Genomic DNA, 144,179 nt, shown 5'->3' on the forward strand with positions numbered 1-144,179 from the left:
ATATTTCACAGCAGAGCCCTGTGAGGGCTTACAGTGTTGTGGCCACAGCAACACCTAAGGCCCAAATTTCTGCTGAGTTTATAGGGCAGGACCCTACTTTCAAACAACTAACTTACAAACAACTCCTACTTGCAAACGGAAGGAGACAACAGGAAGTGAGAATAAATCTACCCCTAGGAAGGGAAATTCTCTCCTGTAAGAGTTAATATGGGAAAAACATTTCTCCTTTCCACTGATGCTTTCCAATCCATTGGGACAAAAAGTGAGGTGAAATCTTCTGAAGAGGAGGAAAGACAGCAAAACAAATGTCACAGGGGTGATAACCCTTCCCTATGTTTTCCAAAAAGCTTAAAAAAGATTTTTTGGCTGGAGCTAAACACGTTAAAAATGTACCCGTTCAAAATTACAAAGAGATTCTACTTAACAACAAACCTACAGCCTGTATACTGCTGTTCAGAGTATATAGGGCCTGGTGGCCCCACACCTTTCCTTATTTTAATTTGGGTGCGGGGTTCCCCTTAATATCCATACAAGACCCAAAGGGCCTGGTAATGGACTGGGGGGTACCCATGCCGTTTGTCTCACTGATTTTCATCCATATTGCCAGGACCCGACATTACATTAAACCCGCAAGCAGTTTTAAATGAGATTTTTTCCTTTAAAAATGACATTTGGTGCAGGGACTGTTCTAAACACGGGAAACACGCGTCACTTTACAGGCATACTATAGACACCCCTCAGGTACGATATTTAAAGGAATATTTCACTTTTTTTTTTTTACTTTAAGCATCATTAAAATCACTGCTCCCGAAAAAACGGCCGTTTTTAAAAGTTTTTTTTGCATTGATACATGTCCCCTGGGGTAGGACCCGGGTCCCCAAACCCTTTTTAGGACAATACCATGCAAATTAGCCTTTAAAATGAGCACTTTTGATTTTGAACGTTCGAGTCCCATAGACGTCAATGGGGTTCTAACGTTCGTGCGAACTTTCGGTCCGTTCGCAGGTTCTGGTGCGAACCGAACCGGGGGGTGTTCGGCTCATCCCTATTCCTGAATCCATACCTACCTGCCTGGCTTCTACTAAACAGTTCTGGAGATCAGTCTTCTCATCTTCTCCAAGAGGATCCTGAATCTCCAAGTTCCAGCTTCCAGCCACAGGCACCTGCATCCTTCCGTGCCCCAGCACTCCCTGTCCTCACTACCAGGGGTGTTGAGACCGGAACCGTGCGAGAGACCTCCCTCAGCATTTCAGACTCCGCTGTAAGGTACGTGACAGCGCCTTAAGATGTCCTTGGTAGGCAGGGTAAATCAAACAAAATGGTATTCATGCTGCAACTTCTTTACATTTTGCATATCACCCCTATGGTGGTTCCCGCTAAGGTATTCCGAATCAATAACTCCATCTTCAGGGAATTTTTGTAGCTCAACAAGCTTCCACAGATTAAGTTGGAGCAGCTGCAAAAATCCGAAGATGAGGGAGGCTTGGCGTTGCCTAACCCGTGGCTATATTACCTAGCAGGCCCAGCTGCGGCATATTGCCCGAACCATGTCCTCAGAGCAGGAACAGGGAGGGAGGAATATAGAACTTGACCCCACTAGGGCTATTATGTGCCATGCCACAGGGTTAACTGAGGTAGCAATGGTCTTGGAGGCACTAGCATATGCGAAATCCAACAAACGATTCGACACATATGTCCTCATGCAAAAAGTCTGGAATAAGGCTAGGCAGTTACAGGAGGTAGACAGTTTTACCAGCTACAGCCCTATCTGGGCAAACGGATGCTATGAAGAGCTACGGGCACTGGAGTGTGGGGCTCGGTGAAGGAGACATGGAGTTACACACATGCGCCACATTTTTGCCACTGGTAAATTGTGCTCTTTTTCTTCTCTGAGGGAGCAGTATCGGCTCCCCCACACAATGTATTTTTACTACATGCAGCTGCATCATGCGGTTACAGCACAATCGAGCGGGACCCTGTGGACTCTTTCCCCGACCCCCATATTCCATTATATGGAGGAGGTGACACACTTTAAGGGCTTTATATCTAGATGCTACTCAATGCTTTTATCAGTCTTCCTGGACAGGTTCCCTCTGGGGGCGGTCAGCAAGTGTGAGAGAGATGTAGGGTCCTTTGAGGAGGAACAGTGGGAGAAGGCCCCACAGGCAGTACAGCTGTGCTCCCTGAATGTGGCTCAATGCCTTTCTCAGCTATACATTATACTGAGGGTACATTTTACACCATCTGGACTGTTAAGGATGGGGGGTGAGACCAGATTCGGACTGTCCCAGGTGTCTGAGGTACCATGGAGATCTCATTCATTTGCTGTGGCACTGTCCCAAGCTGCATCTATATCAGACAGGTGTTCTGACTACTGTTAATAGAGTTTTCCAGGTCAATGTACAGACAGACCCCAAACCATGTATACTGGGTATTTTGGACAATCTCCCAATTGAGGATCATTCAAAGTGGGCCATTGCTAGAGCCTTGTTTCAGGCTCGCAGGCTCATTCTTTGGCATTGGAAGGCAGCTGACCCTCCAACGGTGACAGAATGGATAGCTCAGATGTGAGATACTCTATGGCTGGAGAAGTTTATCTTCCAACATAGAGGATCCTTTGCAAGTTTGATAAACTGTGGGCACCCTGGTTGGATACCCCTAACCTCTCTCCGATAGATCTAGTATTGGATAGGCTACTACTACAATGAAGTTGAACTAGCAGTTTGAGGTGCTGGGGAAGCCTGCTAGCTAGATGTTCGGTGCTTTCTGAAATATTATGCACTGGCAGTATATAGGCTCTACTTGTCCCATGTCATAGGTTGTCGTGAAGTGATTGCTACAAATATTGGACATGACATTGTACTCTCTGTAACCGGAAATTATGACAGATGTTGATGTTTTCTGTATGTTTTCATTTTCTTTAATAAACTTCTTTGAGGAAAAAAAACAGGAATATGACCATCTGAAAACTGAGTATGATAAAATGAAAGTGGAACGTGACAAATTATTGGAACAATTAAGGAGATTACAGGATACCAGGGGTACAGAGCAGGCGGTGAAGATCCTTTAGATCTGTTTTTGAATGCAAATTACATTTCTATGGTAGTGGGGGTAAATTAGCTTCAAACTGTAAAAAATTTTTTTTGTTTTAACTTCAAACACAATGTTTAAGGACATTACTAATGAATCTTTGTTGGAGAGTTTTTTTGTCTTTCAGATATTGCAGGAAATACCAGTTTGCAGGGGAATTACAGAAGCACAGTTTCTGACAGTGTTGGTTGGTGGGGAAGTAACTCTAGATTTACAATCAAATGTTTTAATTTGTGTTGATATCACCATTACAAGGACTTTAAAATAATGGACTCTGTCAATATTCATAAAGCAATGGACTTTTTTTTTTTCACCTCCGCACTTTTTGTTTTTCTTTTCCTGATCTATTTTTGCTTTAATATTTGATTTCTGTTATGTTTTATTGATCTTTATCTTAAAACCAGAGAGAAGCATTTAAACCTAAAATAAAAACATCTGTACATATGACGTAATATGTATTGATATGTTAATATCAATATATTTGACATCTAAGGTGAGATGCCACACAATGGCTTTGCATAGCCCAAATAACTGGGTGTCTAAGTATTTGCACATTGATACTTAGATTTGGTAGAACAATATAAGTTGAGAATATAGTATTTTGGGTGGTTTTCCCTAAATTTATAAGAGGGGTGAGTGAAATGTATCACTCGAGTCATAATTTGAACTTTTTTGAATCAGTTGTTTATAATATGCTGAAGGCTATGACATATATGGATGTAAAGAACTTTCTACCTTTCATGGCGAAGATACTGGGAAGAATTTCTACTGCTGTTTTGTCTGGACAGATGATCTGATAAACATTGATGTCAAGCTGATACTATTTAAACCAGTGATTCTCAACCTTTTTTCAGTCAAGGCACTCTTCGCAATTATAGACGATCTCAGCGCACCCTTTAAAATTATGGACAGTCTTGAGGCACCCCATTCTAAAATGTAAGAAACTATTCAAATAGTTTTACATAATGCAGCAACATCCACATGTAGACACCCAACCTTGCAGGGGATTTATTCTTTCAAAGCAAATACACACTGGTACTGACTAGTATTCCCATGTTTCTCTTTTCCCTCAATTCTCTCAGCTAATGTGACCCCAGTGTTGAGGGAGAGGGGCAGAAGGATGCTGTGGAGGCAACAGACACCATCTTTATCAACTGATGACGTCATTGGTTGCTAGGATGACTAGAAAATCATAATGGTGAATAATGAAAACCGAGGGCTTTGTGCAATTAAACGGCAGGTTTGATCCCCCTCCTGGCTTGTAAAGAATTTTTTATCAATTTTTAGGCATTTTGCCAAGGCACCCTGGTTGAAAAAAGCTGATCTAAACTATTGTGTGGTCTCATTCAGTGGAATTATGGACTGAATGATCCAAGTAACTGCTCTATTAAAGGCAATGTGGGGTTGGCCTTTAGAAAATTACAAAAGCACATTGTGTCTGGCAGAAGTTTCATTTTGGACTTGTGATGAAGATTGCTAAAACTGAACAATTCATCTTTAAAAATGAATCCCCTAAGCCTGGAGATGGAAGAATCCTGGATTTGTGTGGATTGAAGCTCCCAGAGCACGATACCAAGGTTTACTGTCAGTGAGATGGTGAGAGATGTGACAAAGTCAAACCGAAGACTGGACTGTGACATCAGCTTGTCTTTATGCAATATTCAAGATCTTGATGTGATATACTGAAGAAACTACAAACTATGAAATAAGACCTAACAGTTATACGGGCCACTGATGTTTACCAAATCCTTTTCCAGTCATGGTCTAAAGCAGTGGTTCTTAACTCCTGTCCTCAGGGCCCACTAACAGGCCAGGTTTGCAAGATACCTGAAATACATCACAGGTGATATCATTTGCTGCTCAGTGATTGCAGTATTCTAGTCTGCATCTCCCCAAGGTAATACTTAAAATCTGGCCTGTTAGTGGGCCCTGAGGACAGGAGTTGAGAACCACTGGTCTAAAGTTATATTATATAATAACTGTGTCATGGGGATATTTTAGAGGCTGGTGAAGAGAGATGTAACCAGTTTTCAATTCCATATTTTATATGAGCCATTGTGAAGCATTCAATACCTCAAATCGCAATGATATGTTTGTTGTTTGATTAATGGGTCAGTTCTAATAGTTAGAACCGACCCAAGTGGGGGAATATAGGATATTCTATATACAGTATATATATATATACCGTATTTATCGGCGTATAACACGCACCGGCGTATAACACGCACCCCAATTTAGGAGGGAATTTTAAGGAAAAAAACTTTTAGGAGGGAAGTTGAAGGGAAAAAAACTTACATTTAAATGCCCTTCATTGCAGCCTTGTCAGTGCAGCCATGTCAGTGCAGCCTTGTCAGTGCAGCCTTGTCAGTGCAGCCTTCCCCAGTGCAGCCTTCCCCAGTGCAGCCTTGTCAGTGCAGCCTTCCCCAGTGCAGCCTTGTCAGTGCAGCCTTCCCCAGTGCAGCCTTCCCCAGTGCAGCCTTGTCAGTGCAGCCTTCCCCAGTGCAGCCTTGTCAGTGCAGCCTTCCCCAGTGCAGCCTTGCCCCAGTGCAGCCTGGGATCCCCTGTCCCTGCTTCCAGGGCTTCAAAATCGCGGTCCGCGATTTGAAAATGGCGCCGCCGGCGCCGAAGTACACAGAGCCGGTCCTCGGCTCTTTCCGGCGGTTCACGTTTACTTTCGGCTCCACTCGTAGTCCCGAGCGGAGCTATCCGAGTAGGTTCGGATAGCTCCGCTTGGGACTACGAGTGGAGCCAAAAGTAAACGAGAGCCGCTGGAAAGAGCCGAGGACCGGCTCTGTGTACTTCGGCTCCGGCGGCGCAATTTTCAAATCGCGGTCCGCGATTTTGAAATTTGGACAGCTCGGGATCGGCGGGGATCGGCGTATAACACGCACCTGCGACTTTCCCCTGATTTTAAGGGGAAAAAAGTGCGTGTTATACGCCGATAAATATGGTATATATATATATATATATATATATGTGTGTGTGTGTGTGTGTGTGTGTATAGATATATAGATATAGATATAGATATAGATATAGAGACATATATCTATATATATATATATATATAGAGATATATATCTCTATATATATATATATATATATATATCTCTATATATCTCTATATATAGATATATAGATAGATATCTAGATATATATATAGAGATATATATATCTATAGATATATAGATATATATACACAGTTTTTTTACTGTGTATATAGGTGTGTTCTAGGCCTAACACAGCTGGCAGACAAATTGCATTTTACATATCGAAAAGGACTAAGTGAGTTACTGACAGGGGATTGTAAAATGTAAATTTGTCTGATCAGACTTGAAAGGAATAGTAAAGATCCATGGGGGTTGTTAATACAATTTAGTAAGAATGTATTTTTGACCATACAAGAAGTATTTATTTATGGTAATTAGACTTGGTATTTGAGAGGAAGTTTCTATCTAGCTGTTAAAGACACATGCCTACATTCATACATTCATTCATACATACATTCATACATCAAAATGAAAACGCAGATCTAGATTATGATACACATTATTGCATGCATGGAAGCTACTGAGGTGCATATTATACATAGGGCATATTATGCTGGATTGTAGTGTCTCTATGCTTGCTATAACATGAATGACAGATGGGACGCTAAAGGCTGCTGTTCATTGTAATATTTACTACGCTGGATTTTGTCATCTGTTGAAAGTATCTTGTGGACTTCGTTTTGTGCTGGGTCTCAATAAATGCTCTCTGGATGAACCAAATAACTGCGGGAATAATTCAAATGATAATAATTATTAGAATAAGGAAGCTGCACTGCAAAAGTGTTGATCGATCAATCAAATCAAAACATACACAATATATAAAAATATAAAAAATTTATAAAAAGAGTCCATATTGAATCACTTTGAAATCTTGATGTCACCACAGTGTAATCCAACACAGACAAGAGAGTGCCCATAATGTACCGTAATTTACCGTAGATTTACCGTAATGTAAATCTGCTTACCAGATGGCAAGCATAAAGGGCAGGTGGCTATAACCCAGCCGCGGCCTTTAGCTTGCAGATGTCAGCACCGGTAACAGCAGACTGGATCATCCAAATTGCTCTCTCTCACCCACTATGGAGTCCGTCTTAACTCAGGTGGATACCCCAGAAGAAAGAAGACTGACCATAGTGTGATATTGCCTCTCCTCCATGTGTTCACCTTTGAGGCAATATCACACTATGGCCAGTTTTCTTTCTTCTGGGGTATCCACCTGAGTTAAGACGGACTCCATAGTGGGAGAGAGAGAGAGCGATTTGGATGATCCAGTCTGCTGTTACCGGTGCTGACATCTGAAAGCTAAAGGCTGTGGCTGGATTATAGCCACCTGTCCTTTATGCTTGCCACCTGTTAAGCGGATTTACATTACGATGGTTGGGCACTCTCTTGTCTGTGTTGGATTACACTGTGGTGACATCAAGATTTCAAAGTGATTCAATATTGACTCTTTTTATAAATTTTTTATATTTTTATATATTGTGTATGTTTTGATTTGATTGATCGATCAAAACTTTTGCAGTGCAGTTTCCCTATTCTGAGTTATTCCTTGTGTGTATCCCACTTCATGCTGCTGCTGGTTTAGGGTGTATTTTTAATTCATTTAACTGAACATAAGTTTTAGCGTGGTTGTTCCCTTTTTTTGCCTATAGTAATTATCAGTAATCATTCCTTTACTATATCACTACTCTCACCTCTTAGTGGGGCGATCCTAAGGACCACTACCTGGTACTAGCATGCAGCAAAACCCATCTCCACCATAAGGAGTTCTGGGGAGCACTGGCTTGTGCTTAGACCCTGCACCTGAGGTGAACCTGTGTCATCTGCTAGGCGGATTTGCTTGTATATTTCCAGCCAACTACTCCTGAACCTCTCTGTTGCTACAGCCACTAGCCTCTCTCTCTTACCTGGCCAATGAATGACAGGCTGAAGTGACAAAAAAAGGGAGCAGGACTGCGATTTGGTGCTTTGGCAGCTAGAACTGAACCAGCAGTGGGGATGCAGGAAAGGGACAGAGTGCTACACAGCAGGGAGCTGGAGTTTTAGAGACCCAATAGACAACAGAGAAGAGAAAACTGGAGCTGGTGGCCTATCTTGCTTACCCCTTTACACAGATCAGTAGTAGCGATGCTTTTCGGTTTTACATGTTTGCGGTTCAGCTGAAAACTTTGGTGGACGTTCAGTGGGAGATTTAAGCTAAATGTCCCCTAATGCATTGCAGTGTACTGTGAACTCTTGCCAGATGCAATTCTATGGCCAGTAAAAATGTTGGCAGAAGTCCCAGCTCATTCATTAAGTCAGCTCTCCCAGTGGCCCTTTGTCAGTGTGAGGGAGTGTGAGGGACAACTGACAGTGATTGCAGGGATAGAGAGTTTTGTGCTGTTAAAATGTGCTAGTGTTCAACCACAGAGCTATACAGTGTTAAATTTAGTTTTATACTCAGTGCTGTATAGTGCCATTGATACATTGCAGTGAAATGCAGCTTGTTGGGCTAGGGAGAGTGGCCTGTTACCCCAACCGTATTCACTGTAAAAAAAAACTGTTCTTTTTAGGACTTTTTTTTATTGTTGCTGTTTTTTTATGTGTTCTGTTGCTGAGTTGCCGCTGTTTCCCTTTTTTTCATTAATTTATTTTGTTTTTCTAGGGTTGTTTTTATTATTTAAGTTTTTACTCACTTTTGTATTTTGTTTTTATGGTATAAAGGTATTTTAGGGTTGGTTTGAGGGTTTAAGCTTTTAGGTATTTTTTTTGTGAGAGTTTTTTTGTTTTAATTCCTATATAATATTATGTGGTTCATCAAAGCACCACATTGCCCATACAGTTCTTGCCGTGGCCAATAATTAAACTAGGTAATTACTCATTACCATCATGCCTGGGAGACCTAAAGGGGGAGGCAGAGGTTGTTCTCATGCAGCTATTAGGAGGCCAAAAGATTCTGTTTTCACACGCCAAAGCAGTGATCAGGTTGCGCCTTCATAAGGGCAGGGCAAGTCTAGGACACGTTCAGCACACTAGGGAGGTGGTGGAGTAGCTAACCAAGCCCCGTCATCCTCTACCTGTATCTCCCAGGTGCACAGTAGCATTATGTCATCTGCAGCTGCAAAGACACCCCGCTCTTCTTCTTCATCCACAGAAAATCTGGATTTTTACTCTGCAAACCTGCATGGAAGATTCGGTGGAATTATTTGAGCATCAGTCAGTCAGCATCAGTTGTTTATTGCAGGAGGAGAAGAGAAGATTATGGGCAGAAAATCTGTACAATAGTTATAATCTGTCTCTGAAAAAATAAAATCTAAGTTAATATTTGTGGATGAAATCTGCCTGCTCTCTCCCTCTGATATAGCAGTTGATCCAAAATGTCTTACAAGGTGTACTGCAAATTGGTACAATGTTTCTTTTTTCAATTTATAATAAACAAAATATTTCTGTTTTCAATTTAAAATAAAAAGACAACAATTTTTTTCCATATGCAAGCCACTTGCTTTAGCCTTCAGAAATAGTGGCCTGTCCAAAATGACTTAAAGCTGTGGTACAATTCTTTTAGAATTTTCTGTTCATTAAGTCTTAGAAAAAAGACAAAATTTTTTTATTTCCAGAGGCAATCCACTTGCTTTCATATTTATATTGGTCCGTTTTGGATCAATGCATACCTGTGGTATTCCATGGAAGCTGGAAATCACTGTAGCACACACCACAACCACAGTGATCTCCGATAGCTTCTGGGTCCTGTTCCAAGAAAGTGCACTGCTGCTTAGTGAACACAGGAGGTCACTCATTTGGCATGGGCACCATTCAGAAAACACTTTGCATTTTTTTCAATGAATACACAATGTTCTCTGATTGGATGAGTTGGAGTTTGTGACATTACTACCCTGCCTTTCCACTTCATCTAAACAGATAATGCTTTGCACCCAATGCCCTTCCCTTCGGCTTTTAGTTTCAATGGGGTTTGGATTGATGGCTTCAAACTGAACCCAGGTAGGTTTGGCTCATTTGAAAAAAGCAGCACAGAGGTACTAGTTTACCCAGAGAGAGAAAGAGATAACAGAGTAAGTAGACACTACAAGGGAACAACTTCATCCTGCAACAGGCTGTGCAGCGTGCCCTTCCTCCACCTTAAAGGGTTTGGTAACCCATTTATATAAGACTATGCCTGCCCCTCTATTAGAGTCTGGCATAGCACACAATGTAAGTAGTTTTAAAAAACGAGCGTTCTAAATATCGAATTTGAGCTGTCTTCAGGCCGGTCACATGACTCGCGGCCGCTTTACAGCTCCAATGTATGTCTTCTGCGTAAGGAGCCATGATCTCCCTCTGACATCAGCCGGGGAGATCACGTGGCCGATTGTTTCCTCGGCAGAAGCTCTGTCTCGTAACTGTAAAGCGCCCGCGAGTCACATGACCGGCCTGAAGACAGCTTAATTTCAGTATTTAGAAAGTTCAATTTTTAAAACTACTTACATTGTGTGCTATGCCAGCCTCTAATACAGGTAATACAGGGACTGGCAGTGACAATTGTACCTTTTTTTTTTTTTTTTTCAAGAATAGCGGCGGGCGTGCGGGGCGGGGAGGAGACAGAAACAGATATGGAAATGACAGGCAGGAAGGAGAGAGAGTGAAGGGGAGAGAGGAGAACAGAGGGGACAGCAGCGTATGATGTAGGGACGTACTCTGACCACGGTGTCAGAGCTGAGCAGCCCTGATTTTTGTGGTCAGTATAGAGAGGGGATGCAGGAATTGCCAGGTTCAGGGAGTTTTTTTTTACAGTTTAAAGGGGGGCAGATTACACAGCACAAGCACTGTGCAGTGTAATCTCCTTTAAGGGACCAGAATCTGCATATTTTGTGGGGGTTAACAAACACTTTAATCTTGCGGGGGACAGAGCAGCCTACTTCTTCCACCCTAATCCAGTCCCGCTTGCCAGTAGCCCAGTCTAAAAGGTATCACCATAAGATGACAGACAGTAACCAGGATGACATTCTTTAGACTAGAGTGGTTAGCAGCCTTTGGCCACACTTTTGTGTTGAAAGTTGCCTGCACTTGTCCGGGACACTATTGCCTATTCCCTAAAGGAAAGTCTATATCCCTTTACTGAGAAATACTTTGGAGACCTTTTGCGAAGATATACTTACCCTGGTGGTTTAAAAATACCTACACTTGAAGATTAAGAGCTCCATCACCATTAAATGTATTATTGCTTGTAGTTTCCATCTCCATTTGCCCAGTATATAAGGCAAGGCCCTTCTTGGATGGTAAAGAGAATGAACATCAGTCCTCTCCATGTCATGGTATTATTAAATAAGCCCACTGGTATTGAACTGTTGTATTTTCCTATTGTTAGGCCTGCTTAACCAATCATTTTCCACAGGGTTTATTTCTGCTATAATTAAGCCCATAATACAGCCATTGGTGTGTCGGTGCATTGTCAAATCTAGTTACAGGATGGGTAACCACTGGGAATGGAGGAAGAGCCCATCATATGCCAATGGCATTATATAGTCAAAGGTGTAGACAAATATACTTGTAACAGATAAAATGAATAATACTCTGCCACACACAATCCTTGAAAGATCAACTATGGACTGGTTATTTATAAAAACAAAAGTAACTGGAGTTTGCACAACACAAAATGGAGTACCCGCCCTGACGTTTACACTATGGGGTTTATTTACTAAAGCTAAAGAGTGCAAAATCAGTCACGCATTTGCATAGAAACCAATCAGTTTCCAGGTTTTATTGTCAAAGCTTAATTGAACAATCTGAGTTTAGAAGCTGATGGGTTTCTATGCAGAAGTGTGATTTTACACCCTTTAGCATTAGTAAATAAACTCCATATGTGTCTGTTATTCCCCTATGGAAATTTTTGTTGTTGACATTAAATCACTAAATGTATATAAGGCCCATTCAGGATATCCAAACTTTAACTGATCCGTAACCACAAAATGCCATAGTTACATGAGCCTCATAGGAGATTCATTTCTGTTAGCAAACAAGATATCTGGGGGGCACACCCTAAAAGATGCATTAAAGGTGGTGCAGCCATAAGACCATACAGCAGAACAAAAAATATTACAGCGCACACATGCAAAAAAGACATTTACCTCCAGCAAGGCTAGTTTAAAACAGCTAAACATTTTCAAAAAATATGGGGATTTGGTCACACCATATTGCTATATGGTACTTAAGCCCACTTACTGTGACAAAGTACCCCATGATTAGTGGGTCCTACACTATCCATGGCATGGGAGATCCTGCTTCTCTGAACCACGAGAGCAAACACTCTTCTATATGGGAGAACTTTGAGGTCTCCACCCATGACACAAGTGGACACTAATGAGAGGTACTTAATGAGGGAGTGGGGTGCTCCTCACCCAAAAGGATTTGGTCAGAATCCATACAATAGACAAACAAGATATTTGGAGGGCACACCCTCAAAGATGCATTAAAGATGGTGCAGCCATAAGACCATACAGCAGAACAAAAAATATTACAGCGCACACATGCAAAAAAGACATTTACCTCCAGCAAGGCTAGTTTAAAACACTTAAACATTTTCAAAAAATATTATCAAAAAATATGGGGATTTGATCACACCATGTTACTATATGGTGCTTAAGCCCACCTACTGCGACAAAGTACCCCATGATTAGTGGGTCCTACACTATCCATAGATTGGGAGATCCTGCTTCTCTGAACCATGAGAGCAATACACTCTTCTATATGGGAGAACTTTGAGGTCTCCACCCATGACACAAGTGGACACTAATGAGAGGTACTTAATGAGGTACTTAATGTGCTCCTCACCCAAAAGGATTTAGTCAGAATCCATACAATAGACAAACAAGATATTTGGGAGGCACTCCCTAAAAGACGCATTAAAGATGGTGCAGCCATAAGACCATACAGCAGAACAAAAAATATTACAGCGCACACATGCAAAAAAGACATTTACCTCCAGCAAGGCTAGTTTAAACACCTAAACATTTTCAAAAAATATTATCAAAAAATATGGGGATTTGGTCACACCAAATCCTTTTGGGTGAAGAGCACCCCCACTCCCTCATTAAGTACCTCTCATTAGTGTCCACTTGTGTCATGGGTGGAGACCTCAAAGTTCTCCCATATAGAAGAGTGTATTGCTCTCGTGGTTCAGAGAAGCAGGATCTCCCAATCTATGGATAGTGTAGGACCCACTAATCATGGGGTACTTTGTCGCAGTAAGGGGGCTTAAGCACCATATAGCAATATGGTGTGACCTAATCCCCATATTTTTTGATAATATTTTTTGAAAATGTTTAGGTGTTTTAAACTAGCCTTGCTGGAGGTAAATGTCTTTTTTGCATGTGTGCGCTGTAATATTTTTTGTTCATTTCTGTTAGCAGACATTCCATATATTCCATTTATAAAACTGAGCTAGACTAGAATTAGTAAGATCTATGATCTCGGTAATAGGAATTACAACAAACCGAGTAGCAGGAAAAGATGTGATGGAGTAAAGATTAGTACATGCATAATAGGGTTGGTTAGGTAAGACAGTCAAGTTAAGTCTTGCATAAACAGTGGATTATGTTGATGTCTTATCCTCTATGAAGTTTATAATATGTTTTTTTTTTTAAATAGTTTATATCACCAGTAGACAGAAAATTACAGGGTTCAAAACAAGCACTTTTGCTAATGTGAGTTATTACCCTGAATTTTGTATTACAAATTTGATGGTTGATTATATTCATTTCAACCACTTTTTAAATTAAGGTTATGCTCATCCCATTGTCTTCAAGAAAGCTACAGGAGTTCATCTGCCCTGGTGTTCCTTGCTTTAGTCTATTACTGCATACATTAAGCTAGCTAAACTAAGATTGACGGCTATTGAGGAATGCAAATTGTCACGACACCTTATTCTGATACATCCTATGTCAAACTATTGTGGTGCAGCGCAAATAGTTTAATTGGTGCACAAAAGAATGTGTAACTGTCTTATATCAGCAGCCTCTTGAGGCAATACTGCACACCACTATTGTGGCAAATATAGACAAATTTGTTTAGTGAACCATTTATTATTTGGCACAGATTGTTAGACTTTTTTTTGCGAAAAGCCAAACTTGGGGTTGTTTAACAAATGGTTCACTAGTCACATCTTTCTTTTCAAACCCTTAAAATAAAACTATTTGGGAAATCCCCCCAAAAATATTTAGCACATCGGCAATGGCTTATTGTTTATTATATTTCCACGTGCAATGAGCTGCTCTAATCAACAGTTATTTTCCAGGTGCCCTGTTCACATCATACAGATGCATTGTGGTGTCTGCATATACAGTAAGTGCATCATGTCTGCATTTTTACACAGCACTCTGTACCTCACCACAATGAGCCATTGAATTGAATGAAATGTTGTTTTGTAACCTTTCAATAAAGTTAATAAAAACAAAACAAAGGTACACAACAGTGGCAAGTCCATGCATAAGGGGCGCCTTATGCATGGACTATGCCCCCCCTATTCATGCGTCCGGCCTCCTAATCTACATGCGGGGCTCTGAATGTTTTTTAAGCACATGAATAGAGCCAGAGGCTCTAATAGGCTTCAAAAAAGGGTGGGTTCGGGGTGCAGAGCAGATGACCCGACCAACCCAACCGGGGGGTTAGACTGTTTGCCGCCCCCCCCCATAGAATTTACCACCAGCTGCCACGAGTACACAGTGTGATGCACTGTAACAACATATTAGGCTGCCCCTTAACAATGGCAACCAGGTGAGGAGTACAAAGACAAGTGTGTCTTGCCTACAGTCAAGCATGGTGGTGGAAGTGTCGTGATCTGGGGCTGCATGAGTACCGTTCATTGAGGGAACCATGAATGCCAACATGTACTGTGACATACTGAAGCAGAGCATGATCCCCTCCCTTCCGAGACTGGGCCGCAGGGCAGTATTCCAACATGATAACAATCCCAAACACACCTCCAAGGCGACCACTGCCTTGCTAAAGAACCTGAGGGTAAAGGTGATGAACTAGCCAAGCATGTCTCCAGACCTAAACCCTTTTGAGCATCTCTGGGGCATCCTTAAATGGAAGGTGGAGGAGTGCAAGGTCTCTAACATCCACCAGCTCCGTGATGTTGTCACGGAGGAGTGGAAGAGGACTCCAGTGGCAACCTGTGAAGCTCTGGTGAACTCCATGCCCAAGAGGGTTAAGACAGTGCTGGAAAATAATGGTGGCCACACAAAATATTGACACTTTGGGCCCAATTTGGACATTTTCACTTAGGGGTGTACTCACTTTTGTTGCCAGTGGTTTTGACATTAATGGCTGTGTGTTGAGTTATTTTGAAGGGACAGCAAGTTTACACTGTTATACAAGCTGTACACTCACTATTTTACATTGTAGCAAAGTTTCATTTCTTCAGTTTTGTCACATGAAAAGATATAATAAAACATTTACGAAAATGCGAGGGGTGTACTCACTTTTGTGAGATACTGTATGTGGCCTATCTGATATCCCAAGGCCCTAACTTTGCTTCTTGTGAATAAAGGATCAGCTACAGTCTGCAGGGGTTGGAGCCTTTAACTCTCAGTTGAGCATTCACTCCCAAATGAAAACATCTCTAATCCACAGAGCAAAGTAAGTGATACAGTCCTCTTTGACAAAACTTCACTTATGCTCCGTACACACGGTCAGATTTTCCGACAGAAAATGTTCGAAGGGAGCTTTTTGTCAGAAATTTCGAATGTGTGTAGGCTCCATCGGACATTTTCCATCAAATCTGGACCTCAAATTTTCCGACAACAAAATCCGTTATCGGAAATTCCGATCGTGTGTACACAATTCCGATGCACAAAGTTCCACGCATGCTCGGAATCAAGCAGAAGAACTGCACTGGCTATTGAACTTCATTTTTCTCGGCTCGTCTTACGTGTTGTATGCCACTGTGTTCTTGACGCTCGGAATTTCCGACAAGCTGTGTGTATGCAAGATGAGTTTAAGCCAACATATGTGGAACTTTGTGCTTTGGAATTGTGTACACACGGTCGGAATTTACGAGAACGGATTTTGTTTTCAGAAAATTTGAGATCCAGATCTCAAATTTTGTGTGACGGAAATTCCGATGGAAAATGTCCGATGGAGCCAACACACGGTCGGAATTTCTGACAACAAGCTCCCATCGAACATTTTCACGAAGCACTCGTTCTGGTAAAACTAGCGTTTGTAATGGAGATAGCACATTTGTCACGTTGCAAATTTTAAAATCTTTTAATGCAGCACATTCTCTTCTTCTTTATAATGCTAGAATAATGAAGTTGTTTTGCTGCTGATATTCACACAGAGTTCTGACAAACTGATTTCTTTAGTATTTTTTGTTATCGCATGAAATTTTTTTCTTTTTTCGTCAGATCTACATATTACTGTTTTGAATTTTGGTTTATATATATATATTTTTTTAATCTAGATCTCCTATTTTTATTTTGTTTTTTTTTATAGTGATCTCCATAATTTTTTCTTTTGTTTTGTGTCACGTTACAACAACACCATTATTATCTTGTATTTTTTAACCTCAAGGAGGTTGGTGTTGGTGTCACTTGTTAATTTGACATTGTATTTTTGAAATGTACCTGCCTACTCACAAACAAACTGTCCTTTTTGAAGTAAAACACATAGGCAAGTATTTGTGAAAAATAAATAGCCATTTATTTTGGGTCATAACAAAATAAAGAGGAAGGCAAAGCTGGAGAAACTGGTGAAATTTGTGAAGCCTTTGTACCCCAGGGCAGAAATCAATTATTTTACAGTCAAAATTGGTGGTCGTGAAGAGTCCTTAAAATAGTGAGCACAATCCAGTCCAGGACTACAAGAGATCTGGAACAGCAGCAGATGACATATCTGTCCCCAGGCTGTGGTCTTACAACAGCCTGCGTCTTTTGTCGGACCAGACTGAACCCAGGCCATCACTCTCTTGTCTTCCAGGCTGTGGCTCTGGTGTTGTAGTTGTGGCAGGAGGTGGAGGAGGACCATGGTTGACCATGGTTGAACTCACATAGTCATAGTCCTCTTGAATATTGGGTGGGTTCTGAGGGCCGCAGTAGCCTTCCGAAATAGGCCAAGTGCTGCCTCCTCCAGGTTACTCCTCTTCCTGGGCCTTTTTTTTTTGGAAGGCGGAGGGGAGGGACCTGGGATTCGGGCAGGCTACTGTGCCCGGCTGTCTCCTGGCTGCCACTTACCCCCGCCACCTCCTGGCTGCCACTTTCCACAGCCTCCTCCTGGCTGAGACTTTCCTGTGTATGAAAAAGGGACATAGTTTTAGTTTTTGCTTCATCAATCCAAAACAATTTTCAGCTCATGACTGTTGCAAATTGAATGGTAATAAATAGAAAAGACTATCATTCTGACCCCAGCATTTTTCATTCTTGGCCACTACTGTCTATTGATATGTAAAACACTTTGTAAAATCGGAAATGAATGCTCAATAATAACATCTAGTTAACATCATTAATTATTTGACAAGAAATATGTTGAACAATGCTATACCTGGCTCAAGCTGGGCTCCTCCACATCTTCCTGGCTGGAAGGCCCAGGTTGGACGTCGGAAGCCTCAGCTGAGGTGGAAGGAAGCCTTGAAGGAAGACTGGAGAGTGCTGGCCTGGGTTCAGTCTGGCCTGCCAGAAAATGCAGTCTGTCATAGTACCACAGCCTGGGGACATAAATGTCATCTGGGAATCCTGGACCTTCTTGCGCTCCCTATTATAAGTGCTCCTCATGCCACCAATTCGGGCCATCAAATAGGGGATGTCTGCCGTGGGGATCACCGGCTTCACAAATTCCAGCAATTGATCCAGCGCTGACTTCCTCTTTGTTTGATTGTTATAAAAGGGGTCGTTTACCTGCCACAGACAGGGCAGCTACCTGTACATATCAATGAATATGGGGATAAAGTCCTGATCACTCAATAGATCCATTTTTTCTGAAAGACACAACACAAGACCCTAAAGTCAGGCTAAACTCTCCTAATCTTGTCCCAATATAAGCCTCAATCTAGAAACAGTATAGGTCACTGATGCACCAAGTTAAAATTGTACCTTCGTTCAAACGATCGGCGCTTCCGATACACCTTCCTCCTCTCACAGATCGTACGTACACGTGTTACGCTTTATATACACTGCGCATGCGTGAAACTCCGCCCACCCCTGACGTTCTTTCTAGTCTATTGACCGCTCCTTCTCTTTAGGCGCAGTGGGAGAGCACATGGCGGAGAAAGAGCAAGTGCATGCAGAGGAGAGCAGCAACAGCGAAAGTCCGGAGCTGCGAACATCCTGATACCGGAGGAGATTTAAGGCCTCAAATATGTCCTTTATAGAGATGGTGAAGATGGTGGACATCTTGAAGAGGGCCGCCTATGATAGGAAGCATGGACCTTACCTAAACCCAAATGTCAGAAAGGCCAAGATCATGACTAAATTTGTGAAATGTCTGCACGGGACTTTTGGGGTATGACGATCCAAGGATCAATTGAGGAAACGCTGGTCAGACCTCAAATTGAGAGAACACGATCATTACAGAACAATCAAGAGAGTTCTTCAAAAAAGTAAGTAGTTGTTGTGTGTTCCTATTATTATCATTACTTGCATGCTGCTCCATGTGCTTTTCTTTACTGTTGTACAGTTTAAAATGGCAAGTTTCAGGTTTGTGGGCACAGTAATCGTTCATAGTAAACATTGTTTGTTCGCCCACTAATACGATGTTTTTGGCAGATACAGGTTAACTACATTTGTTCAGGCCTATTTGTATTAAAAGAAGTTTAGTACATTGTTGTCTTGATGGGTTTGTGCTAGAATGAAATGCAAACTTGATTAAGTGTAAGGAGAGGACACTCAGCAGCTGTTTACACATCTGGACGCAGGAGCACTAGTGTGGGACACCAGAACAAACTCTTTAGGGTGTCCCACACAGGTGCTCCAGTGGATACTAGGGGTCTCTCCATGTGTGAAAATTGTACAAAAAAGGTAAGTATTCCAGCTTTATAAAGGGGAAAAAAATGTCTTCAGCTTGGAACTCTGCCAAAAAAGACAATTGTACGACACTTCCAAGCAATGTTTCATATTACTATTTCTGGCCTCAAATATCTGTGTGCTAAGTATACCTTTTTTTTATTCACATAGGGGAGAAAAGACTCAGGACATGTGAGGACAACAGGGACCCCCCACCTCCAAAGGAAAAGCAAATCCCCACACCACAACCAGAAGATGTGGAGGAAGGAGTGGTTTATGAAGTGGGAGAAATAGTGACCACAACAGGTGAGTGTCTGAGACCACAGCTTTGCACATCATGGTGTGCAATCGTGATTAACAAAAGATCAAGGAAGACATCAATGATATTGAAAAAAGACTCAAAAACATTATTGACGTTAAAACGTTTTAGGCCGAATCTAAAAAATACCTAAAGTCTTCATTTTTTTTGCTGTTTTTCACCAATTGTTTAAGTATCTTGAAAGCCAAATTTTGAAGATGCACACAGTGTGTCAACATGTGCTATCTGCCATCACGGGATATCAAGGTACACGTTTGGTGGGTGTAACCCCTTCCTCACAACTAAAGTAGCTGGGAGGAAGGGGTTGCACCCCTGAAACACGTCCATTGATCCACCATGATGGGAGCTAGCACATGTTGACATTAGGCATGGGATCAGGAGGGAAATCCCCATTTTAACTCTCAATTTGTGTGCATCTTCAAAATTTGGCTTTCACAGGGGTGACATCACCCCATCTTATGAAGGCAAGATCAACACAGTTTGGACATACTAATGTCTGATCTTGCCTTCATTTTTTCAAAGTTGAACTTTGTAAGTTCCTGAGTTGAGTATTGTTTTATGTTTTTAAACATGCCTATTTAACACAAAAAAGGCTATTTGTACTGTCTATAACAAAAATGTTATTTCTAAAATATGTTGGTTTGTTCAAAAACCCTTTTCTAACACACATGTGAATGCGCACAGAGTAAAAATTTTAAGACTCAATAATGTGTGGCTTCTTCTTTCAATGCTCAATAGCAGGCAAATTCGCTTTGCACTACAAGTGCACTTTCAAGTATACTTTTGCAGTGCACTTTTAGTGCAGTGGATTTTCCTTTATTAAATAACTCCCACAGTGCTTTATAATTTGCCACAATCATGCCATTTTCGTGACTCAGCAAAATTCATTCATGGTGCTGAAAATTATGTATATTTATAACTGTAATGCATTACATACATTAACAACAAAAACAAGGTGTGTGTGTGTGTAGCAGACCCACCACATAATAATAGTTCACTGAAGAGATTGTCACCTCATGTATCAAATAAATTACTTTTGCACTATTGAAGAAAATGTCAAAAAATAAAAGCACATTGGAGAACCTAGGAGACAGCTAAAAGAAACACAAGCAGTACATCAAAGGAAATATTATTTCAGTTTAAATTAAAAAAAAAAAAAAAATTAAATATTTATTAAACATTTTCTGGCATATCAATGGCCCCCCTACCCGCAAAGTACTCCATATATTTTTACGGACCTCGCGTGCGCTTTTGGGCGGCAAGGACTGAAAACCAGATACGAACCCACATGCACAAACTGAAGAGTAGTAACGATCGGAAAAACTTGAGGCTGAAAAGCGCAAATCGTCTCTCACCAAACTTGTAGTAACACGAGATTAGCAGAAGGAGCCCAAAGGGTGGATCACTTGGTATTGAACTTCCCTTTTCTAGTGCCGTCGTACGTCACCGCGTTCTTGACGTTCGGAATTTCCGACAAGATTTGTGTGACCATGTGTATGCAAGACCAATTTGAGCCAACATCCATCGGAAAAAGTGGATTTTGTTGTCGGAATGTCCGATCGTGTGTACGGGTCATAACACTCACTCAGCTCTTACATATGGTAGAGAATAAAGAGTAGGCCACATTGTCCTTGAAAGCCTGTGCGATTCTGTAAAGTTTCTTCACAAGATCAGGTAAAGGCACCTGTTTCTGTTCTGAAGAAAAAGTTGTTTGTTGTGTAGCAGTAACCCCCGAAGAAGCTGCTGAAATGAATCGGGTTGTCAGTGTCACCCCTTTACCTGTAGTTTCACCACATCAAGAACCTAGAGTCCATGTTGAGCTTTGTATCCACCAATGTACGCACCAGTCACTTTAGTATGTTTTTCAATGCTTTAATGAAAGAACTTGAAAGAAATAGCAGTGAAGAGGTAGAAAGGGAGTTGCAGGAAAATTCAAATACCTTTGTCAGATCATTGAGGGATTGTAGATCTTAGAAACGATTATACCTTCAGTCCAAAGATCTTTGTCCACCTGGATAGGTCTCTCTCACTGACCTAGCAGCCGGAATGGAGCACGAACAAAAAGTCTCTGCCACAGACTTTAAAGGAACAAAATTGCTATCCTCTGCCACAGGATGTAGTATTAGATGAACAGTCCTCTGCCACAGGACCTAATGGTTTTAGATGAACAGCGACACAGTACCAGAACCTTTAAGCCGACCCGGCAGTACTGTGCGATAAGTTAGGTTAGGATGCATCCTCCAGTTGAGTCACTAGGCCCCTCTTGAGACCAGCCTTCTGCACGGTCCTCTCCAAGATGAGTCCTCCCCTGGATCTTCTCAATTGCTTGGCTTCTTCCCGCAGGACAGACAGCACAAGACCACCTCTAAACCAGCGGGCCCCAGACGACCTCTGGGCCCACTTATAGTAACGCAGCCTCAGGCCAGCATAGCCCCGAGACTGAAAGGAAGCCGTCACATACCTTTAGGCCAGGAGGGCCAGCAGGTAAAAGAGAACCAAAAATGGCATCTGCCCCTTAAGTACTCTCTCCAAGAATACACAGCAGTGGACCACCTCTGCCAAGTTACCTCTGAGAAAGAAGAGCACTCAATACACTTCAGCCTGTTACTTTTCAACACCGGCCCGTGGTGACAGCGACACCTACAGGCGACAGCATGAAACGGCACACAACACAGCCAATGCTGGAACAGAGGCTAATTTAGCCATAGATTAAATCTGAACTATGTACAGAACAGACAACCCACTAAATTTACATATAAGCCCCTGATCAACAGGAGCAGGGTGCTACAGTTGTGTGCAGAGTGAATCTGACTTTTTCATTATTAGTCGACTGATGCCCTTCCAGTCTTCTGATTAGAAAGTTGTAGTTTCAGCATCCCTCTAGAAGTGATTAACCCTTTTGGGATGCCTAAAATCTGACTTGTATTTTAGTGCAGACTTCTGGGAAAATCAGTGAGGCAATGACACAAGCAGAAAATTACATTTCTGAGTAAGTTCTGCACACAAACTACATTTTACAGAAGATTATAAAAATAGTGTAGATTTGTTTAGAAAGAAGGATTATTTTAAATAACAAATTACATAATGGCTTGTGTAGCAATTGTATATGCTATATATTTTATTTGCTATACTTTTTCCTCATGAAAGTGGAATTACCCTGTCAGCGGCTCACAGCAGGGGGTCCCATCTGTCTCCATTCACCAGTTCAGGTCCGATTTCAGCCCGAATTTTTGTCTGATTTTGAACCTGAAATGGACCAAAAGACGCACGGGACTCCTGTGCAATTCGCACTGGAGCCGCTCCTGAGATGTGTGAATCGACTCCATAGAGAGCCAGTCACAATCTCCTGCTATGCGAATTGGATGCGGAAAATACACATCCAATTTGCAATGGTGTGAACCCAGCCTAAAGATAAAAATTACAATACCAGTTTTTATTGGGATCTGACGTGGAAATTTCGCTATACATAATCAATCTCACCTGCGCTAATACGCGCCCAACAATACATATTAAATACATCTTCATAAAATTTCCACAACAGATTTTATGTGATCGCCCAACACAAAGTGGCACATAATTGTGAAGTGTAACAAAATGATAAATGATTTTCAATTTTTTTTACAGATAAATGTCTGAAAAGTATGGCGTGCATTTGTATTCAGTCTCCTTTACTCTGATACTCCTAACTGATATCTAGTGGAACCAATTGCCTTCAAAAGTCACCTAATTAGTAAATAGAGTACACCTGTGTGTAATTTAATCTCACTATATATACAGCTGTTCTGTGAAGCCCTTAGAGGTTTGTTAGAGAACCTTAGTAAACAAACAGCATCATAAAGGCCAAGGAACACACCAGACAGGTCAGGGATAAAGTTGTGGAGAAGTTTAAAGCAGGGTTAGGTTATAAAAAATATCCCAAGCTTTGAACATCTCATGAAGCACTGTTCAATCCATCATCCAAAAATGGAAAGAGTATGGCACAACTGCAAACCTACCAAGACACGGATGTCCACCTAAACTGACAGGCCGGGCAAGGAGAGCATTAATCAAGAGCCCCATGTTAACTCTGGAGGAGCTACAGAGATCCACAGCTCAGGTGGGAGAATCTGTCCACATTAACTATTATGCCCTGTACACACGGTAGGAAAATGTGTGATAGGACCTTGTTGTCGGAAATTCCGACCGTGTGTGGGCTCCATCACACATTTTCCATGGGAATTTCCGACACACAGTTTGAGAGCTTGCTATAAAATTTTACGACAACAAAATCCATTGTCAGAAATTCCGATCGTGTGTACACAAATCTGACTCACAATGTGCCACGCATGCTCAGAATAAATTAAGAGACGAAAGCTATTGGCTACTGCCCCATTTATAGTCCCGACGTACGTGTTTTAAGTCACCGCGTTTAGAACGATCGGATTTTCCGACAACTTTGTGTGACCGTGTGTATGCAGGACAAGTTTGTTGTCGGAATGTCTGATCAATGTCCGACCGTGTGTACAGGGCATTAGTCGTGCACTCCACAAATTTGGCCTTTATGGAAGAGTGGCAAGAAGAAAGCCATTGTGGAAAGAAAGCCATAAGAAGACCAGCTTGCAGTTTGCGAGAAGCCAAACATGTGGAGGAAGGTGCTCTGGTCACATGAGACCAAAATTGAACTTTTTTGCCAAAAAGCAAAGCGCTATATGTGTTGGAAAACTAACACTGCACATCACCCTGAACACACCATCCTCACCATGAACCATGGTGGTGGCAGCATCATGTTGTGGGGATGCTTTTCATCACCCGGCACAGGGAATTGGTCAGAGTTGATGGGAAGATGGATGGAACCAAATAGAGGGCAATCTTAGAAGAAAACCTGTTAGAGTCTGCAAAAGACTTGAGACTGGGGGTAGAGGTTCACCTTCCAGCAGGACAACGACCCTAAACATACAGCCAGAGCTAAAACAGAATGGTTTAGATCAAAGCATATTCATGTGTTAGAATGGCCCAGTCAAAGTCCAGACCTATATCCAATTGAGAATCTGTGGCAAGACTTGAAAATTGCTGTTCACAGACGCTCTCCATCCAATCTGACAGAGCTTGAGCTATTTTACAAAGAAGAATGTGCAAAAATGTCACTCTCTAGATGTGCAAAGCTGGTAGAGACATACAGCGCCTTGCAAAAGTATTCACCCCCCTTGGCATTTTTCGTGTTTTGCTGCCTCACAACCTGGAATTAACATGGATTGTTTGAGGATTTGCATCATTTCATTTACAGATCATGCCCACAACTTTGAAGATGTTATTTTTTTATTGTGAAGCAAACAACAATGGGACAAAATAACAGAAAAAGTCAATGTGCATAACTATTCACCCCCCTAAAGTCAATACTTTGTAGAGCCACCTTTTGCAGCTATCACAGCTCCAAGTTGCTTTGGATAAGTCTCTATGAGTTTGCCACATCTTACCACTGGGATTTTTGCCCATTCCTCCTTGCAAAACTGCTCCAGCTCCTTCAAGTTGGATGGTTTGTGCTTGTGAACAGCAATCTTTAAGTCTGACCACAGATTTTCTATTGGATTGAGGTCTGGGCTTTGACTTGGCCATTCCAACGCATTTACATGTTTCTCCTTAAACCACTCAAGTGTTGCTTTAGCAGTGTGTTTGGGGTCTTTGCCCAGCTGGAAGGTGTACCTCCGTCCTAGCCTCAATTTACACACAGAGTGGTACAGGTTTTGCTCAAGAATATCCCTGTATTTAGCACCATCCATCTTTCCCTCAAGCCTGACCATTTTCCAAGTCCCGACTGAAAACACCCCCACAGCATGATGCTGCCACCACCATGTTTCACTGTGGGGATGGTGTTCTTTGGGTGATGTGATGTGTTGGATTTGCGCCAGACATAGCTTTTCTTTGACAGCTAAAAAGTTCCATTTTAGTCTCATCAGACCAGAGCACCTTCCTTCATACATTTTGGCAGTCTCCCACAAGCCTTTTCGCAAACTCAAAATGTGCCATTTTGTTTTTTGCTGAAAGTAATGGCTTTTTTCTGGCCACTCTGCCATAAAGCCCAACTCTATGGAGCATACGGCTTATTGTCGTCCTATGTATAGATACTCCAGTCTCTGCTGTGGAACTATAGGTTTCTGTGCTGCCTCTCTGATTAAAGTCCTCCTTGCCCGGTCCGTGAGTTTTGGTGTGCGGCCATCTCTTGGCAGGTTTGCTGTTGTGCCATGTTCTTTCCATTTGGTTATGACAGATTTGATGGTGCTCTTAGGGATCATCAAAGATTTGGATATTTTTTTATAATCTAACCCTGACTTGTACTTCTCAACAGCATTGTCCTTGTTTGGAGAGTTCCTTGGTCTTCATGGCAGTGTTTGGTTAGTGGTGCCTCTTGCTTAGGTGTTGCAGCCCCTGGGGCCTTTCAAAAGGTGTGTATATGTAATGACAGATCATGTGACACTTAGATTGCACAAAGGTGGACATCATTTCACTAATTATGTGACTTCTGAAGGTAATTGGTTGCACCAGAGCTTTTTATGGGCTTCATAACAAAGGGGATGAATACATACGTACATGCCAATTATCAGTTTTTAATTTCTGAAAAATAGTTTTATGTATATATTTTTTCTAATTTTACTTCACCAACTTAGACTATTGTGTTCTGATGCATCACATATAATTCAGATTAAAAAAACAAAGGCTGTAATGTAACAAAATATGTAAAAAAACCAAGGGGGTAAATACTTTTGCAAGGCACTGTACCCAAAATGATTTGCAGCTGTAATTGCAGCAAAAGGTGGTTCTACAAAGTATTTTACATATTTTACATATTTATTTGTAAAAAATGTGAAAAGCCATTTATCATTTTCCTTCCACTTCACAATTATGTGCCACTTTGTGTTGGTCTATCACACAAATTCCAATGTAATAAATTTACGTTTATTGTTGTAACATGACAAAATGTGGAAAATTTCAAGGGGTATGAATAATTTTTCAAGGCACTGTATATATGATACACTGGTCCCAGGACTCATGTAAAATAGGTGATCGAATTAAAACATTTAGCACCATTAGCTGCCACTATTAACAATAAAATCCATCACTATCATATGCTTAAACACTAATGTTCCAAACAGCATTAGCGGCACTCTTCCAGTGCCATACACACTGTGTGCTTAGAACAGTTCAAGGCAAGGTGTGTCGCTCCTTATAAGAGTCTGTATCACAAAGGTTGGATAATATGACAAGAGTCCAACTCAGAGTGTTTAGGAAAGATGAAATCCTTAAAATTCCGTCACCACCACACCTCATGTGAGCCACTCCCCTTAGGTAATAAACTCACCACAACTGTAAATGCAATACGCCTTATGTCGCCAAAATCTTTGGTTAGCGTGTAGTCACAATCATATGTGGGAACCTCCTCCAACTGCGGTTAGCCAAAAACCATAAAAAGAGTGGGGACAAACCACATAGCGTTTAAAAATGTTTATTTCCAATTCCCCCCATAAAATTGTGCTTACAATAATGCAAGAAACAAATCACATAAGATGCCTCAAATGGCACCGTATGTGTGTACTCTCACCGCTCACTGGTAATCCTGTTAATCCTGATAGCGGTTATGCCCAGCTTGAGTCACAACCTGCCGACTGTCTGGAGAGGCCACATAGGTCAAGTCGTGTTTCATCATCACATCTTCGCCAGAGGGCGTAACGAAGACGTGATAAAGATGTGATGACCAAACACATTAGAGAAGTGAATAACACACATAGCACACTTAATTTTTGCTGATGCCTGCCTTTTTGCCTAGCCTAATCATTTCCCCTCTCTGCTTCATGCTACTTGTACTTTCTCCTATTTTGTTATTTCTATTTTTGATAAACTCCTCCTCTTCAAAGCCAGTACCACATCTTTATTTCTCTCTGCCAACACCCCAACCCTCTTCCTTCTGTGGCAGTAGAAGACGAGAAAAAGGGCAGATTATTAGTCCTTCAAAATCTGGTTATTATGTACCCTTTAGGAGGGGGAAAGGGCACATTAACAGTCCTCAAAATAAAATGACTGCTATGAACCTTGAGTAGGATGAGGGGAAAAGGACATGTTAGCAGCACTCTACAATAATGTGCACCCTTTATGAAGAGGAGGAGGAAAAATATTTCATTAGAAGCAGTCTAAAAAAAATAGAAGAGGAGTGAGGATGGAGAAATGGTCAATTGCTGCTGACTTGCCTCATTGAAGTGCTGCTCCCACCAAGTTCTGTGGTGCAGTTATGTGTTTCCTCATGCATGTGGTATCCAAATAGCTGGTACTTTCATCACAGCTAATATGCTAGGCTGCAGAACACAATGGTGCCATAGGCAGCAGAAACTTTAATAAAGGAACACACTGCAGAACTCATTCTATTTGCTGCCTAGTCAAGTGCTCACTCTCTGGATGCTGGACAATTTCTATTAAACACATACTTGAAGTCTAAATTTGGAACATTGTGGGATTAAATGGGGATTCAGGAAAGGGAGGGGTTTTGGGGAATGTGGAATGTAGGAATGTAGGTGTAACGGAACCCTGTCGCACTCCGCTTGAGTGCTTCTGTCAGAACACTGCTTCCTCCAATCTGGACATCAGTTATCAGATATTGCAGCCAAATGTACAACAGTAGCCGACACTAGCTTTCAGGAACATGGAATGTTTATTTGAACAAACTCACACAAATATATACACCAGGAGGACATCTCCCCCCCCCCTTATCATATTACCCTAGCAATACAAACTGTAACCAGAAACAGAATAAACATAGCTAATTAACTAGTCTCTTAATGAAGCCAAGGTGACTCCATGCCCACATGGCCATTGTTGTGATTTAATCAGGATTTTGCTACAGGTCAGACTTGTTGTCACTGAGCTTCACGCAATAGATTATATATTATCATAAGTATAAACACAGGATACCTTCACACAATAGCAGGCGCTTCCAGTAGAAGACGTACCGTCTCTTACATTGTACAGAGGCCAATGTGATCAGCTCTTTCAATTAACACATATAGATCAGAATCAAACAAAGCAGGAATAGTCTTTGTATATTTCCTGGGAGATATTGTGGATAAATATAACTGTTCCATTTTAAGAATCCAAGCCACATTTCCTCAGTCACCCTGTGCCCCTAATAGACACAGGGTGATCTAGACTTAGGAGGTGCATGGGGATATGAAACAAGGGTTTCTCAAACTCTCCAAGGAATTCTGGGCTCTATGGGCCTCCAGCCCAAAGTGATTCACAGTGGGGTTGTAAATTTTCAGTGTTTTGACCATGTATTAAACTGTTAAGACAATGCAGTGTGGTACTGTGAAAAAAAGACGCCAACTATCCATACTATGAAACTTGTTTGGTACTGGCCAATTTGTACAAAGTTGAAGACTTAAGCTTTATTTTTTTTTAAGAGTAAACTTTCCTATACCTTTTAGTTGTGGCTATTACTTCATTTTTCAATTCAGTCTTTTTACAGTTGGATTAAAAAGAATAGGTGTTGCGGCCCTACCTATCTAAAAAAGTCTATTCCAGGTTGTAATGAATCTGTCAAGTACCTGGTTGAGGCCGAGTTGATGAGAGGGCACAGAGTACTGTGGGTGTCTGTGGAAGATTGGGTCAGGAGACCTGGTAGCAGACGCAAAGCTGAAGACAATGCAGCAGGCATGCTGGCAGCTAGCAGATGAAGGATCTTGGATGGGTGGTCAAACAAACAGAGTCGGCAAGAATAGGGCAGCAAGAGCAGAATCAAAGTCAAGCCAAGGTCAGTATCAAGCAGGCAGAGGAGGTACTGGAACAGCAGGTAGAAGGCAAAGTCAGGGTCAGAAGTTGAAGTCTGCAACAGGGGTTCAGGAACTAGCAGAGCCAACAAGCCAGGTCTGGATATGGAAGTACACAAAATCAGGTCAATGAACTAGAGTCCTGTATGACTTTAAATAGGCTACTGGGCACAAAAAAACAGCAAGCATGCATGCTCATGAGCATGCGCAACACGCTAGTGCTCACGGGCACATGCATGTGCATGTGCTCATATAGATGCACACAGGGTCTTAATTCTGTACACATTTCTATGGACCCTTCTGAATGCATGTGCATTCCCTTGAGGAGGGGCTTAAGCATGGTTTTCCTAGTAGAATCAGATTGGGGTGCTACTGCTCCAGTAAGCTAAATGTAAGGGCCCTTTCACAAAAACGCCTTCCATTTCGATCAGCAGGGGATCTGCCAGCTAATCCCCTGCTGATTGGAGCAGAGCAGGGCTGATAACAGGTCTGTGTCCACTCAGTTTATGCAGAGCAGACACAGACAGATGCCACTCTGCTCTATGGGTGACCGGTAGTAAATGTCCGTTTACACCTGGCTGCCTTTGATCCAGTCCATCCAAACTGAGGAGGATGCAGTCCTCCTTCATTTTTTTTTTTTTTTAGCTGGCCTGATCTGACTTAGAGGTAGGCAGGTGTGAATGGACACAAGTAGATATTTTGGATACTTATGCTAACATAAACTCAATAACAGCCAATCATTTTTAATTAATACAAAAAAATGCTCCTTTAACAGTGAAGAAAAACTAGCATTTTATAGTCATCAGAACAGGAGTCGAAAGGAAATCCCCCGGGGGGGCTCCAATGTCATTAACAGCTTTAAAAGGCAGAGTTTCCCCTCGGAAGGGGAAAACATAGTCAATCTACATGAGCAATTATGCCGTCAAGGTACTAGTTGGTGCTGTTAGCGTTGTTATTTTGCTTTGGCCATAGGTTTGTGTTAAAGGGTAAAGCTGGCCATTGGTGGACTGAAATTCAGCAGCAACCAGGTGAATTTTGATCCATGTGTGGCTGTCCCTGTTCAGTAGAAGACAATCATTAGATTGACTTCAGACTTCTGTTGAATGGGAATGTTGGAAAATTGTTCTCAATCAGCAGTACAGTTTCTGATCAATGTAATCTGACAGCGCAGAGTCCTACTATTAGAATACAATGTCCCAGCAGGGAGGATTCCTTCAGCCACCTTACTTTTGTCAAATTTGTTCATTTTTTTCCAATCGGCTTTCTGGCTGATTAAAAAAAAAAAAAACAAGTTAGCTTAAGTGTATTTGTCTGAAAGAGCACTTTACCCTTAATGAAAACCTGGGGGTCTGCCTAATCCCCCCATATTTAACTGCTTGCCGTTCTGGGAAATTTTACATTTCTCACATACTGTACGTGTTAAAATCAGCATTTTAATTGCTAGAAAATTACCGAGAACCTCCAAGCATTATACATTTTCTGAAAGCAAAGGAACTGGAAATTAAAATGGTGCTGTTGCTGTTTGTGTAGCCATTTTTTTAAATAGAAGTTTTCAGGAAAAAATACACTTGAATTAATTTTAGTGCACACAAACACAATATAATACCCAATTTATCTTGTAAATATAGCTCACTACCTCCGTAGGGGCTGCAATTTGTGTGTTATATTCGTAAATCATATTTACCATCTAGCCCATCGCAGCCCATAGAAATAGAAAACAGTCCATATTGTAGTTTTCTCTTGCTTTTATTGATACAACGTGAACTGGGATAGGAGAAGGGTTTTTCTGAGATGCTCTTATACTCAGGGGCGTTGCTAGGTGGCAAAAAGGCCAGGGGCTTCAGCCTGAAGTCCAAGGCTGGACCGGGGGTGGGGGGGGGCGTGTGTACAGGCCTTTTTTTTTTTGGCTGGGCCTTGACCTACCTGACCTACATACACTGACGGTAGTGAACTACCTACACTGACCTACCTACACTGACATTTACATTCACTGACCTACCTGCACTGACCGTAGTGACCTACCTATACTGACCGTAGTGACCTACCTACACTGACATTTACCTACACTGACCTACATACACTGACATTTACATTCACCGACCTACCTACACTGACCATAGTGACCTACCTACACTGACCTACCTACACTGACATTTACCTACACTGACCTACATACACTGACATTTACCTACACTGACCTACCTACACTGACATTTACATTCACCGACCTACCTACACTGACCGTAGTGACCTACCTACACTGACCTACCTACACTGACATTTACCTACACTGACATTTACCTACACTGACCTGCCTGACCCACATACACTGTCTGACCTACCTCAGCTCAGCCGTGGTGTGCGGTGTCACAGCAGCCAGGCAGTCAGAGGAGGAGGAGGAGCCGAGGAGGAGAGGAGAGCGGGCCGCCCGAGCGCTGAGCAGGGATCTTACAGTGGCGCGGCGGCCGCATTGTAATTCCCGCCTTCTGGAGCCTGCAGCGATTATGATGGACGTCACACGTCCCGCGGTCCCAGCATTGGACCAGGGGGACGTCCATCATAGACGTTGCAGGCTCCAGAAGGCGGGACCTGCTATGACACTCGGCCAAACTCGGCTGCGCTCGGGATCAGATCGGTCCTGGCGCTCGCCGCTCGGGGCTTATAATGAAGAGCTGCATGCCTGAGGCCCGGGGCTTTTCGGGGGCACATTTGGGGGTTCAGCTACGTCTAGCCACCCCCTCTCGACGACCCTGCTTATACTGCTTTATAATTTCTTCCTTTGCCTGTTCCATGCAAAGACTTAGAACAATGCGGACTATAAGAAATCACTCTCAATGATTTCTTTGTGGGGAAGACGGAAGTAGATTTACTAGAGAATATATGGTAAAGAGTCACTCTGAATAACTACTTCACCTGCAGAACTTCTTAGAACAATCTGTATCTCTATTTGTACTTGGAGCTTTACCGCCACCTTTTTATCACTACTTCCTGTCTGCATGGTACTTCCAAGTTGAGCTAAAGAAGAGATTACTCTGAATAATTCCTCCCGCCTGACTGATTGGAATCCCGGGGCATTGTTGAACCCGAAGTCACAGGCCATCACCACCTGTTTTGCTGACTTGCGTACCAACATCCCTCAGCCTCTGGTAGTAACCTTCCCCTTGGCTTCACTCACTTGATCGATAGTCCATGTTCCACTTACAAACAATCGACTGCCCAGATGTAGTCCGCTTAGTTGCTACTTCTTCCATAAGTGTTTCTCTGTACTTTCTTTCCAATCTGGCATGCTCCCTTCCCCATAGGGGCGTTCAGCGACACCCGTGACTACATGCTGTTCGGTGTCATCAACTCCTCCGCATGTCCCGGTCCCCCCTCCTTCCCCGTAGGGGGGGCTCTGCTCGGCTCCCCGCAGGGGAACCTCTCCCTGAAGGCTTTCCCTTGCTGCAAAAAGACCTCCTTCTGTCATGTAACCCCAGCTTTTATGAGAGTCCCGCCTCCTTCCAAACAAATTAATAATTGGCCAGAACTCACCTACAAGCTGCCTGTCACTCAGATCCCAAGTCCAACCTCTCTTCCAAAAATCATTTCATTGGAAGCAAGAGGAGGCATCTCTGGGTCCAAGCACAGTTGGCCGCACCCTGCACTATACTGACACTCCCAGTTCCCAAAATAAACAACCAGGCCTGATATAATAGTACAAGCCTGCCTACATTTTACCTGAAACTGTAAGCTCAGAAAAGGTCACCTACATGAAAGTAGGTCCCCACTACATAAAATATAAAGAATGATGTGGCATCAAGTAAATAGATACCAAATATTGCAAGATTTAAAATTGTGCATGCCTATTAAATGGCAGCAAACTATGACACCTAAAATTATACATGGAGCAACGCTTTAAAATATTTACAGGTTACCATTAAGAGCTCTGGTGCTAGAATTATTGTTCTCACTCTGATGTTTGTAGTGAACCCTCATATTTGTAGTGCAATCACCATTAACATATATGGACCTGCATGCAAGTTTTTATTTAAGCATGAGCATGGGGGAGGGGGAAGGTAGGGGGGAGTGTTTTACATTTATTTTATGTACATTTTTTTACGCTTTTTTTTATGTTTTTCATTCAACTTTATTGCTTTCACAAGGGGTGAACAACACCCTTGTGATAGCTTTGTCCAGTGCAGGCTACTTTTTAAATATATTATATAAATCAGGGGTCTCCTGAACCCTCCTTTGCTCTCCAAGGTAACCGATCAAATAGAGATCTGTTTGAACAGCTGCTTCCTTGCACATACCAACCAGGGAAACATAGCATTAAAACCAGAAGTGATAAAAATTCTTGTCACTTCCAGCTTCATTTATTACAGAGGAGATCAGGGAACAGATGTTCCTCCATCTCCTCTGTGGGCAGCTGACCCGACCATTTACAGTGGCCCTCAGGTTCCAGGTTGAAGGAAGAGCCCAGGAGCAGCGGCGAGTGGTGGCATGGGGCCTATAATAAGTGAACAAAAGCGGACCCTGTGAAAGTGATCAGGCACCTGTAGAGCCGCTTGGATCACTTTTACAAGAAAATCAGTTGCCGGCTCTAAAAAAAAACAATACCAGCAGCTGCAGCCATGATCCTGGTGTAACCACTTGCTCCCAAGGCTGTATATATAAGGCCTAAAGATGGCAAAAAATGTTAAACTTCCCTAACTCCCAAGAAATGTACTTACCCTACTTACCAACATATCTTAGCCTACCACAGTCGTTACAACCTGCAGCAAAAATATTTCTCACCAAAGGATGCAGATGCAGAGTCAGCCCCCATAGACTTCATTGTAGCTATCTCCTAAGACTAGAGACCAAAGCCGTCTGTAGGTGCATAGCCAGCAACACAGATAACAGCTGCACTTTACAGGTAAGTAGCTGAGGTAAGGCTGGGTAGTTTCATTGGGGGGGGGTATGGGTAGGCGTGGTGTGGGTAACCATATCTTGTTCAACATTAAAAATGCACCGGAAATGCATGTTCAGTAACATGAATGTGCATGCCTTTTTTATGTGTTGTACTGCATTTGTATACAGTGGAGCAAAAAAGTATTTAGTCAGCCACCAATTGTGCAAGTTCTCCCACTTAAAAAGATGAGAGAGGCCTGTAATTGTCATCATAGGTATACCTCAACTATGAGAGACAAAATGTGGAAACAAATCCAGACAATCACATTGTCTGATTTTTGAAAGAATTTATTTGCAAATTATGGTGGAAAATAAGTATTTGGTCAATATCAAAAGTTCATCTCAATACTTTGTTATATATCCTTTGCTGGCAATGACAGAGGTCAAACGTTTTCTGTAAGTCTTCACAAGGTTGTCACACACTGTTGCTGGTATGTTGGCCCATTCCTCCATGCAGATCTCCTCTAGAGCAGTGATGTTTTGGGGCTGTCGCTGGGCAACACAGACTTTCAACTCTCTCCAAAGGTTTTCTATGGGGTTGAGATCTGGAGACTGGCTAGGCCACTCCAGGACCTTGAAATGTTTCTTACGAAGCCACTCCTTCGTTGCCCGGGCGGTGTGTTTGGGATCATTGTCATGCTGAAAGTCCCAGCCACGTTTCATCTTCAATGCCTTTGCTGATGGGAGGAGGTTTGCACTCAAAATCTCACGATACATGGCCCCATTCATTCTTTCATGTACACGGATCAGTCATTCTGTTCCCTTTGCAGAGAAACAGCCCCAAAGCGTGATGTTGCCACCCCCATGCTTCACAGTAGGTATGGTGTTCTTTGGTTGCAACTCAGCATTCTCTCTCCTCCAAACACGAGTTGTGTTTCTACCAAACAGTTCTACTTTGTTTTCATCTGACCATATGACATTCTCCCAATCCTCTTCTAGATCATCCAAATGCTCTCTAGCAAACCTCAGACGGGCTTGAGCAGGGGGACACGTCTGGCACTGCAGAATCTGAGTCCCTGGCGGCGTAATGTGTTACTGATGGTAGCCTTTGTTACGTTGGTCCCAGCTCTTTGCAGGTCATTCACTAGGTTCCCCGGTGTGGTTCTGGGATTTTTGCTCACCGTTCTTGTGATCATTTTGATCCCATGGGGTGAGATCTTGCGTGGAGTCCCAGATCGAGGGAAATTATCAGTGGTCTTGTATGTCTTCCATTTTCTAATTATTGCTCCCACAGTTGATTTCTTCACACCAAGCTGCTTGCCTATTGCAGATTCAGTCTTCCCAGCCTGGTGCTGGTCTACAATTTTGTTTCTGGTGTCCTTCAACAGCTCTTTGGTCCATAGTGGAGTTTGGAGTGTGACTGTTTGAGGTTGTGGACAGGTGTCTTTTATACTGATAACATGTTCAAACAGGTGCTGTTAATACAGGTAATGAGTGGAGGACAGAGGAGCCTCTTAATGAAGAAGATACAGGTCTGTGAGAGCCAGAAATCTTGCTTGTTTGTAGGTGACCAAATACTTATTTTCTACCATAATTTGCAAATAAATTCTTTCAAAAATTAGACAATGTGATTGTCTGCATTTGTTTCCAAATTTTGTCTCTCATAGTTGAGGTATACCTATGATGACAATTACAGGCCTCTCTCCTCTTTGTAAGTGGGAGAAATTGCACAATTGGTGGCTGACTAAATACTTTTTTGCCCCACTGTACTTAGTGTGTGTTTTGGTGTGAAACAAGGCAACGACCTACGTTTATCCTGTGCACAAAAAATGTTGGTCACTAGGCATGGTGTGAACAAGTAAAGTTACCTTTGTTATTTTGAACCATAAATTACTTTATGTTAGGTAAACATCTGATATAACAAAGTGACACGTTAATCACTGTATGCCCCTGCAGATAAATTAGATTAATTGCTTTAGAGTTCACAGTGGAAAGTTGATAACTGGCACATGACTTTATTCTTGGGCATACCATTAGATCAGTCTGATATGTCCCAAAAAGCTGTATGTTACCCTTGTCTGGGAACAGTTTGGGATATGGTTGATTATATGATGCTCTACTTTCCAACCTAAATAACACAAGAATCTTTCTAACTCCCCAAGCAACACAATTTACCATGAATTCTCTATTTGCCAACAGTCAGAGGTTTTCCAGCTGCATTCCACAAATTTGTTTTTAATGAGGTTGAGAAAGTAAATATTGGTTATTTTTACGCTGCTAAAGATCTGTGCACTCATTTCATAGTTTATGGACTGTGTAATTGACTCCCAGCTTGTTCAGAATATTGAGCATATTTATAAAGGCTTGCATGCTGAAGGCCAGGTACTTCACTGCCAAAGTCGATTTGTTAAGTTTTTTGCACAAAATTAGAAAAATGTTTCTATCACAATTTAACACTCTTTGTTAAAATATTGCATCAGAGATTTTAGTTATTACTCCAAAACCCATAAAACATATTCAAGGATTGATTTGTTAATGATGGACCAATTCTGTCTGAACCATGTTCGTTCCTCAACTATCGAGTCAATTACCATATCAGATCATGCACCTATAAGTTTAACGGTTTGCTTGGTATTGGCTGGTAGTGTGGAGCGAACGTGGCGATTGAATTAATTTTGGATGATAAGTTGGCTATGGAATCCCTGTCTCATACACTGGCTTCATAATTTGAAATTAATACTCCCAAAGAGGGGTCCGATCAAGCCATGTGGGAAGCCCATAAGGAGGTTATTAGAGGAGAATTGATCTTGCAGGGTACACGGATTAGAAAGGAGAGACAGAAAGAAATGGTAGGTCTCTTAGAAGAGATTCATAAGCTTGAAATTAAACATAATGCTTGACATGGATATTTCCAAATTAATAATAACTACTGCAGTAGGGAACAGTTATGTAGAAAGATGCGGAGTGTATCTTTGGTGTCTGTTCCCTACTGCAGTAGTTATTATTAATTTGGAAGCACTAATCAATATAAGAATAGGAGTTGCCTATATAAAAATTTCCATGTCAGGCTCATTTGAACCCTGTCGATGCACAGAGACTGGAGAACCTGAGGTTTAATTTAACTCAACTTCTAGATCGGAAAGTCAAAAATAAACATAGGTATTTTGCCCACCGCTTTTATGAACAGGGGAATAAGGGTGGTAAGTTGCTGGCCAGACAATTAAAGAAGCAGCAAGACTCATGCCATTTCCACTCTTAATGGTTCATAATAAACATATAGTGTACACTCATGCAATAGCGTTTCTATAGGTCCCTATATAATATAGATCCAATTTCTATGGGAGCCGCAGCGGAAGAACGGGCGGGTAGGATTCAGAAATATCTTAAAGCCTCAGACCTACATGCCATTCCGTCAGCGGTCCTGGAAGAAATGTAAAAACTATTTCTATTGAAGAGTTGGGTAGAGTGACTGCGGTCTTATCAATGAGCAAAAGTCCGGGGCCAGATGGCTTTACGAATATGTATTATAAAAAGTTCTCTTTGATTCTATTAATCCCTCTCTGTAGGTATTTTAAATCCATCTCAACATCTAACCCATTACCTCTAGAGGCATTGTTGGCTCATGTGACAGTTCTCCCGTAACCAGGGAAAGACCCTCAGTATTGCGGCAACTACAGACCAATTTCCCTCCTTAAAGCGGAGTTCCACCCAAAAATGGAACTTCTGCTTTTCCGGTTCCTCCCCCCTCCAGTGTCACATTTGGCACCTTTCAAGGGGGAGGGGGGAGCAAATACCTGTCTAATACAGGTATTTTGCTCTCACTTCCAGGCATAGATACCCGAGCCACCCGCTGGCATCTACGCCACTTCCCGCCCCCCCCGCTGTATTCTGAGAGACACACGGGTCCCAGAAAACAGCAGGGACCAGTGGGATAGCGCAGCACGAGTTGCGCATGCGCAGTAGGGAACCAGCAAATTAAGCTGCAAGGCTTCACTTCCTGATTCCCTTACCGAGGATGTCGGCGGCAGCACCCGACAGCTAAGGGATAGATCGGCTTCGGGTACTGACATCGCAGGCGCCCTGGACAGGTAAGTGTCCATATTTTAAAAGTCAGCAGCTGCACTATTTTTAGCTGCTAACTTAAAAAAAAACGGCGGAACTCCGCTTTAACTCAGACACTAAACTCCTGGCTAAGATACCAGCTCTTAGATTACAAGACCATATAATAAAATTGGTCCATCCAGATCAGGCAGGCTTTATGAAGGGCCGAGAAGCTAGAAATAATACTATTCACGCCCTTCATGTACTACACTGGGTACATAATGGAACAAATCAAACTCCGAGTGTGGTACTTTCAATGGATGCCGAAAAGGCATTCGATAGGGTGAGCTGAGAGTTTATGGCCGGAGTTTTGAGGGAAGTGAGTCTGAGAGAGCGGATGATGGGATGGGTGTTGGCATTATATACCGATCCCAGAGCAAGGGTTAAGGTAAATGGTAGATTGTCAGATTACTTTTATATACAGAATGGGACTACTGAGGGGACTACTGAGGGGTGCCCCCTATCCCCATTAATATTCGCTATAGTTTTAGAGCCTTTTTTGCGTATGATCAGAAGAAATGGGAATATTAAAGGGATTTGTATTGGATCAATGGAACATAAGATCTCAGCATATGCAAATGATCTACTATTAAATCTTTCCACTCCTCAAGAATCCTTGACGGAATTGATAGTAGAAATAAATAAATTTGGCCTTATATCTAACTTTAAAATAAATATTGAAAAGTCAGTATTGATGCTGAGCCATGTTCCCTCAGTGATGGCGTCTGCTTTGCAATAATCTTTTCCTTTTGTTTTCCTTTTCTATATCTTATTTGGGGATTCATATTACCCCAGACTCAAAGCATCTATTTGATCTTAATTATGTTCCTCTGGTGGTAAATATATTAAAGGACTTATATAGGTTTTTATGAACACGAACACACCAATGGGTTCTTTAGCACCACATCCCTGGATTAAATGGTAGAAAAGACACAGAATTGGAACTTTGAAGGTGCAAATAATTTACAAAATGATATCAAATATAGTATAAAAAAATTATTTTATTTTGAAAACCAAAATAAGAATTCATTTGTTTAAAAAGAGGAAAAAAGGAGATACAATACTGGCTAGTACAATAATTTGTAGTAATTATTGTACTAGCCAGTGAGCCCTTTTTATGTGGATCTCTTGAAAATTTGGTGGGAAAATCGAGCCAAAACAATTTGGCCTAACAAATCTAGCCAAACAATGTACTTAAAGGGGCCGACAATCAGGAACAGAATGGCCACAGGACCTCGGGCAATATGCCAGGATACTCTGAGTATTCTGGCATACCGCCCGAGGTCCTGCCACCATTCTGTTCCTGATTGGTGGCCCCTATGTACTGTAAGTGCTACTAGTGACTTGTGCTATACCTACTACATAGTTTGAGGTCCTGCTGCCATTCCTAGTTGTGACTGGCGGCTACATATGTAAGTGTTTGACATGCTTTTGATACATGTTTTTATATGCTTTTATAAATTTTCACCAATAAATACTATGCTATGAGATTCTTTCTTTGTTATTGGTGATTTCCTTATGGATGGGAGAGAAGGATATCATACTGTTTATGAGAGGAGACCCTTTTGAGTCTTGACCCCTCGGATGTTATGTGGATGGAATTAGTAATTACCTGGTGAGAGGAGGACTTACTAATCACCTGATGAGAGGAGACCATTCCAAAGTCTGACTCAGTGGTGGCCCGTGCATTGTGGGCGCATGGGCACCGCCCCCCCGAATACCTATTCATGTGCCCGGCTCCTTTCAGGACGCCGGACACATGAAATACTATGGCGGGGATAGGCGGGGTATGTATTTTGAAGCACGTGATTAGAGTCAGAGGCTTTAATAGGCTTCAAAATAGGGTGGGCTCAGGGAGCAGAGCACTGCGTCCCGATCCCACCCTGTTGTGTGGCATACATGTCATCTGCCTGCTCAGCGGGAATCGACGGAGCGATCCCCCGCTGAGCAGAGTGGGCTCCGTACATGGACACGTCCATGTGAAAGAGCCCTTACTGCAGAGTCAAGCTAGGGAGAAGCTTACCAAAGTGATGAAGCAGTGTAGTATGCCACATACCGTGCTGAAAAGTGGGTTTGGCTAATTTAAATTAGAGGTGTGGCTAAATATATTAAAATTACTCACTTAAGCATTTCAGGCTGCATTGTTGGGTACTGGTAAGGCTGCATTTGCTGGGCACTGGGCAGCCTGAGGAGAGGGCCCCCCGGTCCGACACACTCAGCACTCCTGGCCTCACTCCTCTGCACAGACCAACACATGTGTGCAAAAACTTTGGGGCAGGAGGGGCCCCACATATCGGAGCCTGCATAGAAACATAGTGCAGGAGGGCCCCTCAGACTTTAGAAAGACCTTGTATAGAGACATAGTGCAGAAGGGGCCCCCAGCCATTATCACACATTGTGCTGTTTTTTTTGTTAGTATAGCTTACATGTTAAATTATTTTGTTGTCACATCTGTTCTATATTTATTTGTTTAACCACTTGCTTACTGAGCACTTAAACCCCCTTCCTGCCCAGACCAATTTTCAGCTTTCAGAGGTCTCACTCTTTGAATGACAATTGCACGGTCATGCTACAGTTTACCCAAATGAGATTTTTATCATTTTTTTCACACAGATAGAGCTTTCTTTTGGTAGTATTTAATTGCTGCTGTTTTTTTTTTTATATTTTGCTAAATAAAACAAAAAGGGACCGAAATTTTGAAAAAAAAAAAAACTGTTTCATAGTTTGTTACAAGATTTTGAAAACAAGTAATTTTTCTCCTTCACTGATGTACGCTGATGAAGCTGCACTGATGTGCACTGATAGGCTGCGCTGATGGGCACTAATAGGGGGCACTGATGGGCACTGATAGGCGGCACTGATGGGCACTGATAAGGCAGCACTAATGGGCACTGATAGGTGGCACTGATAAGCACTGATAAGGCGGCACTGATGTGGCACTGATGGGTGGCACTGATGGGCACTGATGGATGGCACTGATGGGTGGCACTGAAGGGCACTGATAGGTGGCACTGAAGGGCACTGATAGGTGGCACTGATAAGCGACACTGATAGGTGGTACTGATGGGCATTGATGATCAATGATGGGTGGCACTGGTAAGCTCTGGTAGGTGACACTGATAGGCAGCACTGATTTGTGGCACTGATTACTAGACACTGATGGGCATTGATTGGCAGCACTCGTGGGCATTGATGGGTGGCACTGTGGGCACTGGTAGGTGGAATTGTGGGAACTGGTAGGAGGCACTGGTGGGCACAACTGCAGCTTTCTGAGTGAGGGACTGATGTCCCTCTGACAGAAGCTGGTGATTGGCTTTTTTTTCCCCTCACACTGATAGTGTGAGGAAAAAAAATACCGATTACCGAGCTTCTGTTTACATCACGTGATCAGCCGTCATTGGCTGACAGCTGATCACGTGGTTAAGGGCCAGGATCGACCCCTTACTCGGATGTGTGATCAGCTGAGTCTCATCCATGGACGCCCTCCCAGCAATTAAGGCCCGCGCTGCAGTCGTCTTTCGGCTTTAGTGCGGGCAAGTAGTTAATGCATGTGAATTTTGGAGGTGTCCTGGAAAACTGTCACTTTACAATAAATGTTACCCTTTATTTGTTAACAAAAGGAGTACGTATTATATATATGTATACAGTATCAGCAAAAGTAAGTACACCCCTCACATTTTTGTCAATATTTTATTATATCTTTTCATGTGACAACACTAAAGAAAATACACTTTGCTACAATATAAAGTAGTGAGTGTACAGCTTGTATAACAGTGTAAATTTGCTGTTCCCTCAAAATGACTGAACACAGCCATTAATGTCTAAACCGCTGGCAACAAGAGCTGTACGCTCACTACTTTACATTGTAGCAAAGTGTCATTTCTTCAGTGTTGTCACATGAAAAGATAGAATAAAATATTTACGAAAATGTGAGGGGTGTACTCACTTTTGTGAGATACTGTATATACACACACACACACTTTTTTATTTTTGAGGTGAGGGGGGGTCTTGGGTGAGTTCCCATGCTTTTTTTCCCAGGACTCGACCCCTGGAGGTGGTAAAAGTATGAGTTATTTCAGTTGTAGTTTATGTGCAGATAGAGCAGCACAACACCTATTCACTATTTTAGCTTCTGTCAGCTTTACTGTACACTATCTACAGTGTCTTTTAAATTTTTACTAAGTTTAACTCCTATTCAAACTGTCACGCACATAGAGTACATAGAGTACAAGTAGCATGAAAATTACATTTTCCTATATTACTTAGTTCATATCACGCAATTACAAACCAACAAAATGCCAAATACCCATTTAACATGAAACTATTAAAAACCAAGCAGGCCAAATAAAAAAATTAAGGAACTGTATTATGGAAATAGTGTGTAAGCACTTAGGAAAGTATCTACTTTTAAATATTGTAACTTAATATAATTAAACATTTTCGTTATGTCAATTTAATATGTCCAGCACATCAAGAACAAAGTACACTTGCCCAAGCAAAGAGGTGGGTGGTAAAGATGAAAGTGGCAGGATTAGATTCTTACCTCCCAAATCGAAGAAAGAGCAAGCACCCTCAACACTTAATGATGCACAGAACGCAGCAATATTAGTGTTGCTGTAATGCCAAAGATGAACATGACAAGTGAATGTAAATGAGTACAATAAGAGTAGTATTTAAGGCCAAGAACGCTACAAAATTTTATAGTGGATGGAAACCAGGGTAAGGCAAAACAAAGTTCACAACTCATAATTTGATTTTCAGCTGTATAAAATATGGCTTGTCAAGTACTGTATATAAAAACAAAAAGGTGTTGAGTGACTACTTTTTCTTTACAGTAGCTGAGAGTACAGGCCAATGTGCTGTAAAAGTCTTAATGCATATTCAATAAAGGCTAAATATGGCCAGTCCAAAAGATACAGAGAAAATGATGCTGGATGAGACATTACATCATTATTTATTTAAGTCAGCAGGACAATATCAAATACCCAAAGCTATTTCTATTTATGTGGTATTTTTTTAGTCTCCCTTTTACTTTTAAAAATAAAGCAGTTACGTTTGCAGAGTGCACATTCTGCATCTACTCTGCTAATATGAATGTGTTTGCAAAGCTAAACCATTTCTAGCTTTGGAAGGACAGACGTTTTAGAGCCTCTGTAAGTTTTTTTTTAGGGAAAATCCAAAAGTTTAGAACTGTCACCAAAACAGGAGGTGAGGGGAAATCTTCCAATATGGACACCGGTTCTTGTAACAACGATCTGGGAGGGAAAGTCACCTGTCTGTAGAGATTTCCTCTAAAACCCCGTTTCATCTATGGGACTATATAGACAGCAAAAAATAAACTGACCTTATCAATTTCGCACTCTCTACAATACTGAAAAAAAAGTTTTGGCAGCACACTTGATCCCCTGACCATTAAACCACGACCATTATGTAAACTTGCTTATAGTTTACCAGCGGCATGCACATAAGGCATATGTAATCACTAAGGGCGGTGGGGGCGTCGGCGGTACAACAGCGCTATTTTTAGCGCTGCTGTACCGTCGTTCTTGCAGCGGTATTCGGCCGCTAGCGGCGCGGTTTTAACCCCCGCTGGCGGCCGAAAAAGGGTTAAAATCCCTCGTACAGTGCGGCTATAGCCGCGGTATTGCCGCGGTATAGCCGCGCTGTCCCATTGATTTCAATGGGCAGGAGCGGTTTAGGAGCGGTGAATACACCGCTCCTTCATCGCTCCAAAGAAGTGGTTTGCAGGACTTTTTTCACCGTCCTGCCAGCGCACCACTTCAGTGTGAAAGCCCTCGGGCTTTCACACTGAACAAACAGTAGAGGCTGTTTAGGGGCGGTTTGCAGGCGGTATTTTTAGCGCAATACCGCCTGCAAACCGCCTCAGTGTGAAAGGGGCCTAACTACCACTAACTTGTAATCACTAAAAAGACATATCTGTATACAGGGCTTTTTATTCTCAGAGAATAGGTGCAGGAACTCCCCCTTTTGGGAGTTACCCATTGTCTTTGCCCCTATCTACCTCTGAGCACCAGTCCTTGGTTCCACCCCCTACCCACCTCCCAGCACTGCTCCTTTTAGAGAATACAGAACCATTAACATTTGTGGTACTAAGTAATTTGTATGGAATGTGTTATTGATAACAAGAAAAGCAGTAAAATAGACCCCCCACAGCCAATAACAATAGCCCCACCAGCAACAATAGATCCCCACTGCAACAATGGACCACCTACAACAAAATACCACCCAGCAACAATAGACCCTCTAGCAGCCAGCTATAATAGACTGCTCCCTCAACAGTAGATCCCTCCCAGCAACAACTGACCCCCCAGAAACATAAGACCCACCCAGCAACTATAGATCCCCCACCAGCAACAATAGACTTCCCCAGCAGCAATCAACCCTTCTGCAGAAATAGATCCCCTCTTGCAACAATAGATCAATCAGCAGCCAGCATCATTAGACACTGTAGCACAACCCAGCACTCCTTGCCATTACATACATTCAGTGGTGGAGATGCCGGAACTGCGTTCCCCCGCGTTCCCGTTGAAAATAAGCCCTGACTGTATGGATGTCACACCACTTCCTCAAACTCAGCTTGTCCAAAACTGAGCTCATAATATTGCCTCCACCACGTTCCTCTTCACCTGACTTCTCTGTCAAGAGCAAGGGCACAACCATCCACCCATCCCCTCAGCCCAGGGTTCTAGGAGTTATCCTGGATTCTGATCTCTCCTTTTGGCCCCACATCCAATCCCTTTCCAAAGCTTGCCACCTCAACCTCTGCAACATCTCCAAACTACATCCCTTCCTAACCAGTGAAACTACAAAGCTCCTGATTCACTCCCTGGTTATCTCTCGCCTCAACTACTGCAACTCCCTCCACATTGGCTTACCTTTAAATAGGCTATCCCCATTGTCCATCATAAATGCTGCTGCCAGACTCACCCACATTACAAACCACTCAGCGTCTGCTACCTCTCTCTGCCAATCCCTCCATTGGCTGCCACTCACCCAACAAATTCAATTCAAAATACTAACAATAACTTACAAAGCCATCCACAACTCTGCCCCCGGGCTACATCACTAGCCTAGTCTCAAAATACCAACCTAATCCTCTTCTTCATTCCTCCCAAGACCTCCTGCTCTCTAGCTCCCTCATCATCTCCTTCCATACTCACCTCCAGGACTTCTCCCGAGCCTCTCCCATCCTCTGAAATTCCCTACCCCAATCTGTCGGACTATCTCCAAATCTATCCAATTTTAGATGATCCCTAAAAAACTTCAGAGAAGCCTATCCTGCCTCCACGTAACAACTGTACTTTAATTTTCTCCATGAGATCATCCCCCACAGTTTTTTACCCTTTTGTATCACTTGACCCTCCCTCCTAGATTGTAAGCTCTAACGAGCAGGGTCCTCAGATTCCTCCTGTATTGAATTATATTGTAATTGTACTGTCTGCCCTAATATTGGAAAGCACTGTGCAAACTGTTGACGCTATATAAATCCTGTATAATAATAATAATAATAATAATATGTAATGTGTAGTTTAACCACATCAATACCAGGCACTTTTACCCCCTTCCTGTCCGGGCAATTTTAAGTTTCAGCGCTGTCATAATTTGAATAACAATTACTCAGTCATGCAACACTATACAAAAATTAAATGTGTATATTTTTTTCAGACAGATAGAGTTTTCTTTTGGTGGTATTTAATTACCACCTGTTCTTTATTTATTGGTGTATAAACAAAAAAAATACTCAAAATGTAGAAAGAAAACATGCTTTTATTAGTTTTTGTTTTAAAATTTTGCAAATACACAATTTGTATTCGTGAATTTAGCCAAAATGTATTCTGCTACATTTCTTTCTTATTTTTTTTCTCAAAAACAATTATTATTGAATACAAATAAGGTGTACAATGAATACAGATATACATCATGTAATAGCGTATAAAAAAACAACTTTTGTTTGAATAGCTTATGGATAAAGAATGAGGCCGCTGGAGCTGTTAGGTGAATGCATAAATATCGATGCAAGGGTACATTTGACATAACATGGTATAAACTGATATGGATTTTCCTATCTATAAGCACAGTTGATAAAAATGGGGGAGGTTAGGGGTGCAGTCCAGAACCTTCCAGACACCCCGTGTGTGAACAAACTGTGTCGAGGATGTAGACCACCCCCATCCCCCCCTCAATCTGCACCAGCATCAATTCTGGTTGTTGACTGTAATAAATTATATGAGCACTGTTAACCTAACAATAAATGTGAGGCTGTATATCATATAACGCACCAGTCAACCTAGTGGGTGATGACCTGGGAAAGAGAGAAAGACATATTGAGGGGAAGGGGACTTGGAGTAGGGACTCCATTCTGATCTGCCAAGGGAGTTTTGGGGGTCCGATTTCACTAATTAGGCCGACATCCGAGAAAATTCATCCGTTGTTATAAAGTGATGCCAGCAGGACCATACTTTATTGAATTTGGATTGTGTCTCTTTTGCTAGGTGGACAATATCCTCCATCTCTGCGGTTTTCTGCATGCGTCAAAGCCACTCTGTTATCGTGGGTGGTTTGGGGTTATGCCAGCGGTGTGGTATGCATATTTTCACTGCATTTATCATGTGCATGGCTAGGGAGCGACCGTATGATTTCAGCAGAAAGGAGGAGTGATGTAGAAGAAATTGTGCCAAGGAGAAGTCTAGGGAAAATGTTGTTATCTGGTTGGTCAGGAGGTGTACTTCCTTCCAAAATGGTTGAATTTGTGGGCACATTCCCCAGATGTGTAATAGTGAGCCTTCGGCAACACTGCATCGCCAACATCTGGGTGAGACCGTGGGGTAGATTTTGTGTAATTTCAGGGGAGTCCTGTACCACCATGAAAGGATTTTAAAACCATTTTCCTGAGTTGAGACATTAACTGTTCCTTTGTGTATGCACGTGTAAACGTTTTACCATTGCACCTATGTTACGTCTAGGGAAAGTTCTTCTTCCCATTTGTGGCTCACTTTATTGGACTTAAGGTTGGGATTGGAGAACAGCATGGAATATGTGTTGGATATTAAATGTCTTTGTGGGTCCTGTTTGCAACAGATCGCTTGGTGTTTTTTGGTGAGACCAGAGTGGATTAAGATCAGGATTATTTAGGAAGTGTTGAATTTGGACATATGTCCAATATATGAATGTGTACGCTGTCATGCGCGAAGGAAAGTGAATGAAGGGTCACAAATTTCTCCTTGTTGAAGAAGTGTGTTCGGCATGAGTTTTGTCATAAGGCCAGACCTCTGTTAGAAAGGTATTGGATAAACCAGGGGGGAAGAGAGGATTATGGCATACGGGGGTCAGAGGTCCTGGCACTTTTTTAACCGACCAGCCGCCGTCATTATACTGCAGCAGGTCGGAACGATCCTGTGAACCATCTTAGCTATACGTCGGCTCGCAGGATCGGGATAGCAGGCGCGCACGCGCACGCTGCACAGCGGGGGTGCCGATGCTCGTGGCCGATGGTTGCGATGACTGCCGGCCACTAGCGATCGCAAACACGAGGGAGAGAACACGGAAGTGTGTGTGTAAACACACAAATCTGTGTTTTGTTCTGAGAGCAGTGACAGATTGTGTGTTCCTGTTAGCTAGGAACCACGATCCGTCACTTCCTCTAGTTAGTCCCCTCTCCCTTCAGTTAGAATCACCTCCCGGGGAACACAGTTAACCCCTTGATCTCCCCCTAGTGTTAACCCCTTCACTGCCGGTGACATTTTTACAGTAATCAATGCATTTTAATAACACTGATCAGTGTATAAATGGCAATGGTCCCAAAAATGTGTCAAAATTGTCTGATGTGTCTGCCATAATGTCGCAGTCAAGATAAAAATCGCAGATCGCCACCATTACTAGTAAAAAAAACCAATAATAATAAAAATGCTATAAATCTATCCCCTATTTTGTTATAACTTTTTTATATATATTTTTTTTTTTCATATTTTGTTATAACGCTATAACTTTTGCGCAAACCAATCAATATGCGCTTATTGCAATTTTTTTACCAAAAATATGTAGAAGAATACATATCGGCCTAAACTGAGAAAAAATTAGCTTTTTTTTTAAAAAAAAGGGGATATTTATTATAGCAAAAAGTACAAAATATTGTGTGTTTTTCAAAATTGTCACTCTTTTTTTGTTTATAGCGCAACAAATAAAACCTCAGAGGCACTCAAATACCACCAAAAGAAAGCTGTATTTGTGGGAAAAAAGGACATCAATTTTGTTTGGGTACAGCGTCGCACAACCGCGCAATTGTCAGTTAAACCGGCGCAGAGCCGAATCACAAAAAATGGCCCGGTTATTCTTAAATATGTGTAAGGTGGTTCCTATTAAGGGATGGGATTTGCACTGTGGTGGTATAAGTTCCTGAGCTGTCTAAGGGAGTTGATATAAGGGTAGGGAGAAAAAAAGTGTTCCAGCTGGACCCAGTCCTTGACTTCTGAGTAGATATTCCAGTCTATTATCCTCGCAAGGATGCATGTTCAATGGTATTTAAAGATGCCAGGGAGGCCTATGCCTCCTTTCAATCTTGGTACAGTTGTAGCTTATTCTAGGTCATTTAACAGGACAGGTTCCACTTAACAGGACAGGTTCCACTCAGAACAGGTCTCGCCATGGTCGACCAAAGACATTGAGTGCATGTGCTCAGCGTCATATCCAGAGGTTGTCTTTGGGAAATAGACGTACGAGTGCTGCCAGCATTGCCGCAGAGGTTGAAGTGGTGGGGGGTCAGCCTGTCAGTGCTCAGACCATACACCGAACACTGCATCAAATTGGTGTGCATGGCTGTCATCCCAGAAGGAAGCCTCTTCTAAAGATAATGCACAAGAAAGCCTGCAAATGTTTGCTGAAGATAAGCAGACTAAGGACATGGATTACTGGAACCATGTCCTGTGGACTGATGAGACCAAGATAAACTTATTTGGTTCAGATAGTGTCAAGCGTGTGTAGTGGCAACCGGGTGAGTAAAAAGACAAGTGTGTCTTGCCAACAGTTAAGCATGGTGGTGGGAGTGTCATGGTCTGGGGCTGCATGAGTGCTGTCGGAACTGGGGAGCTACAGTTAATTGAGGGAACCGTAAATGCCAACATGTACTGTAACATACTGAAGCAGAGCATGATCCTCTCCCTTTGGAGACTGGGCCGCAGGCAGTATTCCAACATGATAACGACCCCAGACACACCTCCAAGACAACCACTGCCTTGCTAAAGCCGCTGAGGGTAAAGGTGATGGACTGGCAAATATGTCTCCAGACCTAAATCCTATTGAGCATCTGTGGGGCATCCTCAAAAGGAAGATGGAGGAGTGCAAGGTCTCTAACATCCACCAGCTCAGTGATGCCATCATGGAGGAGTGGAAGAGGACTCCAGTGGCAACCTGTGAAGCTCTGGTGAACTCCTTGCCCAAGAGGATTGAGGCAGTGCTGGAAAATAATAGTGGCCACACCACAAAATATTGACACTTTGGGCCCAATTTGGACATTTTCACTTAGGGGTGTAATCACTTTTGTTGCCAGTGGTTTAGACATTAATGGCTGTGTGTTGAGTTATTTTGAGGGGACTGCAAATTTACACTCTTATACAAGCTGTACACTCACTACGTATATTGAGGCCGCGAGCATTAAGGGAGATGATTTTAAGGGGGAGCCTGTTATCTTTCAGCTGGGTAGAGGCCATATTTGTGAGGCTGTTCTGCTTTGAAAACCAATGTAGTGCCAAGAGTGTGGTGTATATTGGTGCTGTAAACTTGTAACTAGGTCAGCAGAGGAGAATGGATAGGGGACAGGGATTGGGTGGGAGAAAGTCTCCGGGGTGGGGTAGGAGCAGGAGAGTAAGTAGTTAAAAGGAAAAAGGTAAAACAAGTGTTAGTAGTGTCAGGCGACAGGTGAGAGTCTGCTCACCTGTCTGTATCTTCAGCGTGCCTTATGCACGTTGATGTCAGGAAAAGTCAGTGGTAATGGTAGAAAGGGAGAGCTATAGTTATGTAACACAGGGATTACCACTGTGTGGCAGGTGGTCTGGTAGAAGTGTAGAGTCAGTAAGTGATCTCAGACAGAGAGGTGAAATGGTTGTTTTATAGAAAATGTGTCTGGATAATGTTTTTGTTTTACCCAACCTTAACTCCTGGGAGTCATTCTGATCACTTTCCACCTGTAACGGAAAAGGTGTACGTTATAAGTTGTTATATTGGCCTTTGGTATTGTTACCCAGGATGTCATCTGCCGTGGTGTGTGGCTGTCCAAGGGTGTGCAGACTGTTGCCTGGACATAGCCTATTGTGTATTAGGTAGGGGTTGTATCCCCAATCACGCTCAGGAAGAGCTACAACCTTAAGTTTTGTGGGAATCGTCCTGCACACAGATTTTGTACTGTAACACCCTGTACACACAGATTTTCCATCGGAAAATGTTCGATGGGAGCTTGTTGTCGGAATGCAACTAAAACTAAATCAAAATTTGTTGCCAAAATTCACACTGCCCTCCCAATCCACTTAGTTAACCCCACCAGAAAGTGTATTACAGTCCTCTGAGAAAAAAACACACCATATATGACAAATCAACAGTTTGTGTGATTCAAAAAGCTAATGTGCACTGAGGACGTTACCTTGTCGCTTTATCACCAGTAGACGAAAAGCGCACCTGGCACTATTCATACCATTCATATCAAACCTGATCATGTTTGTCAGACCTTGCTTTAAGACCATAAAAGTGCCCCCCCCCCCCCCCCCCAGTTCTGTACATACCCCCTTGGCCCTCTCCCTTCCTCTTATTCTCTTCTTTCACCCTTATCTCTACTCTCCTTTCCCACTTCCCCCATTCATCCCTCCTTCCATCTCTACCATTTTTTCCACCTACACAGCATTTCCATGCCATCCCATTTTTCTGCTCTTTTCCCCTCAACTTCCTATCCACTTTTAAAATCCATCCATTCCCCCCTCTCCTCCCATTGACCTTCCCCTGTTTTTCAAATGAATAAAATATAAAAGAGGTAAGGTGGTAATGACAAGGACTCATGGGTTCCTTCATTTACAATTGTGTGAAATTAATTTACAAAGCTTGCCAAAGCGATTCTTGCCTCTCCAAAATACTCCATGGCCAAGGACTACACAATCTTCACAGAAATGTCTTTGTATGAAATATTTGGTATGTAATTTTTTACTTTGAACTTATGTTATATAAACACTATTATCTGAATAAATAAAGAATTAAAAATAAGAGGAATTGAACTTTATTGAGTGCCTAAACACATGCATCTGTTTCATTTTACTGACAGCAGATCAGAGATGAATAATTGGTTGCTATGGATTATTGCACTTTGCGCATAAATATTACACTTTAGACCACCTTGCTGAATAAACCTAGATGTGCCAGTGTGCCTTCATAGTGCTAGTCTGAACTGTTAAACTCCTTACTCTCACAACTTTTATGTTTATGTAATGCAAACAAGAATGCTGACAGACGTAAGGATGTTGGCAAACAGGTCTGGCATGGAGAGATGCACATCAGGGGTCCTGGCATTATTAGCAACACTGACAGACAAAGAAACAGGGAGCAATGACAGACATAGACAGGGCCCCTGGCGAAAAAGGAAGTACTGACAGACACGTGAGAGTATACAGACCAGCAGGTCATGGAGGAACCAATGTGTAGTTCAAAGCTATGTGTAAAGTATCAGATCAGTACATTAAATCAGATATGTTTTTTTGCCCCTTTGATTATACCTCAGTGTTTTCAAAGACATTCACAGTGGTAAGCAGAGCTTAAGGTGTGAAAATGAAGTCTGCAGAGACCAATTATTGCATGTGCCAAATATATTATTCTGCTGAAACTGTCTTGATTGGAAACTATGATTTGCTCAATGCAATTTCATTTTACATATACCTAAGAAAGAGATAATGGTAATCAATGTGTGTAAGTGTTTTAAAAAGGTGCCACGGTGCATAGTTAATAATCATATGTGTACATAAGGTAACATATGAAGGCTCTGTTACTTGCCAATTAGTGCTAAGAGGCTACCAGATTAGGTCTGACTGAAGACAATACACTTTCTGCAGTTTCTAATGACATGGAACATTTGTAATGTTACTTGAAGTCAGAGATTACTGGATCCTTTGCCCAGGATTTAGTTAAATTAGAGAGGTCAAAACAAGATGATGCTTTACTCAAGAGCTTACCTATTCAACTCACTGGTGAGGGAGCAGGCAAACTCCAATGTTTGTCCAAGCTTATGATCTCTATATATCGTCTATTAAGAAGACTGGCTAATGGTTGGTATATGTATCTTTAAGAAATTGCACTTTGGAGGGTAAAGCCCTTTTCCTTCCTCTTTTCTCCAATTTTAAAATTACTGTAAGCTACGTGCAAAGTAGTGGTAAATAGTGGTGGTATGAAGTCACTTTACTAAATGTTAAGAAAGAAAGATGTTTCTACTCAAAATAATGATCTGAATAATAATTGTGTTATGCGTTCTTCTGATTTAAATGAATTGCGGGTTCAAAGTAGAACTATGGCCTCCCATTTAAAATATGTTCTGCACCATCTAATTATAAGTGCATCTGCACTTACGGTTTTCTTCTACCTCCTCTGTAAAGTACTACAAATAGAAATATTTCAGGGGGTGCATACAGTAGCTAATGCGTCAAAAATCAAAACTAATAAACTTGTTGGGAAGAGTGATTGGGATGTCTTCCACTATGGGTGCCTTGGGAAATCTGCAACTATAACAGCTCATATACGACCAGTGGCGTAGCGTGGGTTGTCAGCACCCGGGGCAAGGCAAGTAATTTGCGCCCCCCCCCCCTAACCTGCGGACTTTTATCACTCCCCAAGTCCCTTCAAATACAATAGTACTGACCTACCTGATTCCTATACTGACCATTACACACTACACTGACCACTACACTACACTGACCACTACACTATGCTGTCCACTACACTGAGAACTACACTGTCCACTACACTATACAATACTGACCACTATACTACACTGACCACTATACTGTCCACTACACTGAGAACTACACTGACCACTACACTAACCACTACACTACATTGACCACTATACTGTCTACTACACTACACTGACCACTATACTACACTGTCCACTATACTACACTGTACTGACCCTTATACTACACTGTCCACTATACTGTACTGACCACTACACTGTACTGACCACTACACTAAGAACTACACTGACCACTATACTGTCCACTACACTGAGAACTACACTGTCCACTACACTATACAATACTGACCACTATACTACACTGACCACTATACTGTCCACTACACTACACTGACCACTATACTGACCACTACACTGAGAACTACACTAACCACTATACTATACTGACCACTACACTGAGAACTACACTACATTGACCACTATACTGTCTACTACACTACACTGACCACTATACTACACTGTCCACTATACTACACTGTCCACTACACTGTACTGACCACTACACTACACTGTCCACTACACTGTCCACTACACTATACTGACCACAATACTACACTGACCACTACACTGTACTGACCACTACACTGTACTGACCACTACACTACACTGACCACAATACTACACCGACCACAATACTACACTGTACTGACCACTATACTACACTGTCCACTACACTGTACTGACCACTATACTACACTGACCACAATACTACACTGTCCACTACACTGTACTGACCACTACACTACACTGTCCACTACACTATACTGACCACAATACTACACTGACCACAATACTACACTGTCCACTACACTACACTGTCCACTACACTACACTGACCACTACACTACACTGACCACTACACTACACTGTCCACTACACTGTCCACTACACTATACTGACCACAATACTACACTGTCCACTACACTGTACTGACCACTATACTACACTGTTCACTACACTGTACTGACCACTACACTGACCACAATACTACACTGTCCACTACACTGTACTGACCACTACACTACACTGTCCACTACACTACACTGTCCACTACACTGTACTGACCACTACACTACACTGTCCACTACACTACACTGTCCACTACACTGTACTGACCACTACACTACACTGTCCACTACACTGACCACTACACTGACCACTACACTAACCACTACACTACACTGTCCACTACACTATACTGACCACAATACTACACTGTCCACTACACTACACTGACCACTACGCTACACTGACCACTACGCTACACTGTCCACTACACTGTCCACTACACTATACTGTCCACTACACTATACTGTCCACTACACTGTCCACTACACTACACTGTCCACTACACTACACTGACCACTACACTACACTGTCCACTACACTACACTGTCCACAATACTACACTGTCCACACCACTATACTGACCACTACACTATACTACACTGTCCACACCACTATACTGACCACTACACTATACTACACTGTCCACTACACTATACACTATACTGTCCTGCCTAGTCTTCCTATACTGACACTACATATACGGCGCCTGTCTCTTCTCTCCCCCCCCCCCCGTTTATCTATTTCTTACCTTATTGTGTTGCATCGGTCTGGAGGATGAGAAGACATCTGCCCCGGCGCTCACACTCTCGTCTCCCCTGCGCTCCGGCCGCCATATTCATTTTTCCCGGCGCACTGTGATTGGGCGAATGGGGGTCATGTGCGGAGGCGGGACTTCAGGAGCGACTGTGATCGCGGATAGGCCAGCCCCACGCCGCACATGACCCCCATACGCCCAATCACAGGGCGCAAAATACTAGACATGGCGGCGGAGCGCGGGGGACACAGGAAAAGAAATTAGGAGGAGGCAGCCAGTAGTGACACTACTGGCACGAAATTGCGCCCCCCTAAATTTCGCGCCCGGGGCCACGGCACCCCCCGCACCCCCCACGCTACGCCACTGTATACGACACGTGACATTCATGCTTTCAGGCCATAGGCCCCAATGCACTTGCAGCATCACACTCTTGCAAAAGGACCGCATCTTCTTTTTCCTTCCAGCTTCTCCCAGCTCTTCTCCCAGCTTGTTTGTTCCTGACATATGACTCTGAAACATTTAAAAATATATTGCTGATCAAGTACTTATTTCCACCAGTTAGTCTCACTACTCTGCTGCTCCCAACTATGTCTCGCCCTTTGGCATATAGAGAAGCCGCAGTACTTCACTTTGCAAGTACTTGCACACCATGACCTCAGGCCCTGCCCTATAGCAGGCTCTAGTATGGAGACCCTGCCACTAAGTGGGGAACATGTAGTGCTAACTGTTCCCTCACTACCAGGACCTTCATTACCTGCCACCATCACAGCTTCCACTGTCAGCTGGCAGCTACATCCTTTATATACTCACATGATTGTGCATAACTTCAAGGGTTAACTAGGTTACACTGGTGACTGTACAATTCACTCTTCCTCATAACCCAGAGGGTTATGTGGCTTCACTCCCAGTTCCTATTTCTGTGTGATACACCATGACTACACATTGACAAGACCTGAACCTAGTAGCTCTCCCCCGCCTTGTATCGGTATGCCCCATGTTGGCATGGTGTCCACCGTAGCATTACTTTGGCACAGTTGGCCAGCTTAAACATGTATTGCAATGTGTGTGAACTAAAAATCCCTATTTTTCATTGCATAGTTTGCTGGAAAGGATGTATAGCAGTGTGCAAGAGGGTTCATCCAGAATTTGTAATGATTACACATTGGTCTCTTCTCCCCAGTAAATGACACAGACAACTCCTCTTTTGAATGAAGACTGAACAGTTATGTAATTTACATTTGAGGTAGAACATTGCAGTGCAGAACACCATCCTAACATACATGGCTGTACAATGCATTAAATTAGCTGTGCATGGGTTTAGTTGTACATAAATTCGGCTGTGCTGTCCCTAGTGGTGGTGCCCATACCTTTTATTCAATAAGTCCATGCAACAAAGTCCATACACGTGGCTGCCCTTAAGAAACAGCTGGTAAAGCAGATCACATAATACATTGGTGCTCACCGTACAACTTCCACATCAGACTCTCTATCATAAGGTCCATGCCCCTATATATATGCCCTAACAACAGGAAGTGACACACATGCAGGGGAAACAATGTCACAAAATACATTAACTTTCTACATGCATCAGCCAAAATGTAAAGTTACACAATACTGATATAATACAATATTAATATAATTTACCAGTTGAAACACAATAGAAAGTAGGCACCTGCCTACAAACTGGTACTATAGAAGAAAATCAACATAATCAGTCCTACCATTGTACACTATTACTGTAAAGCCGCTTTGTATCAGCTTACATAATATCTATATATTATGTTTCTGTAAAAACAGCTGAATTGAATGATGACTGGAGAATTATAGTCTCCATGCAGACTTATGGCCATGACATATATAGTAAACAGGGAAACTTCAATTTATTTCAATAATAAAAACATTTATCTGTATATAGGGTTGGCTGCAACTCATACTGGCAGCCCATAGAGGGATTCTGTCTACAGATTTACAGTTTACATTTTAATTCTTGAATTTAGAGCAACTTGGCACACTTCTGACTGAAATCCAGTGGTGTCTTGGATATGGTAAATACTGTATGTTTTATAGTTCTCTAATAAGTCACAGGTGGTCTTAATCTTTGTATGAACAATTTAAAGGGCAACCATCGCTACACAAAATTGTGTTCTGATATTTGTATGCAGTCAGTGCATGTAACAATAGTATTTGGTATTCCAATTTTATGTCTCTATATGTTCATATGCATACATATTATACTGCAGGAGTACTTACATTTAACTTTTATTCACATGGTTTAAATCCAGTGGCATAACAATAGCCATAGCAACCCATGTGGCCACTATTGAGCCTGGGGTTTGAGGGGGGTCTTATTAGGTGATCATTTGAAGAAGTTTAACCTTTTTTTTTTTTTTTCTGCATGGACTTTATCCGCTTCATTGGTGCTGATACTACCAGAAGTTTGGAAAGTGATGTTATTATCTACAGTACATTGAATGTTACTTTGGATTATGTACCATGACTTTATTTCTTTCAAGGAAATAACTTCAGATAAATAAAGGCTCATGTAGCTTTGTGTGTAATTGGATATCACAATCTACTAAATAACAATCGGCACTTGTACATCGATGGTGGAACAGCAAGTATTTGGAGAATACCACTTCAGGACTATTACCGACCGGCCACTGTATATATACGTCATTACTTTAAAGATGGATATCTCGGTAACGGCAGCAGCTGCTGCCACAACTGAGGTATCCATCTTTAGGGCTGGCAGTTCTGTACACGATAATGGTGGTCTCTGTGGCGGGTTCACCACGAGATCACCGTTATCGGTGGTGGGAGAGGTGCCACCCCCCTCCCGCCGCTCTCCCGCTCCCTCCGCCGCTTACCGGAGCCGTCGGTAGCGGCGGAGGCGATCGGGTCCTTTCCCTTCCTCAGTATGGAGACGAGTGAGGCTAAGATGGCGCCCACCCGTCTCCATACCATAGGATGGCCGGAGTGACGTCATTACGTCAGCTCCGCCCACTTATCTTAAAGGCACTTTTTTTTTGTGTCATTTTTTTTAAACGACTTTTTTTTTTTTGCATTAAAGTCTAAATATGAGATCTGAGGACTTTTTGACCCCAGATCTCATATTTAAGAGGACCGGTCATGCTTTTTTCTATTACAAGGAATGTTTACATTCCTTGTAATCGGAATAAAAGTGACCCAAATTTTTTTTTTTTAAAACAGTGAAAAAATAAGTGCCCTGTCCCGACGAGCTCGCAGGCAGAAGCGAACGCATACGTGAGTAGCGCCCACATAGGAAAACAGTGGTCAAACCACACATGGGAGGTGTCGCCGTGACCGGTAGAGCGAGAGCAATAATTCTAGCCCTAGACCTCCTCTGTAATGCAAAACATGCAACCTGTAGAATTTTTTAAACGTCGCCTATGGAGATTTTTAAGGGTAAAAGTTTGACGCCATTCCACGAGCGGGCGCAATTTTGAAGCGTGACATGTTGGGTATCAATTTACTTGGCGTAACATTATATTTCACAATATAAAAAAAAAAAATGGGCTAACTTTACTGTTGTCTTATTTTTTTATTCAAAAAAGTGATTATTTTCCAAAAAAAGTGCGCTTATAAGACCGCTGCGCAAATACGGTGCAAAAAAAAGTATTGCAATGACCGCCATTTTATTCTCTAGGGTGTTAGAAAAAAAACAATATATAATGTTTGGGGGTTCTAAGTAATTTTCTAGCAAAAAAAACTGTTTTAAACATGTAAACACCTAAAATCCAAAACAAGGCTGGTCTTTAAGTGGTTAACCTTTGTAAACTTTCATGAAATGGTTACAATTTTGGAATACGATGTTTACATTGTCAACAGTTTTTTTTTTTATTATAACCAACTTAATTTTATTTAATATGAAAAATAAATACTTATTTTAAACAATAATACCAAATTTCCTTCTTCAAATTGCCTTAAAAATCCCAGTTAAGAGGTTAAAGGAGAATTATGGGAATTCAAAAATAGGTGGTACATGCTACCCTCATACCTGCATTGCATTTCTTACTTTCCGCAGTCCTTTAGTTTTTGTAGAATAGTCTTTTGAAGACTCCAGAATTAGCCTCTAACGGTTCTTTCTCAGTTCAAAAGTTTGCAGGGGGTGGAAACAGCTCCACAATCCAGCCTCTCCTTCACTCCCTCCCTCTGGAGGATATGTGGGTGTGTTTGGTGAAGAGGCGCACACCCAGGCAGCTATCTATAACGAACACGCTCTTCACGTGCCTCTGTTTCCATGGCAGCGTGTCCCCAGCTAAAACCCGGAAGCAGTGTGACAAAAGCAGTGAAGTCCTCACCTTTCTCTGGCTGTTATCTGCAAGCTCTCCTCTGCGAGACTCCAACACCTCTCCCCTGGGCTTTGATGTTCCTGTGTCCCCCGAATTCCCCCCTCATCCCCCTTATTCAGAGGCTTTCCAAGTCTGTCGGCTTCTCCTCCAGCCGATGGGGGGAGGGGGCTAATGTCCAGCAATGAACACAGGTAAGCTCTCTACACAGTCACTGTATTATTTCAGAAGAGGAGACATGGCAAGGAGCATAGTAACCTGTTTCCTGTGTCTGTTCTCTGAAATGAACACAGTGCTATGTGTATAGAGCATACCTGTGTACTCTACATAGCAGGTCTTCAGGGGAGATGGAAATTGACAACTCCCTGTTGTCTAAAGTGAAATATCCCTGTTTAGACCCCGGATATGTGCCCAGAGTCTCCTTTATTGTACAGTGGTGGTGGGGATAGGGTTGACATCAGTAACGGTGGTGGTAAGGATAGGGATGACATCAGTAATGGCGGTGGTGAGGATAGGGATGACATCAGTTATGGCGGTGGGGAGGATAGGGATGGCATCAGTGGTGAGGATAGGGATGACATCAGTGGTGTGGATAGGAATGACATCAGTAATGGTGGTGGTGAGGATAGGGATGACATCAGTAATGGTGGTGGTGAGGATAGAGATAACATCAGTAATGGTGGTGGTGGTGAGGATAGGGGTGACATCAGTGGTGAGGATAGGGATGACATTAGTGGTGGGGATAGGGATGACAGCAGTGGTGGGGATAGGAATGACATCAGTAACGGTGGTGGTGAGGATAGAGATGACATCAGTAATGGTGGTGGTGAGGATAGGGATGACATCAGTAATGGTGGTGGTGAGGATAGGGATGACATCAGTGGTGAGGATAGGGATGACATTAGTGGTGGGGAGAAGGATGACATCAGTGGTGGGGATAGGAATGACATCAGTAACGGTGGTGGTGAGGATAGGGATGACATCAGTAATGGTGGTGGTGAGAGGATAGGGATGACTTCAGTTTTGAGGATAGGGATGACATCAGTGGTGGGGATAAGGATGACATGAGTGGTGGGGATAGGAATGACATCAGTAATGGTGGTAGTGAGGATAGGGATGACATAAGTAACAGTAGTTGTGAGGATAGGGATGACATCAGTGGTGGGGATAGGGATGACATCAGTGGTGGGCACAGGAATGACAGTGGTGGGGATAGGGATGGCATCAGTGGTGGTGGTGGGGATAGGTATGACATCAGTAATGGTGGTGGTGAGGATAGGGATGACATCAGGGGTGAGGATAGGGATGACATCAGTGGTGGGGATAGGGATGACATCAGTGGTGAGGATAGGGATGACATCAGTAACAGTGGTGGTGGTGGGAATAGGAATTACATCAGTAACAGTGGTGGTGGTGGGGATAGGGATGACATCAGTGGTGTGGATAGGGATGACATCAGTAACAGTGGTGGTGAGGATAGGAATGACATCAGTAACAGTGGTGGTAAGGATAGGGATGACATCAGTGGTGGAGATAGGGATGACATCAGTTGCAGTGGTGGGGATAGAGAAGACATCAGTGGTGGTGGTGAGGATAGGGATGACATCAGTGATGGTGGGGATAGGGATGACATCAGTGGTGGTGGGGATATGGATAAAATCAGATGCAGTGGTGAGGATAGGGATGACATCAGTAACAGTGGTGGTGGGGATAGGAATGACATCAGTGGCAATGGACTGATGTCATCCCTATCCCCACCACTGCTACTGATGTTAACCCTATCCCCACCACTGCTACTGATGTCATCCCTATCCTCACCACTGCCACTGATGTCAACCCTATCCTCCCCACTGCCACTGATGTCATCCCTATCCCCACCACTGATGTCATCCCTATCCTTACCACTGTCACTGATGTCATCCCTATCCCCACCGCCACTGGTGTCATCTCCCCTGACACAATCCCTATTGTGTTCCTGCTGGAACAGACTCTGCATGGCATTATGGACAGGGCACTGGAAGCAAGCAGGAGGAGGAAGAGGACTACTTCCTTTCCTCTCAAGGCCCACTTTATCCAGACACCATCATTCCTATGTCACAGAACACACAGGAGGAGAGAGGGGAGGAGGATGAGGAGGAGGATTCTGGCATTTCATAGGCTTCAAAGAAGAGGAAGACATGCATCAATCTGTAAGCGATGGCTTTCCAACCCCAGGACCCTTGGGAGTAGTACGTGGCTGGGAGAAGGAAGTTCCAGATGCTGTCATCCTGAGTGACCCCCGAGAAGTCTGCTTCTCAAGCCTTTGCAAATTTGAGGTGCATGGGCAACCTTATGTTTCAAAGCCTGCAAAAGGACCCAAGAATACGTGGCATAAAGGAGAAGAGTGATTACTGGTTGACAACCCTCCTTGACCACCGTTATAAGGGGAAGGTCTCAGAGCATATCCTGTCCCCACAGAGAGTGCAGAAGATAAAATCTCTTGAGGACACGTTAAAGAGGATTTTATTGAACGTTTTTCCTGACTGCAGTAGGTTACAGTGTCATAGAAAATGTAGTTTTGAGTCTTCTGTTGGTCAAGAGAGGAGCGTTGGAGAAGGTGTCCGCCTAAGTGAGGCATTTCAGAATTTTTTAAGTCTTTGCCATCCAGGGCTGTCAGCTTGAAACTGTGGGCATAGTGGGAACCCTATTAAATCTGTGACTACACTTTGTTTGTGTCACCTTTTGCTGAATGTACAGAAGCAGCTATAAATATGGACATATACTGTATGTGATTTTAGTCATGTTCTATATTTTATGCCATGTTTTAGACAGATAGCATTTTTGGAGGCAAACTTTAACATAATTTGCGATAGGGCAGTTTGTGAAAGGTAACAGCTAAACCTGATATTTATAGGCTATAACAATGTTACATTTAAATAAACATCCTTTTTATTATTTAACTTCGTTTAACATACTGTACATAAAAACAATACCACCTATTGCAAAAAAAAAAAAAAAAAAAAAAAAAAAACAAGCTCTAAGTGTCACTTACATGCAACCAAAACAACCATGGTGGCATTCTGTAAACTTTATATAGAGCACCCACAGAATTCTTATTTACTGCTGTTGTGACTCACTGTCTTCCCAATAGAATTTTCTCACATTACAACTCTGGGACTGGTCATGTGATTATATCCGTTGGACCCTACCATTTATCACATCCACTTGCTTTAATTAAAAAAAGTTATTGGGGCATCTCAGTGCTTCCTAAACAGGCATATAAGGACCCAAAATTAAATTAGTGAAATTTGCTGTAATATATATAAGATTTCTCGTTCTCCTTTAGATGAGTGGACTACACTTTAAAAGCACGTACAGCTGATTTTTTCTAAGTCTCACCAATCTTAAAAAAAAAAAATTAATTGCATACACTCCCGGACAAATAATAGTAGAATGACAGGAAATATGTGCAGTGAAATTTAAGGTCACATGCTTCTGTGGGAATAGGAAATCCCGTTGATTTGGAGATCAAATGTTTTGGTTTGTCTCCAAATAGTAGTAGCAGTGTTAATAAATGAGATTGTTGAGGGATTTATAAAGAGACCAATAATGGAAAAACAACAATCTGTGAACAGTAGAATCCTCCCTTGTTTTCAAGTAAAACAGTTTTTTTCTTCTTAGTTTAAAGCACTGCTCCTACCGCTAACTTCCGCCCAAAAAAACGATACCTCCAAATCCCCTTCTAACTGGATAGTTTGGTCCTAGCTAGACACTTACCGTGTCTTCCATGTTCCCTCAGTCAGTATTTGTCTTCTTAATATTCCAAGGACTGGAAAAAACATCCTCTGTACAGCAAAAGCTGAAGTGGTGTTGGATTAAACTTCTGTGTCTTATTGAATAGCCTGTGGATGGTGCCAAGTCCACAGGTGTCCATACTGTTCAGACAGAATGGGCCTAACAAGGTATGTCAAAGCATAAAGTAGCATTTGAAACATAACAGTAATGCCGCGTACACACGATCGGACTTCTTGTTGAAAAAAGATATGACGGCTTTTCTGACTGGATTCCGCTCAAGTTTACCTTGCATACACACAGTCACGCAAAAGTTCGCTGAACTTACGACCGTCAAGAACGCGGTGACGTACAACACTACGATGAGCCGAGAAAATGAAGTTCAATGCTTCTGAGTATGCGTTGGATTGTTTCCGAGCATGCGTAGTAATTTTGCCTGTTGGAATTGCCACAGACGATCGCATTTTCAGATAGGAACTTTTCCCGACTGAAAAATTAAGAACATGCTCTCAATCTTTTGCTGGCTGGAAATCGGCCAGCAAAAGTCTGATGGAGCATACACATAGTCGCATTTTCCGATGAAAAACTCTCATCGGTCTTTTGTGGTCCGAAATTCCGATCGTGTGTACGTGGCATAAGAAGACATGTTATCAGATTGGAAAGCATTGTGCATGCATAGGAGTTTCTGTGTCCCGAATTTGCTTGGGGAATTACAAAGACTGTTCTATCTAGAATTATCTCTGCTGTTGGAACTGTTGAGCTGTGATAGACTGTTTAATTTCTGCTTTGCACAAACACCTGCTTTATGCATGAAATGTGACTGCAGACAGATATAGCTGCACTGCTTATAAATAGGTATGAGCTCGACTCAAACATCGGATGTTCGCCCGTTCGCCCAACAACAAACATTATGAGGAGTTTGTGGGAAATTTGAGCGCCGCTGAAAGCCCCATAATGCACTACCAGATCGCAGTGCATTGTTGTATGATGATTGGCCAAAGAATGCACCTGACCTGCTGAGAGAGCCATAATTGACCAAAGGCAGGGTGCCGTTGGCCAATCATGGCTCAGGGGGACTAAGTTCATGCCCCACACTCTATAAGGCTGCTTGCATAGCGGCCGCGTGTAGTGTTGTTGGCATGGACGGAGAGATAGCTTGAGTTAGATTAAGCAGGCAGGTTATTTAGTTAGTGGCAGTGTATTTGATATATATTTATATATACAGTCAGTCTAGTATATATATATATATATATATATATATATATATATATACTCTGGATTTAGCATAGACTATATATTCAGTCAGTGCAGGCAATGTATCTATCTATCTATCTATCTATCTATCTATCTATCTATCTATCTATCTATCTATCTATCTATCTATCTATCTATCTATCTATCTATCTATCTATCTATTGCATTCAGTGTAGCTTATATTTACAGTACATTCGGTGTATAGTTTCTAATACACTACAGGCTGTGTACACAATATATAATACAGTGTGTACAGTTTCTAATACACTTCAGGTGGTGTACACAGTAAATAATACAGTGCAGCCGTTGTACAGTTTCTAGTGCGGTACAGGCAGTGTACACAGTATATAATACAGTGTATGCAGTTTCTAATACACGTCAGGTGGTGTACACAGTATATAATACAGTGCAGCTGGTGTACAGTTTCTAATACAGTGCAAGCGGTGTACACAGTATATAATACAGTGTGTACAGTTTCTAATACACTTCAGGTGATGTACACAGTATATAATACAGGGTGTACAGTTTCTAATACACTTCTGGTGGTGTACACAGTATATAACACAGTGCAGCCGTGGTACAGTTTCTAATACAGTGCAGGTGGTGTACACAGTATATAACCCCTTCCCACCGACCGTACGCAGATGTGCGTACTCGGCTTTCCGGGGTTATACCGGGATGATGCCTGCAGCTGCAGGCATCATCCCGATACTGTTATTTACAGCGGGCGATCGGCTATCCAAGTATAACAACCGATGCGGCTAAAAGCCGCTTGGCTGTTATACTGGAGGAGCAGGAGGGGACATTCCCCCCCCACCGCCTCCCGCCGCTCTTACCGGGCCTCCCATGCGATCGGGAGGCCCGTTGTCCAATCGGCTGCCTTCGACGGCTTGGGGCGGGCTGGAACGAAGCTGTGGGCGGCTTCGTTCCAGCCTCCTCATTGTAAACGCGGAAGCGACGTCATGACGTCACTTCCCGTTTACTTGGCTGCCAATGGCGCCGGTTTTGAAAAAAATATACAGTATTCAGAATCGCCGTTTTCAGCGATCTGAATACTTTGAAGTGCAAAGGAGGGATCGGGGGTCTTTTAGACCCCCGATCCCTCCATAAAGAGTACCTGTCACCACCTATTACTGTCACAAGGGATGTTTACATTCCTTGTGACAGCAATAAAAGTAAAAAAAAAAAAGAAATTTTTTTAAACACAATTTTTTAAAGTATAAAAATAAATAAAATAAATGTAAAAATTTTTTTTTAAAGTGCCCCCGTCCACGCGAGCTCGCGCAGCAAAAAAAACGCATACGGAAGTCACGCCCGCATATGTAAACAGTGTTCAAATCACACATGTGAGGTATCGCCGCGATCACCAGAGCGAGAGCAATAATTCTAGCCCTAGACCTCCTCTGTAACTCAAACCTGATAACCGTAAAAAAAATTTAAAGCGTCGCCTATGGAAATTCATAGGTACCGTAGTTTGTCGCCATTCCACGAGTGCGTGCAATTATAAAGGGTGACATGTTTGGTATCTATTTACTCGGCGTAACATCATCTTTCACATTATACAAAAAATTGGGGTAACTTTACTGTTTGGATTTTTAAAAAATCATGAAAGTGTCCCTTTTCCAAAAAGTTGCGTTTAAAACACCGCTGCACAAATACCGTGTGATATAAACTATTGCAACAATCTCCATTTTATTCTCTAGATTCTCTGCTAAAAAAAATATATAATGTTTGGGAACGCTAAGTAATTTTCTAGCAAAAAATACGGATTTTAACTTGTAAACACCAAATTTATTTTAGTTTTCGTTGTGACAGTACGATATAGATAGGAGATTCGACATGACGCTGACAGTAGCAATCTGTGTCTATCGAACCTGTGGTCGAATGTGCCTAACCTTAACTCTATTAGTCCAAGATTATTCTACATAGAGAGAAAAGATTCGACATAGAGAGAAAAGATTGCTGCTGGAATTGGATGGGGGAAGTAAAATAAAAATAATGATGATGATGAATGTTATTGGCCGATTGTAACTAAAGAGGAGGGACAGTAAAATAACTAGAACTAAGTATATACGTACAGCCAACTTACTTTCACTTATGATTTGCTAGCAGAGAGAGACACACACACTGGATCATTTCAGAAGACAGTCAGTCTTAGCTGGTCTGTTGTCAGAGAACCTGAATTATTTAGCAATTAAGCATAAGCACAGCAGCAGAACAATAGTGAAGAAACCTACAGTTCAACTTAACTTTTTCATAATAATCTGCTGCTATTGTGTTAGTGTTGTGAACTTGATAGTGATAGTAGTGTTGCTAGTGTTGTGATAGCCTCAGAAGCTGCCCGTGTTGTGGGGGGGGATTTATTATTATAGATTCTATATTATAATGCCATATCAATATCTGACACAACGTCGGATGCCGCGCCCGCCATTGCACTTGGAGATTGAGAAACAAATGTGAAAGTTGGCTGACTGTTGGGGTAGAGTAGACCATTCAACATGAACGACGAAGATTCGACAAAGCAACAAAAAACATACAAAACGTCGAATATTTGGCTTATGGTGTCTGTTGAAAGTTCTAAGAAGATTCGACGGAGCAGCTAAACTGTATGACGCTGCAATCGTACATTTCCGGTCAAATGCATCCGCCCATAGGCTATAGAAAAATTCTAATGTTGGTTGACTAGTAAAATAATTAAAAAATATAATTATTACTAGTCATACAACATTAGAATTCTACTACAGCTAGCTTGTAGGTGGAAAATTTGAAATGTACACGTACAGTTTAGCTGCTCCGTCGAATCTTCTTTGAACATTCGACAGACACTATAAGCCTTCAATGACAGATTCGACCTTAATTAATTTGGCTTTTCGGACGAATGCAATTTTTAACGAAAAACAAAATAAATAAAAACAAATTTCGGGAGTAACTAAATAAATGTATTTTTCGGACGAAAACAAAATTCCGAAACAAAATATTTCAGTGTGCACATGTCTAGTACACAGTATATATTACAGTGTGTACAGTTTCTAATACACGTCAGGTGGTGTACACAATATATAATACATTGCAGCTGGTGTACAGTTTCTAATACAGTGCAGGTGGTATACACAGTATATAATACAGTGTGTACAGTTTTTAATACACTTCAGGTGGTGTATTAATATACTGTATATACTATATATATATATATATATATATATATATATATATATATATATATATATATACTGTATATATATATATATATATATATTCCGCATTCAGTGTAGCGTATACATAGGCGGTGTACACGGTATATAATACAGCGTAGTGCAGTGTTAAAAACATCATGTCCGGAAGGCAGACGCTCACAGGCCACTAAAAGGGGGCAAGCAGCCTCTGTGTCTACAGTCAACAGTGGTGGTTGTGGACATCATTCATCCTCTGCAGGTGGCCGCTGGGCACGCTTGCCCTTTTGTTCTGCTGCTGGCCATGTTATTGAGCCACAACATGCAGAAGAGTTGTTGGAGTGGATAACAAAGCCATCCTAATCCTCCTCATCCTCTGTCACCCAGGCTCAGAGTAGTTTGCCTTCCAACACAGCTGCCAAAGCGGTCTATTTCACCGGCTCCTTGTCCACAGTTACTCCTTCCGTATCCCCTCCATCATGCACGGAGGAGTCCCCAGAATTATTCGACCATAGTGTCGGTTACATGCTGCTGGAGGATGCGCAGCGATTTGAAGGCTCCAATGTTGGTTCCCAGGTTGAAGGAAGTAACGTGAGACTAGACAGAGGGGGTGCCACAGAAACAAGAAACTTGCAGTCATGTTCCCCCAGCTGCAGCATACTGCCAAGTTTACTCCAGTGATGAGGAGGGAGGGGATGATGAGGTCACTGACTGTACTTGGGTGCCTGAGAGAAGAGAGGAGGAAAGTGAGGAGGAGGAGGAGGAACAACTCCAATGAGGTAGGATGTCCTCCATGGACAGCCACCCTATTGCATCACACCACAGAGCTCTGCAGGTGCAGGCTCCCTGTTGACTTTTAAACGTTCCTTGGTGTGGACCTTTTTTGACACGTGTGCAGCAGATCGCACCATTGCTGTTTGCAACTAGGGATTAGCCGAACAGCCCCCTGGCTTCGGTTCACAGCACAACACGTGAACAGGCAAAAAATTTGTGTGAACACGCGAACACTATTAAAGTCTATAGGACGCGAACGTGAAAAATCAAAAGTGCTCATTTGAAGGGTTATATGCAAGTTATTGCCATAAAAAGTGTTTGGGGACCGGGTCCTGTCCCAGGGGACATGTATCAATGCAAAAAAAAGTTTTAAAAAAGGCAATTTTTTCGGGAGCAGTGATTTTAATAATGCTTAAAGTGAAAAAATAAAAATGAAATATTCCTTTATATATCTTGCCTGGGGGTGTCCTTAATATGCCTGTAAAGTAGCGCATCTTTCCCATGTTTTAACCAGTACCACAGCAAAATTACATTTCTAAAGGAAAAAATGTCATTTAAAACTGCTTGCGACTGTGAAGTCCCAAATCTTGCGGATGTAGTTAGAACACCAACTTACATATAACTTATGAAGCAATGTTCGCTTCTGCCCAAAGAAACTACAACTCAAAGTATCCCCTCTGGCTCCCCTGGTTTGACTGGTATAAACCCAGCAAGACTAACTAACACAACTAATTAAAAGCTCAAACCTCAAACATCAAACTTGAAACTGTGAATCTTCTATACACAGTCCCTTATGAACTTCTAGTTTAAAAGCCGCATCCAATTTCCATGTTACCCTCCCTATCCAAGTTTCCTCAACTTCCTCATACTTGTGAATATGTGATGAACCAACAATACAATGGACTCATACTTAATGATAAAGTATATAAAACAGCCTTACAGGCTGCAACTACAGATGCAGCGCGATCCCTATCGGGCGTCTGCTGACAGAAGCATTGCAATGCTAGACCAACAATTAGTAGTAGGCATTACTATAATCATTAAAAACAATAGACAGCTTACCAGCACAGTTATAATGTTTACAACTCAAGAATCTATTGAAGATACATAAACTGATCTATGCTTTCTTATGTTATACTAAGAAATTGTACTGGTATGCTCAAATAACCTACAATGTATTGTACACAAGCTCATCACTGCTTTTCTTTTTCTCATTTTCTGTTCTGTAAGAAAATGTTTAATAAAAATTATTGAAACTAAAACTGCTTGCGGCTGTAATGTATTGTCGGATCCCTGCAATATAGATAAAAATCATTGAAAAGAACGGCGTGGGTCCCTCCCCAGTCCATTACCAGGCCCTTTGGGTCTGGTATGAATATTAAGGAGAACCCCGCGCCAAAAATAAAAAAAATTGGTGTGGATGTCCCCCCCAAAATCCATACCAGGCCCTTCAGGTCTGGTATGGATATTGAGGGGAAGCCCACACCAAAATTTAAAAAAATGGCGTAGGGTCCCCCAGGCCCCCAGGCACTATATACTCTCAACAGCAGTATATATACTATACGGCCTGCCCTATATACTCTGCAGAAAAACTGGACCTTAGGTGTTGGTGGTAGCAGAACACTGTAACCCCTCACAGTTACTCTTGTTTGGTGCAGGAATGGGCCCTGCTGTGAAATATTATATCAAAATTGTAATTACATGCCCCTGTTAAACAGGGGCAAAAAATTGGGCCTTTGGTTTTGGTAGCGCCAGAACACTGTAACCTCTCACAGTTACTCTTGTTGGGTGCAAGAGCGGGCCCTGCTTAACTATTATTTCAAAAATTGTAATTACATGCCCCTGTTAACCAGGGGCAGAAAAATTGGGCCTTGGGTGGTGGTGCCACAACACTGTAACCCCTCACAGATACTCTTGTTGGGTGCAGGAACGGGCCCTGCTGTGAAATATGATATCAAAAATTGTAATTAAATGCCCCTATTAAACAGGGGCAGAAAAATTGGGCCTTGGGTGGTGGTGCCACAACACTATAAGCCCTCAGAGATACTCTTGTTGGGCGCAGGAAAGAGCCCTGCTGTGAAATATGGCATAAAAAATTGTAATTACATGCCCCTGTTAAACAGGGGCAGAAAAATTGGTCCTTGGGTGGTGGAGGTGGTGCCACAACACTGTAACCCCTCAAAGATACTCTGGTTGGGCGCAGGAATGGGCCCTGTTGTGAAATATTATATCAAATAATGTAATTACATGCCCCTGTTAAACAGGGGCAGAACAATTGGGCCTTGGGTGGTGGTGGTGGTGCCCTAAACCAAAAATATTATTGGAAGCTAGCATCATCAAGATTGAGGAGGAATAGGATAGTCAGCATAGGCAGTCTTCAAGGGATCCCAGATCCATAGCAAATTTAATCAGTTACATCAGCATCAGGTGCTTCATATCTGCTGATCCAAGACTGATTTATTTTTTATGAATGTGAGCCTATCAACGGAGTCTGTGGATAGGCGCACTCTTTGATCCATTTTTAACCCTCCAGCAGCACTGAATGTGCGTTCAGAAAGCACACTGGATGCAGGACAGGCCAGTAGCTGGATTGCATATTGAGCAAGTTCTGGCCAGTGGTCCAACCTCAAGACCTAGTAACCCCGTGGATGTTCTGTTGGAAAGGTCTCTAAGTCTGCTCTTGCCCCTAGATATTCCTGCACCATATAATGCAGACGCTGGTGATGGTTGCTTGAACCGATCAGACCTGAGGCGCTGAGGACTGAAAAATTGTTTAAAGGCATCGGTCAGCCAGTCACCTTCTCCACGGCTCTTCCTATGACTGAAAGAAACCTCAGCAACATGTTGTCCAGCACCAGGAAATGGTAACCTCCCAGGGTCTGGAAATGCGTTACACAAACCTTTCTTCAAGGCTGAAGATGTTTCATCATCTGCTCCCTCTGCGAAGGCAGAAACGGTTCTGCAACTTTACCCTTGTAACGTGGATTAAGAAGGGTTGCCAGCCAGTAATGATCCCTCTCCTTGATACCACAAATCCTAGGGTCCTTTCGCAGGCTTTGCAGAATCAGGGAGGCCATGCAGCGTAAGTTTGCAGAGGCATTCAATTCTAAGTCCTCTGGGTCACTAAGGATCACATTATCCGTAACTACCTCATACCCAGCCACGTAAAACTCCTTGGGTTTCTGGAGACTGAAAACTGTCCCTTGAAGAATGCTGCTGAGTGTTATCCTCTACATCCATGCTGACACAATCCTCCTCCTCCTCCTCCTCTTCCTGTGTGTTTGGCAGGCCCGCAGGAATGCTATCTGGATAAAGGGGGCCTTGAGAGCAAAGGAAGTCCTCCTCTTCCTTTCTCTGTTCTACCTCAAGTGCCCTGTCCATGATTCCACAAAGCGTGTGCTCCAGCAGGAAAACTAGAGGGACAGTGTCACTGTCGGGGCTCAGCCTAATTGCCAGCTCCTATCTCTCCAAAGAGACTCACCTGTTGATGATATCCTGCTCATCAGTCCAGCCGTCCAGCCCAGATCATCTCTACCTTCGGATTGGTCACATCTCTAGAGACTGTTAAAGACTTGCTTGGCTGACATTCCTTCTGGCTTGCTGTTCTACTACGCTCATCTCTGGCTCCCTGACGTTTTGGTTTGTCTGACTATCCTTTCCGGTTACTGAACTCTGGCTATGTTTTGACTATGTTTACCTTTTTTTATTATTATTAAACAAGTGAGATTTAACTGTACTTCTGTCTCAGTCTGATTTATGATTTTTGACTGTAGGTGAAGGCTATGAATTCAAAAAATGCAGTCAATCCACTTGTTGGTAATATTTTTTCCAGATTGGATGAGCAGGATCACCGCATGGATCAGTTTGCCATGGTGTTACAAATGCTCCTGAGTCACACGGCTCACCTGGAATCTCCCACTGTGGCTGCTTCGGTACAACCTGTGTTGCAGGCCATCCCTGCTGCTGCACCAGTCTCTGTGCAGGCACCCGCCTCGAGTATTACCTCTATAAGAGGTACAGTATGTCTGGTTCCGCTCCGCTTCCCCAGCGATTTAGGGGCAATCCAGTCCAATGCAGAGGGTTTCTCAACCAGATGGAGATATACTTTGAGATGCTGCCTCAGGTGTTTCCCTGGGACAGAAGCAAAGTAGGTTTTGTTATATCTTTGTTTTCTGAGAGAGCCTTTGCCTGGAAAAACCCTCAATGGGAGATGCAAAAACCTGTAGTCTTGAGTTACCCTGAGTTTGTGGCTTCCATTAAAAAGGTATTTGACGTTCCCCCATGCTCCGCTTCTGCTGCCAAGTCCCTCATGTCCATCAAACAGAGTATGAGAACTGTTGCCGATTACGACATTAAATTCCGTACTCTGACAGCAGAGGTTGCTTGGAACAATGAGGCCCTCATGGCTGCTTTTTCTCATGGTCTCTCGGATATCATCAGGGATGAGATAACAGCCACTGAGCTGAACAAGTTAATAACGTTTGTCATCCTCATTGACTCCAGACTCAGAGAAAGACTCTCTTATAAGGAGCGCTTGTGGAAGCCTCCTGTATATTTGTCTCCGAGCTTTGCAGTCCCACCCTTGCCTCCCTCACCTTCCATGTCTCCTGGTACTGAGTCTGTCAGTGAAGATGAACCCATGCACTTGGGCTTCACACGTCTCTCTGCGGATGAAAGAACCCTTAGGAGGAGGGAGAGATTGTGCCTTTATTGTGGCCAGGCAGGTCACTTTTTGAAGTCTTGTCCTAAACGTCCAGGGAACGCCCAAACCTTGAGGTCCTGTCATGGACAGACTTTAGGTGGCGTTGTTTCGTCCCCAATTATCCAGAAGCCCCTGGTTTCGGCTACCCTTTCTTGGCCTGAGTCGTCCATCGAGATACAGGCTCTAATCGACTCTGGGGCTGCAGGCCTGTTCATTGATGCTGCCTTTGTATCGAAGCACTCGATTCCACTGCAGCTGCGTGACATTCCACTTGCCATTGAGGCTCTTGATGGGAGACCTCTACAGCCTGCCCATCTGACTCATGAGATTGTTCTGTTGTCCATGGCCGTAGGGGCTCTTCACCATGAGATAATCCAATTCAAGCTATTTCCTCACCTAAGTTTCCGCTGGTTATTGGTTATGCTTGGTTACAGAGGCGCAACCCCTCTTTTGATTGGCTCCATGCTGAGGTTCTCTCCTGGTCGCCACAATGCCGTAAAACATGCTTCTAGAGGGTAGCCAAGGTCCTGGTCTCTCTCCTCCCTGCCGAAGGAATACCATGATTTTAGCGATGTCTTTGACAAAGGTCAATCCAGTAATTTGCCTCCACGCTGGTCGTATGATTGTGCAATTGACCTTCCACCTGGTGCCATACCCCCTCGTGGCTGGGTTTACCCTTTGTCAGTCTTGGAGGATAAGGCCATGGAGAAGTATGTTGCAGACACACTTTCTCGAGATTTCATCTGCAAATCCCCGTCTCCTGCTGGTGCTGGTTTCTTCTTTGTGAAGAAGAAGAGTGGTGAACTGAGACCTTGTATTGATTATAGGGGTCTCAATCGTTTCACGATTAAGAATGCCTATCCAATTCCATTGATTACAGAGTTATTTGACCGCCTCAAGGGAGCAACGGTTTTCACAAAGCTTGATTTGAGAGGGGCATACAATCTTGTGAGGATTAAGGAGGACCACGAGTGGAGAACTGCATTTAATACCAGAACAGGCCATAATGAGTACCTTGTAATGCCTTTTGGCCTTTGTACCGCCCCAGCAGTTTTCCAGGAATTTATTAATGATGTCCTCCGAGATTTGTTGCAGTTATTTGTGGTGGTTTATCTCGACGATATCTTCATATTTTCCAAGTCGCTGGAGAGCCACCACACAGATGTCTGTCGTGTGCTTCAGAAACTAAGAAACAATCTCTATTGTAAATTGGAGAAGTGCGAATTCCATCATGAACAGGTTCAATTCCTGGGTTATGTCATTTCCACTGCTGGTTTTTCGATGGACCCCGTGAAACTTTCAGCAGTCCCACAGTGGCCCTGACTCGTGGGTTTACATCCTCTGCAGCGTTTTCTTGGCTTTGCCAACTATTATTGGAAGTTTATTCGTAATTTCTCGTCTCTGGTCAAGGCCCTGACTGATATGACCAGCAAGGACGGTAACCCACAGTGTTGAACTCTGGAGTCCATTAAGGCCTTTGAGAGTCTCAAGGCTGCCTTTGTTTCTGCTCCTGTGTTGGCACATCCTGATCCTTCATTTCCTTTTATCTTTGAGGTTGATGCTTCTGAGACTGGAGTTGGCACCCTTCTGTCTCAACGTCCTACCTCTGAGAGCGGTATGCATCCTTATGGCTACTTTTCCAAGAAATTGTCACCTGCAGAGTGCAATTATGAGATTGGTGACAGAGAGCTGTTAGCGATCATTTTAGCCCTGAAAGAATGGAGGTACCACTGTGCCAGTTCTCATTCAGTTCTCATTCTTACTGACCATAAGAATCTCACATTCTTGTCTGAGGTTAAATGCCTCTCTCCCAGAAGGGCGCGATGGGTTCTTTTCTTGTCTAGTTTCAATTACATTGTCTCATTGTTACCTGGTACTAAGAATGTAAGGGCTGATGCTTTGCCACGACAATTTTCCTCCACTTCCAAGATGGAGTCGGTTCCGGTTCCTGTGATTCCTCCTGATCGTATTATGGCTACGGTTCGCACCAGTCTCACCTCTCCTTTGAGTGACAACATTCTTGCTGCTCAGGTTCATGCTTCTCCTGAGAAACCTAGTGACCGCTGCTTTGTCCCAGAGAGTCTCCGTACTGCCGTGCTCCAGACTTACCATTCTCCCAAGGCTGTTGGCCACCCAGGGAAGAATCAACTCTTTTGGGCAATTTCCCAACAATTTTGGTGGCCTAGTCTACGTGCTGATGTAACTGTCTTCGTAGCTGTCTGTTCTGTGTGTACTCAGAGTAAGACTCCACCACACCTTCCAGTGGGCCTCCTACAACCTATACCCAATGGAGAGGCCCTGGACCCACCCATCTAAGGATTTCATTGTGGAGTTACCCAACTCCCAGGGCAACACAGTTATCCTTATGGTAGTTAACCGTTTCTCGAAAATGTCTCATTGTATTCCACTTAAGAAGTTGCCTACTTCTAAGGAACTTGCTTCCATTTTTGCTCGGGAGAGCTTACGCTTACATGGACCACCCAAGGTGATTGTCTCTGACAGGGGTGGTCAGTTTGTGTCCCGGTTCTGGTGAGCCTTTTGTGCACAGTAGGGAATTCAGTTTGTTTTCTCCTCTGCGTATCACCTGCAGTCTAATGGGGCCGCAGAATGAGCCAATCAGTCCTTGGAGCAATTCCTACATTGTTATGTTTCTGACCATCATAACAACTGCTCAGACCTCTTACTGTGGGCAGAATTTGCTCACAATAGTGGCGAACTATGGTTTCCAACCTTCCATGTTGCCTGACTCATTTGTTCCGCAGAGTATTCCTGCGTTAGAAGAGCATCTCTGTGGGCTTCGTTCTACTTGGGCACAAGTCCAGGAGGCTTTGCTGTCATCTCGCAACCTCTGACTTCTTGATCCCTCTCTGAAATTCGCACCTTGGTTTATTGGGCCTTCCGTATTCTTTGCAGGGTAAACCCAGTGGCTTATGCATTAGACCTTCCTTCTAATATGCGTATCTCAAATGTATTTCATGTCTCCTTATTAAAACCTTTGGTCTGCAACCGCTTTACCACCTCGGTGCCTCGTCCTCACCTGTACAGGTTGAGAACCATGAGGAGTATGAAGTACAGTCCATTGTTGACTCCCGTAGGTTTCATGGGCGCATACAGTACCTGGTGCATTGGAAAGGGTACGGTCTGGAAGAACGCTGTTGGGTCTCATCCTTGAACGTACATGCCCCTGTCCTCCTCCGTGATTTCCATAGACATTTTCCCCTCAAGCCTGGTGGTCCTCCGAGGGGGAGGGGTCATTGAGGAGGGGGTACTGTCAGGGCTGGGCTCAGCCCTTCCTTCTCTGAGCTGGCCACTCAGCTGTTAGCTAATTCCTATCTCTCCACAGTGACTCACCACAGTGACTCATCCTACTCGTCAGTCCTGCCTACTTAAGCAGTCAAGCCCCGATGATCTCTACCTTTGCCTTGGTCACATCTCTAGAGACGGTCTCCTGGGTTCCTGTTAAAGACTTGCTTGGCTGACATTCCTTCTGGCTCCAGATCCTGCTTGCTGTTCTACTTAGCTCATCTCTGGCTCCCTGACGTTTTGGCTTGTCTGACTATCCATTCCAGTTCCTGAACTTTTGCTATGCTTTGACTATGTTTACTATCTATGAAGTACAGTCCATTGTTGACTCCCGTAGGTTTCATGGGCGCATACAGTACCTGGTGCATTGGAAAGGGTACGGTCTGGAGGAACGCTGTTGGGTCTCATCCTTGGACGTACATGCCCCTGTCCTCCTCCGTGATTTCCATAGACATTTTCCCCTCAAGCCTGGTGGTCCTCCGAGGGGGAGGGGTCATTGAGGAGGGGGTACTGTCAGGGCTGGGCTCAGCCCTTCCTTCTCTGAGCTGGCCACTCAGCTGTTAGCTAATTCCTATCTCTCCACAGTGACTCACCACAGTGACTCATCCTGCTCGTCAGTCCTGCCTACTTAAGCAGTCAAGCCCCGATGATCTCTACCTTTGCCTTGGTCACATCTCTAGAGACGGTCTCCTGGGTTCCTGTTAAAGACTTGCTTGGCTGACATTCCTTCTGGCTCCAGATCCTGCTTGCTGTTCTACTTAGCTCATCTCTGGCTCCCTGACGTTTTGGCTTGTCTGACTATCCATTCCAGTTCCTGAACTTTTGCTATGTTTTGACTATGTTTACTCTGTTTACCTTTTTTAATTATTATTAACCACTTGCCGCCCGCCATATAGCAGAATGATGGCGGCAAAGTGGTTTCAATATCCTGACTGGGCGTCATATGACGTCTGCAGGATATTGAGCCGCTGCGCGCTCCCGGGGGCACGCATCGCGGCGATCGTTGTTGCGGGGTGTCAGTCTGACACCCCGCAACACCGATCTAGGTAAAGAGTCTCTGACGGAGACTGTTTACCATGTGATCAGCCATGTCCAATCATGGCTGATCATGATGTAAATAGGAAGAGCCGGTAATCGGCTTTTCCTAACTCGCGTCTGACAGACGCGAGTAGAGGAGAGCCGATCGGCTGCTCTCCTGACAGGGGGGGTCTGTGCTGATTGATTATCAGCACAGCCCCCCCTCGGATCCTACCCAGGATCACCAGGGAAGCCGCCCAGGACCACCAGGGAAGCCGCCCAGGACCACCAGGGAAACCATCCACACTGGACCACTAGGTATGCCCCCTAGACCCCCAGGGAAATACTAATCAGTGCCCAGGCAGCTGCCAATCAATGCCCAGGCAGCTGCCAATCAGTGCCCACTCCAATTCCTACCACTGCCAGTGCCACCAGGGATGCCTATCAGTGCCGCTTATCAGTGCCGCGTATCAGTGCCGCGTATCAGTGCCCATCAGTGCCACGTATCAATGCCCATCAGTGCCCATCAGTGCCACCTATCAGTGCCCATCAGTGCCCAGCAGTGCCGCCTATCAGTGCCCATCAGTGCCACCCATAAGAACCCATCTTTTCAGCCTTTCAGTGTCCATCAGTGTCGCCTATCAGTTCCCATCAGTGCCCACCAGTGTCACCCATGAGTGCCCATCAGTGTCGCCTATCAATGCCCATCTGTGCTGCATATCAGTGCCACCCATCAGTGCCGCCTACCAGTGCCCATCAGTGCTGCATATCAGTGCCAATCGTCAGTGCCCGTCAGTGCCCGCTCATTGGTGCCACCTTATCGGTGCCGCCTTATCAGTGCCTGTCAGTGCCGCCTTATCAGTGCCCATCAGTGAAAGAGAAAACTTACTTATTTACAAAATTTTTTAACAGAAACAAAAGCAAAACTTATTTTTTTTTAAATTTTCGGTCTTTTTTTATTTGTTTCACAAAAAGTAAAAACCGCAGAGGTGATCAAATACCACCAAAAGAAAGCTCTATTTGTGGGAACAAAATGATAAAAATTTAGTTTGGGTACAGTGTAGCATGACCGCGCAATTGTCATTCAAACTGCGACAGCACTGAAAGCTGAAAATTGGTCTGGGCAGGAAGGTGTCTAAGTGCCCTGTATTGAAGTAGTTAAACAAGTGAGATTTAACTGTACTTCTGTCTCAGTCTGATTCATGGTTTCTGACAGTCACTGATGCATGCATTGTCGCTACTCATCCACCCTTGTGGCCTCCTCAAATGGTGACAGGACAGTGCATGCATCCTTGATCAGTAGCCACTGGCATGGAGAAAAGAAGCCAAGCTCCCCTGACCCTGTCCTGATTCTATACTCACGCAGGTACTCATTGATGGCCCTCTGCTGTGTGTGCAGCCGCTGCAGCATTGCCAACGTTGAGTTCCACCTAGTGGGCATGTCACAAATGAGGTGGTTGGTGGGCAGGTTGCATTCCCTTTGAATGTCAGCCAGTCGAGCGCTGGCATTGTATGACTTGTGGAAATGACCACAGACTTTTCTGGCCTGCCTCAGGAGATCTTGTAAGCCTGGGTACCAGCTCAAGAACCGCTGCACCACCAAATTAAGAACGTGTGCCAAACATGAAACATGTGTCAAGTGTCCCTGTTGGAAGGCAGAGAGAAGCTTGGTGCCATTGTCACATACAACCATTCCTGGCTGAAGCTGGCATGGCGTCAATCACCTCTGAGCCTGCCCCTGCAGAGCTGACAGAATTTCTGCCCCAGTGTGGCTCCTGTTTCATAGGCAGACTCAAGCACTGCATGGCATCTTTTAGCTTGACTGCTTGCGTAGCCCCTTGAACGCTTACAGAGCACTTCTGGTTCACAGGACAAATCTGCAGAAGAGGACCCCCATGCCATTTTTTTTTTTAATTTTAGCGTTGGGTTCCCCTTAATATCCATACTAGACTTAAAGTGCCTGGTAATGGACTGGGGGGGAACCCACACCATTTTTTCTCAATTATTTTTTATGTATACTGCCGGGATTCAGCAATACAATACAGCAGCAAGCAATTTTAAATTACATTTTTTCCTTTAGAAATGTAATTTTGCCTGTTATGAAGTTTTACTACCCTTAACAAAAAATATAAATCACATCACATTTTTTGAATGCCAAGTCACTGAGAGATGACAAGATATCATCAAAATCGCATGAAACTGCATTCTACCACTCTACATTCTCAAGGTGCTCCAAGACATCTAACAGATCACTAAGGTCTCACTCCGATCATCGCTAAGATCCTGCTCTCAATGTCATCCACATTGAGCAGTCAGCTCCTAATGGCTAGAGTTGATGGAGCTAAAGCCGAAGCTTTCTGCATTAAGAAGAAAGCAACCATCAAAGCCACCCAAGGAAGAATAAGAAGTGTTCCATCATCCTCTTTTGATAGCCTCTGATGACCCTGCAAGATGGACCCTGCAATTTGTCCTAAGTCAGAACAATCAGTATAAAAGTGCATTGGATACCTTAAATCCTGTATGTCATGTACCTGGTTGGAGGTCGAAGCAGCTAAGGTGCAGGTAGGTCTGGAGTTGATGACAGGGAGTGCAAAGTCCACAGAATCATGGTTGCCATTTTTAGCTGGTCTGCTGGTACTGCTTCTGGAAATTCTCGACTGGTTGGCGCTTAGGCAAGGCAGCAGGAACACAGAGCACACTGGTGGAGGAGCAGGCTATGTGCAATAACCAATGAGATGTCACCTATATCTGATAAGCAGGGTGGCACTAGAGAGGTGTTAGTGTGGTCAATATCCGAGCCGAGGACACACATGAAGGGCAAACTAAATACATGATCACGGGGCAGATCAAAGGTCATACACAGGAGTCAGGGGGGCAAGGCAAAAGAGTAGTCAGGAGGAAGGCCAGGTTCATACACAGGTGATTAGAAGAAGCAAAGTCCTTAAACAAGCCAGGTCAAGCAGAAGAGAAGTCCAGAGGAAAGTTGGGTAGGTAACATGAGATCAGGATCAAGTCAGGTAGCACGGGGACAAGGAACATACAGGGAGCTGAAGATCATCCAGCAATCTTCTGTTATTTTCTCTCTTCAATAGGGCATTTGGTGCCAACTCCTGGAACAGGTGTTCATCAACGTGTGTGCACTGCACCTGTGTGCATTCCTATGCAGTCAAGTGTGCCCATGCAAGATACTGGCAGAAGTGCCAGGCCTGTGAACTGGTTCACACACACCTCTGCACTAAATAGTGGCCTGTACCCCAATCTATAGTACATTCAACAGCAGGAGAAGCTACAGCGATCAGCCATACAGGTCACCCAGGCACACAGGACATTTTGCTATCTCTAGAGTTACTACCATCCTGTGCAAAAAATCATGTGCCACCTCAGACTATCTTGAATCCAGCTCACCAAATATCCCAGAGTTTGTAGGCGCTGTAACTTTTGTGCAAAACCAATCAATATACACTTATTGGAATTTTTTTACCAAAAATATGTAGCAGAATATATATTGGCCTAAACTGATAAAGAAATTAGATTTTAAAATTTTTTTTATTGGATGCGTTTTATAGCAGAAAGTACAAAATAATGTTGTTTTTTTTTCAAAATTGTCGGTCTTTTTTTGTTTATAGCACAAAACATAAAAACCGCAGAGGTGATCAAATACCACCAAAAGAAAGCTCTATTTCTGGGAAAAAGGGCATTGATTTTATTTGGGTACAGTGTCGCATGACCGCACAATTGTCAGTTAAAGCAACGCAGACATCAATTTTATTTGGATACAGCGTTGCACGACCGTGTAATTGTCAGTTAAAGCAACGCAATGCCGTATTGCAAAAAATGGCCTGGTTAGGAAGGGTGTAAAACGTTCCGAGGCTAAAGTGGTTAAGGGAGCTCTGAAGTTATCGAGCTTGCCTTGTTCAAGAAGCTGCTGAACTTTTCAAAACTATCCAATGGAGACAAACAGAAGTTCCAGGAACTAAGACATCTTCTCCTTGAGCTCAAAATCACTAAGGCAGACCCACATCCACCAGTTCTATATTCTACTCAAGCTTTAACCTATATAAAAATGATTTTGTAGCTGGGTTTTTGTTGGATAGTTTTTTACATGATTCTTATCGGGGGAGGTTAGATCACAAACATGTGAAAGAGGTAAGAACAGTACAGGACATACAATTAGAAACTTTGACCAGACAAATTACGGTAGCAGAAGGGTTATTATGAGGCAGTAGTTTTGATTGATACATATTACTCACATAGGTATTAGCCTGTAGCATGCCCTGACTTTTATACCGTAGCATTTTCTGGCACAAAGAACACAGTGATATATTTGCAAATGTATAAAAGAATTGCTTCTATCAAAAAAGGTAGCTTAAGCTAAGAGAGAATCACAAACATTTTTAAGGGATCACTGCTCTACACACTTAAAACCACATAACACTTTCCATCATCAGATGGTATACTTAGGATTTAATAATGCACATTTTTTATTTAGTCTTATTCTGACTGCTGAGCTTTCTGTTGATTCTGCTGTTATGTTTGTTGGGTGTTATTCTCAGGATTTCTTACATCTTTAGCCAACATTCCTTCCAAACTTTCTGTCAGGCAACAGATTACTTCTTTTGTTCTTCTTTTGTTATATGAGTATGATATATTAACTGAGAGTGTATTAAAGGCCTATTTCCCCAATAATTGCTGCCACCAAAACAGTTGTCTACATATATGCTCAACCCTAATGTTGATCTTTAGCTTTTGGATTTGCATTTGCATTACTTGTTCTAGAAATGGGAGACAAAAAGAAAAAATTTAAAGCAAAATTCAACTCTAGCACCAATACCTTTCTGTTTCCCTGTTTCTTCCCCCAACCCTGACCCCCACCCCCTGGAGCACCTATGCACTTTTTTTTTCTTTTTTTTTTTAAATCTTTATACATACATTTTATTTCTGGGGTCCTTATCCTCCTTTTCTCTCTTTGGCCCTGTGGGTGGGCACCTGATGGTGCAGAGATCAGCACCATGTAAACACATGTACTTGAGTATTTCCAGCAGAAGGGTCCTTGATGCCCGGGGCTCACATGAGATAGGTTACATAATGATGCTGGCTATGCCCAACCCAGATGAGGACTGGTGCTGGATTGCAGAGCGGTTTTCAGGGGTAGCTCTGGAAAAAAGGTAAGTATTGAAGCCTGAGTTACCTTTTTCATTTAAACAAGGCGAGGGTGCACCTTTTAAACATTTTCTAACAAAGTTGGAGTCGGGCTTTAAATATTCCCTGTGGTAAGAAAAGCTGAGTGGGTAATACACAGGTTTTTTTAAAAAAGGTACACTGTGGTCTTGACCTGTCAAAGTGTAGGGATGATATTCCTACAATCTTCATATTTTTAGGAAATAAGGAATGTAAGTTAGAACATTTACCCATGAAAGTTTTGTTTTATTTCCTTAGCATATAGCGTTAGGTAAAAGCTTGTCAAATTTTTGGTGCATCGTACAATATTGTATGTATTATTGTACATATTCATGCACATATGGACCTAAATAGAACAATTTATTTTTTCTATTTTGGATTGTAATGGAGTGTTTGTTGAGAAGAGCGGCTCACACTTGATTTATTATTAATTCTAATGTGACATTCCAGCCAATACATTTCAGTAGGACTTGACAGAGATTCTAAACCCATCACACTTTACTAAATGAAGTGTTTTATTCAGAAGGTTTCCCTTGATCCCCCATCCTGGTGACACCATAGGAAGTGGTGAGAAATCCTAGAAAGCAACACAAGTACAGAAAGCAAAAAACACTTTACAGAGGATTTAACTATATGTCACTCAATCCAGAACAAAAACAAAGTATTAATATTACTGAATCTCCTTTTTTCCTATATCAAGCCATACAATTCAAAATATATAACATGTTGCTAGGCAGTTTGTACCTATAGAAATTAATATTGTCTACAGCATCCGTCTACAGTAAAACAAAATATGCCTTTCAGAAACACCTTTAGTTCTTTATCACACATTCCTTGCCACGTATTTACAGAATTTTCAAAAATTTTTATTACATTACTTAGTTCATAGGGGAATAATTTGTTAAGCGTGACAATGAAATTGCCTGCAATGGCTTATGTCAAGTTTGGAATCTTTATAGGCTGCTAATAGGGAAGTATAAAGTTATTAAAGGTTGGATACAGTTTTTAGAGCAAGAATGTGCCTCAAGGTGACTGTGAAACCTGATTTAAGATTGTAGGAAATGATGGCGTTTAGTACTGTGTCAAGGTGTTAATGTGAATCATGGTAGGATGGGAAACATTAAAGACTTGCAACTCAAATATTTGTATAGCTGTACTTTTTCTTCTACTGCGCAAGGCATTTTAAGGGGTCTAAAATTCAGTCAGTGTAAGTTTTTCATTAAGTAATCGAAAAGATCATCTGTTAAAAAAATAAAATAAAAACATATACTGTATTATTTTATTTTTGTTCATTGTGTAATGCGCAGAGCAATTACCCAATTGTGACACCAGCCAGCCATACTTTTGCAAATGCAGTTTTCAGACTGGCTTTAGCTTTGGGATGGGAGTGTCTATTTGGGTTAAGTATTTCGATAGTATATGCCAAAAAAATCAGATTAGAACTAACTGAACGCTGGTTCTTGATTATTGCATGACAGGCAAGGTGGTAATATCTATATGTTTGTATGATCCCAAAACCCCTTTCTGATGATACTTCCTGTGTGAATTATCGGCCTATCTCTCTGTTAAACCTCGATATTAAATTATTAGCAAAAATAATAGCAAAACGCCTCAATAGCATTATAGGAAAATTAATACATAGAGATCAAGTAGGCTTCATGCCAAATAGACAGGCAGGCGATAATATACGCAGGGCAGTGTTATTGGCACATATTGCTAAAAAACGGAAAATCCCTTTATGTTTTCTATCTCTCGATATTAAGAGGGCATTTGACACAGTATCCTGGCAATATATGCAATATTCATTGCAAAAATGGGGTTTTGGACCCCACTTTTTAACATGGATCAAAGCATTATATAATAAACCCAAAGCCTATATAAAATATGCTGGATACAAATCTGAAGCCTTTAATATCGAAAGAGGTACCCGACAGGGTTGCCCATTATCTCCCTTATTATTTGCCCTTATACTCGAACCCATGGCCCAATATATCAGAACAAACCAAACTATAACTGGCATTGAAGTAGGAGGTATTACACACAAATTATGTATATTTGCAGACGATATATTACTTTTTCTATCATCACCACAGGTCTCTGGTCCTAACTTAATACCAGCTCTTGATGGATTTGCAGCCCTATCCGGCCTTATGATTAATCCTAAGAAATGCCTAGTGCTTAATATTTCACTCACAAACATGGAATTGATCCCGGCTAGGGCTGCACTCCCATTCACATGGGCAGAAAAATCAATCCCATATCTTGGAATTCATTTAACAGCATCTCATTCTGACTTATTCTCAACCAATTATCCTCCTGTATTAAGACAGATCACAAATCTAATAAAACAATGGTCGCAACTTCCTTTATCCTGGATAGGGAAGATTAATGCAATCAAAATGACTATTCTACCCAAATTGCTTTATCTATTCAGAGTCCTCCCTATTCCAATTCCTTCCTATTTTTTGAGAATAGTACAAAAAAGAGCAACTTCGTTTATATGGGGCTCTTCTAAACCACGTATACCTATACACACACTACATCTTCCCAAAAATAAAGGAGGCCTGGGATACCCTAATTTTACTAACTACTACAGAGCAGCACATTTGGCCAGTCTGTCCAAATACCATGCAAAACAGGAAATCCCATTATGGGTATTTATAGAGGCTTCAGAAAATGACCCTCTATTAATATCAAATTTATTATGGCTTGATCCTAAAGACCGCTTTAAAATTCATAATCCCATAACTAAACACTTCTTATCTCTCTGGGATAAACTAAAAACCAAATATCAGTTACAATCTCCACACAATCCTCTCCTTTCTTTTATCAGAAATCCGGCCTTTTATCCGGCATGGATCTACCCAAATTCTTTTAAAGCTTGGACAACATCAGGCATTCAGACACTAAATGACTTCATAGCATCTAAATCATTCCTTTCATTCCCATCGCTTAGAGAAAAATATGATCTACCAAACTCTGAGATATTTAGATATCTCCAAATCAAAAATTTCTATACACCATTCCTAAAGAGGGATACACCATTATCCCAATTATCCATTTTTGAATCAATCTGTACAAAAGATCCATTTGCTAAAGGTACAATTTCATCACTTTATAATCAATTATATGGAGTAGCAAATCTTAATAGACCCTCTTACGTTCAGAGGTGGGAGGAGGACCTGGGACGAACTTTAGAAGACATGGACTGGTCTAACATATGGCTCACATCTAAGTCATCTTCACCCAACATCTTAGCACTGGAGACAAATTATAAAGTCCTAACTCGCTGGTACCTTGTACCCGCTAGAGTGGCAAAATATTCACCTAATACCTCAGCTCTTTGTTTTCGAGGATGCCCAGAAATAGGCACATATTTACACATATGGTGGACGTGCCCAGTAATCCAAACCTTCTGGAAGGAAGTCTTCGTGATTGCATCTAAAATATTAAAAAAAATAATACAACCAGATCCATATTTAACTTTACTTAATCTAAAACCGGAATGGTTAACACTCTCTCAATTCAAACTTATGATCCAACTAATAACGGCTGCAAAACAAACAGTGGCCAAGGCATGGAAATCCCCTACATTGGTACTAGCAGAAACAATTCACAGAATGAATAATACAATGTCCCATGCTAAGATGGTAGCCATCGATCAAAATCAAATTCCAAAATTTGAAAAACTTTGGCATCCTTGGATAAAACAACAGTTCCTGTCAAACTTCAATGACTCTGTCCTGTTGCCATGGTAACAGATTAAATGACTTACAGAGACACCCATTCTAAGGCTTCAAAGAGAACTAAAAAGAATAATAAACTGACGAGCGGGACAACCTTGTGGACCATACCTCTGCCTTTCAACCTTTTTTCTTCTTTCTCTTTCCTTTTCTCCAACTTACGATTAAAGCTCATTATCAGAATTTATATGACCTATATACACTCTACTTGTAAACAATATGTATAGTAGGTATAAGTCATTTAAATACCTACAAAAGTAACTAAGGAAATGATATATATCTTTAATTTAGGTTTACGTGAACCCAATGTTTAATATTTGAAATTTCATGATATTTACCTATATAAACCCTACTGTAAAACAATGAGCTTACTTTATAGATCCTTGTAAACTTACTTTATGTATCTTTATAACATTGTATACTCAATAAACTTCTTTTGACAAGGAAAAAAGTAGATGCACTAATCTAATATACTGCATCTTAGATGTTTCTTAATGATAAAGAATGAATACCACTCAAAATTTTTGCTGTTATATGTATAGCATTGCAAAGACCTCTTTGGTATAGGAGGCAAGTCATAGTCATGTAACAGGTTTTGTAATCCTCATCCACCTTTTCTTCTGATTAAGGATCCAGCCTTTTTCTGACATTTGTAGTTTACAAGTAAATATCTGTATTTTTGCTCGAAAATTACTTAGAACCCCCAAACATTATATTTTTTTTTAGCAGAGACCATGGAGAATTAAAAATTAAAATTTTTATGTCACACAGCTTTTTAATCTCACAAAATTTTCAAACGCAATTTTTTGGGGAAAACTACACTTTAATGATTTTAAAAAACAAACAAAACATAATATATACCCCAATTTTTTGTATAATATGAAAGACGATGTTATGCCGAGTAAGTAGTTATGTAACATGTCATAAAATTGCACGCACTCTTGGAATGGCACCAAACAATGGTACTTATAATTCTCCATAGGCAATGTTTGAAAAATGTTTACAGGTTACCAGTTACAGAGGAGCCCAAGTGCTAGAATTATTGCTCTCACTCAGACGTTTGTGGCGATACATCACATGTGTATACATATGTGGGCATGACCTACATATGCATTCACTGCTGTGCGTGAGCATGCAGGGATGGGGTCGCTTTAAAAAATATATATATATATATTTTATTACTTTTTTTATATTTTTACACTGTTCCTTTTAGAAAAAAATTGATCACTTTTATTGCTATCGTAAGGAATGTAAACATCCCTTGCAATAACAATACAGCATGGCAGGTCCTTATTATGAAGAGATCTGGGGTCTAAAAGACCCCAAATCTCTCCTCTACCCTTAAAAGCAAAAGATTAAAAAAAAAACTTTTTTTATCTTTTGCTTTAAGAAAAAAAAAAAAAAACATGTTTACATAGGCAGCGAACCGGAAGTGACATCGCTCTAGTTCTCCGAGAACATAGTGATGAGCGGTGGCCATCTTGTCATCGCTTATTTCTATGGCAAGACACTGACAGAGCCGGATGGTTCCCAGGCTCAGCGATCGGTAGCGTAAGCTCGGGAAGTGGCAGGAGGCGGAGGGCACCTCTCCCGCCGCTTCTAAAAGTTATCCCGTGGTGAATCTGCTGCAGGGACCACTTTTATCTGAAAGCCGGACGCCTAAGGAAAAAGAAAATACTGGGGTAATGGCATCTAGCTGCAGCCATAACCCTGGTATTTAACGTCAAATAATGACATAAATTCCCAGTTAGGCGGTTGGCAAGGGGTTAAAACAATGGGTCTTTGCTTCAAAATCTCAATGCACAAGACTGTGATTAATAAACATATGAGAGTTTGCTCCATTTTTTAAGCAGAGATGTGACTGTTGTTAGGACATACCAATGCTTTTTAAAATTGGCCCCCTAGTGGCTACTTTATTTCAAACAGACAGACTGGTTGGATTATACTTTAAGTTAAATTTAAATACACCTAGCTATTATTTAGCCAAGCATTTACAGAATACCTTGAAATTATTCAGCACATATAGCAATAGGTATTCACCTATACCAACTTTTGCATTCTGTCAGTCTGTATTTGTACCAAATTATTTAAAGTGGAACTCTACAAGCTCTCCATCCAGCCATGACAGTTTTGGCTTGGCAGTGAACCAACCATCCTAGTCCCACCTTTCTCAAAGGGAAGTGGATATGATCAAGTTTGCTAGTTAGTGAGTGATAATGGTGGATAGACCTTCAAGTGGCGTTAGTTAGTTAGTTGCAATAAAAATATCGGTGTTATTTCAGTCTGTTTGTGTAAAGGTTGTTCTTAAAGTTATGGATGACCCAGACCTTGCTAGCTTTAATGAAAGAAAAAAATGCTATGTGTGCAACAGTCTACCAATACATTATATATATATATATATATATATATATATATATATATATATTTAGTGAAAATTTAATTTTAGCTCTCCCTAAATTGGCACAGCTTTTAGTACCCTGATTTTTTAAATTGCTGTCTGCCCCCGGAATTTAAAAAAAAAAAAAGTAATGAGTTTAAAAGCTTGTGATTATCCTGTCTCTCCTATCCTCTGCCTCCCCACAAAAGACATAAAATGGCAGCCTGCACCTGGGTGCTAGTTTTTTATATGAGGTAGTGCCACATGCACTGTAACCTGGGTCAGAGGGGATAGTAGTGTAAAATGGTGAGGCCTGACAATTTCTCAAATAAATGAATATGTATTTCTAAAGCGGTGCAAATTGGGGCACCATTAGCTGATCATGCATCGTCCATTACTTAAAAACCCTGCTGGAAAATTAAGCAGTTGGATTTGCTGCTAGTTCATACATATTGACTTACTTATCCCTACTTGAGGTCTGAAACTAAACTCTAAAAATGCAATTTAAAACTGTTGCTGCAGACTACACAGCATAAATCTTTGCATTCCCTCTATGTGAACATTGCTTTGTTGTTTGCCGTGAACCATAAAATATATAATTTACATGACACCAAATCCTATAAATTTTCAGATGATACTTACCTTTATTATAAGCCAAATACATTTTATCCCCATTGGTCTTAGTACTGTAAAATGTTTCAGTGTGTCTACATTCATGTACATCAGCACCTTTGTTTTCCTTTTTTCCCACAGAGTTTGATTTGAAAAATAAGACATCTCAGATGGTCCCAGCTATTATTTTTGTTTTTTGGATGATTGCCCATGAGAAGGTGGATTTTCATTAAAGATGAGGTCCAAAGATAATAACCCATGAAGCGCAATGCACAAAAAATCCCAGTGTGTTAAAAAAATAAGTCATGATAGATCTACTTGTAAAGTATTTGAACTAAAAAGAAGTAATTTCCCAGACAAATGGTTAGGAATTGGCAAGTGAACTAATGTCGGTGGTGGGGTGTGTACAGGCAATGATACAGTGTTACAGTAAGGAATATGGTGTGAATGACAGTGTTAGGGTGTTTTAGAGCTATGTAAAGGTGTTAGTGGTAGAGTCAGCGTCTTGGAAACAGAATCAATATTTGAGGTGTATTGCCAGGGTACTAAGGACAATTTCACTAACATCTTTTTACACGTAAATCTACACTGCAGATACACATGAACAAGACTTTGTGAAGAGTTTGCAAATCAATTATGGAAAAATGTCAAAGTCTTATTAAAATGATTGTTATGTGATCCTATTAAGTTTCAAACTCACTCGGGCATTGCAGAGCATACTCTTAGCATGGAAATAAGTGAAAGATTATGGTTTAAAGGTGCAAAGTTGGATTTATGAAGCTGAAGCAACTTGTTAAGCTTATCGTCCCTGGGCTTTTTCATCACTTAACATGTATTATGTATAGTTACATTACATTTATTTTGCTGTAACACCCAAGCTGCATTATATTTCCTGCCTAAAGTGAGATATTAGAGAGATTTGAATACCAGAACAGAGCCCATTGCTTCCCCCTTCTCTCTGTTCTGCTTCTAGGAATGGGAAGGGAGTTGTCCTCAGCTGAAATCTCGGCACTGCGCCTGTCCCAAGTACATGAAGGGTTGTTCAGGGTCAGGCTATGTCTGCCCAGCACTGCACTTCCCTTGAAAAAAAAACAGCTGTGAATTTTCCAGGTTTTTGCTTAACAGGATACAAGTGATGCTGATTATTAGAAAGTGTACATATTACTTATTACATAAAACAACACACTCTCTTTTTTATGTATGTTGGTGCGGAGTTGGAGGTACAATGTTGTAACATACAGTGCATCCTTCAAAAGTGTGAATAATAGAATTATCTTCAGTTATAATGTTTTAAGTTTGCATTGGATGGCAAGTTTCTTGCAACAAAAAGGAACAAATGTTTTAATAAACTTCTATAACTACAGTATGTCATAGTCTTTCCGATTTATAAATTGGTAATGTAAAATGTATGTAAAGGCTTGACTTTTGAAAAACTGATTTTACCTCTTTAAAGACTAAGTTCACCTTTCCAATAAAAGTTCCCTTACCTTCAAACGCCCCCAGTATATTATAAATCACAGTGCAGCCTCTCCTAAAACTGTTAAAAAAAACCTCCTAGTGCAAGTGACCCTCTCCATCCTGCCCAGATGCCAAGACGTGCTGTATATTGGACACTTGCACCCTGTATCCCAGCAATGAGTGCTCTGCTAGTTCAAAACTTGCATATGTGCAATTCACTCTCTCTCATTCCCTCTGTTGAAACAGTGGATGAGCTCAGCATTGAATGAGAGAGAATGCACTAAACGTGCAGTATTTAACCACTCATTCCTGCAGTGTTGGGAGCGTGTGCCCAACTTAAAGCACATCCTAGCATCTAGGCTGGATGGGGAAGGTCACTCACTAACTGAAACAAATATAAATTCTCTGTGGCCACTTAACTCTGAAACTTAACCTCTACGATTATTTGTCAGTGTAATGAGAAACCCCTTGGTTCTGGGATTACTTGGTTTAGGCAAGCAGAATTTCACCTCCAGGACTGCCTGGCTAAGGAACATAAAGCTTATCACCTCGAGGACTACTCTTGGCCACAGATATAGGACTTGTCACTCCTTGGACCACATTTATGAACCATGCAGTCATTACTTGGAACCGGATAATGAAGAATGTGGCACAGTCATTGCTAGACTTGGACGGGACCCTCTGAGAGCTCTTGTTCATATTGGGTGCACATTCTTTTGTCCTGGCCCCCTGGACCTTGTTTTCAAAGAATGCTGTTTATGACTAGAAAGCAGCCCTGAATTTGGAGAGGATCCCTGATACAGCACATTGAAAATAATGGGAGGAGAGATGAAAAAGCCTTGTGTACTGCCAGCTCACCCCATGTTACCTGAGGTCCCTGCTACAAATCTGCTCTCTCACCCCACTGAATTTCCGAGGGGAAAATATTATTAGACATGCTGGTTTGATCATTAACGCTTTCAGAAACAACAGACTGTAAGGTATTTTGACTTACTTAATCATGTTATTGGTCCTGCAAAATTATGGGAACCCATTGCCAAACGAGATCATTCATAGTTCCGTGATATAAATAGTGGCAAGAACTATTCTCCGGTATTACGTATATATAACAAGATGCCATGGACAAACTGTTATCCAAGAAAAAACTGAGACGCCTGGAATGCTGCATTTGGATTTGGATCAGAATCCTTACCTTTTATGTCTTATTTGGCTATAGACAGCTAAATTTATCATGTGGTGTGGTCAGAGTTGGAGCTGTGTAGGAAAAGGAGACTTGAGTCCAATGTCTAAAGGTTTCAAGCACACTTGTGTGTCTCTGAACTAGTTTTATAGGATTAAGCACTAATTTGATTTTATAGATAGAGTATTTGGTAAGATTATTGACCCATATAATTTGACTAAAACTAACAGATATAAATAATGGCTGTTGGCAAGCGCAACATTGTACAAATGATGTTTTTTAATAGTATATGCATACTACTAGTGGAATAATTTGAAAGTTTAATTAAACTGTCCCATCCATACCAAAAGCGTATTTTTTAAGAACAAGCTTGTGGGCTGATGTTAATAATAAAGGAAAACTAGTTTCATATTTATCTAAAACCCAACAGTGCAATAAAGTCCCTCTAAATGGTGCTGTATTTCACCAATACCGTAGTGCACTCTCACAGTACTCTTATGCCGCGTACACACGGTCGGACTTTCCGACGTAAAATGTGCGATCGGAGCTTGTTGTCGGAAATTCCGACTGTGTGTAGGCTCCATCGAACAGTTTACATCGGTATTTACTTTGCACAAAATTTGAGATCTGGTTCTCAAATTTTGGCCACCCCCTCATCTGAGGAAACGATGGTCAGACCTCAAATTGAGGGAGCAGGATCAGTACAGAAGAATCAAGAGAGTGCTGCAAAAAAGTAAGTATTTTGTCGTGTGTTCCTATTCTTCTTCTTAACATTTGTGCTGCTCCATGTGCTTTTCTTTACTGTTATACATTTTAAAATGGCAACTTTCGTGTTCATGGGCACAGTAATTGATCATAGGAAACATCGTTCGTTCGTCCACTTATAAGATGTTTTAGTCAGATACAGGTTAACTACATTTGTTCATGCCTATTTGTATTAAAAAAAGTTTGTTGTCTAGATTGGTTTGTAACTAGAATGAAATGCAAACTTGATTCAGTGTAAGGAGAGGACACTCAGCAGCTGTTTACACATCTGGACGCAGGAGCACTAGTGTGGGACACCAGAATCAAACTTTTTAGGGTGTCCCACACAGGTGCTTCAGTGGGTACTAGGGGTGACTCCATGTGTGAAACTTGTACAAAAAAGGGAAGTATTCCAGCTTTGGAAATGATATAAAAATGTCTTCAGCTTGGAACTCTGCCAAAACAGACAATTGTATGACACTTCCAAGCAATGTTTCATATTCCTATTTCTGCCCTCCAATATCTGTGTGCTAAGTATACCTTTTTTTTTATTCACATAGGAGAGAAAACACTCGGGACGTCTGAGGACACCAGGGACCCCCCACCTTCGAAAGAAGGGGAAGTTACCAAAACACAAGCAGAGGATGAGGAGGGAGACATTTTGAAAGTGTGCAAAAGTGTCACCACAACAGGTGAGTGTCTGAGACCACAGCTTCAGGTAAGATATCTGTTCCTGCATATTTATAATACATGTGTTTTTTTGGGGTTTTTTTAGGTGATGTGGATGTTGTGGAAGAAGAATCTCATTTCACCAGTGAAAGTGCCCAGATCCTCATCGGGGAGAGAATAGGGTGCAATTGCGATTAAGAAAATCTAAAGCAAAACATCAATGATGTTCAACAAAAAATGAAGAACATCATTGATGTTTTAGGGAGAATCTAAAACACACAAAAATGTAACCCTTTTTTTCGTGTATTTTGGGTTTGAAAAAAAAGTCTTAAAGTATTTTAAAAGCCAAATTTTGAAGATGCACACAGTGTGTCAACATGTGCTATCTGCCATCAGGGGATATCAATGTATGCATTTTGTGCGTACAATCCCTTCCTCACTACTAAAGTAGTTGAGAGGAAGGGGTTGCACCCCAAAACACGTCCATTGATCCGCCATGATGAGAGCTAGCATATGTTGACATTAGGCATGGGATCAGGAGGGAAATCCCCATTTTGAATCCCAATTTGTGTGCATCTTCAAAATTTGGCTTTTACAGGGGTGACATCACCCCATCTGATGAAGGCAATAGCAACACAGTTTGGACATACTAATGTCTGATATTGACTTTGTCAAAGTTGAACTTTGTAAGTTCCTGAGTTCTGTATGTTATGTTTTGAAACATGCCTGTTTAACCAAAAAAGGCTAGTTCTAATTAATGTGACAAAAAATAATGTTATACACCAAAGATGTTGGTTTGTTCAAAAACACTTTTCTAAACGCACATGTGAAGGTGCTTTGTGTAAAAAGTTTTCTACTCATGTGTGGCTTCTTCTTTCAATGATCAAAAGCAGTTTTTGGAGTAAAAGTTGGTGTTTACAGTGGCAATGGGGGTTATTTACTAAAGGCAAATCTACTTTGCACTACAAGTGCAGTTTCATGTGCACTTTTAAGTGCACTTGGAGTGCAAAGTGGATTTTCCTTTAGTATATAACTCCCATAGTGCTTTATAATTTGCCTCAATCATGCCATTTTCATGACTCCACAAAATTCATTCATGGTGCTGAAAATGATGCATATTTTTGTCAGTAATGCATTACATACATTAACAACAAAAACAAGGTGTGTGTAGCAGACCCACAACATAATAGTTCGCTGAAGAAGAGATCGTCACCTCATGTATCAAATAAATTACATTTGCATTATTGAAGAAAATGTCCAAAAAGAAAAGCCCATTGGAGAACCTAGGAGACAGCTAAAAGATACCCAGGCAGTAAATCAAAGGAAATATTCTTTCAGTTTAAGTTCAACAATTTAGGATAAAATGTTTCTTAATCAGTTTCTGGCATATCAATGGCCCCCCACCCGCAACGTACTCAACATACTTCTGTCTTACTTCGCGGGCGCTTTGGGGCGCAAGCCAGGCCGGCCAGCTTCAAGCACCGTCAGGGTTTCTTGTTGAAGTCGGGCCTCAGGCTCAACTGAGGCTACAAAGTTCATTGAATTTCTCCTTAAATAGTTGTGTAGAATGCAGCATGCAAGGATTATATGGTTAAGTTTATATTTTGCCATGTTGCTTGGCATAAGGAATAGGCAGAACCGGCTGGCCATTATCCCAAAAAGCGTTCTCCATCACTCTTCTGGCCCTGGCCAGACGATAGTTATAAACCCTCTGGTCCGGGGTGAGGGTCCTCATGGCTTCAAAACGGTTGGCTGGTCAGAACGAACTAATAGAAAGCACTGAAAAACAGAAAGGCTGGAGCTGAAAATCAGATACGAGCGGACAAGAATGCACTGCAAATCAAATATGTAATAGAAATACAAACCCACAAGCACAAACTGAAGAGCAGTAACGATCGTAAAAGCAGGAGGCTGAAAAGCATGAATCATCTCTCACCAAACTTCTACTAACACGAGATTAGCAGAAGGAGCCGAAAGGGTGGCACACTTGGTATTGAACTTCCTCTTTCTAGTGACGTCGTACGTGATGTACGTCACCGCGTTCTTGACGTTTGGAAACTCTGATAACTTTGTGTGACCGTGTGTATGCAAGACAAGTTTGAGCCAACAACCGTCGGAAAAAATCCATGGATTTGTTGTTGGAATGTCTGATCAATGTCCGATCGTGTGTATGGGGCATTACTGTAAAAAATAATAGCAGAGGCAAAAATAGCATTTCTCTTATTTTGTAGTACCCTAAATTGCATCAATAGTTTTTTTTTTTAAGTATATATCATTCTAGAGTCCTTAAAACATTATGCTACCTTCCTGACAAAAAAAAAATATTTTAAAACTGGGCAGTGAGTCCACCAACACTGTAAATAGTATTTAATGCCTATTTACTTACATATGTTATATGAGGTTCTTGGAAAATCCAATAGGTCTGTGGGGAAATGCTCATATTCTGCTTGTTGCTACAGAGTACCCCATAAACAACAAAGAATATGGATGCTTGCACAGTCGTATATTAAGGATACGGCCATCCAGAGTAAAAAATATGCCTGTTGTTGTGGATCTCAAAAGCCCAAACTGCAGTGGATTTTTTTGCATTGAGATGCAATACATAAAATGTAATGTACAGCTATACATGCATAACCAAGAGCACTTGTATGTACACATGCATATGTATGGTATGCACTTCTTAAAACCTCACATTTTATGTTTTGAAAAATATGCCCTTATCTTGTGCATGTACAGTAAACGCGAGTGCCAGTTATGAACATGCTATCTCCTAGGCACCACAAAGACAAGTGAATTTTACTCTGTACAACTGTATGCTAGGTATTTGGCCATGCGCAACAGCTTTATAAGTGCGTCAGAATACAATGGATAGCAGCGTCTCCTACCTATTTGTCCTGAGTGTGCTGGGATGGGAAAAATGCAGCTACATCTAAAGCAAAACTCCCATCTTGAGAAACGACACTCTGGAATGGAGAAGAAATCCTGATAATTAATATGGCTAAATTGTGCTGGAAAAATGGGTGTGGTCTAAATGTGGGTTGTTTGTAGAGTCTGATACTATATATTGTAAACAGTGTACATAGTCTGCAAGTCTTGTACCCACAAAATACTGCATAATTACTGATCTGTGAGTGAAAGTCTCAGATAATCCTTAAGCATGATAGAGAATTAAATAACCTTTACTGAATATTTCTAAGTTAAGCTTGCGTTTGGGAAGAAGTTAAATTGATGGTTTTTGTTCTGCTTTAAGTCACATGACCTATGTATCAGTTGATTTCTAACTATTTTACAATGTGGTGACCAATGTATTGTTAAAGAGGTTGTAAACCCTCCTGTTTTTTCACCTTAATACATCCTATGCATTAAGGTAAAAAAAAATCTGTCAGTGACCAGCCCCCGTGTTTTACTTACCCGAGCCCCATAATTCCCTTGGTGGAGACACACTCTCCCTCTCTGCATGGGGTCCCAGCTCTTGATTGGATAGATTGATAGCAGAGCAGCCATTGGCTCCCGCTGCTGTCAATCAAATCCAATTACCCGGCGCCGGGGGGACAGGGCCGAGTCTGGCATTCGTGTCTATGGACGCAAATTCTGGACTTGAAGTGCCCCGGCAAGGTAACCCCCAGGGAGAACGCTTCTCCTAGGGGGTTATCTGATGTGAGGAGGAGTCGCGAGAGAAAACAAGCTGCACAGTGGAGGTAAGTATAACATGTTTGTTATTTAAAAAAAAATAAAACCGGATGGTTTACAATCACTTTAATTCTCTGTCAAATTTGAACAAAATCAGTCAGAAATTGTCTTTTGCTGTATGGTTCTTTTAATGCAGAAAAAAAATCTATGTTATAAGAATGATTGCTCCTAAGAGCATTAATTAATATATAAATTCATCATAGTCCACTTTGCAAGTAATATATTGAAGGGGGAGTATATATTACAATTTGCTACATTGACATCTTTGATGTGAGGCTAGAATAATGGAATTTCAGGGAAATTTACATTAGCTTTTATAAGTTTTTTTATCATATTATACATGCATATAACTGGCCTTAGAAAGCAATATGTCTGTATATCCATTATACTGCAATCCATTATACTGCAGTCAAAAAATACTATCACAATTTTCTTGGGATTTTTCGTGAGGTACACCAAAATGACAAAATAGGTTAAAAAAAGCTTTTATTTTGAGTATCAAGCAATAAAATCAATCTTTACAAATATACAAGCAATTTAAAAAAAGAAGGCATATTTATTTTTGTCAGTTTGCAAAGCAAAACAAATTCATAATTCTGGTTTCATATCTTATTTGTGAATATTCATATTGAAATTCTCCAAAATCACAGTACAATAGAAAAATGGAACGAATCATAAATCAAATAGTGTTTTGTGAATATCCATTCACTTCAGCAGGAGTGACAGGGCATCTACAGAATAAAATATCAAAATTTAAAATTTTAAAGATAATAGAGCAAATAATTTATATCATTAAAAGAAGTAAATAGATATGTAAACCCTAATGGCCAATCATAGGACCAGGTACTTACAAATCAGCTTAAAAAATAATTAAAAAAATAATAACACTTCCAAATGGTAACTGCCAAGGGTGTCTGCCCTGAGAGCTGTGAGAATAGGGCCCATGAGAACCAGCAAGACAGAGGGCAGATCAAGTGCAGCAGGAGATTAAAGGTCACTGTAGCCCAAAGTAACACCAGAGAAAGACATACACGAAGCCTACAAATAGGTATACAATCAATATGCAATATACAGTAGGTGAAATATATGTCAAAATGTTGCACCATAAACAAACCAAGTGAGGATTATATTCAATATTGTGACTTCCATACAAATGTGATCAAATGGTACAGGATGCATCTCAGTACTTAAGAATTCAACCTATGTGATGAACAAAATTTAGTGGTAGTACTGATCAGAGACTTCTAAGAGTGAAAGCAAGTGAGAAAAAGTGAAAAAAGACTATACATTAACAGCAAAAGTGAAAAAATAAATGCATCAAAGGTGTAAAAAGATCCACTAAACAACACTAAAAACAGTGAAGAAAATAATCAATAAAAAAGTGTCCAAACTCAGTTGCATGCATATAAGCATACAAACCACCATAGTCCTACACCTCCCTGATGGGCCCCTTGATCCCCTTTCAACATCATGTATATACTGCACAAATAGAAGAAGATTTCCTTGCCATCCACATTCATTGCCATGTTAACATGATGGCGCCAAGTCAGCATGTTTTTTGTCATTTTGTTAGAAATTCTGTATATAGCCCTACAGAACAGACACTGCACAGTCCACATGGGCTTTGCTGTTTAACTGCAGACAGGAAACAGAAAACTTTATTAAGGCAAAAGACATAGAGCATACCATAGATGCAGCTACAAACTTACAAACACTGCCATCTACTGGCTGAAGAATATCGGTCTACTAAATACTGATGTACAGTAGTTGTAGCACAAAGTACAATTCTGTATTCCAACACCCCCACTCAACAATGACTCTTTATATGAGTCCCATTTTGGAATTGAGTTCTATAAAACTGTTTCTTGTAAGAGGTTTTGTCAAATGCTCTGATCCACTTTTGTTTCTCATGGTCTGGAAGTTTTTGCAACTCATCCCATGAAGCTGTCTATGGCTTTAATGCTACATGAGCAACATAGGACAGACATTTGGCTGGGATGCCTTTATTATTGCTTCTGGTGGATTTCCTGATTGAAGCCTCTTATGGTCTGGTTTCTTCTTTTACAGCATTTGGGTTGTCTGCGTTCATTTCTATTTCTGTGTCACTTTGTTGCTTATCTTCAGGTGACACTGATGTGGAATTTCCTTCAGTTTAAAGTTTTTGTGTTAGTTCATGAAATCTTGAAAACACTGACGTTTCATCGACAGTTACACATTACTGATGGTTACCTTGTTTGTGTCTTGGTGTAGAATTCTGTATCCCTTTTGAGATTCATTGTACCCCACAAATACACCTTCCTTTGTGCAAGCATGCAATTTTGTACGTATTTCTTTTGGGATGTGCACAAAGGCTTTCCTTCCAAAATTTTTTAGATGGGTCAAATTGGGGGCTTTTCCATTCCACAGTTCTAATGGAGTTTTCTCAGTTGGTTTTCCTTGTAGTCAATTTTGGAGATAGCATGCGGTCATAATTGCTTCCCCCCAGTATGAGCTTGGCATATCTGTATCAAACAGCATGATTCTTCCACTCTCACGTAGAGTATGGTTCATTCTTTCTGTAACCAAGTTTTATTCTGGGTTGTATGGTACAGTCGTTTGAAATATTATGCCATACATTCTGAGAATCACCTGTGTTATCACCTGTATATTCAGTTCCATTGGCTGTGCGCAATGCACTTGGCATTTTGCCAAATTTGTTGCTCACTTGAGCCAAATACTGTTCAAGTTTCTCTGATATTTCACGTTTGTTGTGTAACAGATATAGTGTAGCATACCTGGAGTAATCATCTATAAAAGTGAGGAAATACCTCTTCTTTCCTGGAGTAAATTTTTCCATTGGACCGCAAAGATCTGAATGAATTAAGTCCAGAAGTTTCTTAACTCTGTTGTTGCTATTCTTTGGAAAGGCTTTTCTTGCCATTTTTCCTTTTATAGAGCTGTTGGATTTCATTGTTTGATCATGTGGACTCATTTTTATTCCACTTGCATAGTCATTCTCAGTTAATTTCTTTTTTTTAATGTCAGAATTTCTGTGCCCAAGTTGCCTGTGCCATGTGTGAATTCAGTTTGAATGTTTTTCCTCCTTGGCAGTATTAATCACCTCATTGCAGTTCGGCTGATACAGTTTATCTTTAATTTTGTCATTTGCAAGTAAGCTATAACCTTTTGTGATAGCACAACTGCCATTTTGGAAGGTCACTACATGGCCTTGTTTTGTGAGCTTCTTCACTGACAAAAGAGTAGTTTCAACGACAGGCAGGGCTTTTTTTCCAGGGGGAATTTGGTGGAACTCAGTTCCACCACCTCTGGCTCAGATCATTTGGTGCCTGCTCACCACAATCACTTGTAAACACAGAAGTCTGGTTTTTGTGTTTACAAGTGACAGCTCTGCACCCTGTGTGTAACCCCCATGAACTCTGCACTATGTAATGCAATCCTGGTATTTAATGCCCCATTAAGACCCTCCTACTGTTTGTGAAATATGACCACACCCACTATTTGAGGTGATTTTGAGGGTGTGTGTAGGGGGAGGGGTTTTGGGGGGTTGTGGTTGAGTTCCAGCACCTATTGTTTGAGAAAAAAAGCCCTGATGACAGGTATCTTTCTGGTGACACTCTGGGAAATAGAACAATAAAGAAAACCGTCTCCTATTCCTTCTGATTCCACTATTTGCCCATTAGCTGTGGTGTTTTTTTTCTGTTTTACTCTGGTCAAGGTGAATAAATACATTTCTGTCATGTGCCATGTGACTCGTAGCTCCTGAACCACCACACTATGCCTGCAATGATGAGTTGCGACTTTTGGATTGAAAAACAAATTCATTATCTGAAACAAAACCTATTTCTTCCTTCAGACTTTTGGACTTTTGTAGTTTAGTTTGTTTTTGCATTCTAGCTTTCCAGATTCTGCAATCTGCTTTTAAATTACCTTATTTCTTGCACACGAAACATGCACATGTTTCTTGTTGCATGTTACTGTTTTTACTCCCATTTTTTGTCTTTAAAGTGTAAGTTCACCTTTGTCATAGTAAACTTACACTGGACCCCCTTCTGTTTTACGCTTATATTCATCCACAAGCTTGCCCTTAACATTTTCCAATGTCAGTTCATCATCTGCATTAAAGACTATAACAAGCCTTTCAAAACTTTATTGTAAACCACTTAGTAATAGTCTAAAAGAATATATATATACAGGGAGTGGCGCTGTGCATGAGGGGATAATTGCCGTATATAATTATCTAATGTGAATCATATTATGAGAACCAACACAAAGATGTGAAGAAGTATACATAAATATCCCGCATAGGGATCGGTAAATGCTAAGAAGGGAGTATAGATGCAGATGGTTGTTCAATATAGCCTGGATACCGTAACCCAATGACCCTAATTATCTCTAATGGTGCTATTAGATGACGTCCGTGTGACGAAACGCGTAAGGCGGGACTATCTTGGTACGCACAACGTCACTTCCTGCCGCTGTGGTTCTTGCTAGCTGACCGGTGGAACGCAAGCGGTAGTTGCGAACTACGCTGCGTCCCGGGACAGCAAAGGGAGCCAGCGAGCTTGTATGCTCCTCCATTCTTTTCCTTTTTAAACCTATTTTTCTTGGAGTAACTCCTCTTTATTGGATTGTAATTTTTACATAACAAACTTTTTTTGAAAAAAAGAGTTACGCTATGTGGACACTACTTTTTTATTACATATAATTCCATTGGAGCGGATGTCCGGCTGGAGATAGGATCGTACTAGGGGATTATCCATCCCCCCCGTCCCCCTGCTCTGTTAGGAGAGGCTGATCTGGACTAGGCAATCAGAGACGAGTGACCACAAAGATTCGATTGACATCCGGATCTGACCGGCTGGAGTGGAAACATCTTATGCTTATACCCCTGCAGGGGTATAGCGTTCCGGTGAGTGGAATCACAACAGGGGGATTGTATCTTTATAGAATCTGGAAGTTGTCGGGTGGAAGACTTTACATGAACTTTCTAACGATTTGCTGGATTTTTACCTTTTTCTGCATTTTCACATGTGATCTCATGCTGCTATTTAATTGTGCTATTATTAATTTATTTGTTAATCACTACTAATCCTATAATATCACTTCCTACATATATATATATAGATCTAAAAATTGTTTATAAATTTGTTTGCAATTTAATTTAATTTAATTAATTAATTTTTTAGCACTGCACTTTAGAGGGTTGTGGATACCCCTTATAGATATAGATCTACCCATTACAAAATTGTTTGCCAATAAAATTTTTTAGCACTGCACCTTAGAGGGTTGTGGATACCCCCTTTTCATATCACTTGTAGGTTATTTCAGCAAGACCTGGTATGTTTTATTGGACTGCACTTGACACTTTGGCACTTATTTGCACATTATATAGCACCATTAGAGATAATTAGGGTCATTGGGTTACGGTATCCAGGCTATATTGAACAACCATCTGCATCTATACTCCCTTCTTAGCATTTACCGATCCCTATGCGGGATATTTATGTATACTTCTTCACATCTTTGTGTTGGTTCTCATAATATGATTCACATTAGATAATTATATACGGCAATTATCCCCTCATGCACAGCGCCACTCCCTGTATATATATATTCTTTTAGACTTACTCTTTGAGGGTACACTTTGGTGCCCTCTACTTACATAGGGGGGCTGCAGTTGCAAATATAACCTGTAAGCGCGGATCTACTGTCTATAATAAACACTTAGTAATAGTGCTGCAACATGAAAATGATTTATATCTTCTCCTATATCTCTCAGGCGTTCAACGATTTCCAAGGTGTGCCTTATGTAATCCTGCATATCTTGCCCTTTCATCAGCTTTGTTTGGTATAGATTTCTAATCAAATGCAGATTATTGCTCAGATTAGCTCTTTCATGCAACATCTGTAATCCTTCCCACATCTTTTTAGCAGTTTCACACTTACATACTGTAAATGTATGATTTGATCATCTTCAATGAGAGCTTTTACTCTGAGGTTTTTGGTCTTTCTCTATCCACTCGCCTGAAGGGTGTTCTGGCCTGACTTTATTTATACATTTTCAAGTACATTTTCCTATTAGCAGCAATTTCATCTTGAATTTCCTAACCTGCCTTCAGCTAATAACCAAATCTTTTATTTCTCCCATCAGTTCATCCCTCACAGTTATTACCGTTTGTTCCACTGGACCCTCCCTATTAGATTGTAAGCTTGCAGGATCAGGGCCCTCCTAATTCTCTTGTAATAAATCAGGGCACTATTCCTTCCACTGATACAAGACACTATAATGCCGTCTGACACCAACAATAGGACACCATTTCTCCCACCGACAGCAGAAATGGGGGATCAATTCTCCCACGGAAGACAATAATGGGGCACTATTCCTCCCTATGATACCAATGATGGGGTGTTATTCCTCCTCCTAATACCAAATATGGTGATGTTTACTCCCATTGATGCCAGGAAAATTTCCACTCACACTGGTCAGAGTCCAGCCCTCAAGTCTGAAGGACAACAAACCATCCTTTTGTTTAGAAAGTTTGGAGACTCCTGATCTTTGCTAGTGGAAACATGTTATTTGAACTAATGAATCAAAAGTAGAACTCGTTAAGCAATGTAGGTACAAGTATGCTTGGCAAAAATAAATATCTGTATTTCATAGTGGGGCCTTACACCAACAGGCTGGATGGTTTAGAGATATTTTGCTGTCACAGTACCTAGGCACCACATATTATTGAATAAGTCAGTAACCCTTGTTTATATCACAAAATTCTAAAGATGAATATGAGACCATCTGTCAGTGAGCTGAAGGTTAAGCCCAGATAAATCGTGTAGCGTGACACACATATACCTACGATAGCAGAATGGCTGCAAAAAAATGTATAGGGTCAGTCCTCCCAAAACTGGTATTTCGGTTTTGGGTAAATGCTGAAAGGTTAAGTGGGAGTAAATTCCCTTGTATGATTTTTACCTATAGGTAAGCCTATAATAAGGCTTACCTATAGGTACAGTAAATATCTAGTTATAATAGATTTACTTCAGAAGCAGCTGGAGACGGCACTTTGAAGAGACCAGCATGAGTTTTTCATAGTTTGGTCAAGTAGAAATCTTATGTCTGATTAACACTTGACAATTGGAAAAGAAATATACCTGGGGCTGCTCCAAACATGCCCCCTGGCATATAAGACAATTAGGATGATCTCGGTACCCAAGGATTAGGCCAAGGTTATAATAAATTTAACAATTTATTAAGAAAAAGACGTAATTAAAAGTGATTTGTACATTGATTGATAAACAGTTAATTACAACCGTGCATATTTAGTACAGGTGGTTCCAAAGGAACAAGTAAACCCCATAGATAATGTGGGGAGCTGAGATGTGTATCTTCACATGATCCTCTACATGTTTTGTGGCTACAGCTGCTTCCTCAAGAGGAATCAATCAATCACGGTAAGTACAATCTCATAGTTACATAGTCACAAATAATATTTAATAACGAAGAGCAAAAAACAAAAATATACAATGCAATAAAGATAATATTAATATTAGAGTTTCTATGGATTAGTGCGTTGCTTACCAGTGGAGACCAATGGAGCACAGAGCAGCACCTATTGAGGCACCAGAAGGCAATCCCCCCACACCGGACACGGGAGACACTTGAGGGCGTAAGTATTCTGATTTTAAAAAAGCATGATAATGTGGTAGTGGGTGGAAATAGCTGTCTGTTAGCAAATACAGACGATGTTCTATTGAGGACAAAAAGAACCAAAAATAGAAAAGAATGTTCAAAAAGTTTGAAGAAGGTGGTGGGAAAGGTGAGAAGAGGAAAGAGAGAAGGGGGATGGGGGGGAGGGTGGGTAAGGACAGGGGGAGGGGAAAAAAGGGGGAGAGGGGAGAAGGGGGGGAGAAAACAGAGGACAAGAGGGGTAAAAGAAGAAAGGGGGGATGAGGGAAGGAAAGCAGGAAACGGGAATCAAGAAGAAGAAAGAAAAGGAAAAGCAAAAATTAGAAGCAAGGAGAAAAAAGCAAAAAGTTAAATAATAAATAAATAAATAAATGATCCAAACCCATTTAATTGATCAAAATAATGTGTAAAAACCGTGGGGTCAGAGGCAAAGCTCTTATGACAATGTCATTTCATCAATATAAGGTAGGTGGATGGTTGTAAATATTCAAATCAGAGCCCTTTTTTAATTATGATTTATGTTGGTATAGGTTCATTGATGATCTCTTTGTAATCTGGATCGGAGTCATTACAAATTGAATGTTAACCAGTTTAATCTGTGCTTTACTTTTAGTTACGATCCAAATAACATCCCCCTTCTTGATTTAAGGATCATCAAGGACCCTACCGGCCAAATTAGAACAGATTCATATTAGAAACCCTCCGCAGGCAATACCTTGCTCAATGCTTCTAGTGCACACCCCTGCCCCCTGGTATGCAGTATCCCATACGCCCAATAACTCAGGCTGCTCTGCAACTGCTGAGACGACAGGGATTTTCACATCCAGGCCTCCGTTCTGCCTGAGCGCCTATTATTAGCATTGGGCTACACCCGGACCAACCTCAGAAAGGCCTTTAATAAGGCCTTTGCACGGACCAGATCATCGTTGCTATATGGCCCTCCTCATGCAAAACCTAAAACAGTTAAAATAGTCACCAAAATCTCTGTCCACCACAACCAACTACGCAACCTACTGTCAGACCACTGGCATCTCTTAACAGATCATAATGTTCTTGCCCTTGGGTTCAGGAGGGCACAACCATTTGGATCGAGCGACTCAACGCCCATATACCTCCAGGCTTAAATTAAATTCATTCCTATAAGCCCTTTTTTATAAATAATTGATAGGTATTGTCTTTTCCAATTCTCCCCCCCCCTCTCCCTTTTTTCCCCTTTCCCCACCCCCTCATCCCCATTCTTCTCTCCCTTTCTTCTCTCCATTCTCTCCCTGCCCAGTATCCATCTTTACCTAACTATATTGGCAACGCTTTGGGTTGCATTATGTCTATTTTTCATTCCTTATGGGATGTTGATTACTGATTTTTGTTTATTTATATTTTATTTAGGATCTATATAATTTATATGTGATCCCATGTGGTGAGAGTATGATTTCAGAAATACTTTATGCACTTATATTTACTTCATTGTTATATGCTAATGTCGGGATGCTGATCGTGATGTGTTATCACATTGCTTTCACCACCCGAAATATATAACTTATTCTGATGTATTTCCATCTACTTCTTTTTTCCTGTGTTGCTCCAAGGAATACTCTGCAGCCTGAGGTGTTTGTTTACTCCATTGGCGGGCATGCATCTCTCAAGGATGGAGGAGTTTCCCCGCCTGGCTAAGGAACACTCTCCCCTCCTACCAGGGTGATGGTCATCCCAGGCCATCTCCCTATATGGTCACACGCATGCATGGGTCCTCGCGCATGCGCAATGTGGAGAGATGGACCCATCAACATCAGATGCCGGTGTAAGCCGGCTGGATGACGTGGGCCAAGTTGGAGCTATTTAAGGGCGCTTACAGCAGTCCTTATCAAGTTATAAAACGCTGCGCTATCAAAATGATAAATATAAATATATAATTAATAAAGTGGTATAGTGTTCTCTCGTGACATGTATAAAATGTCCAAAATACTATACAATAATGTGCAATAAACTTCAATAAATAAATGAATTAATAAGAGTGCTTCAATAAGCCTGTAAAATATATATATAAATATTCCAAAATATGTGTGCAATATTCAAACAAATAATAAATAAATATTTCAAGAAAAAAATCATCCATGCAATTCAGTGTTGCATCTTGCAATGCAGTGCTGTATCTCTGCAATTCAGTGATCGTGCAATGTTCAGACAATATTAGATAAAAAATTCCAAAGAAATATCATCCATGTGATTCAGTGCTACATCCATGTAATTCAGTGTTGCATCTGTGCGATTCGGTGCTGTGTAGCTTAGTGCTATGATCAAATTATCAGTCCATAAACATTCCAAAATCCATCCATGTGTTTCAGTGAACACAAACTAAAGTGCTGTGTGCTCATATAAGTGCTCCCCCCCAGGTGATAGCCCCTCACCTTAGGGCGTGTGACCTTGCGATTAAGCTTGGTCAAAATGCGCCTTAGAACCTCTATGGGTTCGGTATTGTATGCTGGATCCTGGATAGGTTACACTTGTGCCTCTGTTCCTCACAGCAGTCCGTTTTATATCTCGGTATATCAATATAAAGAGAACTTCATGGTGCAGTATGTATTACCTTTATTTAAAATCACAATAAAAACCCACAATGGGTACTCACAATGACAAGGCGCTTACAGTGCGCCACTCTAAAACAGCGGTAACGATCAGGTGAAGGCGACCGGTAATGGGGTATCGTACTAATCGTTCCCAACAGATGGTGTGTGTAGCATTCCATCCTGTCCCCTTCCCCCTGATCTGATTTGGTCAATCACCTGGAGGCTCACAGGACTATTAATTAGTATTACAGCAGTCCTTAGTTAGACGGCTGTAATCCGGGGTAGTCTAGATCAGAGGCCATCCATGGAAAGAGAGTCACGGAGCTAAGGGGAACACTAGGCGTAGGGACGGCATGACAGTGCTGGACAGCACAGTTGCCGTTTTAAGAATTAGGAAGATTGCCCCTTTTAGAGAAGGGGAGGGGTTAGGCCAGGAAGAGCAGGAGATGTGTGTGAGGGGGAAGTGATGTCATTCAGAGAGCGGTGAAGGACGAGAGTAGTTGCGCGCCTCACCTCTCTTCACTTTCCCGGGCTTTAGTTTAAATATGGCGGCGATGGAGGGATTTATGGACCAGATGAGAGCGGCGGTGGCCGCGAACGGCGCGGACTGGCTTATTCAGCAGCTCAGTATGTTAGCAGGCGGCGGAACGGCGGTGAGCGGGGGGGGGGGCGGCAGCACCTCGTGCGTGGCGGTCACGGCCGCCGGAGAGATATAGCCCTGAGTCAGGGCTGGGAACGTCACGATCAGAGCAGCGGAGGGCACCGGAGGGAGAGACACTGGCACCCACAAGGCAGGGTCAGCAAAAGGAGGGCAGAGGAGAGGTGACTCGGCGCAAGGGCGGTGTGACTGGGGGAAGGGGGCCCAGCAATACACGCGGCTCTTCCCCCCCGGCACGGCGGAGATGCATAGAACAGCCAGAGGGGTCTGCAGGAGAAGGGCGGAGAGGTCGGGACACTCCAGAAGCTACCGCAACCAGTGATGCAGCTGCGCAGACATCTGCAACGGCCAGTAATCCTCTGCGAGGCGGGAGAGGGGCAGCCGGAGTCATCAGAGCCAGTGGGGGAGGAGGTACTGGACGGTCAACGGGCACCCCAAAAGACGGCAGGCGTAGGAGTCCATCACCAGGGGCGTCCAACGGGTCTGGCGGCACTCCGGAGAGAGGTGGACGTGCGCAGCACCGCAGGCCCTCGGCAACCACTGCGACTGCAGTTGGGGTGCAGCAAGAGGTCAACAGAATGGATCACAGCGACGATCGGTCGGAAGGGGAGCTGTCCGGGTCTGACGGAGGCGACGATCAAGGACGGCAGGCAACGGTGGTTCCAGGAGTGGCGGCTGTTGGGCCCAGTCCAGGGCAGCCCGGTGAGTGCACTTCTTCTTCTAATCCTGTTACTATGTTACTGCATAACTTGTTGGGGCAAAAGGAGCAGAGGAGTAGTTTGAGGTCGGGGGGTTTTGACAGGTCAGGGGGGGCTTAGACTGGTCCTGCCATACCGCCTGCGGTGGTGCTGCAGTTGAGAAATGAAGGTTTACAGGAGTTGTTAACAGGTCTTAAGGAGCTAGTGGCAAGGGTGGAATCGGGGTCAGGTAGCTGTCCGGCAAAAGCATGGACATCAGAGATGACTCCTCCGCAGAAGGAGGTCGCCCCACCAATTGCGGGCGAGGTACAGATTGAGGTTGCAGCGGTGGGGGTGTCCCCCAGTACGTCAGGAGTGGTTGCGACTTCGGGGGATCCGGTGAAGACAACGGAAAAAACTGCAGATTCAGTTAGACTGGCAGATGCGGCGAGGAGCGAGGTTTATGTCTGCTTTGAAGGCCCATTGGGGGCTCATTTGAAAGCAGAGGTAAAAGAAAAAATATGGAAGGGCGATTACGTTGAAATTTTCACGTTGCTGCCTTTAGAAAAATTTAATCTGGATAGATTAAAACCGGTCGAAGGAAAAAAGGAGGACGAGGAGAAGCGAAGGTATCGCTTAATTCCGCGTACATTTTCCAACTGGTTACAGGCGTTTGCCATTCTGGCGAGTGTGGTTGGGGAGAAGGCGCCGGAGAATTGTTCAGCGCTGTTCGTATACCTGGAGGCTATTAGTGAAGCCCACAGGACATACGGGGGCTTGGCGTGGCTACGCTATGATGAACAATTTCGTCAGAGGATGGCTGTTAGACCGAATCTACGCTGGGATCATAAGGACATCAGCTTGTGGATGAGGTTGATGACGGCGGCGAGGGCCCCTAGTCAGTTTTTTCAGGCAGGGGTCGGAGGTTCAGCAACTCCGGGACAACCGACCGAGAAGAGATGGGGTTATTGCTGGCAATTCAATGAGGGAACATGCAGATTTGGATCCAACTGTCGCTTCAAGCACTTGTGCTCCGGCTGCGCGGGATCACACGCATTGGCCAAATGTTTCAAAAAAGGAAAAGGTCGTGCCGGAGATACTGCGGGTAAGAGGGAAGACTCCGATTCAAGTGGAAAGGATGCTGCCTTTCCTCAATAGATACCCGGATCGGGCAGCGGCCGCCACTTTAGAGGCAGGGTTTAAGAATGGTTTTGTTATTCCTTGTTCTCTGGCTGTGGTGCCGCCTGAGGCCAAGAATCTTCGGTCGGCCTTGATGCATTCCAGGGTGGTTACTGACAAATTGGAAAAGGAGGTTTCATTGGGACGCATGGCGGGCCCTTTTGAAGAGGTACCACTATCGGGGTTGGTGATCTCTCCTTTGGGGGTGGTACCCAAAAGGGAGCCGAACAAGTTCAGACTCATACACCACCTCTCTTTTCCAAAGGGAGGGTCGGTGAATGATGCAATTGCGCCGGAAGATTGTGCGGTCACGTACACATCTTTTGACGCCGCTGTAGCATGGGTTAAAAAATATGGGCAGGGGTCATTAATGGCCAAGTCAGATATCGAATCGGCTTTTCGGCTCTTGCCAGTACATCCCGACAGTTTTAGATGGTTAGGCTGTAAATGGGAAGGGGCCTACTATGTAGACCGGTGTCTTCCAATGGGCTGCTCTATATCCTGTGCTCTTTTTGAGACATTCAGCTCGTTCTTAGAATGGGCCGTTCGGGATGTAGCAGGTATCAATTCAGTCATCCATTACTTGGATGACTTCTTATGCGTTGGTCCTGCGGGTTCTAACCTTTGTGCAGTGCTTTTGGGGACATTGCAATACCTGGCGGAAAGATTCGGGGTGCCGTTAGCCCCGGAAAAGACAGAGGGTCCAACAGCGATTATCACATTTCTCGGAATTGAGATAGATTCGTTGAGGATGGAATGCAGGATTCCGATGGACAAATTGTTGAAGTTGAAAGAGGAAGTTCGCGGGACTATTGGAGTTAGGAAATTGCAGCTTCGCCAACTCCAATCACTGCTAGGTAAGTTAAATTTTGCCTGCCGAATTATACCTATGGGCCGTATATTTTGCAGGCGGCTTGCTGCCGCCACTGCAGGTGTCCGAGCACCTACACATTTCGTGAGTCTTACGAGTGAACATAGGGAGGACTTGCGTGTGTGGCAGGTATTCCTGGAGTCCTTTAATGGAAGGGCTCTTTGGATGTCTGGGCCCATCAGCAACTGTGATTTGGAACTCTTCACGGATGCGGCGGGTTCGACGGGGTTTGGTGCCTTTTTTAAGGGGCAATGGTGCGCAGCCAGGTGGCCTGTGGCATGGCAGGAGGCGGGGTTCTTAAAGAACCTGGTACTTTTGGAGTTGTTCCCCATTGTTATTGCCATGGAATTGTGGGGTGAGGCATTCAAGAACTTGAAGGTCCGATTCAATTGTGACAATCTGGGGGTGGTGCAAGTGGTTAATCGGCTGACCGCGGCATCTGTGCCGGTGGTCAGGCTTTTGCGCCATCTCGTACTTCGCTGCTTACAAGTAAATGCTTTCATATATGCTGTGCATCTCCCGGGGACCGAGAACACTTTGGCTGATGCTTTGTCTCGTTTTCAGTGGGACAGGTTCCGGAAGTTGGCACCGGAGGCGGATCAGCAGGGGGTTGCCTGTCCCGGCTGGATATGGAACATTGCCTTGGAACAGCAGCAAAATGGATTCAACAATCTGTGAGTACGGCTACATGGAATGCCTACTCTAAGGTATGGAAGGATTGGTTCGCCTTTTTGACTGACTTGGGCATGGGATCGGATGATCCGGATGTGGACAAGGCGGTTCTGTTTTTTATCGTTAGGGATTTTGAAAAAGGTATCTCAGCGGCGGCCATCAATCGGGAATTGGCGGGTTTGGCCTTCCTGTTTAAATGGCAGGGGCATCGTGACCATACTAAGGAATTTTGGTCACGACAGGCAGTCAAGGGATATAAGAAGGCGCACAAGCAGAGGGATGGGAGGCGCCCTGTCTCATTCGAAATGCTGAAGCAATTGATGCTGTGCTTGGAAAAGGTCTGTAGTTCACATTACGAATGTGTGCTATTCAAAGCATCGTTCGCGCTTGCCTTCTTTGGGGCGCTGAGGGTAAGTGAGCTGGTCAGCCCTTCAAAGGCAGCTCCGGGAGGGCTCATGCAGAGTGAAGTTGCACTATGGGTGGATAGGGTTCGTATAAGGATTAGTAGATCGAAGACGGATCAAACAGGGAGGGGTAGGCATTTGGACCTTGGGAAGATTGCGGAGAGTAGCATATGCCCGGTTAGGGTGGTGGGAGCCTTTATGGAGGTTAGACCAGCTTCCACGGGCCCTTTTTTGATTCACGAGGACGGTTCGTGTCTGTCCAAATACCAGTTTGTAGCGGTTTTTAAAAAATGCGTGGTTATGGTGGGGTGTGATCCTTTACGGTTTTCTTCACATTCATTTAGGATTGGGGCGGCCACAGAGGCTGCCAGGGCAGGTCTGAGTCAGGAGGTAATTAGACGTCTGGGCAGATGGGACTCGGATAGATTTAAGTTATATATCCGCCCTCACATGGTTCAAATGTAATGTATGGGTTTTGTGATATGCATGTATATGAGTTGAGTATTGTGTGTTTATTTGGTTTTTGCATTGTTCCTTTCGTTAACAGGTCAAGCAGTGGGTCTTGTATGGATACTCGGGCACTCTTATGTGTTCTGGGGGGCCAAGAGAGCTGACGTTCGGCCGAATGGCAGGCAGCTAAGGATTCCTAGACAAGAGGCGTTTATCCGGTGGATTGGGGTCCCGGGGATGCAATGGAATAGGGTGTTGGGGGAAGTGTATAGATTCTCTCGCTTGGATAGGCCCCCCGATGTCTTGTTATTGCATGTGGGTGGTAACGATATGGGAGCTAGATCAATGAGGGACCTCATTAGAGACATTAAGTGCGATTTCTTAAGGCTACGGGCAGCTTATCCTAAGACGGTTTTAGTGTGGTCCGATATGGTTGGGAGGTTGTCCTGGCGTTGGGCTTGGTCTGATAAAAAAGTTGACAGGGCCAGGATTAAAGTTAATAAAGAGGTGAGCAGGTTCTTTATCAAAAATGGCGGGTTAGCCGTTCGTCATAGGGAGTTAGAGGTGGACACCTGGCGGTATCTCCGCAGTGATGGTGTGCATCTGAATGAGGTAGGGACCGACTTATGGTCGTTAGGTTTACAGGAAGGGATACAGAGAGGTCTGAGTGTGTGGAGGTGCGCGCAAGGGTAAGGGGTTACCCCTTTCGTGCGGTGGCAGTTTTTGGTTTCCTTTAATAGGAAAAAGTTATGTTACAAGTGGTAACATGTGTTACCCATCCAGGGGATGGGGGGTTGTTTGATGGTACCCATCCATATGATGGGGGGTTTTGCTGTTACCCATACATGGAAGGATGGGGATTGAAGTGGTACCTTCAGGCCTTAAGGGTTAACCTGGAGGAGTTTAGAAGGTTAGGTCACTGGGGTAGGTCGTGATCATGCCTCCGAGTCAGGGGTTTCCGACTGGTAGGTTTAAAATAAAGAATTTCCCCCAGTGACCAGGGTTATAGTTGTTGTTCTTACAGTAAATTTACCCTCAGAAGTTATTTAAGAAAGTTATAGTTATTTATATATTTATGTTATTTTATAAGTTTTTAATAAATAGGCCGGAAGGCCATTTTTACTCCAAGAACTAGTCTGAGTCATCTATGATGTTTTTGGAGGGAGGGTATGTATAGAAAAAGGTTAGTAGTTTAAGTAGCTGGGCTTAAGTCCTACAATGTCAAGAGAGTCACGGAGCTAAGGGGAACACTAGGCGTAGGGACGGCATGACAGTGCTGGACAGCACAGTTGCCGTTTTAAGAATTAGGAAGATTGCCCCTTTTAGAGAAGGGGAGGGGTTAGGCCAGGAAGAGCAGGAGATGTGTGTGAGGGGGAAGTGATGTCATTCGGAGAGCGGTGAAGGACGAGAGTCCCACCCACCCTCCCGAGTATGGGCAGTTTTTGGTTTCCTTTAATAGGAAAAAGTTATGTTACAAGTGGTAACATGTGTTACCCATCCAGGGGATGGGGGGTTGTTTGATGGTACCCATCCATATGATGGGGGGTTTTGCTGTTACCCATACATGGAAGGATGGGGATTGAAGTGGTACCTTCAGGCCTTAAGGGTTAACCTGGAGGAGTTTAGAAGGTTAGGTCACTGGGGTAGGTCGTGATCATGCCTCCGAGTCAGGGGTTTCCGACTGGTAGGTTTAAAATAAAGAATTTCCCCCAGTGACCAGGGTTATAGTTGTTGTTCTTACAGTAAATTTACCCTCAGAAGTTATTTAAGAAAGTTATAGTTATTTATATATTTATGTTATTTTATAAGTTTTTAATAAATAGGCCGGAAGGCCATTTTTACTCCAAGAACTAGTCTGAGTCATCTATGATGTTTTTGGAGGGAGGGTATGTATAGAAAAAGGTTAGTAGTTTAAGTAGCTGGGCTTAAGTCCTACAATGTCAAGGCTTATTTTATTCCACACATTGTTATACTACCTGTTGAGATGGGAGTTTTGTATGCCTGTCAGCGACACCCTCCAATGTGAAGATGTTTTCTGCTGCAGACTTAAACCCCATTCATCTCTGCTTGTGTGAAGATATCAGCCATAACCCCGGCATCATTTTTTACAGCCGGTGGCTGGCTTTCTCATGAAAAAAGCATTCAGACTGTCTCATGAGCAGCTGGAACGCTTTCCAAAGAACCCCCTCCCGCCGCTCGCCGTTATTTTCTCGGGCTTACTGTTTCTGCCAGTTTGCCCAAGAAACGATCCGACAGTGCCGCCAGCTGGTCACACAGTCGATCAAAGAATAGATCTACTTTGACCACCTTTATGGCTGTGGAGGACCGGAGCAATGTCATGACGTAACTTCCGGTCCAGGCTGGAAGTAAACTATTTTCTTTTTTTTTAAAGCAAAAGATCAAAAACATTTTTTTTTGATCTTTTGCTTTTAAAGGTAAATGAGAGATTTGGTGTCTTTTTGACCCCAGATCTCTCCAAAAAAAGGACCTGCCATCCTTATTTCTATTACAAGGAGTGTTTACATTCCTTGTAATAGGAATAAAAGTGATCAAAAAAAAAAAATGAAAGGTACAGTGAGTGTCCCATCTCTCTGTGCTCGCGCGCAGAAGCGAATGCATGCGTAAGTCGGGCATGCATATGTAAACGGTATTCGCACAACACATGTGAGGTATTGCCGTGAACGTTAGAGCAGGAACAATAATTCTAGCACTAGACCTCTTCTGTATCTTTAAACCTGTAAAGGCATTTAAAGCGTTGCCTATGGAAATTTTTAAGTACCGTAGTTTGTTGCCATTCCACAAGCATGCGCAATTTTAAAGCATGACATGTTAGGTATATATTTACTCAATGTAACATCATCTTTAAATAATAATAATAAGGAATGGGAAGCCTGGTCCCATTCCTTACAACTGCTATGTTTTTATTTGTAAATGATCAGTATCTTTGTATAAATAAACCATTTTTATCTTTTACAATTGTCTATTTCTTACATATTCACAATTTATTTTTCCACTGTACCGCGATAGTACAAATAGCCCCTATGTCCTTTGTGGTAGCCTGGCCAGGGACCAGGCTTCCCATTCCTTATTATTTTTAGAATTCTGGATAATGGTACAAGTTTATTTATTTCTATCTCTGACGACCCATTATAGAGACCATATTACTCTTTCGTAACATAATCTTTCACATTTTACAAAAATATTGTGTTTTTTTTTAATTCATGTATTTTTTCCAAAAAAAATTGCATTTGCAAAACAGCTGTTCAAATACCCTGTGACATAAAACATTGCAATGATTGACATTTTATTCCTTAGGATCTCTGCTAAAAAAAAAAAATAAAAAGCATAATACTTGGGGTTATAAGTACCGTATTTATCGGCGTATAACACGCACAGGCGTATAACACGCACAGTCATTTTAAGAGGGAAGTTTCAGGAAAAAAACTTAAATTTTAAATAAGGTACTTTGAAGCAAAATAAGGGTCAGTGCCCATATGCAGCCTCACCATTGCCATCAATGCAGCCTGATCAATGCCCATCTGCAGCCTCACAAGTGCCATCAATGCAGCAACCTCACCATTGCCATCAATGTAGCAGCCTCGCCATTGCCATCAATGCAGCAGCCTCACCATTCCCATCAATGCAGCAGCATCACCATTACCTTCAATGATGCAGCAGCCTCGCCAATGCCATCAGTGCAGACTGATCGATGCCCATCTGCAGCCTAGAGGGGACAGGGAGGGGGGCGGGACAAGCGCCGACAGATTACATACAGTGAGAATCTCCTATGATAGACAGAACAGTAGTCCAATGGTGGCCCAGGAGATGGGACTTCTTATTACAGAGGCCACCAAGTAAACAGAGGATTCTCACTGTATGTAACCTGACGGCGCTCATCCCACCCCCTCCCTGTCCCCTTTGAGGTAGCTAAATTTGAAGTATTGGCGTATAACACTCACAAGCTATTTGCACCCGATTTTCATGGTGAAAAAGTGAGTGTTATACGCCAATAAATACAGTAATTTTCTAGCAAAAAATACTGATTTAAACAAAAAGTGCCAGAAAAAGCCTGGTCTTAAAATGCTTAAAGAAATAACTAAATACATAAACATAAATACCTCTCATGATTCGGTATGCTCTTTTATTTACTTTATTCTCTCCCTGTCGCAGCGGGTGCACCAGCTCAGCTAAGCATTCCACAAAGGCTGATCAATCTCCTGCCGCAGTTTATGGATGGTACTATATGTAGCATGAAATCCTGACAGCACATTTGTGATAATAAGATGATGATATTATTTGCACTGAGCTCAAGCATTAGGATGGCCTATACGGGGACCTTTAGCCTCAGATCTTTGCTTTGGCATGAACAGAATACAAGTACAAGAATCACATTTTGAGGAATAAAGCTGTAATTGAGATTGCAGAAAAAAACAAACGAAATCTTCATGATTGGCCATTTATAGGTATCAAAATGTTCCACCTTTCAGCAAAACTATACCCTTGTCTTAGAACATCTTTCGATGCTCTTCCTCTTCTACTTACCACGGGCAGACTTCAATACTGCAAAGAGTGGCGCTTATGTTTTGATACCCGGAAGAGGTCCAGCAGACCTAGAGTTGTGAGAAGGTGGATATAGCAGTGATGCATTTTTTTAATTTTAAAATGGCCATACAAGCTATTAAAAGAAATAAGTAGACAAACTGAAGATCTGTTTTGAGTTGTTATATTAGTGCTTCTTTACCTCTCATGGTTCAGTGTGTTATTTTATTTACTTTTATTCTCTCCCTTTCACAGCAGGTGGACCATTTTAGTGTCCAGCTAAAAGCTTTTCACAAAGGTTAAATTATATCCTGCCTCAATTTATAGATGGATACAGGGGTGTACCTAGAGCATTTGGCACCCGGGGAGGATCCTATATCTGGCACCGCCCCAACTTTACATTTTGATACAAGAGATGGTCAGAAACTGTGGGCATGATACAGGAGATGGTGAAAGACTGTGAAGAGATGGTCAGAGATTGTCATTCCAGGCTGCTTCTCACAAAAGATCACTCTAATCTTACGCTGGATTATTAGGTTTCAACTCACAGTGAAGAGAAAACCTGTAGATCAGTTCTGATTTAGACTTTTTTTGTGTACATACAGTATGTTATTTTCCTGCCCCCAACCCATTCTGTGTCAAAGATGTTGGTTTTCAAGGTCAGTGTGACAGGGCCCAGGGCAAAGCTGCTGAACGCTCTACTGTATCATTCGTGGCCTACCCAGTACAGGCTCCAGTGTGCAGAAAGGTCAGTTATCCCAATGCTAGAGCAGCCCACGCTGTGACTCCTTAATCCAGCAACTCAGCGACGTCACTGTGCTACCCACTCCCTGTCCAAACCCTTGCTAAGCCTACCCAACTCTCAAGTCTTGCCCGACGAACCTGCCCAAGCCTAGCTTGCAGTTCCAAAGTTGGCATGCGGCCATATTCTTTAAGGGTGGCCAGACAACCCCAGCGCATCGGGCGAGTTCCCGGTGTACACTATGGCCATCCTGGCCCTACTTGACACCCCTAAGCGGCGCTGACCTGACACCCCCCAATGTGTGGCACCCGGGGTGGACCGCCCCCCCTGTTGGTACCCCACTGGATGAATACTCTCTCCAGGCCAAGCTTTATAAATGAATAAACCTTTTGTTTCCTTCATGTAAACCTGTGTTGTTATTATTTGCACTGAACTTAGATGGCCCGTATGGGGACCTTTAACCTAAGACCTTTGCTCTGATATGGACAGAATACTTTGTACAAGCACCTTTGTGCACCTCCAAGATCAAACACATATGTGTGTGCATGTGCATATATACTGTCAGTAGAGCAGTGGACGGTGTCAGCAGTATTTATTTTTATCCTTTTTATTTTTTACATTTTTTTTACACATTTTTTAGAAGCCCTGTTAGGGGGCTTTGGTGAAATATCAGGGGTTTAAACAGGGGGAATCTGCACCACACAGGGTCAGTAGGGTGTGTCCAGGCACATCTTGCACACCCTGTGCGCAGAGGCGTATTTAGTGAAAATAGCGCCTATGGCAAGCATCAAAACTACATCCCTGTCAAAACATTTGAAACCCATCTTTAAGATAACCTTACCAAAAAAAAACAGCTAGCAAAACTACAAGACCCTAGGATCAGTAATGTATAATGGCTGACAGGCCCTCTTACCAGACCCAGCGAAACAGCAGCAGTGATCCCTCCGGCTGGAAGTTCACTCATCCTGTGTTGTGTAGCGCTCTCTCTGGTGGTGGTGGGCAGTGTGGTGCTGTCAGAAGAAGCCTTCGTTCCGGTCCGGTCGTTTCTCACGCATTCCCGGCGGAACGGCGTTCCGGCGCATGCACGTTCGCTGCTCGGCGCTACGGCGTTCGCACACGCACATTGGTGCACACCCAAGGTGATTCCCTGGGCAGCCTATAAAAGGCACTCAGAGAAACGAACAAGTTGCTGGTTTGTCTCAGCTTCCTGTGTTATCTGAACCTGTATCCTGTATCTCTGCTTGACTACCCGTTGTGACCTGGATTTGCCTTTGGACTTCTCTTTGCCTCTCCCCTGGACCTGACCTCGGCCTGTTTATCGGATTCCCACCAATCTCCTGTGTTTGACCCTCGGCTTGTTACCTGGACTATCTCCTGTCTCCTAGCCTGACCTTACTGCTTGTACCTGGACTCTTCTTATCTTGTCATCCTACCTTGCAGATACTGCAGTGCCAAAGCACCTTCCCGGTGTTTGATCCGCAGCCTGGTTCTGGACTTTCCGCCTGTGGTCTCCAGCTGCACCTTGCCTACCAGTCCCTGCGCAGCGGCTCTTCTCTGCCAAAGACTCCACAAGCAAGTCAACCACAGTCCTTTGGGGAGCCTGTGCCTCTTCGTGCCGTTCCCTCCCTGTACCAACTCCAGGGGGCGGACTGCGCTTAGTTGCAAAGGCAAAACCGCTCTCTGCATCTCGGCCTCGGTGAGTACTACCGTATGACAGTACAAACCAGCCATGTCAGAGGCCGACAGAGCACGTTCCCCACTGGAGATCCTGTGTCAGCAGGTCTCGGCTCTCACTGAGGCCGTCCAAAAGTTGCAAGATGGCTATGCCCAAATTGACGGCCGCATTCAACAACTTTCCGGACCATCTCCAGCTTCTGCCGCAGCTTCTGTACCTCCCAGCGGAGGTTCTTCTTCTCAGTTACCAACTAATCCAACTGTGGTCATGGCAGCTCCAGAACCCAGGGTTCCCACACCAGAGCGATTCTCCGGCAATCGTAAAAAGTTCAGGGCTTTTAAAAATGCTTGCTCCCTGTATTTGGCTCTGCAACCCAGGACCTTTTCATCGGATGTGGTAAAAGTTGGCTTCATCATTTCTCTCTTGGCTGACGAACCGCAAGCCTGGGCTCATAGCCTAATGGAACAGAGGAACCCCATACTGAATTCAGTGGACACCTTCTTTGAAGGTATGTGTCATGAGAGGGTTTACCCGTTGGTGGCGCTATCGGTCTCTTGGATCGCAGTACCAGTGTCCATCAGCAGGTGTCTTCCAACACCTAGGACCTGCAGTAAGAGGTCTTTCCTGCTGGTGGCACTGTTGCATCCTTGGGCCGTAGTACCGGTGTCAACCAGCGGGTGCACTCTGGCAGTGTGGAGCAAACAACACACACTGCGCTCAGCTGTGACATGAGGTCAATCACCACAGCCTTATAAATACCCGGCAAGCCCTCATAGACTTGCCTTGGTATCTCTCTCTCCCTCCCTGCGTTCTGACCTTGCTGCCTGTTTGACCTTGAAGCCTGCATCTGCCTTGTCCTGATCTGTTCCAATCCCTATCCTGAGGCCTTCCTAGTCCTGTCCCTTCTGTTCCTGGCTACCTTGGATCCCTGCCCTGAACCCCATCCATCCATCCTCTCCTTGTCCTGTTCAGTTTCCCGTCCTTACCCTTCTGCTGACTTCCCTGTGTATGACCTTGGCTTGGCTTGTTTACGATTACGGTATCTCCATTTACCTATATATATTGTTGTTTGTAGTGGGTTGTTGTGTGGGTTTTTGCACTGTTTATATTCCTTTCACTTATCACTTGTTAATAAACACCATCATTTCACTTACATGTGTTTCTGGTCTCCTCTGTGCAGTCCACACAGTCTGGTCTACTAGTCTCCTGACAGCATACCAAGGCCATCCCTGACCAGACGTGGCTGCACTGAGAAACCGTCCTGTTACGGTGGGCGCGCAAAATGGACTTTGATGAAATTGTCTATTATTCTCTGCTGGCGGCAGAGGATAATGAATATTGTTGTCAGACTCTTAAAGATTGGACCCGAGACCAACTGCTGGAAACGATACAAACCGCCCATTTACTTGTAGATCGAGGTCATATGTTATTTGAGGATGTTCAGCCTTTGATCCAATTATGTACAAAGTCAGCTTTGTCATGCATTCCCGAAGGTAGTGACGATTTCTCCCCTCCTTTCAGTTGTGACCAGGTTGAATCCCTGTTATGGTTGTTAGAGGATGATCCGGCTTCCTTTGATGAACATTATTCCGCTTGTTCCCAGCAGGTGTTATCCGATTGCATTTATTCAGTACAATCTTTGGTTAGTCAGGCTGTGTGTAAATCAGCGTTTGTTCAACCTTTGCTGCAGGCATGGTCAGATCTCCTGTCTTTAGCTAAACCACAATATTCCAGCCCTGCCATTAATCATCTACCTTCCAAAAAATCTATCTCCCCGTCACCTATGGCAACCTCAGCTACAACCCAGTTTAATCAGCTCCCTACCCAATACTACCACCCAGTCTCCAAGTGTCGCACCTATCCTGCCTTCAATTCACCTGTCTCTTCTCCTCCACCTGTAACAGTCCCACAAAACCCCTCTCTAGCTACAGTTCCTTGGTCTTCCTTCTGCCCAGCTACTTTCTTTTCTTACAGCCCTGCACCTACATACAAAACTGCACGGGCTAAACCAAAAAGGAAACAAAAATTCTTCCCGACCCACACCATCTTGCCAGTAACCCAACCTGCTCCCACTTTGCAGTCTGATGTTCCAGTTTTCCAGTCTGACGTTCCAGCTTTCCAGTCTGACGTTCCAGCTTTCCAGTCTGACATTCCAGCTTTCCAGTCTGACGTTCCAGCTTTCCAGTGTGACGTTCCAGCCTTCCAGTCTGATGTTCCAGCTTTCCAGTCTGACGTTCCAGCCTTCCAGTCTGACGTTCCAGCCTTCCAGTCTGACGTTCCAGCTTTCCAGTCTGACGTTCCAGCTTTCCAGTCTGATGTTCCAGCTTTCCAGTCTGATGTTCCAGCTTTGCAGTCTGACGTTCCAGCTTTGCAGTCTGACCTTCCAGCTTTGCAGTCTGACGTTCCAGCTTTGCAGTCTGATGTTCCAGCTTTGCAGTCTGACGTTCCAGCTTTGCAGTCTGACGTTCCAGCTTTGCAGTCTGACGTTCCAGCTTTCCAGTCTGACGTTCCAGCTTTGCAGTCTGACGTTCCAGCTTTGCAGTCTGACGTTCCAGCTTTGCAGTCTGACGTTCCAGCTTTCCAGTCTGACGTTCCAGCCTTCCAGTCTGACGTTCCAGCCTTCCAGTCTGATGTTCCAGCCTTCCAGTCTGACGTTCCAGCTTTGCAGTCTGACGTTCCAGCTTTGCAGTCTGACGTTCCAGCTTTGCAGTCTGACGTTCCAGCTTTGCAGTCTGACGTTCCAGCTTTGCAGCCTGACGTTCCAGCTTTGCAGCCTGACGTTCCAGCTTTGCAGCCTGACGTCCCAGCTTCCCAGCCTGACGTCCCAGCTTCCCAGCCTGACGTCCCAGCTTCCCAGCCTGACGTCCCAGCTTCCCAGTTTGACGTTCCCGCTTTCCAGTCTGACGTTCCCGCTTTCCAGTCTGACGTTCCCGCTTTCCAGTCTGACGTTCCCGCTTTCCAGTCTGATGTTCCCGCTTTCCAGTCTGATGTTCCCGCTTTCCAGTCTGATGTTCCCGCTTTCCAGTCTGATGTTCCCGCTTTCCAGTCTGATGTTCCCGCTTTCCAGTCTGATGTTCCAGCTTTCCAGTCTGATGTTCCAGCTTTCCAGTCTGATGTTCCAGCTTTCCAGTCTGATGTTCCAGCTTTCCAGTCTGATGTTCCAGCTTTCCAGTCTGATGTACCAGCTTTCCAGTCTGATGTACCAGCTTTCCAGTCTGATGTACCAGCTTTGCAGCCTGACGTCCCAGCTTTGCAGCCTGACGTCCCAGCTTCCCAGCCTGACGTCCCAGCTTCCCAGTTTGATGTTCCCGCTTTCCAGTCTGATGTTCCCGCTTTCCAGTCTGATGTTCCCGCTTTCCAGTCTGATGTTCCCACTTTCCAGTCTGATGTTCCCGCTTTCCAGTCTGATGTTCCAGCTTTCCAGTCTGATGTTCCCGCTTTCCAGTCTGATGTTCCCGCTTTCCAGTCTGATGTTCCAGCTTTCCAGTCTGATGTTCCAGCTTTCCAGTCTGATGTTCCCGCTTTCCAGTCTGATGTTCCAGCTTTCCAGTCTGATGTTCCAGCTTTCCAGTCTGATGTTCCAGCTTTCCAGTCTGATGTTCCAGCTTTCCAGTCTGATGTTCCAGCTTTCCAGTCTGATGTTCCAGCTTTCCAGTCTGATGTTTCAGCTTTCCAGTCTGATGTTTCAGCTTTCCAGTCTGATGTTTCAGCTTTCCAGTCTGATGTTCCAGCTTTCCAGTCTGATGTTTCAGCTTTCCAGTCTGATGTTTCAGCTTTCCAGTCTGATGTTCCAGCTTTCCAGTCTGATGTTCCAGCTTTCCAGTCTGATGTTCCAGCTTTCCAGTCTGATGTTCCAGCTTTCCAGTCTGATGTCCGGGTGTCTGCCCTCCAGCCTGATGTCCGGGTGTCTGCCCTCCAGCCTGATGTCCGGGTGTCTGCCCTCCAGCCTGATGTCCGGGTGTCTGCCCTCCAGCCTGATGTCCGGGTGTCTGCCCTCCAGCCTGATGTCCGGGTGTCTGCCCTCCAGCCTGATGTCCGGGTGTCTGCCCTCCAGCCTGATGTCCGGGTGTCTGCCCTCCAGCCTGATGTCCGGGTGTCTGCCCTCCAGCTCAAGTGGTTCCTGTCGTCTGCTGCCCAGCTCAAGTGGTTCCTGTTGTCTGCTGCCCAGCTCAAGTGGTTCCTGTCGTCTGCTGCCCAGCTCAAGTGGTTCCTGTCGTCTGCTGCCCAGCTCAAGTGGTTCCTGTCGTCTGCCGCCCAGCTCAAGGGGTTCCTGTCTGCTGCCCAGCTCAAGGGGTTCCTGCCCGCTGCCCAGCCCAATGACTCCGACATACCCACCGTCCATTTTGATGTACCCGATGCCCGGCCTGATGTGCCCTCATCTGTTCGGTTGGAGGCCATGAACTTTGGACAGATGCACCTTGTTGGAGCGTCCGGAGGCCGCTCCTTTAGGGGGGGGTACTGTCATGAGAGGGTTTACCCGTTGGTGGCGCTATCGGTCTCTTGGATCGCAGTACCAGTGTCCATCAGCAGGTGTCTTCCAACACCTAGGACCTGCAGTAAGAGGTCTTTCCTGCTGGTGGCACTGTTGCATCCTTGGGCCGTAGTACCGGTGTCAACCAGCGGGTGCACTCTGGCAGTGTGGAGCAAACAACACACACTGCGCTCAGCTGTGACATGAGGTCAATCACCACAGCCTTATAAATACCCGGCAAGCCCTCATAGACTTGCCTTGGTATCTCTCTCTCCCTCCCTGCGTTCTGACCTTGCTGCCTGTTTGACCTTGAAGCCTGCATCTGCCTTGTCCTGATCTGTTCCAATCCCTATCCTGAGGCCTTCCTAGTCCTGTCCCTTCTGTTCCTGGCTACCTTGGATCCCTGCCCTGAACCCCATCCATCCATCCTCTCCTTGTCCTGTTCAGTTTCCCGTCCTTACCCTTCTGCTGACTTCCCTGTGTATGACCTTGGCTTGGCTTGTTTACGATTACGGTATCTCCATTTACCTATATATATTGTTGTTTGTAGTGGGTTGTTGTGTGGGTTTTTGCACTGTTTATATTCCTTTCACTTATCACTTGTTAATAAACACCATCATTTCACTTACATGTGTTTCTGGTCTCCTCTGTGCAGTCCACACAGTCTGGTCTACTAGTCTCCTGACAGTATGGCTCAACTTTACGAGGACCCTCAGCGCACGGCCACGGCCGAAGCCTTATTGCATATCCTAAGCCAAGGGCGAAGACCAGTAGAGGACTATATCGTAGAGTTTCTAAAGTGTTCAGATGATACTGGCTGGAATGAACCTGCCTTCAAATACCAGTTCCGTCAAGGGCTGTCTGAAGCATTGAAGGATGAGCTGGCCAGGATTGAGACCCCTGATTCCTTGGAAGATCTCATCCAAATCACCACTAATCACCACTAAACTGGATCGTCGCATGCGTGAGCGACGTGCAGAGCGCTTCCAGACTCCTCGCCCCACCTGGATGATGCCTAAACCGACTCCTATCCATCCACCTTACACGGCTCCACCAGTCCCTACCACTCCTGAAGCTGAGCCGATGCAGCTTGGTCTAGTCCATGCCCCACTCACTTCAGAGGAGAGACTACGTAGGCACCAGGGCAATCTGTGCCTTTATTGTGGGGGTTCTGGACATTTCCTCCGTTCCTGTCCCGTGAGACCCAGTAAGTCCTACCAACGGTCTGCTATTAACCAACAAGTTTCCGGTTCTTCTCAGTCTTATGTTACTCTTTTTGTTTCCCTACAGCTTCCGGAAAAGGAGGTTCACCTACCCGCTATAGTTGACTCCGGAGCATGTAGCTGTTTTTTGGATGCCTCACTAGCCGCAAGCTTGCACGTTCCTTTAACCACTAAGAACCAAAGTCTACAGATCCACCTAGCCGATGGGTCTCTGCCTCGCTCTGGGCCTGTCACTCAGGAAACCAGACCCATCCTCACCACCACTGATACAGGCCACCAAGAATACCTACGCTTTGATATGATCTCTTCTCCAATGTTCCCCATTATCTTGGGACTCCCATGGCTTCAAGCTCATGAACCACAGATCAATTGGAACAAAAAAGAAGTCTCTTTTTCATCCCAATATTGCTCCAGACATTGTCTTCTCTCGGCCCCATCCGCTGTTTCTACCATTGCAACCATATCTGATAGTCTGCAACATGTACCCACAAGCTACCTGGAATTCAGAGATGTATTTGATAAACAACAGGCTGACTGTCTACCACCCCATCGGCCTTATGATTGCCCCATAGATCTTTTGCCGGGCGCTGAAATCCCTTTTGGTCGCATTTTTCCTTTGTCTGAAACAGAATTTAAGGCCCTCAAAACATACATTGATGAAAATGCGAAAGGGTTCATTCGCTCCTCCTCATCACCGGCCGGAGCTGGTATTTTCTTTGTGGAGAAAAAAGATGGATCCCTCCGACCTTGCATTGATTACAGGGAATTAAATAAAATCACCATCAAGAATCGGTACCCGCTTCCTCTCATCCCGGAACTATTCCAACGTTTCAGATCCGCCCGCATCTTTTCCAAACTGGACTTGCGTGGCGCATACAATTTTATCCGGATCCGAGCGGGCGATGAATGGAAGACCGCCTTTAGATCCAGTTTTGGACACTATGAATACCTGGTAATGCCATTTGGACTTTGCAATGCCCCGGCCACGTTCCAACACCTTGTGAACGATATCTTTCGCGAATATCTTGACAACTTCCTAGTAGTCTACCTAGATGACATTCTCATTTTCTCAGCTACCCTGGAACTTCATCGGGCACATGTCAAACTGGTTCTCTCGATCCTTAGAAAACACAAACTATACCTTAAGGCGGAGAAATGCAAATTTGAAAAGACCACAGTGCAATTTTTAGGATTCATAATCTCAATTGACGGTGTCGCAATGGACCCCCAGAAGGTCAAAGCAATCCAAGAATGGCCAGCTCCTGTGGATAGAAAAGGGGTACAACGGTTCTTAGGTTTCTCAAACTTTTACCGAAGATTTATTGTAGGATTCTCAGCTATCGTAGCTCCCATCACTCAACTTACACGCCAGCATAATCATTTTCAATGGACTTTGAAGGCTCAGGAAGCATTCTTAAAATTGAAAGCACTATTCTCGGCTGCACCAGTCTTACAACACCCGGATCCAGCCTTGCCTTTCATTCTGGAAGTTGATGCCTCAGAAACCGCTACTGGTGCAATCCTCTCACAAAGACAAGGGCCCAAGGCTCTACTGCATCCCGTGGCTTTTGCGTCCCGGAAATTAAGCATCCCCAAAAGAAACTATGATGTAGGCAATAGAGAGTTATTGACCATCAAATTCGCATTGGAGGAGTGGAGGTATCTGCTTGAAGGGGCGTCCAATCCTATCATGATATTTACTGACCACAAGAACCTGGAATACCTGCGAACAGCTAAAGGTCTACGACCCAGGCAAGCCCGATGGGCCCTTTTCTTTTCCCGATTTAACTTCCACATCTCTTGTAGACCAGGGTCAAAGAACGGAAAAGCGGACGCACTCTCAAGGATGTTCCATGAAACTTCTCAGGTAACAGAACCAAGCACCATCCTGTCTCCGCAAAATCTCCTCCTGGTTACTCAAGGGGACCTAATGTCCGCAATTAAATCTGCATCCGCTCAATGCTCGGAACCCCACGTATCTTCTATGGAGAAACGCAATGAGCTATTTTGGTCTCATGGAAAAATCTTCGTCCCGCTGGAATCTAGGCTCCTAACCTTACAGTCCTTTCATGACCACAAGCTAGCAGGCCATTTTGGGTCACAAAAAACCATGGAACTGATCTCACGTTCCTTCTAGTGGCCAGGCTGGAGACAAGACTGCAAGAACTATGTTTCATCCTGCAATCCTTGCCAGTGCAGCAAGGGCTCGAATACAAAGTCGTGGGGCCTGCTTAAACCCTTGTCCATCCCTGAACGCCCATGGGCAGAAATCTCCATGGACTTTATTGTGGATTTGCCTCCATCAGGGGGGTGCACAACTATCTTTGTCGTAGTTGATCGACTTTCAAAGATGGCACACTTCCTGCCCATGGTGGGTACTCCCTCTGCCTCCGCTACTGCTAACATGTTTTTTAAGGAAATTATCAGGCTTCATGGTACCCCGGTGAGCATCACCTCTGATAGAGGGGTTCAATTCACTTCGAAATTTTGGAGAGAATTATGCAAGACCTTGGAAATAAAGATTTGTCTGTCCTCTGCTTATCATCCTCAAAGTAACGGCCAGACGGAGAGGACAAACCAAACCCTGGAACAATACCTCCGATGCTTCTGTTCCGATTCCCAGGATGAATGGTCCTCCCTCCTGCCATATGCGGAATTTGCATATAACAACTCCATCCATTCCGCTACCAACCAGACACCTTTCTGGTCTAATTTTGGATTCCCCCCTTCCTTCCTCCCAGTTTCCATCCCCGAATTATCGGTCCCTGCTGTGTAGGACCGAGTAAACTCTATCCAGTCAAATTTCCAAAGGATCAAAGCAGCAATGCAAAAAGCTCAGGATGACTATCAAAAGTACTACAACAGGGGAAGGAAGGAGAATCCGGCCTTTAAAGTAGGCGAAGAAGTGTAGCTATCAACTATCCATCTCAGACTGCCAATTCCCTCCCGGAAACTGGGGCCCAAGTTTATAGGTCCTTTTAAAATAAAAAGGGTAATCAACCCAGTGGCTTTTGAATTAGCTCTACCTGATGCTTACAAGGCGCATCCAGTCTTCCATGCATCCCTCTTAAAACCTATTGTTCCCAGCCCTTTTTCTGACAGAGAGAGACCTCCACCGCCACCGGTCCTAATCGACGGAGAAGACGAGTTTGAGGTAGAAAAAATTCTAAATTGCAGAAAAAATGGTAGACAACTTCAGTACTTGATCAAATGGAAAGGGTATCCTCCTGAGGATAACTCCTGGGAATCAGCCAGGAATCTACATGCTCTACAGATTCTCCAGGCATTTCACCGAGAGCATCCAGAACTGATGTCAACCTTGGGTGTCCAGAGGCCACCCCTCGGGGGGGGGGGGGGCACTGTCAGAAGAAGCCTTCGTTCCGGTCTGGTCGTTTCTCACGCATTCCTGGCGGAACGGCAGAACGGCGCATGCGCGTTCGCGGCTCTGCGCTACGGCGTTCGCACACGCGCATTGGTGCACACCCAACGTGATTCCCTGGGCATCCTCTATCTCTGCTTGACTACCCGTTGTGACCCGGATTTGCCTTTGGACTTCTCTTTGCCTCTCTCCTGGACCTGACCTCAGCCTGTTTATCGGATTCCCACCAATCTCCTGTGTTTGACCCTCTGCTTGTTACCTGGACTATCTCCTGTCTCCTAGCCTGACCTTACTGCTTGTACCTGGACTCTTCTTATCTTGTCATCCTACCTTGCAGATCCTGCAGTGCCAAAGCACCTTCCCGGTGTTTGATCCTCAGCCTGGTTCTGGACTTTCCGCCTGTGGTCTAGAGCTGCACCTTGCCTTCCAGTCCCTGCGCAGCGGCTCTTCTCTGCCAAAGACTCCACAAGCAAGTCAACCACAGTCCATTGGGGAGCCTGTGCCTCTTCGTGCTGTTCCCTCCCTGTACCAACTCCAGGGGGCGGACTGCGCTTAGTCGCAAAGGCGAAACCGCTCTCGGCATCTCGGCCTCGGTGAGTACTACCGTGTGACAGGTGCTCTCTGGTGGTGCTGGGCAGCGTGGTGCCCTCTGGTGGTGCTGGGCAGCGTGGCACTCTCTCTGGTGGTGCTAGGCAGCGTGGCACTCTCTCTGGCTTCCCCCCAGCACAGTCCTCTGTTTCTTTTTCCTGTCTCCTGTAACTGGCTGCTACAGTGTAGCACTCACTCCCTCAGCTTGTTCCTGGGATCTCTCTCTTCCCCCAGCAGAGTGCATGCTGGGGGGTGTAACCGGCTCCCTCTGGAGAACAATGGGGCAGCCAATCTTCTGGGACTACATGTCCCATGATGCTCCCCTAGTCTCTTTTGATTGGCCTCCTCTGTGGCCAATGGAGAGGGGAAAAAACAGGCGGGAAGCTGGGCGGCGAATCTGAAAAGAGCCTTCTCTCTTATCCTGCATGGCTGACAGAGAAAAGAGGAGGGGTGGAGAGCGGCGGAAACCTTCAGACAGCCCGCAGCGCGCCTCTTCCCTGTCACAGTTCCACTGCTGAGTTCTCTTTAGATGAGAAGCAGCATGCTGTCACTGCTTCACTGATGGGGGGCGCTCAACAGCACCCATCACTACAACTGATTCCTGGATGGATGGTGTCACTCGGAGGCGTTCCGCCCCCCCCCCCATAGCAATGCCACTGCCTGGGGGTTCCCCACGTTTGCCTCTGGAAAAAGACAGACCCCGCCAGGATGCCTGGAGAGGAGGGTAGGCGAAGCATTAGGCTCCGCCTCGCCAGCTGAATGGCCAGTCTCTCTCCTCCACCTGGCCAAGTATGCTCCATACTGCCCTTTACTAGTGCCACGCTGCAGCAAGATGCAAGCCACCAGCTACCGCGTACTGTATATTTCCGGGATTCGGCCGTGTGAGGCGGGACTCGGGTTGGGAGGACTGGTCGGGGGGGCTTTTTTGCCACCCCCCGCAAAGAGACAGCACTGACGAGCGCCCCCTTCATATGGTGCCCATGGCACTTGCCATATGTGCCATACCCTAGGGCACTGCCTGTGCGCATGCCTACGATTGGTTTATGAAACTCCTGTTTCCTCCTAAACTCCAAAGACATGCTGGTAGGTTAATTTGCTCCTGTCTAAACTGGCTGTAATATGTGTATGTATGAATATGAATTGAATTGTAAGCTCCATGAGGGGCAGGGACTGTTGTGAATGTATAATATATATATGAAAGTGCAGCGTAAAATAATAGCACCGTATAAGTACCTGTAATAAATAAAAAAATAAATAAAATGATGATTGGGTAAAACATGGTGACATTGCCAATTCATCTGTGTAATATTGGCAGGCCTCAGTTAGGATGTATGCAAACCTTTGTGTTATGTTGTATGATTCATTTTAGGTAACAGCACAGCCTCTTTAAAAAGAAACTATTTTACCAGCCCCCCGAGCCACTACAGTGTTTTATGCACTTAGGTAATTTCCTTATTTCCTTGAACAAATTATTTCCCATTACATTATGGTGTAAGATGTCCACTTTCCTAATTCCATATACACACCAATATTTGTGTTCTTGAGGCTCTCAAATGGTCATGAATGCATCTGACTTTTCTCTAGCACAGGTAAGATGTCATGATAGTATTCTAAGCTAAGACCTTGATGTGAGTACAGCTGAGAACAGCACATCCCGCTTCATCCTTCAGACAATGGTGTTTGTGTACTGCAGGATGCATGCCAGCACACTGCTGGTGAGTGTCCAGAGGACCTGCCTGGCTCTTGCTTACAGGAATGAAGCCTCGTCAGCTCGTAATGAATAAATTATGTCTTTAAACATTTCACCCTGTCAACTATAATTTCATTTTGGACGGGGCGAGGCAGTCTGGGAATTAAGTCTGGGGCTTCGAGTTGGTGTTATAGACATTTAAATAACAGGAAACATTGTTTTTAAGCAAGGTGCAAAAACCGTTCCAGCCCTGGCGACGGGTGATCTTTACAGCATGCTTGGTGGGTTTGCACTAAGTTTTACATAAAGAAAGAATTGTTCTTTTTTTCCCTCAGTTAATATACCTACAAAAATAAAATGTATTTTTTTTATATACTAAAATAATAGGTAAGCTGGGTGAGTACTTTCAGTGGAAAAGTTCCTTTAAATACTTTTGGTCAAACACTGTCAACATGTATTAAAACCTCTGTCAATTATGACACATGTATTCACCATAGAGAACAATTGCCTGTGTGATAACATGCATTGGGGTTTATTTACTAAAGGGTATTTTCCCCCTGAGCTTAGTGAATACGGTAAAATATCTTTTTGCAAAGAATACCCAATCACTTGCCAGCAAATTAAAAACAGCCCTTTTCTTGCACATGATTGGATGATGGAGATTAAGGAAATTAGCAGAGCTAAGTTCCCCTCATTCACAAAGCTCAGGAAAAAATAATTTACAGAGTGCAACTTTGCCTGCAAAGTTAACAGTCTATTTGCATTTAGCATTTCAAGCCCATTACATCTGTAGCAACCTATAGTGTATGCTAGAAGTTGGAGTAGGAAAAAAAACATAGTTTATCTCAGTGCCAAGCCTGAGCTATGGGTTTACTAAAGTTCAGGGCTGGGTGACTCATCCTGGCAGCTCTCTGGTGCCTCCCCCCGGTCTAGAAGGTTGGAGAATGTTCTAGAATTAGTTGGTGAAGGTTAGGAGGAGCTGGCTTGAATATTTATGGAGCCTCAGCCAATCCTCAAAGGTAGGCTGGCAGGGGGGTGAGACCACTCCATAAATAGACATCGGCCAGTCTCCCTTGAAGACAGTGGTGTGCTTAGGTCTTCAGCCTTTCCCTGGACATCTCCAGAGAGTCAGCCGGGTGGGCTGGTAAACAGTCTGTCTGGAGGACTAGTGTGGGGAGCTATAATGGAGGGCTAGTGAAAGGGGCAGCTACAGCCAGGTGGGTTAGCAGTGCCTGAAGAGGTGGTGCTGGGATCAGTGGCCACAGAGGAGAAGTTACAAGCTGATTCACTGCAACTGTGCTATACAAAGAGGGGCTAAGAGTTCCTGCATGTAATGGGCTATTGCTAATCTGACTGAAAGCCTGTCACATCATTCAAGTTATTCAGCTGGAGCAAACAAGTGTGTGCAGGAGGAAAGTGAAGAAGACTCTATATATGTGTATATAGGAAGATGCTCCTGAAATTTTGCAGAAAGTTTTGCTGAAGTCAAGTGGGTATCCCATAACCTCCCATCCTTATCCAAGTATTTTTTTTCTTTTTCTTTTTCCTTTTGTGTGGTTTCCACCCCTCTCGCTATTGGATGGGAGAGGATGGGAACTGATAAGATAAATTGCATTGTATATCTTTCAAGATAATGTTTGGAATTTTCTAAAATGCTAAAAATAATAATAAAAAATAAATAAAAAATTAGCCTTCAATAAATACCAAAAACTGACTGTTCTCTGACTCTGGGGGCTTATGAAGATTTGGTGTGCCTTGCTGTGGAGGAGTGGAGGATCCAGTTTCATCAGTAGTTCCTACGGGGTGTGATACACATCCTTAGGATGGTGTTCAAATAGGAGCATTCATGTGGGGATGGCTTCTTATAATTAGAACAGATGAACTGAGTTAGGATTTTCTCCATTGGCAATCCAATGAATAGGACGCTGTGTTACGGCAGTTCTTGGTTCAGATCTGTCATTCTGCAGCTACTGGAGCTGAGGTAATAGTTAATAAAGCATGATATGTGCTTAATTAGCTGCAGTGGAGGTCAAAGGGGGTCTAAAAGACCCCTGATGTCTCCATAAAGTGGACCTGTCTCCTGCCCAATACTATCACGTAGAGGCTTGTTAAAGAGTGAAGAGAGTTAGTTGTTTGGACCCTCACAGTCCACACCCTTCTGAAGCGCCTAACACATTAAAGATTCAGCCACCCAGATGTATATTCTTCATAGCTCCTAGTCATTGGTGGATGAGACTGTTCAACTTAAACCCTCGCTAAAAAGGTCTACACAATGTGAGCCATTGGATTCTTTGTCAAACGTTAGGGAGTTCACTCCTATCCCCCATCAAGGACTGTGTAGAGTATTAGGGGGACCCCTCGCTAAATGATCACCCCTTCTCTTTCTCAGCCCCATCTCTATATAGGCACGGACTCTAAACAAGGAATCCAAATTCTCTCTATGGACCAGTAGTCCCTGGTTTGAATGATCAATTTCTTCAGGTGATCAGGGTGTTCTCGCCCGCCCCCCCCCCCCCCCCCCCCGTGGGGATCCCTTTTTCCAGGGAGTCTCTATACCCAGGACTCCAGCCTGCCTCCCCAGAACAGATGGTTCCCGCTTCCACTTCATCAGGGGACCTCAACTTGAATACGTTTTTTGGGTTGGACTCTGGGTTGGTGCTCCTTTCGGTAAGACACGTAACCTTATCCTTACACTGTGTACACTAATGCCCCGTACACACGACTTTCTGCCAATAAAACTGTGGATTTTTGTTTGAAGAATGTTGGCCCAAACTTGTCTTGCATACACACGGTCACACAAATGTTGGCCAACAATTACGAACGTGGGAACGTGGTGATGTACAAGACGTACGACGAGCCAAGAAAAAGGAAGTTCAATAGCTAGTGCGGCTCCTTCTGCTTGATTCCGAGCATGCGTGAACTTTTGTGCGTCAGACTTGGCGGAAAATTTGAGAACCTGCTAGCCAACATTTGTTGGGGGAAAGTCCGACAACAAATGTTTGATGGAGCATACACATGGTCGGACTTTCAGCCAACAAGCTCACATCCAACATTTGTTGTCAGAAAATCTGATCGTGTGTACGAGGCATTAGAGAATCACTCTCTGCCACACTGTCTTCCCTAAGGCAAAGCACTGGCTCTCCTCAACCAGTATTCTCCTTCACACCAAAGGGAGAGGTTTGCACATCTGGGTGTTCCTCATCTCTTGTGTGGCAGGTGGCAGGGCAGGAAAATCCACCAGGATCCGTACCAAGATTCCTACCTCCTTCCTCTTCTCTGGTCTAACACAAAGTTCAATTCACTCCTAGCTATACTCAGAGCCTAGAAAACAGTGCATCATTTAGATGTGACTGAGCCTATCTTTATCCCCAGGGCCCTTTTTAGATGTGACATAGTCTACAAGCAGTGCATCCCCAGTGCTCCTTTAGATGTGACCGAACCTTGCTATATGTGTGAGATTTTTAATATTTGGTTGTTCTGGTTTAAGACCGCACATTCCTATTCTTTCAAATCCCCATTCCTGAATGGTTCTTCTCATTTTCTACCTGAGCCATTCTATTTCTCTATACAATCCAGTGCTGTAGTGGACCATGATCAACACAACTAAATCCACCTCACCCCACCCTTCCCTCTCCCCCCACCCCACCCCACCTGCTACTTAAGGGATTAAATAAACACTACAAGTAGTTCATCTATGTGCATATGTGCTTGTTTTACTCTGATACTTTTGACTGTGCTCAGGAAAGCAGTCTGATCAGGGGCGTATTATGAAATCAGTGGGCCCGTGTGTAAAATCAAAAGTGGGCCCTAGGCACCGCTAAAAGCAATAATACGGTGCACAAAGCATGCCGTGGCAAAAAATGGGCATTGTTTAAGTTATGCTAAATATCCGGCGTGGCTTAAAGGAGGTGTGGTTGAAAAGAATCTGAGATGACTTACATTGCAGAATGTGGCAATGTTAAATAGGAAATGTACAGTGTGGAGTGTACAGCAGTGGGTAGTATGTGCAGAAGAGGAGTGAAGAGTGTATAGAGGTGGGTAGTATGTGCAGGAAGAGGAGTGCAGAGTGTATGGAGGTGGGTATTATGTGCAGGAGAGGAGTGCAGAATGTATGACGGTGGATAGTATGTGCAGGATGGTGTCAGTAGTTTTTATTTTTACTATTTTATTTTTTATAATTTTTTACATTTTTTTTTACAATGCTTTGGGGTGGGGAGTGAACGTGTCATTAGGGCAGTGCATGGTGTCAGTAGATTTATGTTTTCATTATTTTATTTTCTATTATTTTTTACAAATTCACTTTTCTAAATGTGTTTCTTTAAAGTGCTTCAGAATGGGGGGGGGGGGGGGTCTAGGGCAGGGGATGGTGTCAGTAGTGCAGTGGACAGCGTCGTCAGTAGTTTATTTTTTGTTCTTTTTGTTTTTATACATTTTTTACAAATGTATTTTTTTGGGTTTTTTTTAACAATATAATTTCTTCTTTTTTTCACAATTCTTTTTTGGGGGATAAGATTGGGGCAGTGGATTGTATCAGTATGGCAGTGGATTGGGGGGGGGGGGGGCAGTGTCAGTGTTTTTGTTATATTATTTTTAATGTTTCAATGTTTATTTATTACAATCTTTTTCTTTTTTTAATCAGCTCTGTTGGGGGGGTGGGGGGGCTTTGGTAAAATATCAGGGACCTCTGACATCTCCCCTTTGAGACAGAGAAAGGGACTGAGGACACAGATTCCCCAGTCCCTTTCACTGCAGCCTCAGCTGCACTGAAGAGGAATGAACAGGAGACAGGCTCCTGTTCATTCATAAACTAAAGCATTGTATGTTTACGATGTTTCAGTTACGAATGGACAGAGCCAGTGATCACTGACTCTGCTCATTCAGAAAAGGAAGGGGTCAGAAAATGACACATTTACCCCCTTGTCTGCACTGCATCCTAACAGATCTAGGATGGGGGGGGGGGACTGGAGGAGCACAGAGGGGGACCATAAGAGCATGCAGGGGAGGCAGAGGGGCACAGAGGGGAAATAAAGCAACACACGGGGATCCAGAGAAGCACACAATAAGCCAGAGGACCACACAGGGAGCCGGAGAAGCACACCGGAAGTTGGAGGAGCACACGGGGAGCCGGAGAAGCACATAGGGAGCGCGAGAAGTACATGGGTAGCCACAGGAACTCACGGGGAGTCGGAGGAACACACACTGAGCTGATGGAGCACACAAGGAGCTAGAGAAGCTCACGGGGTGCCGTGGAAGCACATGCAAGGCAGAGGAGCACACAGGGACCTGGAGAAGCATACAGGGACCCAGGTGAACACATGGGGAGCCGGGGGAGCACACGGGGAGCCGGAGGAACAAATGGGAAGCTGGAGAAGCACATGAGGAGCCAGAGAAGCACATGTGAGTAGGGGAGCACACGGGGAGCCGGAGAAGCACATAGGAAGCCAGAGAAGCACTTAGGTAGCCGGAGAAGCACACGGGGAGTCAGGGGAGCACACGGGGAGCTGGAGGAACAAACAGGGAACCAGAGAAGCACACGGGGAGCCAGAGAAGCATACACAAGTCGGAGGAGCGCATTGGGGAACTGGAGGAGCACACAGGGACCTAGAGGAACAAACAGGGAGCCGGAGAAGCACATGGGGAGCCGGAGGAACACACGGGGAGCTGAAGAAGCACATGAGGAGCTGCATAAGCATACGTGAGCCGGAGGAGCCAGAAGAGTGCACAGGAACATACGGGGAGCTAAATAAGCACACAAGGGTCCAGAGATTAAGGGAAAATTAATGGACAGTTGGGGATGATCTGTGCGGCGGGGGCAGTTACAAGCACCGATCTCCATGTATGGCTTTCAGTAAAGCAGCTGAAAGCCACGGGCAGAGGAGGAGGAGAAGCAGCTTTTAGCTGCTTCATACAGCCATTCAGATCGGTGCTTGCAACTGCCCCTGTTCTGCCGAAAACTCCAACTCGCCACAATCTCCAACCGCATCACTTCCAGTGACTCTCCAGCAGCAATAATTGAAGATTTTGACGAGTTGGCTGTTTTCACAGAACACGGCAGTTTATACACTACGGTACACAATGAGTTGGCTGTTTGGACAAAACACCGGGCAAGGAGGTAAAAAGCTGTCGCTGCCTTGGAGGTGGAGGTGGCCATGTTGTTGGTTACTAGCGGACAAACTAATAATGTCCACTCATTATATTGTGTACCTTAGTGTATATGCTGCCAGTGTTCTGTGAAAATAGCTAACTGCTCAAAATCTCCAATTATTGCTGCTGGAGAGTCACCAGAAGTGACTTGGTTGGAGATTTTGGTGAGTTGGAGTTTTTGGCAGAACACCCCAACCACTGCACCGATCACCCCGATTGTCAAATTTCACCATCCATGTTTTATCATCCATGGGTGCAGGATGAGTCAGACCACATTGGACCCCCCCTTGGGGCCCATGTACAGTGAACACCCTGCACCTATGGATGATACCAATGGACAATACGCCACTGAGTCTCATGCATTCAGGCCTTGGACAGCATCTGAAAACCCGGCTACATAAGCCTTTAAATGTCAAACCTGCTCTAGGAACATGAATCATTGAATGTGATTGCCAAAACCATTTTTTGTAATAAATCAACTCTATTTGTTCATCTGTGCATGCCTATATCTTTCTTTTTTGGATTTACTTTCATAAATGGCATGTTGTCTATGTTTTCTGGGCCTCATAAAAACAGATTAGGTGGAAACAATGACATTAACAAGCTATTATAGCCAACACATCCTCAGTATATTGGTATATTATAGCCAGAGATGTAAGTTTTCTTCATTCTGAGCCATTTTTATAAAGAACTTTTTTCACTCCCTGCCTGACAAGCACTGAGCTATGAAGAATGCTTCTCTCATTTCTTTTGGACTCCATTTCGAAACTGAAAAGAAAGGTTTGAAGAAATACAGCCAGGCAACAGAGGGGGAACTAATTGGTTAATACTCTAACATTAACAAAATCTTGCTGGTTATTATATGTGCACATACAAGTTATGAAAGAATCAGTGGTAGGCAGAAGTGATGACTGATAAGGACTATGGAGATGCCTGGTACAGCTCTTTACATTTCCTTTAACCCCAATGTTTTGAGGTTTGATAGCCTCCCAAGGAATACATTTTAATTTTACCTAAGGTTTGGTGGATGGCCTGTTCTACCTGTGAATATATCCCTTATAGTCACTGTTTATTGGTAAAAAAAATATCAGGGAATATAATACTCAATTAGAATCCAGCATTATTTGTCTATCATACGTTTTTGTAAATGTCACTCAGTACAAATAATCATTAAGTAGTAAGCATTCATGATTTAGAAATGTAAGGGATTTGTTCTTCATAGCTTACTGGTCTGCCTTCTTATGATAGTGGGAGTGCAAATCCATAGTTGTTCTCAATGCATGGTGACAGGATGACAAAACACTTAACAACATTAAACTTGTACCTTTTGGAATGGCCTTTGGCTCACGTTGCTTTCTGTTTCTGTTCCATTCCTCACGGGACTCTGTGAGAGCGGCGGGACCCATTGGCTCCTGCTGCTGTCACTGAAATCCTGTAAAGGGGCAGGGCCAAACTGTGCTATGTGTCCATGAATGAACACAGCCTGGCTCACGTATTTCAGAACTCACTGTTGTCAACCCTGTGAAGTTCCACATGGGCTACCCCTTTAAATGATCTTGCACACCTGATTGCCCTCTTTCACTGAACCACCACTGCTTCCTCAGGCCTTTGAGGTTACAGTATGTTGGTAAAAGTAGGCTACACTACTGCAAGCCTTATGCTGTTTTCTGGCATCACTTTGCTTAGCATCCACACACAGCCCAGTCCCCACTGTGGAGACAACGGGACCAGGCTTTTTATCCTTAACACATTTACTCATATTAATATCAATTGTATGCAGATTAGTCTGGATTCCTAGGAACCTGGTTATTATATGTACTGTACAAACAGGGGCATAACTAGAAATCACAGGGCCCCATAGTAAAATGTTGTATGCCCCCCCTGCAAACAGCCCCCCCCCCACAAAGAAATGAACTAATGCCATTGAACAACAGATTACCACATTCATGTGGCACAGTACCTAAGCAACAGCTTACATTCATTTCGAACAACAAAGTATGCAGTATACTGTATGCAGTCCCTGAAGAACACACATTGCTGACCTCCATCCCTTCGAACCAATTTCTGTTTTGGTTAAACTTATGTGTAAATACAAGACAAATAGGGGAGAAATAAGATAGCAATGATGAACAGTGACCCTAATGGTAGTTTGATCAAGTTTATTCTTAAGGTTTTAGGAACATCTGCACCCTTGAACCTGGCATTGCTCCCCCTCTCTTTGTGCCAAAATTATCCTAATGAAAAAATATAGCAAACATTTTCTTCACAAAAATAGCAAAACATTGCAAAACAGATGACAGTCTCCCACTCACTTCCTACCTCCTGTCCAGACTCCAGAGCCTCCTCATGTGCCGAAAACGATGTCCTTTCACAGGCGCGCTCAAGCATTCTGCCCCGCCCACTCTGCTTCCACCCACACTGCTCCCGCCCACTCTTCTCCTGCCTCTTGCTGTATGCGGCTGCGTGTGTCGGGACAGGGTCGAACTCGCCGGACCCAGGACGCTTAACAGTAAACTTACATTCCTCATCCTCACCCAAGGGTGGATCCAGAGCCTAGTCTCGGGTGGGGCACTGCCAGAAAATACTTTTTTCGGGGGCAATTTATCAGGGCAATGGCTGATGTTGGCTCTTCAATCATCACGGCACATAGTTGTTGCACGCCGACTCACCGGACCCCACTCAGCTGCGGGCCCCATAGCGCCCGCATGGGTCGCTATGGCGGTAGTTCCACCACTGTGTACAAATACAAGTCATGAGTAAATCAGGTAGGCGGAAGTGATGAGAACTATGGAGATGCTTGGTACAGTTACCAACCAATTTTGGGGTTTGATAGCCATCCAAGAAATAAGTTTAAATTTTATTTAAGATTTTATGGATGGCCTGTTTTACCTGTGGATATAGCCCTTATATTCACTGTATATTGGTAAAAGTATATCAGTGAATATAATACTGAATTAGAACAAGCATTATTTGTCTATCATACGTTTTTGTAAATGCCAATCTGTAACAAATAATCATTTAGAAGCAGGCATTAATGATTTAAAAATATAGGGGAATTGTTCCTCATAACTTAGTGGTGTACCTTCTTATGTTAGTGGGAGTGCAAATCCATAGCTGTTCTCGGTGCATGGCGACAGGATGACAAAACACTAAAGAACATTAGACTTGTACCTTTTGGAATGGCCTTTGGCTCACATTGCTTTCCATGAAAACAAAACAAAAAAATAAAGAAAAGAAATATGTAGCATGTAACATCCTAATAGAAAACTTTTATATTCTCTCACAAACTATGTTCCCCCGGCCTCCCCACCCCTTTTACTTGGCTCTGTCCCTTTACTTGTTGGCTCTGTCACACATTCCTTCTCCCTGATCTCTCCTCTGCTCAGACTTTGCTGTTCAACTGCATGTTTTCCGATGAAAAACAGTCACGGCGTTCCAGGAACAAGCCAGTGTCTGAACCTCAACAGCACACTTAGAAACATTCAAATCCACAAAAGCTTGAGTTCTCGAGCCACTCTCAAATGAGATCTTCAAGACAGTGGTGTCTTCCATTTCTAATTTTGCGTGTTTAATCCCTCTTTCTTGAGGGACACACAATGTACTATAAAAATTCTAAATCATAAAACTGTCCTTTTGTGCCATATTCTGACTGATTCAGGCAGAATGATGAATAATGTTATGTGTTTTTATAATTGGATTGTTTCTTAATCCATTTGACAACAATGATTTTATAGTTTATAAATTGGAAAGTGCTTTTATTTTATCATCCTCATTTCTCACCTTCAGAATCACACATGTAAATGCATTTTAATTTTTTTTTCTAGTTAATACACTGGAATTCTTATATTATTATGAGGAGTTAAATGTCACACATTCTCCACTCAGTGACAATTCATGGATCTTCTTTTCACACTTTCTTTTGCTACTTTACACTTTTCAAAGATAGTGGAGATACAGAAGTCATCTAGCAGTTTATTTGTTGGGTTACATCTCTATCCTCATATGTGGTCACAAGAAATGGTTAATAACGGTGAACTGCACCAACAAGAGGTGGAAATGAATTGTCTCTGCTGACTTGCCAGACTTTTTAGTCTTCTCAATGGTGTAAGACATTTGTGCTTTGGAGGAGAAATTCTGCTCTTTTAAATTACATAGAGTCATTAGGATTGACAATGACATAAAATGACCCCTGGAGTTGTTCCAGATATATCTAGCTAGGAAGCTGCAGAGTCTGGATAGACTATGTCTCTGAGGCAGGTAATGCTTTTATATCCAGCTGTAAAAGCCTGCCTGAGTCCAGGATGTGCCAAAGAGAGGTCTTGGCTGGCCTAGCACCACTCCTCCATTAAGATTATTAGAAAAATAATGATGATGGATTCCCAGTGCCTTGAAAGTACTACTTTACTCTCTGTCTGAAATCAAATGTACAATGTTTAGGCCTCTCTCTAGTATCTTCTACTGCAACTGGCAGCTGTCCTTGGTCTTTAAGCTCCCGTGTATGTACTGCATTGTCAGTTTTCACTGGTCCTGTGTTCTAGTACTGAGCTGTTTTTCCTCTCTTTCTGGACCTTGGCTCCTCTATTTGCTCAGATAAAGAAAGAGGTTTGTTGTGCTTTTATTTTCTAGGGCACAGGCAGGGGCAGATTGACAACACTCAGGGACCCCCAAACAAATATAGCAAGGGCCCCCTGTCAGGCCCCGCCCATGACCCGCCCCTGACCCTGCCCCTACATTTTGTACAAAGTAGAACTTCTGCCTTTTTTTTATTGGGACCTGGAGGGGGTCTCTCTCTAACAGTGTCCATTAGAGAGTCTCTGTTAAAAGACCCCCCTCCAGGACCCATTAGAGGTTACAAATTAGTCTAATGGGACCAGGAGGGGGGTCTCTCTAACAGAGGTCCTTTCAGTGTCCATTATAGAGTCTGTTAGAAAGAGTCCCCTCTAGGTCCCATTAGAGACTACAAAGAAGTATATTGGAACCTGGAGGGGGGCTCTTTCTAACAGAGTGTACAGTGAACACCTTCATCTGGTCCTCACAGGACCCCCTCCTTGTGCCATGACTCTCACCCCTGCCCCAACCTCTCACAAAGTAGAAATAAAATTGTCACTTTGTAGTGCTCCTCTTACCTTAACTATGAGTACTGTAGCTGTGGCTGGCTCCTGCGTCCTCTGTGGTTGGCTGGCTCCCACATCCCCTATGGCTGGCTGGCTCCCGCTTTTTCTGTGGCCGGCTCCTGTGGGTGGCTGGTACCCTACTGTGGGTCACCATGGCTGGCTTCCTGGCACCCTGGCCCTGGTGTGGGTGGGTTACCATGGATGGCCAAATGGCGGGGCACCCTGGCCCTGCTGTGGGTGGGTTACCGATGTGGGTGGTTGGCTGCCTGGCACCCTGGCCCTGCTGTGGCTGGCTGGTGTGTCCTCTCCTCTTCCGCCATTCCGGCCACAGTTTGCCGAGGTGAAGGAGGGACTCAGAGAGAGGCAGCAGCCTTTGCTCTATCCAGGACAGTAGAACTAGAAGGTTTGCAGCAGGCTCAGTGGGCGGAGGCGCGCGGCGCAACAGGTAATGATGTTGTGCGCGTGTGCGGGTCCTCTCTGTGTCCATTTGAGAGTCTACGTTAGAAAGAGCCCCCATCAGTGCCCATCAATGCAGTCTGATCAGTACATGAGTATTAGAGAGAGGAGAGCTGCTGGATCACACAGAGAGGGGATTTCCCGCTGTGACACAGCATGGATTTGAATTAATTACCTGCTGTCATACGAATTTTCGCCTCCTGGACCAGCTCCTTTGATAGCATTAGACCAGTGTGATATCCTATCAAAGAAGCCGGTCCAGGAGGCGGGACTTCATATGACAGTACAAGAAAAAAAGCGCCTCTGAGTGCAAGGTTTAATGTTACAGTAATGTTATATAACACTTACATAAAAGTAAGGGATGACAGGCTCATGGAAGGTGAGATCTCCAGGGTTGGTCTCCAACGTCTCTGGCGTGTCCTGTGTGAGCAGAATATCCAGCTGCGGTAACCATGATGACCCTGTAGGGAGCTGGCTAATCCTCTCGATGGCTGGAGGAGATGGAAGTATTCGGCTCTGTGAGCGAGCCAGCGAGCGTGTGACGTCACCGGGGTATGGGAGAAATACAACGCGTTTCAGAGCATGCGTAAGACACTTCCATTCCCCTCCAGCCATTGAGAGGATTAGCCGGCTTCCTCCAGGGTCATTGCGGTTACCGCAGCTGGACATTCCTCTCACACAGGACACGCCAGAGACATTGGAGACCAACATGGGAGATCTCACCTTCCATGAGCCTGTCATCCCTTACTTTTATGTAAGTGTTAAATAACATATTACTGTAACATTAAACCTTGCACTCAGAGGCGCTTTTCTGTTTTTTCTTGTATTGTCTACCAGAGCTGGCTACGCTCACATGAAAAGCTGTGCCCTCAGTGCTGGTCTTATCCCTGAGATGTCATAACATCCACTTTTTAGGAAATATTGCCTCAAATCTATTGTCTTAAATCTGAACATTTTTTTAAATTCCTATCCCTAGACTTGTACTATACTCACCTATTGTTTCCACTTTAGTTGTGCTTTCCCACCTGTATCCTGAGCCCTAGCATTTGTATATTTCATATGACAGTGGCTGCCAGGTGTCACAGCAGGAGATCCCCGCTCTGTGTGATCTGGCAGTGCTCGCCTTCCCCCCTTCCCCTTCGAGGCAATGCTGGGGCCCGGACAGAAAAAAATGGTCACTGCGAGCCCGCGGCCGCAAGTTTTTTGTCCCTAGACCCAGGACCGGTGTCTTGCCGAGAAAGTTCCCTCGGCGGATAAGGACCCCCCTGTACTGCGCAGGTGCAGCGCCTGCACAGTACGAACTACTGTCAGCCGCCAGAGATAGCCGAAGCTCAAAATCTTTAATCAGCTGTACACGGCGCCTGCGCCCTAGGTCCAGGTTCCTTCCCCACCATCCAAGTGGACCTAGAGGGGGAATCAAAAAGAGCCGAGCGAAGCGAGGCCGTGCCCGAAGCGAAATCGCGAGGGGCCCTCTTACAGGCGCCGTGTACAGCTGATTTTCAGCTATTCACCTTCGGCTATTTCCGCCGGATCCTAGGGGGGGTCCTTATCCGCTAAGCGGAACTTTCTCGGCAGAACACTGGCCCTGAGCGTTCCAGCTGGTAGCGCTGGCAGGCCTCCTTCAGCGTCCAGGCTTTCGGACCATGACCGAAGTGCCTGACCGGTCAGTCTGCTCCTGGGCACAGGAGTAAGGTTTGAAGCGCATAAAGGTTTTTGTAAAATTAGTTGCTAGAGGCACCAAAGCACACACAGATCACAAACCTGCTCCTAGGTCTGTGGTTGTGTGACTGGTCTACCATCTTTTATGTGTGTGCCTTACTTGGGACTTTTAATCTTTTCTCGAACTTTCCAAATCTGTTAACTATGATCAACAGAATTCTGCAACAGATTGAACCTATATTATGATAATGGGGAATTAAAATAACTAGTAATGTTACCATACTGTATTTTAATCAGGCATGTTAAATTTAGTACAAACATTCAGTCCATTATTGGGGATTAACTAATATAATTTGGCATTTCTCTTCATTTTTATGTCATTTTTATGTTTTCAAAATTAAAACTATATTATGAGAATGTCGGGAATGTCAGTGTTTCCCCAAAATCTTTATGTTTCTTTCTCTTTTGTCAACCAGGTGAAGAGAAGACCCTGGGACTGTGTTCTAAATATCTTTTTACTAAAAGATTTATCGAGAAGAGATTCTAACAGCATAAGCATAAAATACATTTCTTAATCCTAGCAT

Source organism: Aquarana catesbeiana, linkage group LG02 (assembly GCF_042186555.1).
Source record: "Aquarana catesbeiana isolate 2022-GZ linkage group LG02, ASM4218655v1, whole genome shotgun sequence".
Taxonomy (NCBI): domain Eukaryota; kingdom Metazoa; phylum Chordata; class Amphibia; order Anura; family Ranidae; genus Aquarana; species Aquarana catesbeiana.